At 42.2% G+C, this 144179-nt stretch overlaps 3 protein-coding genes across 4 annotated transcripts; 1 reads left to right on the top strand and 2 right to left on the bottom strand.

Moving 5' to 3' along the window:
* Positions 1-2792: 2792 nt before the first annotated feature.
* On the bottom strand, positions 2793-36868 carry mettl2a (methyltransferase 2A, methylcytidine). 2 transcript variants are annotated; one of them, XM_060901893.1, is made up of 9 exons: positions 36721-36868; positions 19302-19390; positions 17009-17277; positions 16815-16864; positions 15600-15660; positions 8983-9122; positions 8455-8561; positions 8291-8356; positions 2793-3088 (listed from the first exon to the last, which is right to left on the bottom strand). In XM_060901893.1, the coding sequence occupies exons 1-9, from the start codon at positions 36831-36833 to the stop codon at positions 2922-2924; spliced, it is 1062 nt and encodes a 353-aa protein (XP_060757876.1). In that variant the 5' UTR covers positions 36834-36868; the 3' UTR covers positions 2793-2921. The 2 variants fall into 2 exon arrangements, with proteins under 2 accessions (XP_060757876.1, XP_060757877.1); XM_060901894.1 differs by lacking the exon at positions 19302-19390.
* On the top strand, positions 28787-31256 carry LOC132868748 (zinc finger BED domain-containing protein 4-like). Its single transcript, XM_060901892.1, has 2 exons — positions 28787-30275; positions 30477-31256. Exons 1-2 carry the CDS (start codon positions 28957-28959, stop codon positions 30988-30990), a joined length of 1833 nt encoding a protein of 610 aa, XP_060757875.1. The 5' UTR covers positions 28787-28956; the 3' UTR covers positions 30991-31256.
* A 15381-nt stretch (positions 36869-52249) lies between the features above and the next one.
* On the bottom strand, positions 52250-114972 carry itgb3a (integrin beta 3a). The gene is made up of 15 exons (XM_060901895.1): positions 114698-114972; positions 114053-114138; positions 109392-109596; positions 94218-94470; positions 93851-94013; positions 91988-92149; positions 91212-91307; positions 90442-90531; positions 89669-89803; positions 87863-88292; positions 76929-77154; positions 76739-76839; positions 75378-75497; positions 61601-61767; positions 52250-54362 (listed from the first exon to the last, which is right to left on the bottom strand). Exons 1-15 carry the CDS (start codon positions 114762-114764, stop codon positions 54294-54296), a joined length of 2370 nt encoding a protein of 789 aa, XP_060757878.1. The 5' UTR covers positions 114765-114972; the 3' UTR covers positions 52250-54293.
* Between the last annotated feature and the right edge of the window lie 29207 nt (positions 114973-144179).

Raw genomic sequence — 144179 nt, forward strand, 5'->3', positions numbered from 1 at the left:
ATTGTTCCTTGGCTCATGGCCCACCTTTCCTCAAAATTTCCTCAAAATCCATTCACTAATTTTTGAGTTATGTTGGGAACAGACAGACAGAGACAGACAAACAAACGGAGGCAAAAACATAACCACCTCCAAAGTTGGAGGAGGTAATGAATCATTGCTACAAACATAAGCCACAAAACAGCCAGTCAATGCATAAACCTGACAAAAAATACTAGCAATACATACTCATAATAGTAATAACATAAATAACTACAAGGGATTAAAAGGAACAGCCAGTCAATGCACAATCCTGACAAAGTAATAGTAATACATACTAATAATAGTAATAGCATAACTACAAGGAATATAGGAGGATTACAAACAGCAATTGCCACTGTTGCTTACATTTCTTCAAATGTATAAACCTTGACATTTCCATTGGTGCCGTTTCTTATTTAAGAACACATTTAAACAATGTCATTTTTGGTAAAGAAAACATACCCTATTTGTCACCTAAAAAGAGAAAAAAAACCCTTTCATCCCTTTTTCCTGCTGATCAGACTAAACCTAGCGATTTATCTATTTACTGATTACGCCTGGATTGTGTCAGTGTACAGTTGTTCTGTTAATGCTCAATATTAAATAATATAACACAAATTTGCCTCAGGTTAACCTTCAGGTGTCAAACATACAGTATATACACTACCGTTCAAAAGTTTGGGGTCACCCAGACAATTTTGTGATTTCCATGAAAAGTCACACTTTTATTTACCACCATAAGTTGTAAAATGAATAGAAAATATAGTCAAGACATTTTTCTGGCCATTTTGAGCATTTAATCGACCCCACAAATGTGATGCTCCAGAAACTCAATCTGCTCAAAGGAAGGTCAGTTTTATAGCTTCTCTAAAGAGCTCAACTGTTTTCAGCTGTGCTAACATGATTGTACAAGGGTTTTCTAATCATCCATTAGCCTTCTGAGGCAATGAGCAAACACATTGTACCATTAGAACACTGGAGTGATAGTTGCTGGAAATGGGCCTCTATACACCTATGGAGATATTGCACCAAAAACCAGACATTTGCAGCTAGAATAGTCATTTACCACATTAGCAATGTATAGAGTGGATTTCTGATTAGTTTAAAGTGATCTTCATTGAAAAGAACAGTGCTTTTCTTTCAAAAATAAGGAAATTTCAAAGTGACCCCAAACTTTTGAATGGTAGTGTATGCATCTTACTATGCAATGAAATGTGCTTGTATCCAGCAATATCCAATATAATCTAATAATTAACAACATTGGGCAATAATCCAAAACAAAAAATCTGCATATTTTAGGAACTACTTATCTTCAAGAATTTTTATGCATAACAATTTCTAGAGTTTACACAGAATAGTATGGGGGGAAAAACAAATGACAACAAAAATAACCTATCATGTTTCTCATCTCATCTCATCATCTCTAGCCGCTTTATCCTGTTCTACAGGGTCGCAGGCGAGCTGGAGCCTATCCCAGCTGACTACGGGCGAAAGGCGGGGTACACCCTGGACAAGTCGCCAGGTCATCACAGGGCTGACACATAGACACAGACAACCATTCACACTCACATTCACACCTACGGTCAATTTAGAGTCACCAGTTAACCTAACCTGCATGTCTTTGGACTGTGGGGGAAACCCATGGGGACACGGGGAGAACATGCAAACTCCACACAGAAAGGCCCTCGCCGGCCACGGGGCTCGAACCCGGACCTTCTTGCTATGAGGCGACAGTGATAACCACTACACCACCGTATCGCCCAACTGGGGTTGTATAGGCTGCTGTAGTTTTTTTGTATTAGCCAATCAGTGACTTGCTGATGGAGACACATCTTCAGAACCAGTTTATCATCAAGTCTGGCTGAGGACATCTTGGATTTGTTAAAATACATAATTCCCATATTTGACCAAAAACTGCATATCTGAACTCTTCAATGTGTTACGAAAATATATAAAACACGCTGTAGATGTGTTCTGAAACTGATCTCATGAGAAGTCTGTATTCACGTCCTCCTTCATTAAAAAGTGACTGGATTTTGTTCAATTTCATACCATGAAGTTTAACTTTAATCTTCAGAACTTTTCATACCAACTTACTGTATGTGTAAGCATGAGATCATCGTTTATGCAGAGTGCACAGGCTCAACCTGTGGAACAACTTCTCACAAGTTTTTTTTTTTTTAAATCACCTAAACATAAAAATGCTTTCTGATCTCAATGTCCTACTGCACTGGCAAGAACCGGTGACAAAAAAAAAAAAAAAAAAAAAAGACAAAACTGATGCCTCTGTTATGACATCAGGGACATTAATCTGGCATGGTTTAGGTCTACACTCCCTGACCCAAACATGTTGCATAAGTGTTATATCTGTACTGGCAAGAATTGTCAATACCGACATGATTTCAATTGTGTATGAAAGGGTGGAATTATGCAGTGCCAAAATAACAATACAGAAAATAAAGTTTGATTCCATGCAGTCATGCAAATGTGTAGCTAATTTCACAACAACAGGAGTTTAACTGAGACCTAATAATTAGTTATGCCGACTCAGAGCCTCCAGGAGAGTAGATGGAACACTCATGTGGTTCAGAAATTCTCTCGTAGCGTTTGAGAGCAGGAAAAGCTTCAGCAACAACCCAGGCTCTCACACCAGCAACATTTGGGCTTTTAAATATGAACATTGCATTAACACACAATAGTTTGTCTTATTCCGTTTTCATCTCCACAGACACTTCAGTTTCTCAGATTAGACTAGAACAAAGACAAAATTGGTATTTAAGGAAAGTGTGCCATCTTTATTTTTCCAATATAAATGTTTAAAATCATTTAAAAGCATATTCAACATGATCATGTGGCCAGTGCAGAATGACAGGATGTCTAATCCAGTTCTGTGCTTTCTTGTCTCAGTCCAGTGCTGCAGGTTGCAGAGCCTTTGTGTTTTTGCGGTATTTACACTGCACCCACACTCTGTACATGGTCAGCTGTTTCCCTCTGTTCACCTGCAGCCTCCTGTCCACTAAATTCTGCACCTTCTCCAGACCAGCTCCAGAGAACAGATCATGCAGCTCTTCTGTAAAAACAGGGGAAGGGAAAAGAGACAGATGAAGGAATAAGACGATGGAATGCAGGTTTCAAACTCATTTCAAGTAACGCTATCAACTTGCATGTACCATTTGAAATAATGGCTCCTGTGCTTTCTAATGCCTCAGTCACAACCGGCCGTACGTGCTCCTACGGCCGGTCTACGTGCAAAAAACGCAAGAAACGCACGGAGGGGTGCGTGTGACGTGCTGATTTTCGAGCTGTAGACTGGCCGCAGAGGTTCTTTGTCATGTCAAACAAACTCTACGGGCGCTTACGTTTTTTTCAGGTTGCAAGACAAACTTACAGCCAACGTGCGTCTTTCTCCACGAACAAAAAAAACGCAGCGATTTGGGAAACGCCAAAAATCGCACGGCCAAAAAAATCGTACGTCCGGTTGTGACCTAGGCTTAACATACTCGAATAACACAGCGGCAATTAATTTTGAGAAAAGAAAAAAAGAAAAAAAAAAAAAAAAAGGCAGCCACTGACAAAGACATTACAACAAGATTGTGGATGCTGTAATGGATGCGCCACCTTATCAGGATTGAATCATTTTGCATTACTATAGAAAAGAACAAGGGTGAAAATGCCTCGTGCGTAAGAAAGGTGGATCTACTGAGTTCATCCATCACAGCTAAAATTAACAAAATGGCTGCATTTCTCTACAGGCCATATTCAGAGATTGGTTATGCACATACTGTACTGAGGCGTTAATACAGGAATTGCTCACGTTGCTGTTTAACAGCTCAGAAGTAACCACAAACTCAAGTGCTACTTATGAAGCTGTGCAGGAATTTCCCTAAAACAGAGGCACATCTCCGTTGATCTAGGACTTTTGATTTTTCTTAGATGATGATATTCGGCTAGTGAGGAGCAGTATTACTGTAGGTCCAGTGGCTCTGATGTAAGCGCAATATTTTACACAGAAAATTATGTATACATAAATATGACAATCATTTTAGAAGCAAATAATGATGGTTGAAACCATATTGTTTTATTAAACCAACTTTGCAGTCAGTCATTCATGTAATATTTGCCTTTATATCCCTCATCAAAAAATTCCCGTGCAGAGATTGGCCAAGGATGGCTCACGTGACATAAAATAGTTCCGCCACTGATTAAAGTGCATATTCTGGACCAAATTTTTTTTTTTTAATATGAAAGTATGTCCCTTTACACACTCATCCAGAAGGGTAATTTTGCACAAGGCCATCTGTCTACAGCAGAAAAAAAATAAAATAAAACGTGTCTGGAAAAATCCCAAGGGAGTCTGGAGCCAGATTCGTAACGTCACCTGCGGAAGCGCCAGCAGGCTGCGAGAGCTTTGCACGGTTTCAGTGCACAGCCTGTGTAGACTAAAGGCCAATTTATGCTGACAACGCAGTCCTCGCAGACGGTGTCGCAGATAGTGTCTGCGTAGCCCCCCCACCTTCGCAGACGCTCTGCGCACACCTCCCAAAAATTGTGACCACCGCAGAAGCCTCGCAGACAGCGCCGCAGACAAGAGGGCTCTGATTGGTCCACTCTACATCCGCTGTACACGCACTTCCGCTTCCCTACTTTCCCGGTTTGTTTTGTTTTCACGACCGCCATTTTTAAAAACACAAGTGAAGATGGAGCAGCATGAAGAGCGGTTGATTGAGGAAGTGAGGAAGTACGTACATCTATACGACTCCAGTTCTAGTCATTATAAAAAAAAAAAGTTCTAGTCATTATAAGTAATCGGAGGATAAACACTCCACTAACCACATCCACCAACTACTCCTAGCGACTTCGCGCCCCCTTGCGTTGTGTCGGTGAATAACATCGCGCACGCCTATTACTCCCCGCTCAACGATAAATTACAACTGTCTGCGAAAGCCTTGTCGCAAGAGCATGCAGAGGCCTTAAGCGCTCCCATTTCTCTTTCATTGTCCGGTCTTTTGGGAAACGATGAGTACTAATCCCATCATGATTGGTGTTGCTACACCCTCCTACGATACATCTGTTAACCATTTTAATAATTACGCGATAATGTTGAAGAAATTTGCAGAAAACCACCAGGTCGTTTTCTCATAAACAAACCAGCACTGACGTAGGATTCAGAGGGAGGCGTCCCGCACGTGACGTCACGAAAATCAATGTTTCCCAGGAAATCCAAATGCCAAGTTTTTTCAGAGACGGACCAATTCGCCTCAAATGGCTGGATTTCAACTGAATTTTTCTGGTATTGCACAAGGTAAAAAAATTGCAGAGAATGCAGAAATGTTACAGATATTTGACCGAAGTTTAATATGAAATAGGAGAATTACATTGATCTTGCTCCTGAATTTACCTGTGATATGCCCTTTAAGCAATGTATCTCGTGACATTAAAAATAATAATAATTACCGATATACCATGAACTGTCGTCACAACTTCAAGCTCTACAGCTGACTCGAGTCACAGCTGTGGCTCTGCGAGCATCTCTGTGTGCGTAGAGATCTACGTATCCTGGTCATGCTTAGTGAGGCAGGTGATAGCATGGTACATTGCACATGCGCAGGTTGAAGGTCACTCTGACGTAAATGACAAACATGGCTGCCTCTGGTGAGTTTATGCCAAGAGTCAATCTTAACACTTTTAGTTTCGAATTTTTTGATAAGGGATATAAATCAAGGCAGCACGGTGGTGTAATGGTTAGCACTGTTGCCTCACAGCAAGAAGGTCCTGGGTTCGAGCCCAGCGGCCGACGAGGGCCTTTCTGTGTGGAGTCTGCATGTTCTCCCCGTGTCCGTGTGGGTTTCCTCCGGGTGCTCCGGTTTCCCCCAAAGACATGCAGGTTAGGCTAATTGGTGGCTCAAAATTGACCGTAGGTGTGAATGTGAGTGTGAACGGTTGTCTGTGTTTATGTGTCAGCCCTGCGATGACCTGGCGACTTGTCCAGGGTGTACCCCGCCTCTTGCCCATAGTTAGCTGGGATAGACTCCGGCTTGCCTGTGACCCTGTAATACAGGATAAGCGGCTACAGATAATGGATATAAATCAAATATACCATGTACTGAGAGGCACCGGGAATTATAGATTCTCTGAGGTGACTGGCTTTGGGGCTGTGCCCCTCAGAAAATAGTACTACGCCAGTCACTTCAGAGAATCCAAAATTTCAACCGGAGCCTCTCAGTGCATGGTATATTTGCTTATTTACAGTGGGGTCCAAAAGTCTGAGAGCACTAGCAAAAATGATTTGAATCAAAAATTCTACTTTTCAGTGAGGTTGTTGTCAATAATATAATCTGTAATGAAAATTCTTCTGTTACATTAGAAAAGAATGCAAAATGGAAGCATTTTCACTATTTATATGAATTTCATTGTTTCTTATTATTTGCCATGCTCCCCTTTTTTGCTTTACTGACGGTGTGCACTCAAGCTGGCAGGAACTCCACAAGTCTGTTCAAAAGCTTCTGATCGATTTTAGATCAAATCCATTGGAGTGTCGTATGAACACATAGAACATCAATAGAAGAGACTGGGCATGAGGAAAATCCGGCCTTTTGTACAAAGCGGTTAACATGATCATTATCACACATTTGTTTACACTTAAGTAGGGACCTAGAAATAATGAGGAATCTTGAATATTACATATTTAAGATATGAAAGATTTACTTTCCTTGTTTTAAAATATTTATAAGCTGGACAACATAACCACACTCACAAACAGGGTACAGTACTACATACATGTCTGTAGTGTTATCTGGGCAGCTGGGACATGATACAGCTTAGCAGTGTGTGTGTGTGTGTGTGTGTGTGTGTGTGTGTGTGTGTGTGTGTGTGTGTTTATATACTAATGAGGACTAAATGCGCCGACAATGAAAGTAAAATCTGACAATTTTGACCTTGTGGGGACATTTGAATGGTCCCCACAAAGAAAGTAGTGTTGTTGTTTTTCTTTAATTAAAAAAAAAAAAAAAAAAAAAAAAAAAAGAGTTAAAGGTTTCCTTTTCATTACTGAGGTTAAGGTTAGGTTTAGGGATATGCAGGCATATCATTAATTAACTGCATTAATAATTATAGCATTGAAAGGTCCTCAGAAGGATAGTAAGACAAATGTGACACCTCACCGAATCCAGGGACGCATGTCGGCTGAAACGAATCCGAGATAATCGCAAAAGAAGCATTTTTTTTTTTTCGAAATTTGCGATTTTCGTTTTTTTTTCCATCATGTGCAAGTTGAGATCTTGAAGAATGCAATCAGTATTTCAGATAATAGAGTGTTTTGTTGGAAAAGCATACATTTTTTGTTGCAAATTGTCTCGTTTTTTGTCAGGACTGTAGCCTGCTGGGGGGTGTGGGTAAATTACCATATGGGCCATTCACATGATAAGTCTTTTTTTTTTTTTTTTCGCCAATCAGCTGTATGATACGAGCTGAGCTCGTGGCTACTTAAGCTGCATACAGGCATGTAATTTCACTATGGAATGAGCAAGCTAAACAGAGCGCAGAGGAGCTGAAACACCGCGAAGCAAACAGACGCACGGTAGTTACATCGGAGATGACCATTTCTAGCAACAAAAAAAAACGCAACCAAAAGGAAGTGTTCTAGGACTACATTCCATCGGAGGCATTGGTGTGTGCAAGGCGACGTTTCTCTTTCTGATGGGGTAAGTTTATTAATCTAAGGCTGTGTGGTTATTTTTGCATGTAACGGAGAGTGTTGTGGTTTGGTTACATGAAACTAGCGTTGTGTTAGTTGTGTCATCATCGTGCTATCTTTTTAACGGTGTGAGTAATTTTTCAACCACAAAACGTTAAAGTATACTTTAGGACTTATTTTTCAACTTCATAATTGTTTTGGGCATACTTTGCATGGAAGGAAAATTGACGTGGTGATCTTTGTTTACATGAAAGTAGCATCGTGCTAGCTAGTAGGGGGTAGGGCTTTCCTTAATGTCATGCAAATGAGCACCATTATGTGCCCGCCCTGCACCCAGAGTAGCTGAGATGGAAAACTTTGAGGGCGATTTTCTCCCTTTCCTGTTTTAAGAGGTATGCACTTTCAAAAGGCCACACATTCTTCAAATATTGTCAGAGCTCCACATGGAAGGCATCATTGGAAAGCTTAGAAACTGTACTTTCTGAATCTATCAATAACTCAAAATGCCCCCGGGCCGACATGTGTCCCTGGATAATGTTATCTGACACAAATGTGTGTGGGGTGGGGCACGTTCTTTACCTTGTGTGAAAAAGTAGACCCGTGTTCCGTCTCCTCTGACATAGAAATTTTCAGATAAACATCTTCCTAAAACATGAAAACACACAACTTAAGCCTTGAACAACATCCTTACAAATGAACAGAGCAGAATGACACATGCACTGGAGGAATTTTAATGTTCCGACCCTTTTTAAAGCGCAGTTGGGCCATGTCGTAGCGTCCATAGTCTCGCAGTAACAGAATTCCTCCAGGTTTGAGCAAACTGGCCAGCTTACTGATAGAGCTTTGCATCCTGACAGACAGAAAGAGAAGTGTTGTCAAATAATAATAATAATAATAATAATAATAATAATAAATGAATATTTTTATATTATTAGTAATCATTAATAGTAAGATTAGGATACTATTAGCATTACATCAAACTCAATTTTATTATTAATTGGAAAGTCCAGGGTTTCTTCTTCACATTTCAAACTCATGTACAAGAAGAACAGTTTAATTTATTTTATTTTAGAGAATGAGTTCTGACAGAAGAAACTTAAGCAGCTTCTTACACTGTTTGGATGAAAAATCTGAATTAATGTGTTTAATGTTGAGGTTAATAATTTTGATGAAAGGTGCCAATAATTCTGGAGTTGCCTACATGTACACCTAAGGCTAGGGACTGGCAACAGGCACTCAAGTTAATCTCCCTTATACATCGACTCGCTCACTTTTCAGGGTGGAGTGCAGAGAGGACGAAGATGAGAACGATGACATCGAGGCTCTGCTCTGGCATTGGATAAGCAGCTGTGACGTCACTCAAGTCATGGACGAAGGCGTGACATCGAGATGGGTTGTACTCCGGATTAGACTGCAAAGTTAATTAAATCAGTCTGTCAGCCAATCAACTGACTGATAAATAGATACAAAACCACAACCCGCCAATTGCAAATTCATTTTAGAAATATCAATAGATGGATGCTAATATTCTGAAATGTTACTAGGAGTCACATTCAGACAAGACACACATCAATTTAAATTAACATGCAACATGATATTTTAGTCGTTTCACAATCCTGACATGTCAGGATTGTGAAACGACTAAAATCTCATCTCATCTCATTATCTCTAGCCGCTTTATCCTGTTCTACATGGTTGCAGGCAAGCTGGAGCCTATCCCAGCTGACTACGGGCGAAAGGCGGGGTACACCCTGGACAAGTCGCCAGGTCATCACAGGGCTGACACATAGACACAGACAACCATTCACACCTACGGTCAATTTAGAGTCACCAGTTAACCTAACCTGCATGTCTTTGGACTGTGGGGGAAACCGGAGCATCCGGAGGAAACCCACGCAGACACGGGGAGAACATGCAAACTCCGCACAGAAAGGCCCTCGCCGGCCACGGGGCTTGAACCCGGACCTTCTTGCTGTGAGGCGACAGCGCTAACCACTACACCACCGTACCGCCCTCATGTCTGGCATGTTTGGCAATAAAAATGGATACATTTCCCTGTGGATAAAATTACCCCCACGAAACAAACCAGCTTTGTGTCTTAAATTACATACTCATGCACTTTTCTGGACCTTTACTCAACACTATCCTGTTTATCCATTACAGGGTTTGAATTTTAAAACCTCTCATGTTGCCTTCAAATCTGCTGAAAGCTCTGTTTCTCATGCCAGTCTTCTGGATTTTCTAGAATCGTAAATATTTTTGAATGTAAGGTTAGAGCTTTTGATTTAAAATGCAGTTCATGCCAACGATCACGAGAACAGTGGAAAGTTTAAGAGAGACGGAGTTGTCAGTCTGTTTAACGTTCAACATTTTATAGCTCGACTTGGAAATCAGACCAACTGGGACGTTTGGGCTTTGACGTGCTGTCCACTGGGTGCTGCTTTTAAAGGCTGTGTGTGTAAGAACGCAAGTTGAAAACATTCAAATATTAACCAAAATTATCAACAGAATGTGAAGAAATAACAGCTTTGACGTTATGTTGGAGAGATATCTCCTGAAGTTAGCATAATACCAGCTAGCCCCAAGACAGGATGGATTGTCCATCTCATATCATCACTTTGCACGTCAAGAAGCAATATTGAGTCACTGTAGCATCCAGTCTGTCCTCAGTTCAAAATGGGAGGATGAAGGAAGAAGTAGAGCACGTGACATCACCGTATGTGGAAGTAACTAAGCAGTGAGATCCACTGTTAGCTTTTAGCTGCGAATACATGAAAAAATGCCACAAAAACATGCCAAAAAAAAAAAACATCTAAAATAAGAGCGAGCTGTTTTATGATTGACTGTAGAAATAGATTCAGCAAGAAATCAAAGTTATCAGTTTACAGACTACAGCAAGAAAAAGAAAAGGGAAAAGTTGTTGCGGCAATTTGCAGAAACACCTGGAATCCAGGAACCGAAATGTGGGTTTGCATTTACCATTTTGTGCTGGATATGTTGGGATTTAAAGAAAAAGGACCCTATCGGGAGAAACCGAACCGCAATGCCAAGCAACGCTATTTGGACAAATTACCGTATTTTTCGGACTATAAGTCGCACTTTTTTTCATGGTTCGGCTGGCCATGCGACTTATACTCCGGTGCGACGTATATGTTTTTTTTTTTTTTTTTCACCGCGGAATAACTGGAGCTGATGCTGAGTCTGACGACAGCCACGCAGAAGAAGAGGAAACGGCGCTTCATCTGCCGCTGGAGGCAGAGTTGTTCAGAAGCGACACCGAGGATGAGGAATTCAATGGATTTGCTGATTTGGAGTGAAATCATCAGCTTGATAAACTTGATTGACCTGTGTTTTATTATTAATGATAGGCCTATAGTTATTTAAATAAGTTATGTAATGATTTTAGGCAGTGCTTAATTTGTGAAGTGGGAGGTCCCAGAACGCAGGAGGTGGGTGGGTCCGGCGACTCAAAAAAAAAAAAAGGCGGGGGATGGTTTACTATAACTTTACGCACATGCGCTTATTGTGTGCGTAAAATAATAATAATAATAATAATAATATCAGACATTATGATCTTAGAAAACGCTTTAGTGACAAACAGTTACAGACAGTAATATGTCGTGATATTATATTATAAAATATTAATTTTTATTAGTCTATATATTAAATTATATATTACATTTATCTTCTAAAATAACAGACTGTACTCATCACAACCGGTTTATTTCACCATTGGAGATCAGATCACACAAGACATGAGTTAAATGACTCATTTTAAGGATTTAAGTAGGGGATTTAAAAGCGGTTGTTGTTTTTTTTTTTTCACTAGACGGTTGTTTTTACTACCGTACCTGTCTTTGGAGATGATATACCTATAGCCTACTTGACCTCTGATTTGATTAAATAAAATTCGACAAAAATGAAGAATGACACTCCTCGATGATGACTACAGCTTTAATAACACAGATGAAAGAGCCATGGGGCGATAATAAGCCCTACCGGTAAAAATATTCTAAAAGCAAACTGATTAATGCATCAGTAATAGGCTACTAATATTAGTTATAATAATAATATAGGCTATTAGTAATAACGATAGTGATAGAATTAAAGATTGTAGTAGATATTTAAAATAATCAGACTAGGCTACTTACAGGGCAAAGGGCGCGTTATCACTGCTCAGCTGTTCGTTTATTAAATAAACAATGCAGTCGCGCAGTAACCACGCGCCGCTTATCAGATACAATCACAGATTCTATGGATAGAATAACCCTTCAAAAAAGTGCGACTTATAGTCCGGTGCGACGTATATATGTTTTTTTCGTCTTCATAATGCATTTTTTGGCTGATGCGACTTAAACTCCGGAGCGACGTATAGTCTGGAAAATACGGTAAATAAGGAAGTCTACTGGGAAAAAGTTATTGTTTTAATTGCTTTGATTTCAAAACCAGATTACTGAACAACGCTTTATCACACAGACACACGACTAGTGTCATCGGAAAGGAAAAACTCTGCTGTTTATTTTGAAATGTGGTACGCTGTGATAGCGATAAAGACTTCATTTTACTAGTCTGGCTAACGTGACTTCAAAGCTCTGCGAGCATTTGGTCTGGCAAAGATATTAAGCCCAACCATTTCCCAAAGTGCGTGGTTGACCCGCCTCCCTGAAATGCCTCAGTTTGCTACTGGTCGAAGCCAGAAAAGGCTGTGACGAAGCTTAAACCAATCACATCACTCTTTCCTCTGACATATGTGACGCGACGGGGCTAACTGGTAGATTAAACTCTTACCGAAGCCGGTCGGGAGCAAGGCGAAAACATCCTTCCTTTCAATAAATACCTCCAGGGCTGCTCTTTGCTCCGTTTTCAATGAGAACTTGCTCCATGTTCGTAATGTTTCTAGTGAATGAAGCGCTTCCGGCATAGATTCTGTAAACAATCTATGGCTTCCGGTCGCAGTTCTACTACGTCACTGCCTTGAACACGCCTCTACCCAGGGCCGTTGGAGATGCTCAAAGTTGATTGGCTCCCGATTTTTCGGGAGCTTGGAAGAGCTGGAGATAGCTTGCCTGGCCAGACTAAGCTTGCAACAGGCCCTCGTGTTGTGTCACGCTTAGGATGGGCGGGCCCAGGCTATCATTTTACGCTTTATTCAACCTAAAATCAGTAGTGTGAAAATGGGTGAAGAAATTAATAAAGATTTTACTTTGCAGAAGTTTGATCTGTATTCACAATTTAACTTAACTTCAGTATGTACAAATACTGTACAAATATGACGAGCATCATTACAAAGCTCTGGTTCTGTTTTGATACGTGTTTCATATCTATGCAGTGATGACTTTATGAGATGGACGCAAAGTTGCATGCAGATTGTAACTATGATTTATATTTGATGTAAATTCAAAATCATTTTTTCACCAACACTGTCACATCGACAAGCAACTAGTGTTGTAGGATGTTGTTGGGATATGCACTGCTTCGATGTATACTTCGCAAACAATTCACCTGAGAAAAATGGATGCGAATTTGGATACAATCTGCGTCAGTCCAGTTCGGTTACATACCATGCGTGTTGCGAGCCACAGCAGTCTCGTACACTACTGACGAGTTACTGTGGCTGTTTTTTTGCTAAAAACTGAGCTGAACAAGCTATAATTTAAACTATATGCTGATGGCACACGTGAAGCTGATGGCACACGTGAAGATGATAAGAGCTCAGGGTTATCTTGACTCAGAGTTTCAACAGTTTGGTCAAATTTTGTGTATTTTTTGCCCTGCTATTAGTTAGTAGTTGGCTTTTTTTTTTAAATAACTGATGACTATAAAGTTAGATTGTATGAACCCAGTAGTGGATCAACAAAAACAAGAAGACAGTCATCTACACTATATTGCCAAAAGTATTTGCTCACCTGCCTTGACTCACATATGAGCTTAAGTGACATCCCATTCCTAATCCATAGGGTTCAATATGACGTCGGTCCGCCCTTTGCAGCTAGAATAGCTTCAACTCTTCTGGGAAGGCTGTCCACAAGGTTTAGGAGTGTGTTTATGGGAATTTTTGACCATTCTTCCAGAAGCGCATTTGTGAGGTCACACACTGATGTTGGACGGGAAGGCCTGGCTCTCAGTCTCCGCTCTAATTCATCCCAAAGGTGTTCTATCGGGTTGAGGTCAGGACTCTGTGCAGGCCAGTCAAGTTCATCCACACCAGACTCTGTCATCCATGTCTTTATGGACCTTGCTTTGTGCACTGGTGCACAGTCATGTTGGAAGAGGAAGGGGCCAGCTCCAAACTGTAAAAACAGTCTGCATGCCGAGGTGCTTGATTTTATACACCTCTGGCCATGGAAGTGATTGGAACACCTGATTCCGATAATTTGGATGGGTGAGCAAATACTTTTGGCAATATAGTGTAGTATATCCCTCGCCCTACATACCAACTGTATACCAAGTTTCAAGATATTATGTGTCACATTTTTCAAGTTCTGCTGCAGGAAATCAACCCTACCTCTTTACACTGACCTCAGCAGCCTATGGCATAAGCCCACCGGACCTTTGGTCTAGGTGAGGTAAAAATTAAAATTTCTCACATTGTTTCCATGGAAACATGAGACTAAGAAATTTGAGAAATTTTAATTTATGTGATAAGGCACATCTACATCACCTTGTTAACATGTATACCAAGTTTCAAATCCGTATCATGAATAGTTTTGGATATAAGCTCTGGAAAAGAACATTGCAAAATCTATTTTTTAATGTAAAAATTTGAAAAATACTTTTTTTCAAAAATCCAAAATAGCAAAAGGCACCAGTTCACATGTTGCTTGATACGTATACAAAGTTTCATGAAGATATCTTCAGTGGTTTTAATGATATGGCCCGGGAATGAAAAGTGACCGGACGGACGGACAGCTGGACCGAACCCATTTCTATATCCCCCGCCTAACTTTGTTTGGGCGGGGGATAAAAATTGCTTTACACTATATTCAGTGAGTAACAATTCTATGAAAGTGGTGATTGTGTGTTTGGGGGGAGGGGGAAGGGGAAGGAGAAGGGATTGTGCATTTCCTTGTTTCTTACATTAGGGGTGGACACGCCAACTTTCTGGTGATACACTGGCCCCTATTTTTTTTTTTTGGAGTATGAATTTGCCAGATGGCCAATTCTTACATAACTGTAGCCAACGACAGTATTAAGGTACACTTATAGCTACCAGTTTTGTATCTAAGCAATTTTATAAATTAGTCAAATAATTATTAAACGCATGAATTAAATAATTAAATGTAGAAATCAATACTGAGTACTTCACTCTTTAGGCAGCAGCTGTAGAATGGTTGACATGATTCCAAACATTTGCCCAGAAAGAAAGCGATCCAGGTTTCAACATTGGTTGCGACTACTGTTTTTCATTTTTGCAGTGTAATTTTGAGTGGATTTAAAGATAACATGATGTCATACGATGTCTGAAACAACAACAAACAAATCATTTTGTTTCTGTGGAAAATGGAATTACTGTCAAGGCAAGTGCAGTTTGCATTTTAAACCAGAGGCTATAAAATTTCTCTTACTTATTAGCTACATTAGAAACAAACTTCACACTTGGCTGATTGGTCTGTTTACGTGTTCAATTGTTGCTTTCAATTTTGAAATAATGAAATAAAATTCAGGAAAAAATATATATAAAAAAACAACAATCCAAAATGTTCAAAGTATTCTTTAACTCTAAAATAATAATAACAACAACAACAATATACACACACACACACACACACACACACACACACACACGTAAAACAAAAGCCTCTGCATTTCCCCATTGTTTGCCTTTTCCTCCTGAAAATAAATGCAATGTACATTAATGATTTTGGATTTTAATTATTGTCTCTCTCACCTTGACGAGGTCAATAGCTGTGTTGGAGAAATCACAGCAGTAAACAAAAAGGCCTGGATCACTGGATTTCAGAAAAAAAAAAGAAAGAGAAACATGACAATGTGTTCTAAAGTATTTGTGAATATAATTATTACAAAATAAAATATTTTTTAAAGTAATACTCCAGTATTTTTCAACCTAAACCCTATCCATAACATCTGCAGTGTACGTGTGGTTACTACAGACAAGAAGCTACTGTAGTGAGCAGTGAACAGAAAACTACTGGGGGCAGCTGTTTTCCACCTCAACAACTGCCCTTAAGCTAGCTGCACACTACGCCGATTTTCAGCGTACCGAGCCAACTGAAGTCGCGAGTCAGGTGTAAAGACTAGTTTTCGATGGTACCGACTCATCTCACAGCCGATTCGAAAAACTAATCTGGAGCCAGACTGATCGGCGAGAGTCGTTAGCAATAGCCAATCATATCTTTCGCATATAACACGTGACATCATTAAACACAATTTCTAGCGCGAGAAATACGTGTTGGTAGCACCTAATGCAGGTATATACTGTAATTCCATAGACTGAAGCTTTATCCATAGACACAGTGGGCTGGAAAGCCACTCTGCTCAAGTTGTGTGGCTGAATTCCAAATCGCTTTAACTCCCCTATATAAGTGCACTATTTAAGGTTGGAAATAATAGCTCATGCAGCCTAGATAGTGCGCTACATATTCCATGTTGTGTCATTTGTAATTCAGCCTGTAGCATCTTCAAGTGTTGGATTTAACAGTAACTATATCCAATAGCCAATCACAAAGCTATTAAGTTGTCACGTGATATTTAGCAGAATGTTTGTTATGATGCTTAGTTCGCATAATCTCGTTTGGTGTCACTTCAATCGCGACTGCACTCATCAACAGTCGTGAGTTAGTCGGGGATATGTGCGTGCCCTGTCGGGAGTCGGCTCTGAAATGGGTCGGTTCGGTACCGCGTGGATCGGCGTAGTGTGCGGCTAGCTTTAGACTTGCATTTAAAGCGAATTTCAGGTCAGCAGTTTCTTTTTTCTCAGTACAGAAAGCATACAGTAGTTAAAATTGTGGGAAATCTCACACACACACACACACACACACACACACACACACACACACACACACACACACATGATGGATAGAGAATAGATTTTAAGCACCAGAAAGTTCCTTTAATGGTGTGTTGTGTTTTTCTAATGTCTTACTTGTTTGTCTTGAGAATTGGGAAAACTGTATTGCCAACTCCACAGCCTACCTAACACAAAACACACACACAAGTTTGTTTACAGAAAGACTAATAGGCCATCTCACACACCCAGATATGCATACGTGCCTGCATATACGCACGTTTATCAACCGAATGCACACATGCATATCACATGTATATCAGCTGACTGACCTCCAGAATGCGGTAAGAAGCTGAGGCTCCAGGAAACGCCGCTGCTTTTTCTGTGACTGTCGTGTGCGTCTCTTCACCACTCAGTTCCAGCTTTGCTGTCATGTGGACAAGCTCCTCACCTAATGTTGTTCCTTCTCCTGAGCTCTGGGAATGCTGAAGGCCGAGCTCGGGGAACTCCGTGAAGAGCCAGTGACGGTCCTTAAAGAAGCGGTTCTCATGGATGGCGTAGAAGTCGTTCCAGTACTCATTAGCTCTATTCTCAAATTCCTCTATAAAAAAAAAGAAAAAGCAAAACAAAAAAGCAAATAACATTCAGAAAAGGCATACAAACCAACACACCCACCCACACCCTAGTAGAAATATTATGCAGGAAAACAAAGAACAATGCAATTAAAAAATAAAACTGGTTCTACGTTATTATTGACATTTCACTGCCGAAAATGATTACATATGTAATATGACAAAATGGTCAAGGGGGGACCCCCCCCCCACACACACACGCAAATCCATATTATGTTTATCAGTTTATAGTTACATAAATGTTGTGCCATGTCTAAACAATAAGTTAATTTTTTTTACTGTCTTATTTTATAAAAGCTATAAATAGTTGTTCCCTCTCTTGCCTCTATCTTTTTCTTTCTTTTGACATTTTATCATGTTACAGAGAAACCGCAAGGCCCTCCTTTCCTGAAAACTTTCCCATGGCTGAAATCAGCTTTAAAGGAGCAGTCCACCGTACTTCCATAATGAAATATGCTCTTATCTGAATTGAGACGAGCTGCTCCATACCTGTCCGAGCTTTGCGTGACCTCCCAGTCAGTCAGACGCGCTGTCACTCCTGTTAGCAATGTAGCTAGGCTCAGTATGGTCAATGGTATTTTTTGGGGCTGTAGTTAGATGCGACCAAACTCTTCCGCGTTTTTCCTGTTTACATAGGTTTATATGACCAGTGACATGAAACAAGTTCAGTTACACAAATTGAAACGTAGCGATTTTCTATGCTATGGAAAGTCCGCACTATAATGACAGGCGTACTAACACCTTCTGCGCGCTTCGGCAGCGCATTGATACGGAGCTCCGTATCAATGCGCTGCCGAAGCGCGCAGAAGGTGTTAGTACGCCTGTCATTATAGTGCGGACTTTCCATAGCATAGAAAATCGCTACGTTTCAATTTGTGTAACTGAACTTGTTTCATATCACTGGTCATATAAACCTATGTAAACAGGAAAAACGCGGAAGAGTTTGGTCGCATCTAACTACAGCCCCAAAAAATACCATTGGCCATACTGAGCCTAGCTACATTGCTAACAGGAGTGACAGCGCGTCTGACTGACTGGGAGGTCGCGCAAAGCTCGGACAGGTACGACAAAAAAGACCATCCGGACTGTTACCAGGAACAAGTCCAAAAGCCAAGGTGTGTCATGGTATGGGGTTGTGTCAGTGCCCTTGGTAAAGGTAACTTACACTTCTGTGATGACAGCATTAATGCAGAAAAGTACATTGAGATTTTGGAGCAATATAATGTCTTCAAAACAATATCTTTTCCAGGGATATTTCAACAAGACAATGCAAACCCACATTCTGCACACATTACAAAGGCATGACTGTGGAAGAAGAGGGTGCCTGTCCCCTCGGTCCCCAACAATGAATGAGTGGCAAATTCTGAAATGAAAAGTATGACTACAACCCCATACTGTTGTATACCTGCTTCATCACTTGGTGTCTTCAGTCCCTAAACATCTTTTAACTGTTGTGAGAAGTATTATAAAGTGGTAAATGCTTTACTGTCCAAACTTTTTTAAAAATGTGTTGCAAGAATCAAAATTGAAATAAGTGTTTATTTTGAAAACAGACAAACAAAAATTCATGAGGCAAAACATCAAATAACATGCTGTTGTATTGTTTTGAATGCAATAAAGGTAAAAAAAAAAATTACAAATCATTGTTTTTGATTAGAATTTCAATTCCAAAATACCGTCCCAATTTTTTTCTGATTTGGGGTTGTACACAATTTTATTAAAAATAAAAAATAAAAAAAAATAATCAGATTTACTCTGCTGGACTCTGCTTAGGTCAGCTGATTGTTGGGATTTGTGGTGTTACCAGCAGTGAAGTTGCATACAAACTACGCAATGAGAAAATTCATACTATGGCTGAACATCTTCCATCTCTTTTTTTAAACTGTCACTTAACGGGCGTTACAAACACTGATACAGATTTATCTGCAATTAGCTCATATTGCCACACTGATTTATCGGTCGGGTTCTAATTAAAAGTGAGATGCACACACACCTTGTTTCTCTGCTGGAACAGGCTCGCTGTTCTCCTGCACTTTTCTCCGGGCTGCATCTTCCTGCTCTTTGGACCACTGCACATTATCCCTACACATCAGCACAACACAGCCCTCATTAAGCAGTTCTGTTACACCCCAGTCCACTGTTCTAAAGTGAGCTTCTGAAGCAGAAATTCAAATAAAATGACTACATAAACTACATAAATATAAACGACTATATTTGCCTAAAATGGAAATGTTTAAGAAATATAATAATGTAATTGAAAATACATCGAGTTCCCAGATTATTATTATGTTGCCATACCCTGTAGGCCACAGTGAAATGCTGCTATGAGTGTATCAGGCATAACAACACTGTCAGGATTTTAAATCACAAAATACACTCACAGCACTTTACTGGACAAAAATCATTTGTTAGTACAGCGAGGTGAACAGTCCCCTTTTTCTATGCACAGGGTTATAAGAAAATAATCAACAATGGGGTGGTGTGTTACCACACCAAAGATTATTTTCTAATACCAGAATGTCCCAAAGTGTTTTATTCCTCTTATACTACAGCAGTTGACCTATGCTCATATTTTTACCATTTATTTAATAACGTAGCATACCTTTTAACTGTTTATAACTATGTTTGGTGGCACGGTGGTGTAGTGGTTAGCACTGTTGCCTCACAGCAAAAAGGTCCTGGGTTTGAGCCCAGTGGCTGACAAGGGCCTTTCTGTGTGGAGTTTGCATGTTCTCCCCGTGTCTGCATGGGTTTCCTCCGGGTGCTCTGGTTTGCCCCACAGTCCAAAGACATGCAGGTTAGGGTAATTGGTGGCTCGAAATTGACCGTAGGTGCGAGTGTGAATTGTTGTTTGTCTCTATGTATCAGCCCTACGATGACCTGATGACTTGTCCAGGGTGTACCCCGCTGGGATAGGCTCCAGCTTGCCTACGACCCTGCACAGGATAAGCAGTTATGGATAATAGATGGTTTCCTATAACCCTGTGCATATCAGCTTGTCATTCATTCATTCATTCATTCATTTTCTATACCGTTTATCTACTGCAGGGCAAGCTGAAGACAATCCCTGCTAACTTCTGGTACATCCTGGACTATCAGGGCTATAGACAGTTTTCACATGACGTCACAGAGTCGGGGATTCCCTAGTGGCGGCCATCTTGGGGGTCCAGCTTACCGTACGGGTGACTGAGCACACATTGTAACGCGCGAGTACAAAGTCTTCAAAATAACCCAAGCAGGCTATTTAAAGCTAGCAATGGTGCACACTTGTTGTATTCACAGCTGTCGTAATAGGTCAGATGATGAAGTCAAGCTGAGCTTTTATGGAATTCCCACTGTACGGGAGCACGAAGGCGAGCAAACAAACTCAGCATACAAAGGAGAAATCCATGGCTTGCGAGAATCAACCGCAAGGATTATCAGCCTTCCAAACACAGCAAAGTCTGCTCTGATCATTTTATAAGTGGTAAGTTGTTTAAATAAAAACAATCAATTGTGTTCAAGTTTGTTTTTGGAAACCAAAACATCATGTGAACAATCTCTGGAGAATGCCTAACTGGAACCGCTGAGTGTACGTTTACATTGTAATGTACACTTAATATCGCTCGTTTGTCACGTTTCTATTTGAAACTTGTCACTTCACTCACGCAAGGGTCATTTTTGAAAAACATTTTAGGTCTATTCTGTATGATTTGATTTGTGTTGTGTTTGGGATGCAAACAGCGCGCCTTTTGGCGGATGCCGCCTGAATCGCGCAGATCCAATTTTTTTTTTTTAGGGGGGGCGTTGGAGTGTCTGATTATAATTTCAAAGTAAATTCTGTATTAAAATTACTAAATAAGCAAATCCGTTACAGTCCATGAAACAGGAAGTATAAGGATGAGAAAAAAAACAGTTTAAATCGGAAAGCTGCGCACATTTGCGCAGTCCTGCACACCACTCGGGCTGCGCAAATGTGCGCAGCTTTCCGATTTAAACTGTTTTTTTCTCATCCTTATACTTCCTGTTTCATGGACTGTAACGGATTTGCTTATTTAGTAATTTTAATACAGAATTTACTTTGAAATTATAATCAGACACTCCAATGCCCCCCTAAAAAAAAAAATCGGATCTGCGCGATTCGGGTGGCATCCGCCAAAAGGCGCGCTGTGAATATATAAAAGTTGTATATATCAGACAGCCTTTAAAGTTTGATGAAGTCAGTTTCAGGCTTTGGAGCAGGCTTTGGCAGTTTCAGGCTTTGGCAGCCCTGCATAGTCACTTGAAAATGCATCTTTGTCCACTTCATAGGGGTTAATTCCCCCAATCAAGGCCAGTATGGCTGCATACCGTTGTCGTGAGATGTTGTCTAATGTATCTATATACACTTGTTTGCTTGATTTTGCCGACACTGATCTTTATTTTAGAAAACTGACTATATAACTTCATAAATTCGTCCGAGATAACGTAGCCGGTAGTGGCGATGGTCCGTTTTGTTTGCCCCCCAAGATGGCGGCTGGGGGGCGTTCCCCGGAATGCCGTGACGTCAGTGAAAACTATCTATTACACGGCTAACACAGAGAGACAGACGGCCATTCATACTCACATTGCTGGGTTTCAGTTACGTGACTTTTTTTAGCGGTTTTACCGCAAGTGAAATACAGGTAGTCGTCGACTTACGACTGCGTTTGGTTACGACTGGCCGGTCGTAAACCGATCTGGTCATAAGTCGGCCTATGATAAATGAACGCAAGTATATTGTGACGTGTAATGATGTTGTAATCATCTTAAAGTCTTATTTTATCAACATTTTCTTATTTCATTACCTTAGCTCATTATTTGGTTTAAGTCAAACACTGCATACTCAGGGGTGAAAGTAACTTTTATTTCTTGCCGGTATATTATTTTGAGTCATAGTGCGTGTGCGTAGTGTGCGCCGAAAAATACACCTAATTATTTATTATTGTCTACTTATCAAGCATTCACTAGGACTTCTTATCACTCAGTAGTACTAGTATAGTACTTTTATCACACTATCACTTTCATCCACCTGTATCAGTTTTTGATTCGAAATAAATTGCAAAACACATCATTTCAACAACACAATCATTTTAATAAAATTTTTTTTAGCTGAACAGTTGAAAACTAACTTTTCATTTTGGACATTGGACACAGAACAGTGTAACAGAACAGAAAAGTGAAAATTACTTTGATTACCAGCTGCGCACGTTATAGCACAAGATCTGGTTAAGCCGTACGCGCGCTGTAGCTCGCTTGTTGTTTGTCCAGAGAAACAGTGCACACATAATAGAAGAGGCTGGATGCAGTGTTGCCAGATTGGGCGTTTTTAAGTGCATTTTGGCAGGTTTTGAACATATTTTGGGCTGGAAACCATCAGCAGTATCTGGCAAAACTGGCTGGATGCTGGGTGGGGCCAGGAGCTGGGGCGGAAACTGTCATACGCTCAGCTAGCTCAGCTGGGAAACTCTTGCCAGTCATAACCAGACGGTCGTAAAGTCGATCGGTCGTAAGTCGACGACTACCTGTAGCTGGTGGTCTAAACGGCTGTCTAGTGCAAACAACTAGCGATAACTTAGAGTATGCTCATAATCTAGAAGCCACTACTCACTTTAGATATATTCATTAGATTGCTATGTGCAATGGAATTGACCCCTACAGTCTGGGAAAGAAGGATTTGTCATACGATCTCGAAAACGACCCTTCAGTCGAGTTCCCCGACATCTCGAACTATCTGGTGTTGCAGACGTCCTTCTACACCGCAAAACAGATGAAAGTGTGGAAGAGTATGGAGGCTTACAACTTTTTTGTATGTGGCTGGGTAAAGGACCTCGCTATCAAGTTGCTGCTGAATGAATCCTGTATTGTTTTTGCCTGTGTAAGTATGGTTTTTTTAAGCTTTTCGTTCATGTCTTTATAATGAAGCGCTGCAAATTGAAGTGTAAACAAACAACAGTTCGCTTGATTCTCACTTGTGTTGGCTCTTATCTCTCAGGTAAATCATTCACAAAGATCATCAGAAACCCCTTTAAAGACCTGGATCTTAGTAAAACAAGACGGAGAAGTGATCACGGCGCATTCTAAGGGCCTCTGCATGCTCTTGCGACAAGGCTTTCGCAGATGGCTTTTCGCAGACAGTTGTAATTTACCGTTGAGCGGGGAGTAATAGGTGTGCGCGATGTTATTCACCGCCACAACGCAAGGGGGCGCGAAGTCGTGAAATCGCTAGGAGTAGTTGGTGGGTGTGGTTAGTGGAGTGTTTATCCTCCGGGTACTTATAATGACTAGAACTGGAGTCGTATAGATGTACGTACTTCCTCGATCAACCGCTCTTCGTGCTGCTCCATCTTCGCTCGTGTTTTTAAAAATGGCGGCCGTGAAAACAAAACAAACCGGGAAAGTAGGGAAGCGGAAGTGCGTGTACAGCGGATGTAGAGTGGACCAATCAGAGCCCTCTTGTCTGCGACGCTGTCTGCGAGGCTTCTGTGGTGGTCACAATTTTTGGGAGGTGCGCGCAGAGCGTCTGCGAAGGGGGGGGGCTACGCAGACGCCATCTGCGAGGACTGGGTTGTCAGCATAAATTGGCCTTAACTGTATGGCTGGGTAAGAATTTTGTCATGACCTTCATGCATATGGACTTTGTGAGGAGGAAACAAAGAAACAGCTGGGGACTTTAGTGCTTTGTGACTAAAAATAAGTACCATAAAATAATGACACATAGCAACTACTTGGAAAACACTAAGGACATAGCTGAGAGGGAGATACAAACCTTTCACCAAGTGATCACTGCAAACTCGAGCATGCTTTGACTTGTCTCCCTTCAATTTCAGTGAGAGAGTTAAAAGCCACCTTTCTTGACATCTTTTTGTGAAATCCTGTTTTCGTTCACCCTTTTTTATTCATTCATGGGGAACCCTGAAGAAACTTTTATCAGTTTCACGGTTTGATTGATTTGAACAACCTAAAATAATGCAAGCGTAAGACATTTTTCATGTGAGCAATGCACCTTCTCCGTACAAATGCTTTGTCAACTGAGCTTTGGTAGACCACCAGCTAAAGCTTTGAATAACTAATGAGATGGATGTGCCGTCACGTGAAACCCAGCAATTCACACCTCTGGGCAATTTAGGCCCTGTCCACACGGCAACAGATTCAGGTGACTCCGATACAATTGCTTATCATTTAGGCCTGGCGTCCACACGGCACCGGCGTTTTGGGTACCCAAAACGCAATCTTTTTGAGAACAGGTTCCAGAGTGGAAAGATCTGGCAACGTTGCCGTTGTGAAGTCGTCTGGATGAGTAGAACGGATTTGTTTACGATGACGTCACAACCACATGACTGTGAGTGCTTCACGCCGGGTAGAAGTGTAACGAATATCACCAGGAAAAAGCCTTACAGAGCACTAGTGAGAGTGAAACACGAGCTTAGATATTATTATTATTATTATTATTATGTTCAGTGTTAGTTCACAGTAGTAATGCAAGAAGCAGAATAGTGACAGTAATAGTGAAGCAAAAACATGCAATTGTACAAACACTGCAGCTCTACAGCAAAATATTCATTTATGAAATGGTCTGATTCTTAACACCAGTAGTGCCAATGATCTTCTCACTGCGATGCGAGTTGTCAACAAATCCTATAACTTGGTTCATGAAACGCGCTTACAAAATATTTTCACTGTGAATATTTATTGTGTAATGGTGCAAAGTGAGAGAGAGAGAGAGAGAGAGAGAGAGAGAGAGAGTCAATCCCGCCAGCAAAAATAGAGAAAAAAAAGAGCGATCTCACCTCTTCAGATGTGGGTTTAAGTCCTACAATACATTCCTCAAAAAGGGCGTAGAGGAGCAAATTAATCATTATTTAATTAGCATTCAATTTATTCCGGACCATTAAAGACGCCGCCTTCCGCGTAGAATCATAGGTCATCCTCGCCGCCATTTTGGAGAGGTCAAAGCGGAGAATAAAGATTAGCTGCGTTTAACTGTACCAACAGGTTTGCCATCCAAACGAGATCACATGGGATTACCTTTCACAGGTGAGACTGGAAAAATACTTTTCATTGTATTTGGTCATTATAATGTAATTTTACAAACAGATTTTCCTGACTTTGTGGCTAATATGCATCCTTACTTCTATTGTTCTGGTGTCTCCGAAGGGACCGTCTTACAGTGCCCCTAGAGGTGTGGCATGTGTATTGCATCGTTTTCAGCAAGCGTTGCGTTGCCATATGGACCTGATATTTTACTGATTGTTGCCCATTTGGACGCGATATATTTTTAAATAACATCTCGTTGCCGTTGTCGTGTGGATGTAGCCGGCTACATCCACACGACAACGGCAACGAGATGTTATTTCAAAATATATCGCGTCCAAATGGGCAACGATCAGTAAAATATCAGGTCCATATGGCAACGCAACGCTTGCTGAAAACGATGCAATACACATGCCACACCTCTAGGGGCGCTGTAAGACGGTCCCTTCGGAGACACCAGAACAATAGAAGAAGTAAGGACGCATGCGCATAAACTATTATGCGCGAGACTTCATATTAGCCACAAAGTCAGGAAAATCTGTTCGTAAAATTACATTATAATGACCAAATACAATGAAAAGTATTTTTCCAGTCTCACCTGTGAAAGGTAATCCCATGTGATCTCGTTTGGATGGCAAACCTGTTGGTACAGTTAAACGCAGCTAATCTTTATTCTCCGCTTTGACCTCTCCAAAATGGCGGCGAGGATGACCTATGATTCTACGCGGAAGGCGGCGTCTTTAATGGTCCGGAATAAATTGAATGCTACACGTTGATGGATTAATTTGCTCTTCTATGCCCTTTTTGAGGAATGTATTGTAGGACTTAAACCATCATCTGAAGAGGTGAGATCGCTCCTTTTTTCCCTATTTTTGCTGGCGGGATTGACTCTGCCCTAAGGGCAGAGTCTCTCTCTCTCTCTCTCTCTCTCTCTCTCTCACTTTGCACCATTACACAATAAATATTCACAGTGAAAATATTTTGTAAGCGTGTTTCATGAACCAAGTTATAGGATTTGTTGACAACTCGCATCGAGTTCGTTACACTTCTACCCGGCGTGAAGCACTCACAGTCATGTGGTTGTGACGTCATCCTAAACAAATCCGTTCTACTCATCCAGACGACTTCACAACGGCAACGTTGCCAGATCTTTCCACTCTGGAACCCGTTCTCAAAAAGATTGCGTTTTGGGCACCCAAAACGCCGGTGCCGTGTGGACGTCAGGCCTAAACTAGGGTTGGGCGGTATTACGGTAAGAAGGTATCCCGAAGTATCCAAAAGTACCAACGGTATCGGTCTCATTACCGTCATTTTAAAAAAATATATAATATCTAAATAAATATGGAGTACGAGGTCATAATATAAAATAATAAATTGAAGATCATCCCGAATAACTGTGTGATCGTATTTTCACTAATTCTATCAATTTCCTAAAGAAGTTCTCATCGCGTGCAGGGTTGTTTATGTCGTTACCATGGCAACCCTGCGTGACATTTGGGGTCTGACAGCTGCGTGAATGTGTCATGCACCGAAAATAAGAGATTTACAAGCCAGGAACGCCTCATGATGCAATACGCAAGAAAAGAAAGAAGATTTACTGCCATTTTACTTTGTATTTGAGTAAAGTGAATAAATAAATGGTCTGTGGAAAATACACTTAACCCTGGGAACTGTGTGCACAGGAGTTTATTTTGTGTTTTTGTGTTTTGTGTTTCAGCTTTACTTCTGACTATTATAAAGTACTCACACTGGAGACTCCTTCCAGAAATGCTAAATAAACGTCTCCTTCACAGAAAACTTCACTATATCACCAATTAAACACTTTTGTATCCAACATACAAGCCCCTGTGTATGTTGTTATTATATAAATTAGTTGATGATTAAACCTGCATATGAATTACAGCTGGAACTATTACCAGGGCTGCTGTAATGGAAAATTAATCAAACACTTATGACATGTATAGTGAGACAACTCAATATATTTCAGCTAAAATGTGGAAACAATGATGTAGCAACCACGTGTTTCAGTCGCTGCATCCTAAACAGTGCACTATAGCCCTACATGGTGTACTACAGCACTAAACAGCGCGCTACAGCACTAAAAACAGTGCACTACAGTTCTAAACAGTGTAGTACAGTCCTAAATGGTGTACTACAGCATTAAGCGGTGTACTACAGTCCTAAACAGTGTACTACAGCACTAAATGGTGTATTACAGTACTAAAACAGTGCATTACAGAAATAAGCAGTGCTCTACAGCACTAAACAGTGTAGTACAGCCCTAAACAATGTACTATAGTTCTAAACAGTATAGTATAGCCCTAAATGGTGTACCACAACATTAAACCGTGTACTACAGTCCTAAACAGTATAGTACAGCACTAAACAGTGTACTATGGTAGTAAACGGTGTATTACAGTACTAAAACAGTGCACTACAACCCTACATGGTGCATTACAGTACTAAAACAGTGTACTACAGCACTAAATAGTGAATTACAGTACTAAACAGTGCACTACTGCCCTAAATAGTGTAGTACAATCCTAAACAGTGTAGTACAGCCTTAAACAATGTAGTACAAACAGTGTAGTACTGTAAACTGTGTACTATAGCACTAAACTGTGCACTACAGCACTAAAAGGTGTCCTACAACACTAAAAACAGTGCATTACAGTACTAAAAATAGTGTACTACAGCCTTACAGTGTACTACAGCATTAAATGATGTATTACAGTACTAAAACAGTGTACTACAGCACTAAAAAACAGTGCATTACTCTACTCAATAGTGAATTACTAAACAGTGCACTACAGCCCTAAACAATGTAGTACAATCCTAAACAGTGTAGCACAGCCTTACACAATGTAGTATAAACAATGTAGTACTGTAAACTGTGTACTATAGCACTAAATGGTGCACGACAGCACTAAAGGGTGTCCTACAACACTAAAAACAGTGCATTGCAGTACTAGAAATAGTGTACTACAGCATTAAGCAGTGTACTACAGCCTTACACAGTGTACTACAGGATTAAACGATGTACTACAACACTAAAACAGTGCATTACTGTACTAAATAGTGAATTGCAGTACTGAACAGTGTACTACAGCATTAAACAGGGTACTACAGCCCTAAAGTGTAGTACAGCCTTTCACAATGTAGTACAAACAATTTAGTACTATAAACTGTGTACTATAGCACTAAACGGTGCACGACAGCACTAAAGGGTGTCCTACAACACTAAAAACAGTGCATTGCAGGGCTAAAAATAGTGTACTACAGCACTAAACAGCGTACTACAGCATTAAGCATTGTACTACAGCCTTACACAGTGTACTACAGCATTAAGTAATGTACTACAGTACTAAAACAGTGTACTACAGCACTAAAACAGTGCATTACTGTACTAAATGGTGAATTACAGTACTGAACAGTGTACTACTAGAGATGCACCGGTCAATCGGCCGCCGATCAAAAAGGCCGGTTTTCTATCCAATCGGCCCAATCGGTGACCGGCCGGTCACTGTCGTCATTTCCGGTTTTTGGCCGGTCACGCTGACACGCATGCGCAGCAGCTCAACGCGGACGGCTCAAAACTGAACCAAAGCAAAACAAAGATGTCGTTGATCTGGACATATTTTACCGTGTGCCAGGACGAACCGAAACAGGCTATGTGTAATGCTTGTAAGTCTAAAGTAAGCCGTGGAGGATCAACGCCTAAGACTTATGGAACAACCAACTTAAGACGCCACTTGGAAAAGAAACACCCATGCTTGTTTAGCAAGTATAAAGAAGACACGGCTGCTAGTGCTAAGACTAAGAGGGATGTACCTGAGTCACAGCAACAACACCCCACCGTCGCCCCTATGTTCGACACGAGTGTTGAGAAGTCTAATGCCACCACTCGAAAAATAATGGAGTACATGGCACTGGACGACCAGCCGTTCAGCGTAGTGCAGGATAAAGGCTTCGTCAACCTGATTAAACACCTGAGTCCACGGTACAAATTACCAAGTAGGCGATACTTTTCTGATACAGCGCTGCCAGAGTTGTTTGAGAAGGTTTCAAGCCATATACGCAAGCTACTCAACGCCACCAAATCTCCGATCAGTTTCACGACGGACATTTGGACTTCTAACGTGAGCTTAATGTCAATGTTGAGTCTGACCGCTCAATGGCTGGATGATGAATTTGAGCTACATCAAGTCCTGCTATACTGTGAAGAATGCCCTGGTTCCCACACTGCGGACAATTTACGAGCCAAATTTGAAAAAATGATGGCAGAGTGGAACATCGACAAGAAGAGGGTTCATGTCGTGTTGCGTGACAACGCTCGGAATATGACCAAGGCACTGGATGACTGCAACTTCGCCAGTCTCCCGTGCATGGCACATACACTCCAGCTAGCGGTGAATGAGGGACTGCAATCTCAACGCGCAATCACCGACGCCGTGGCAACAGGCAGGAGAATAGTCACGCACTTCAAACACTCACCGCTAGCCTACTCGAAACTCCACGTTATCCAGGAGGAGTTGGGTCAACCCAAGAAACGCTTGCAACAAGACGTTCCGACACGTTGGAACAGCACGTTTTACATGTTGCAGTCGCTGTTGGAACAAAAACGCGCCTTGAGCTTATACGCAACAGAACACGAGCTGCCGACAATATTCACCACACACCAGTGGGAGTTAATTGAGAATGTGTTGAGCATCCTTCAACCTTTTGAGGAACTCACAAAGACAATTAGCTCCTCGTCAGCCACCGCCTCGTCCGTCATCCCTGAAATCACTGCACTGAAGCGCCTTTTGGGGAGAGCAGCAGACACCGACCGTGGTGTGGGCACTGCCAAGGCCACGCTGTTGGAAGCGGTCCAGAGACGGTTTGCAGACATCGAGAAGAATCCACTGTACCTTGTGGCCACTGCTATGGATCCTAGGCAAGTAACAACTTACTACTAAGGATGTTTATTAGCCCAGTAGAAAATAATAGAAAGCCTTTATTTGTCAAAACATATTTTTTGTTGCCATTTTAATGCCTGCTTATGTACAGTAGCCTATGTACAGAGTGCACAATATTTATGTTTATGTCTGGCTGATGTGTCTGTGTAATATAAAAATCCTTTTGTCTGTTGATACAGATACAAAACTTGCTACTTCTCAGCAGAAACAAAAAATGAAGTGAAAAGGGTACTTCTGAACATGCTGGACAGAGTGGACACCAGTGCCATCAGACCCACACCTGATCAGCCTCCTGAGGAACCTGCCATCGCACCTCCAACCAAAAGGGCAAGCCTACTGCTTTCTGTGCATGATGAGATACTGATGGAGAATGCTAGCAATGAGGAGGAACACCTGCTAGGCCGCCCTGCATCTGTTCAGTTACAGCGTTACCTCTCAGAGCTGCCCATCAAGAGATCTGAGGATGAAACTGTAAATGATGTACTAAAATACTGGCGTGAAAACAAAACACACTACCCTGCACTTGCCCCGCTTGCCCAAGCATACCTCTCTGCTCCATGCACAAGCATTGATAGTGAGCGCTTGTTTAGCTTGGCTAGTAATGTCCTTGATGAGAAAAGAAACAGGCTTTCTGGGGAGAAGGCAGAAATGCTGCTGTTTGTGAAGAAGAACCTGCCATTGATGGTTGAGTGATTGCACTGGGGGTGGGACAGAGCACTTTGTTCACAACTTAAAGCTACCTGTTAATTTCAATGTTATTTTTTTATTTAGAGATGTCAAGAGAGGTCAAATGCAAATGTTAAAAATGTTATGAGAACCAGTTTCAATTGACAAGAGCATGTGGTGCACTTTATTTTTTTTATCCTAGGCCTATATTAAATCCTGCACTTATTATGTGAAAAGAAATAAAAGGCCTAAAATGTGATTTACTTAGAGAACCAGTTTTCAAGTGTGCATGGTGCACTTTATCTTTTGTTTGTCTTAATATTTTAGTTTTTTTTCCTATATTGACCTGTAAACTGGACTGAATGTTATGGTCAGTGTTCTAAATAAATCTGCTCAGGGGGCACTGTTGAAACTCACTATATCTTATTTTTGATGTTTTATTCTCAAGCCAAGTAAACATGGTGTCTATTGTATGATTATAATGATTTCTTAGATAGAAAATCGGTATCGGTAAAACCGGTTTTGGCAGGTCAGACCCCCTCAAAAACCGGAAATCGGTATCGGCCAAGAATTTTGCAATCGGTGCATCTCTATGTACTACAGCATTAAACAGGGTACTACAGCACTAAATAGTGTAGTACAATGTAGTTCTGTAAACTGTGTACTATAGCACTAAACGGTTCACGACAGCACTCAAGGGTGCCCTACAACATTAAAAACAGTGCATTGCAGTACTAAAAATAGTATACTACAGCATTAAGCAGTGTACTACAGCATTAAACGATGTACTACAGTACTAAAACAGTGTATTACTGTACTAAATAGTGAATTACAGTACTGAACAGTGTACTACAGCATTCAACAGGATACTACAGCCCTAAATAGTGTAGTACAATCCTAAACATTGTAGTACAGCCTTAAACAATGTAGTACAATGTAGTGCTGTAAACTGTGTACTACAGAACTAAAGGGTGTCCTACAACACTAAAAACAGTGCATTGCAGTACTAAAAATGGTGTACTAGAGCACTAAACAGCGTACTACAGCATTAAGCAGTGTACTACAGCATTAAATACTGTACTACAGTACTAAAACAGTGTACTACAGCACTAACACAGTGCATTACTGTACTAAATACAGTAGTTTGACAGGGCTTTCAGTGTTAATGGCCCCAAGCTGTGGAATGCCCTGCCACTAGAATTGCGCCAATGCTCAACACTGTCCACTTTCAAAAAACAGCTAAAAACACATCTTTTTAGCTTGGCCTTTTCTCTCTGATTTTAATAACGTTATTATCATTATTGATTTCTCATGATTTTTATTATTGTTGTTCTTATCTTATTGTTTTGCTTTTTATTTTATTTTTTTACTGTTCAGTGTTCTTGGGTACCTTGAAAGGCGCTTATAAATAAAATGTAGAATATAAATAAATAAATAAATAGTGAATTACAGTACTGAACAGTGTACTACAGCATTAAACAGGGTACTACAGCCCTAAACAGTGTGGTACAGCCTTACACAATGCAGTACAAACAATTTAGTACTATAAACTGTGTACTATAGCACTAAATGGTGCATGACAGCACTAAAGGGTGTTCTACAACACTACAAACAGTGCATTGCAGTACTAAAAATAGTGTACTACAGTACTAAAACAGTGCATTACTCTACTAAATAGTGAATTACAGTACTAAACAGTGTACTACAGCCCTAAATAGTGTAGTACAATCCTAAACAGTGTAGTACAATCCTAAACAGTGTAGTACAGCCTTAAACAATGTAGTGCTGTTAACTGTGTACTATAGCACTAAACGGTGCACGACAGCACTAAGGGGTGTCCTACAACACTAAAACAGTTTATTGCAGTACAACCCCGCTTCCAAAAAAGTTGGGACAAAGTACAAATTGTAAATAAAAACGGAATGCAATAATTTACAAATCTCAAAAACTGATATTGTAGTCACAATACAACATAGACAACATATCAAATGTCGAAAGTGAGACATTTTGAAATTTCATGCCAAATATTGGCTCATTTGAAATTTCATGACAGCAACACATCTCAAAAAAGTTGGGACAGGGGCAATAAGAGGCTGGAAAAGTTAAAGGTACAAAAAAGGAACAGCTGGAGGACTAAATTGCAACTCATTAGGTCAATTGGCAATAGGTCATCTTGGAGTGGCAGCGGCTCTCAGAAGTAAAGATGGGAAGAGGATCACCAATCCCCCTAATTCTGCGCCGACAAATAGTGGAGCAATATCAGAAAGGAGTTCGACAGTGTATAATTGCAAAGAGTTTGAACATATCATCTACAGTGCATAATATCATCAAAGGATTCAGAGAATCTGGAAGAATCTCTGTGCGTAAGGGTCAAGGCCAGAAAACCATACTGGGTGCCCGTGATCTTCGGGCCCTTAGACGGCACTGCATCACATACAGGCATGCTTCTGTATTGGAAATCACAAAATGGGCTCAGGAATATTTCCAGAGAACATTATCTGTGAACACAATTCACCGTGCCATCCGCCGTTGCCAGCTAAAACTCTATAGTTCAAAGAAGAAGCCATATCTAAACATGATCCAGAAGCACAGACGTCTTCTCTGGGCCAAGGCTCATTTAAAATGGACTGTGGCAAAGTGGAAAACTGTTCTGTGGTCAGACGAATCAAAATTTGAAGTTCTTTATGGAAATCAGGGACGCCGTGTCAGTCGGACTAAAGAGGAGAAGGACGACCCAACTTGTTATCAGCGCTCAGTTCAGAAGCCTGCATCTCTGATGGTATGGGGTTGCATTAGTGCATGTGGCATGGGCAGCTTACACATCTGGAAAGACACCATCAATGCTGAAAGGTATATCCAGGTTCTAGAGCAACATATGCTCCCATCCAGACGACGTCTCTTTCAGGAAAGACCTTGCATTTTCCAACATGACAATGCCAAACCACATACTGCATCAATTACAGCATCATGGCTGCGTAGAAGAAGGGTCCGGGTACTGAACTGGCCAGCCTGCAGTCCAGATCTTTCACCCATAGAAAACATTTGGTGCATCATAAAACGGAAGATACGACAAAAAAGACCTAAGACAGTTGAGCAACTAGAATCCTACATTAGACAAGAATGGGTTAACATTCCTATCCCTAAACTTGAGCAACTTGTCTCCTCAGTCCCCAGACGTTTACAGACTGTTGTAAAGAGAAAAGGGGATGTCTCACAGTGGTAAACATGGCCTTGTCCCAACTTTTTTGAGATGTGGTGTTGTCATGAAATTTAAAATCACCTCATTTTTCTCTTTAAATGATACATTTTCTCAGTTTAAACATTTGATATGTCATCTATGTTCTATTCTGAATAAAATATGGAATTTTGAAACTTCCACATCATTGCATTCCATTTTTATTTACAATTTGTACTTTGTCCCAACTTTTTTGGAATCGGGGTTGTACTAAAAATTGTGTATTACAGCCTTACACAGTGTACTACAGCATTAAGCAGTGTACTACAGCCTTAAGCAGTGTACTACAACATAAAGCAGTGTACTACAGCTTTACACAGTGTACTACAACATAAAGCAGTGTACTGCAGCCTTACACAGTGTACTACAGCATTAAGTAGTGTACTGCAGCATTAAGCAGTGTACTACAACATAAAGCAGTGTACTGCAGCCTTAAGCAGTGTACTACAGCATTAAGCTGTGTACTACAACATAAAGCAGTGTACTGCAGCCTTAAGCAGTGTACTACAGCCTTAAGCAGTGTACTACAACATAAAGCAGTGTACTACAGCATTAAGCAGTGTACTGCAGCATTAAGCAGTGTACTACAACATAAAGCAGTGTACTACAGCCTTAAGCAGTGTACTGCAGCCTTACACAGTGTACTGCAGCCTTACACAGTGTACTGCAGCCTTACACAGTGTACTGCAGCCTTACACAGTGTACTGCAGCCTTACACAGTGTACTACAGCATTAAGCAGTGTACTACAGCTTTACACAGTGTACTACAACATAAAGCAGTGTACTACAGCCTTACACAGTGTACTACAGGATTAAGCAGTGTACTGCAGCCTTACACAGTGTACTACAGCATTAAGCAGTGTACTGCAGCATTAAGCAGTGTACTACAACATAAAGCAGTGTACTGCAGCCTTACGCAGTGTACTGCAGCCTTACGCAGTGTACTGCAGCCTTACGCAGTGTACTGCAGCCTTACGCAGTGTACTGCAGCCTTACGCAGTGTACTGCAGCATTAAGCAGTGTACTACAGCCTTAAGCAGTGTACTACAGCCTTAGACAGTTTACTACAACATAAGTGTACTACAGCCTTACAGTGTACTACAGCATTAAGCAGTGTACTGCAGCATTAAGCAGTGTACTACAACATAAAGCAGTGTACTGCAGCCTTAAGCAGTGTACTACAGCATTAAGCAGTGTACTACAGCATTAAGCAGTGTACTACAGCCTTACGCAGTGTACTACAGCCTTACGCAGTGTACTGCAGCCTTAAGCAGTGTACTGCAGCCTTAAGCAGTGTACTGCAGCATTAAGCAGTGTACTACAACATAAAGCAGTGTACTACAGCATTAGACAGTGTACTACAGCCTTAGACAGTTTACTACAACATAAGTGTACTACAGCCTTACACAGTGTACTACAGCATTAAGCAGTGTACTACAGCATTAAGCAGTGTACTGCAGCATTAAGCAGTGTACTGCAGCATTAAGCAGTGTACTGCAGCATTAAGCAGTGTACTACAGCATTAAGCAGTGTACTGCAGCATTAAGCAGTGTACTGCAGCCTTACAGTGTACTGCAGCATTAAGCAGTGTACTACAGCCTTACACAGTGTACTACAGCCTTACACAGTGTACTGCAGTAGTAAACAGTGCATTGCAGTACTGAGACAGTGCAGTCCAGCAGTAAACAGTGTACTACAATCCTACAAACAGTGCATTGCAGTACTAAAAACAGTGTACTGCAGCATTAAGCAGTGTACTACAACATAAAAGCAGTGTACTACAGCCTTAAGCAGTGTACTACAGCCTTACACAGTGTACTACAGCATTAAGCAGTGTACTACAGCATTAAGCAGTGTACTACAGCATCAAGCAGTGTACTGCAGCATCAAGCAGTGTACTGCAGCATTACACAGTGTACTGCAGCATTACACAGTGTACTACAGCATTACGCAGTGTACTGCAGTAGTAAACAGTGCATTGCAGTACTGAGACAGTGCAGTCCAGCAGTAAACAGTGTACTACAATCCTACAAACAGTGCATTGCAGTACTAAAAACAGTGTACTACAGAAGTTAACAGTGTACTACAGCAGTAAACAGTGTACTACAGCAGTAAACAGTGTACTACAGCAGTAAACAGTGTACTACAGCAGTAAACAGTGTACTACAGAAGTTAACAGTGTACTACAGCAGTAAACAGTGTACTACAGCAGTAAACAGTGTGTACGCGCCTTAGAGTAACCATGGCAACTTTCTTACCTGTTAGTGCTGTCGTGCAGTTCGCGTTTTTAGATATCCGAACAACTAACTGATAGATAACTGATTGCATTCAGTTGAAACTAAAGCACATAAAGACTCTAATTTAGATGTTAAGCTAATAAAAACTCAAAATGTCGGAAATTATTCAGTTAAAAACACACACAAGTACCAGCCGTAACTATAAGCGCGTAAAAAGAGAGATAAATCAGTGTAAATGTGCTCACAACAGACAGTAACATTCCTCACACACGGTCTTTCACATACCAGGCGTTGTGCTGAAACACTTCCCGCGGGTCTGTGAGAAAGCGGGTACCGAACTGAGGCCGCTTGATCCCGTCCGCCGGCTCCGGTGTCGGTCCATTCACAGAGTCTGTCATGTTCTCATCTGCGAGCACGCCAGCAATGTTTCCCCTACCCGTATTCCGACTAATTCCACCTCCTGCGTTATGATTGGCTGGGAGTTTTAGTGAAGTCCCTCAGACCCCGCCCCCTCCATGCACACCCAGCCAAAGAATGAGTGCAATAAAGCTGTCCAGCATGTGTTCTTATACACACACACACACACACACAGAACAATTAAAACCAGATTTTCTTATGATCAAAACACAAATCTAACTGTTATTATTCCTTGTTATTTAATGTATTGATTATTTATTAAGTCTATGATTATATTTGCACATGAGCCAGAAATGTTCCATTTTATTTGCCTAATCAGCAGTGGCGGCAGCAGAGGGCCTCCCCAAAAAAATAAAAATGTTGGGGGGACTGTTACGATGGGAGTCCTTTGACAAGGAAGAAAAGGAGAGAGTAGTGTGAATAAACAGCCCGCTGCGCACCTTTGTTTTCCCTTATTAAATCCCACTGTGGTTAGCGCTGTCGCCTCACAGCAAGAAGGTCCGGGTTCGGGCCCCGTGGCCGGCGAGGGCCTTTCTGTACAGAGTTTGCATGTTCTCCACGTGTCCGTGTGGGTTTCCTCTGGGTGCTCCGGTTTCCCCCACAGTCAAAAGACATGCAGGTTAGGTTAACTGGCGACTCTAAATTGACCGTAGTTGTGAATGTGAGTGTGAATGGTTGTCTGTGTCTATGTGTCAGCCCTGTGATGACCTGGTGACTTGTCCAGGGTGTACCCCGCCTTTCACCCATAGTCAGCTGGGATAGGCTCCAGCTTGCCTGCGACCCTGTAGAACAGGATAAAGCGGCTAGAGATAATGAGATGAGATGAGAAATCCCACTGTGTCCCTTCATCCCGGCACCCCGGTGGCATCCCTTTGTACTGTAGGTTGGTAGCACCCATTCACACCAAAACTGATGCAAATTAGCATTTGGAAGCAGATCCATGAGAAAACTAAAGGGAATGTAGTTTTTCCAATTTACCGATACAATGTCATTCATACATGCTTCTATACACCAATATCACAGTTTTAATTTGAAAAATATGCAATAAACAGAAAAAATTTCATTTGCACCCGATCTGGGGTCACGACTGGTCATTACCAGTCAGTTGGATTTCCCAGGAGCTGACAGCGGTCCTTGAAGGATCGGGAATATTACTTTCACAGGCTTGTTCCTCGGTCAAAACAGGATTGCCGAGAGATGTGAGCGGTTTTTAGGTATTATTACATGTTTATTCAAAATTTCCAAGGCTATTTGACCTAATCATTGAAATATTTGACTAGCATTGTGTGAAGTTTCGTCATGATACGTGTTGACAGCACCCCTTGGTAAGAGGGTGTTATACTCTCAATGATACTAAGTAAACGTAATTACGTACGTTATAGTATCATTGGTTCTGTTTCATATAGAAAAAATACATGGACGAAATGTACTCTAATAGAGACATTAAACTTAGCTTTACTCCACCAAAATTTGCCTCTCAAAATGTGGGAAATAGCGTTTTAGAGGGTAAAAAATTCCAAAATTTCCTGGGGGGGGCCGTGCCCCCGGACCCCCCTAGATTTGGCACACTTTTGGCGCATGACATGTCACCCCCCCCATCTAAAACTTCCTGCTGCCGCCTCTAAATCAATAATATAAACAGCATTTCCCCAGCTTTATCAAAATGAGATTTAAATTTATATTCCTTATACATTTTCCCCTGTAAATTTTAGAAGCATTTCAGGAAATGAACAACTTCCTGTCAGTGCAAGTGGCCAGTTATTAAAGCTTTGAATTGTAATAAATAAATAATACCAGCAACTATACTATAACAACTATAGCAGTCGATATGGATTACCATCATAATATTACCAAATGAAACACAACAAAACAACAACAACAGACAGTCCTGTAGACCCCTTTTTCTTTCTGTCTGTCTGTTTGTCTTGACATGTGTAACTAAATGTTAGGGTTTTGCTGGGATTCGAACCTGGCTCGTTGGTATGATGATCCAGCAAACCCCCACTAGGCCACCAGGGGAATGACTCAAATGCAGAGGCGTGAGGCGGAAGTAGAAAAAGTAACAAAAGGTTTATTTATACTATGTACACTATATACAATCCAGGGCAAAACAAAAAAAAACAAAGAGTATAATTCAAAAAGAAAAAGGCAAAAATGCAAAAGCTCAGAAGATCCACAAAACACAGTACAAAGGAAACTGGAGATAAACATAACAGCACAAAGACTCCGTGACAAGAGGACTGAACTCAGGGGTATAAATACACAAACTAATTAAGGACACAGGTGAAGATAATTAGGACTAACAGGCAATTAACAAAAAAAAAAAACACAAAACACAGGAACAGTGGCGGCCTCTAGAGGCCAAAATAAATATGACACGAAAAGGAAATAACAGCGGCCTCTAGAGGCCAAAACAGTCCAAGTCCTAACAGGACCCCCCCCTCTAGGAGCGTCTCCTGACGTTCCCAGGGCGATCCGGATGGGTCGAATGGAAGTCCCGACACAGTTCTTTATCCAGGACATCCCGAGCAGGAACCCAGCAGCGCTCCTCAGGACCATAGCCCTCCCAGTTCACCAGATATTGCAACCCGCCGCGGACCCGGCGGGAGTCAAGCAGGCGATGCACAGTGAACACAGTCTGCCCCTGGAAGATGCGGGGGGTGGGGGGTTCCTAGGGGCAGGGGCATACGTAGACGTCAGTACAGGCCGCAACAGGGAAACATGGAAAGTGGGGTTGATCCTCAGAGTCCGGGGCAACTGAAGCCGGTAGGAGACAGGGTTCACCCTGCGCACCACCTTGAAGGGGCCAATGTAGCGAGGAGCAAGCTTGCGGTTCTCCACCCGCAGCGGAAGGTCCTTAGTGGACAGCCAAACCCGCTGCCCAGGGCAGAAAGTGTGTGCAGGTCTTCTGTGGCGGTTGGCCTGAGTCTGGTTGGTTCTGGAGGTCTGTATAAGGGTCTTCCTGACCTTGCTCCAGGTCTTGCGACACCGTCTCACATATTGGTTGACCGAGGGCACCCCCACGTCCTCCTCCTGGTCCGGGAACAGAGGTGGCTGGAACCCGAATTGGCACTGGAATAGCGACAGCTTGGTGGCCGATGACTGCAGGGTGTTGTGGGCATACTCTGCCCATGGCAGCCAGGTGCTCCACGATGTCAGGTTATCCATAGCCAGGCCTCGCAGGGTGGTTTCCAGGTCCTGGTTGAGCCTCTCCGTCTGACCATTGGACTGTGGGTGAAACCCAGAGGAGAGGCTGGCAGTGGCTCCGATGACCTTGCAGAACCCGTGCCACACTCGGGAGGAGAACTGGGGCCCTCGGTCTGAGACGATGTCCTGTGGAAGACCAAAGACTCGGAAGACATGATTAAATATAAGTTTCGCTGTTTCAAGAGCAGAGGGGAGTTTGCACAGAGGTATGAAGCGGCAGGCCTTGGAGAATCTGTCAACAATGACCAAAATGACCATGTTACCTTGTGACTCAGGGAGACCCGTGATGAAGTCGACTGCCACGTGGGACCAGGGATGCCGGGGAATGGTCAGAGGATGCAGGAGACCCTGGGGACGCTGTCGTGGGTTCTTGGTTCTGGTGCAAACCTCACAGGACAGGACAAATGACCTTACTTCCTGCTCCATGTTAGGCCACCAGAAGCGTCTTTTCAGGAAGTCCAGGGTCCTCCGAGCTCCCGGGTGGGCGGTGAGAGGGGAAGAGTGACCCCACTGGAGAACCTTGGCCCGGGCTTGATGTGGGACGTACAAGAGGCCCGGTGGCCCCGTCCCAGGACCAGGGTCCTGGCATTGGGCTCGTCGAACAGCCTCCTCAATACCCCAGCGGACAGGGGCCACAATCCGGGACACCGGGATAATAGGCCCGACTTCATTCTCCCTGTTAGTGGCAGAGAACAGCCTGGACAGTGCGTCAGGTTTGGTGTTCTTGGAGCCGGGACAGTACGAGAGGGTGAAGTCAAACCGACTGAAAAACAGGGCCCACCTAGCCTGTCGAGGGTTCAGTCTCTTGGCTTGCTGGAGGTACTCCAGGTTCTTGTGGTCAGTCCAAACCAGGAATGGATGTTACGCTCCCTCCAGCCAGTGCCTCCACTCCTCAAGGGCCAGTTTGACCGCTAGCAGTTCTCGATCCCCCACATCGTACCGGGACTCCGCAGGACTCAGGCGGTGGGAGAAGTAAGCGCAGGGGTGCAGCTTTCCTTCCGAACGTTGAGAGAGTACCGCGCCGACACCACTGTCCGAGGCGTCCACCTCCACGATGAATGGTTGGGAGGTGTCCGGGAGGACCAGAATGGGTGCCGTGCAGAAGCGGGCCTTGAGGTCTTTGAACGCCTTTTCTGCCTGAGGAGACCAGCCATAAGATCCACCTGTCCCTTTGGTGAGGTCTGACATGGGTGCTGCCACAGAACTGAAGTTCCTGATGAACTTGCGGTAGAAGTTAGCGAATCCTAAGAACCGCTGAACCTCCTTAACGGACTTGGGAGTAGGCCAGTCCCGGATGGCCAGGGTCTTGGCAGGGTCCATTTGGAGTTGGCCTGTCCGTACAATAAATCCCAGAAAGGAGACCTCGGGAACATGAAATTCGCATTTCTGGGCCTTGGCGAACAGATTGTTCTGTAGCAGCCTCTGGAGAACCTGGCGGACATGGTGGCGGTGCTCCTGCACGGTCTTGGAAAAGATAAGGATGTCATCGAGGTAGACAAAGACGTACAGGTTAATCATATCCCTTAAGACGTCGTTGATTAGGGCCTGAAAAACAGCTGGTGCGTTGGTGAGTCCGAAGGGCATCACCTGGTATTCGTAGTGCCCAGACGGGGTGTTAAAGGCAGTCTTCCACTCGTCTCCCTGTCGGATATGGATGAGGTGGTATGCGTTCCGTAGGTCCAACTTGGTGAAGACGGTGGCGCCTTGGAGCAGGTCGAAAGCAGTGGACATCAGCGGAAGGGGATATTGGTTGCGCACAGTGATCTTGTTCAGGCCCCTGTAGTCAATACATGGTCGAAGCCCCCCATCCTTCTTGCCGACAAAGAAGAAGCCCGCACCAGCAGGTGAGGTGGAGGGTCGAATGAACCCAGAGACCAGGGCGTCTTTGAGGTATTCCTCCATAGCCTTGCATTCTGGCTGAGAGAGGGAAAACAGTCTGCCACGAGGAGGGGTAGTCCCAGGGAGCAAGTCGATGGCACAGTCGTAGGCCCGGTGCGGAGGAAGAACGGCGGCCCTGCTCTTGCTGAATACCTCCTTGAGATCCCAGTACTCTGTGGGAACTTGAGATAACTCGGTGAGATCAGGGGGCTCGGCAGGAGACACAGGAGAGCTAGAGAGCAGACAAGAGGCATGGCATGCAGGGCCCCATTCCACAACCTGGCTTGTTACCCAGTCTATGCGAGGGTTGTGGCGAGTAAGCCAAGGAAGGCCTAGAATAACTGGGAACTCAGGTGAAGGAATCAGGTGCAGGGATATTTCTTCCTTGTGACCTTGAGACTGGAGGAAGACTGGAGAAGTAACTTGAGTGACTCTTCCATCACCTAACGCTTGGCCATCGAGGGCAGACACAGACAGAGGGACTTCAAGAGGTGCAGTAGGTATATTGAGGCTTTGGGCGAAGTGAATATCCATAAAGTTCCCAGCCGCCCCTGAGTCTATCAAAGCTTGACAAGAGTGGACAGACTCACCCCAGGAGATGGAGATTCCTTGGCCAGGGAGTCCGGGAGAGAGGATAGGCCCCGTCACAACCCTCCCTCGGCTGGACGGGGCGGTCCTTTTCCCAAGAGTTCGGGACATGATGCTCGGAAGTGACCAGGCTTGCCACAGTAGATGCAGCACTTGTCCCTCCTTCTGCGCTCCCTCTCAGATGCGGAGAGGCGAGTACGACCCACTTGCATGGGCTCTGGACAGTCACTGAAGGAGGTAGACGGTCTCCAGGTAGAGGTAGGGAGGCTGGGGGGGCTCAAGGCTTGGTGGCGTTCTCTCATCCTGTTGTCCAGACGAATAGCATGTGAGATGAGGGTTTCGAGGTCACTTGGGCATCCAATAGAGGCCAGACCGTCCTTGATGGGGTCAGACAGACCATGATGGAAGGCTGACACCAGGGCAGTCTCGTTCCATCCACTTACTGCTGCGAGTGTTCGGAACGAGATGGCGTAATCTGCGACGCTTCCTCCTTGCCGGATGGACATGAGCTTTCGGGCTGCGTCGGTACTGATGTCTGCCTGATCGAAGACCCGAAGCATCTCTTCAGAAAACAGCTGGAAATCAAAGCACTCAGGTCCCTGTCTTTGCCAGATAGCAGTAGCCCAGGCTCGCGCCTTACCAGCTAATAAGGTGATCACAAAGGCAATCTTGCGGCGATCCGTAGTGTAGGTGGTAGGCTGAAGCTCAAAGGTGAGTTGACACTGGGTAAGGAACTCTCGGCACTCACTGTGCTTGCCGTCATACCTCTGTGGTGCAGGAAGGCTGGGTTCACGAGGTGAAGAAGGCAGCATGGCAGGAGGCACTGGAGCAGGAGTGGGAGCTGGATCAGGAGCAGGAACTGGATCAGGAGATGCAGGCAGAGATGTCAGTTTTCCCAATTTGCTGAAGCAGTTCCTCGTGGCGAGCAAGGGCCTCACGTTGGCTGGTGAGCGTACGTCCATGAGAGTCCATGGTCGCTCCGAAGCGTGTCAAAGCTGCCATAATTCCCTGAAGGTTGGCCGGGTAGACAGTTGAAGCAGCCTACGCTGAGTCGGTCATGACGGAGTCTTTCTGTTAGGGTTTTGCTGGGATTCGAACCTGGGTCGTTGGTGTGATGATCCAGCAAACCCCCACTAGGCCACCAGGGGAATGACTCAAATGCAGAGGCGTGAGGCGGAAGTAGAAAAAGTAACAAAAGGTTTATTTATACTATGTACACTATATACAATCCAGGGCAAAACAAAAAAAAACAAAGAGTATAATTCAAAAAGAAAAAGGCAAAAATGCAAAAGCTCAGAAGATCCACAAAACACAGTACAAAGGAAACTGGAGATAAACATAACAGCACAAAGACTCCGTGACAAGAGGACTGAACTCAGGGGTATAAATACACAAACTAATTAAATACACAAACTAATTAAGAAGATAATTAGGACTAACAGGCAATTAACAAAAAAAAAAACACAAAACACAGGAACAGTGGCGGCCTCTAGAGGCCAAAATAAATATGACACGAAAAGGAAATAACAGCGGCCTCTAGAGGCCAAAACAGTCCAAGTCCTAACACTAAATATGTGTTCATTCACACTATTTTTACCTGTTTAGAGTTTTAACAGCTTTTAAATTTCTCCTATCTTTTCATTAAAAAAAATAGACAATTTTAATATGAAAATTTTACATTATTCAAAAAACATGCAAATATGGCAACATCCTGCTGAATTATAATGCATGAAAGAAATACTTAGCTACAGCAATATAATCTCGACTAATCATCTAATCTCTCATCATCTCTAGCTGCTTTATCCTGTTCTACAGGGTCGCAGGCGAGCTGGAGCCTATCCCAGCTGACTACGGGTGAAAGGTGGGGTACACCCTGGACAAGTCGCCAGGTCATCACAGGGCTGACACATAGACACAGACAACCATTCACACTCACATTCACACCTACGGTCAATTTAGAGTCACCAGTTAACCTAACCTGCATGTCTTTGGACTGTGGGGGAAACCGGAGCACCCGGAGGAAACCCACGTGGACACGGGGAGAACATGCAAACTCCGCACAGAAAGGCCCTCGTCAGCCATGGGGCTCGAACCCGGACCTTCTTGCTGTGAGGCGACAGCCCTAACCACTACACCACCGTGCCACCCTCGACTAATCATATTAATCTTATTCTAACGGTAAAACAATAGAAAAGTAAAACCAAGAATCACATTCACACTTAAGATATGAGAAATATCTCTTCACAAAGTATAAATACTTTTGTATAGACCCTTTTCACGTGACGTCACGACAAACGCAGCCGCCATTTTGGACATGTACTACCAGTAGTTTACCACAGCCAGCACTGAGGAACGGCAGCAAAGAAAGTGTTTATTTTCAGCAAGACTTCCATCATGCCACTATATTGTTGTGCACCGGGATGTAGTAACCATCAACAAACAAGGCAAGGGTTATCATTTTATCGGATCCCGGTAGATGCTGACCGACGGAGAAGATGGATAGCAGCACACCAACGCTTGTGTAGTGACCACTTTGTTGGCGGTAAGACGAATAAAATTAGCCAGAAAAGGCATTACATTGCTGTTAACATTCTGTGGCGGCGAGTGTGTAACCAAATAGGCTAAAATAACCCATTGTAACCTCTTTGTTCTTCTGTAGTAGCTATTAGCTAACGACATTAGCTAGCGTTGTGTTCCTTTGCTGTTGGTAGACTGTAGGACAGATCAGAGGCAGTGTCCTACAAACAGCGCTTAATTTGAGGGGGAGCAAGCCGGAGCGCGCTCCGGAACCTCGGGCGTTGGCTCCGGCAGCTATTTACACTGGATCCGGTGATCCGACACCTCTTTTGACTATGTAACAAAAAAAAAAAAATAATAATTAAATAAAAAAATGCAAGTTTATTTAGTGTTAATGTCTGATTTTGATATCTGTCTTGTTGGTGATTTCTCTCATGAAACGACATCCACAAAATATCTGCAGATGAACTTAATTTGCAGTGTTATTACAAAACATGCCCAGAAGCGCAGCGCCGCGTCCCCCTCCCCCCCTCTTTTTTTCCGCACCGGAGCCGCTCATCCTCTGCGCTCCGGGACCTCCCACTTTACAAATTAAGCGCTGCCTACAAATAAGTGTTCAAAACAAGAGGAACATGTATTTGTCTCTTAAATCCAGGCCGTTCCCTGTAATCTGTAACAACGGTTGGAGAAAGTAATGGCAACTAGTGAGTGCACAAACCATAGAAGGTAAACTGTACACAGCGCCAGGGCAGTGTGATGGTATGTCTACTTTTAGATTGTGTTAGCTTATCAATGAACACACTCGTCACTCGATGAGTTTCACGTCTTTACGACGGATACTTAAATGTGTGTTAGGTATTATTGTTGCAGTCTAAGCAGTCATTGTAGCAGCTAGATAAGCGAGAACCGAAAGGGTCTGTGCCATAAACCGTTATTTCTGTACGGCGTTGCTAATGTGTCGTTACTGTTGTTATTTCTCCCTCTGCTCGCCCTGTAAATGCCCTACGTCGCTGGATAGCGAAGGTGTTTTCTGCATCTCGCTCCTTTTTCTTGTATGTTCTCCGTTTGTCGCCTTCCTCGCATTCAAACCAATTCGAGCCGAAGTCCGCTACATGTCCAAAATGGTGGTCGCGTTTACGAAGGTCACGTGACTGAAAAGGGTCTATAGCAAACAAACAAACAGAAACCATATGAGACCATTTTTCATTCTGGAGTTCACACAAAGAGCCATCCTTGATTTCATCCTTGAATTTAAATAACATTTGTGAATACATTTTGTAGCAGATATTGCCTGATTTTACTTTGCTATTGTTTTAATAGACTACTTTTATACTTTTTTAGTGGAGTAATGTAGTAATTTATAATTATTTACATGTGAATGAATGAATGAATTTTGTGGCAATGTGGGAAGAGTTTTCTGGAAAATCAATGTTCATATCTAATCACAATCATTAAATCACACAGCAGGATGTTTGGGATCATGGCACCAGGGGCTCTGTCACAAAATCCTAACACTGGATTAAAAAGGAGGTTATAACGTTTATGCAAAATTTACACTCTTATTTTAGAAATTATCCTGTAAAATGATATTAATTCACAAATAAAGTTGATTGTCAGCAACCTTTTTAAATTCACACCATCCAGCCAAGTTTAGAGAGAGGGCGTCTCTATTCGCTTGGTGTGTGAATTACAAGCCAATCACAGAGCAGGAGGCGGGACTAGTCGAAAAACAGGTAGGAAAAACAATGCCGAGAGCGCCGCCATGATGAACCGGATGAACCACATGAACCGGATGCAGTCCCCCCACCCCCACCCCGCGTTTCTCAAAATTTATATGAACAACACTGCCATCTATCGGCCGCTACGAAATTAATAATAGCTCAAAAAACATAATTTTCGTTTATGGCAGGATTAAATAAATCAGTCATTACAGCACCAAAACATAAATCGAGAGAGTGTTAAAACGCACATTTTTGGGAATTTTATTTAAAAGAAAAAAGGTCTTGAAATAAAAACACTGAAATCTCAAAATGAACTGCAAGGAAAAAGCGATCTTAGTGGATAAATTATCTAAATTACACAGATTGCTAAATATAGTAAGTTTAAATTAATGTTAAGTAGTTTTCTGGTTTCCTGTCTTTCCCATTCAACTGAACTTCATACCATTATATTCTGTGCATGACAGAAAAATGTGGGGGGAAAAAACCCAACAATGTGAAAGTGACAATTTTCCAACTAGTGGGCAAAATAAATACTGATTGAATTTAAAAAAAAAAAAAAGTTTTTTTTTTTTATTAAAACGATTTACCATAGGCACTGAATCGTGTTATTGTTGTCAGAAAAAAGCACAGTGGAAGCTGTGATATTCTGCTGCCTTCCATGGCATGAAAAATAAGTCAATAAAAAGAACATGAGGAATTGATTGGATTTGGCTCTCTGCCTGACATTTTCATGAATGACTGAATCCAAACTCCAGACTCCATCAGCATCTGAGCTGCTGCTTCCATGGCAACTAAAGTTCCAAAGTAATGCACTGAAACTCTCCAACGTGATGCAGTATCTATGGCAACCAAAGTTCCAGTGGGTGATGTGACATGTTCACATGAGTGCCGCCGTCCTCAGAGGTTTACACCCCGCTTACACAATCGTGACATTAAATTACATTAGATATTCTAATTGGTTGTTGTGACAGCTCATCAACTTTTTCAAGTCATTATTTCTAAATCGAAAAGCCAGGCTAATTAATTTTATATGGTTTAATGTCATGACAATATGAGGCCTGCTGCCTAATGGAGGCTCTCGCGGTGGGTCGTGCGATCTGGCATTATATAGGCTGTGTAAATGCCACATGTGTCTACTTCAACTGTGTTCCGTTTCCATAAACTTTGCTAGGGGAAGCCATGGCTTCATGGTTAGAGAAACAGCTTTGGGACCAAAAGGTTGCTGGTTCAACTCCTTGGACCACCAAGAACAGCTGAAGTGCCTTTGAGCAAGGCACCTAACCCCAGGCTGCTCTGGGTATGTTGTACATTGCTCTGGATAAGTCAAAGTCCTTCCTGCACCATACATAGCGCATTTGGTGGCACCGATCTCCGTTTCGTAGCCCTTGGCCTCTTGCCTATATTACATAGCTAGGGTTACAGTGGGGGGCTGGTCCTCTGGTAACTGCAAGAGTTTAACTTGCATTAGGCACCATTTTTATGATGGTCTTTGGTATGACCCGACTGTGAGTAGAACTCGCGATCTCTTGATTGAGAGGCGGACACGCTAATCACTAGGCCACTCACTCTGCTAAATGCCTGTAATGTAATAGATTGTATGATTTTAATTTTGTATTTAAACCCAAGGAGGGCGGCATGGTGGTGTAGTGGTTAGCGCTGTCGCCTCACAGCAAGAAGGTCCGGGTTCGAGCCCCGGGGCCGGCGAGGGCCTTTCTGTGCGGAGTTTGCATGTTCTCCCCGTGTCTGCGTGGGTTTCCTCCGGGTGCTCCGGTTTCCCACACAGTCCAAAGACATGCAGGTTAGGTTAACTGGTGACTCTAAATTGACCGTAGGTGTGAATGTGAGTGTGAATGGTTGTCTGTGTCTATGTGTCAGCCCTGTGATGACCTGGCAACTTGTCCAGGGTGTACCCCGCCTTTCGCCCGTAGTCAGCTGGGATAGGCTCCAGCTTGCCTGCGACCCTGTAGAACAGGATAAAGCAGCTAGAGATAATGAGATGAGATGAGATGAGATTTAAACCCAAGGAAAGTGACAGCATTCTTTTGTTTATGTGCCTCAAAAGTCAGTATTATCCCTCTTAGTTCCAGTCCACCACTCTGGGATGGGTTTCCCAAAAGCCTCTTAACGCTAAGAGCATCTTAACTAGGAAAGAGAGCATTAATTGTGCTGCTCGTGCTACCATTTAATGATGATCTTTGTGATACAGTGTTTTTCGGAAACTCAGGCCTAATTGGTTGAGTGGTGTACAAAGAATCCTCATCTCATCTCATTATCTCTAGCTGCTTTATCCTGTTCTGCAGGCAAGCTGGAGCCTATCCCAGCTGACTACGGGCGAAAGGCGGGGTACACCCTGGACAAGTCGCCAGGTCATCACAGGGCTGACACATAGACAACCATTCACACTCACATTCACACCTACGGTCAATTTAGAGTCACCAGTTAACCTAACCTGCATGTCTTTGGACTGTGGGGGAAACCGGAGCACCCGGAGGAAACCCACGTGGACACGGGGAGAACATACAAACTCCGCACAGAAAGGCCCTCGTTGGCCACAGGGCTCAAACCTGGACCTTCTTGCTGTGAGGCCACAGCACTAGCCACTACACCACCGTGCCGCCCCACAAAGAATCCTATATTTCCTATAACAGCACTGGGATGCTTCACTGTATGTATCACTCCACATGTCTGTGTTCACCACATAAACATCCACTTCCTAGTCAAAGATTCCTTTTCAGGAATGTAAGTTTTGACTTAAACGATGAAAGCTCATCAGATGAAAAGGAAGAAGGGATGCCAATTTGACTGGAAGCACCATAAATGTGAACGTGAGCTATCATCAATGTGAGCTAGCTAGCCGACGTGCTTTAAAATGAGTGTGGCTTCTTCAGGATTTATTTCCTCTCACAGAGCAAAAATGAACAACATTTAAATAATCACATCAAAGAAGAAGCGATTTCGTGAAATGTGGACGACGCCAGATGGACGCCGGACAACACATGATGGCACAAGCTCATTGCCTGTCGGCGGGATGAACTAATAATAATAATAATAATAATAATATTGGCTGGCTTTTTTCATGGTATATTAGATATATTCCATTCAGCTAGCATGATATTGAACTCGTCTTCAACTCGTTCAGTATCATGCTAGCTGAATGGAATATATCTGATATACCACAAAAAGCCAGCCAATATTATTATTATTATTATTATTAGTTCATCCCACCGACAGGCAATGAGCTTGTGCCATCATGTGTTGTCCGGCGTCCATCTGGCGTCGTCCACATTTCACGAAATCGCTTCTTCTTTCTCAATTTTTCACTGATTTTTATTCTTTTTGGCAGGAAGGTAGGTCTGCCTGGGGTACATATAGCTTCTACCCAAATTTGCATAATTGCAATTAATAATGAAGATATGGAGTAATTAAGCCCTAACGAGCAGTTTCCACACAAATCGTTTCTTCTCTCTCAATTCTTCGCCGATTATTATTCTTTTTGGCATGAAAGTAGGGGTATCTAGGCTGCATATAGCTTCTACCCAGATTTGTTTAATTATAATTATTAATGAAGCTATGGACTAATTAAGCCTTAATGAGCAGTTCAAAAAAATCCCTTCTTCTTGGTCAATTCCTCGCCATTTTGGATTCTTTCTGACAAATAGGTAGGTATTCCTAGGGTGGATAGAGCTTCTATATACAGTATAGCTTGAATGTAGTGTATACAGCTTGCAATATTTATTGCGCAAGGTGGCCCACTTTAGATCGTTCCTTCTGGACTAGACGTGGCCGGAGTGAGCTACGCCGTCATTGACAGTCTCATTATACATACACATTCCTTTCGGGTGTTCAACACAGCAGTGCCGATATTCAGTCTAACCACATGATTGCAAATGCAATGTTGCTTTGATGTGATTTTAACTTACTGTATTTATTTTACTTTTGTAATACTGAGCAATCCTGAGTCACAGATACTTGTACTGGATTACATACTTAATACTACTTTACGAAATACTATGTCACCACACCATTAGTGTCTTTCCTGCAGTATTTAGGCATATTACCGAGTGGGTATTGTGCACTTTGGGACGCAGCTTTGAGTTCGAGTTGAATGTGTGCACTCACAGTCGTGAGATTTATACGCTCAGTGGAGGAAGAGTGCAGCACAACCCACGTTAGGAAATACTTTCCCACTCGTAGCTTGCAATAGCATTTTCCTATCCCAGAGGGCGAAACGGCAAAATCTTATGACCTTCAAGCAATATTTTGATGTTAAACTTCCCACACATAATACATAGATAACAGGTTTATATAAAAAAAACCCCAAGCTAATTTTTATTTTAATTTTTTTTAACCAAAAACACAATAGGTAACAACTTGATAATTCAAAGCTTTCAGTTTCCTCAGCAAACTGTTGAGATAATCAAGAATGTCTGATTAAAAAAACGATAGACGCACTCAATGATGTAGAAGCCCTTCGATGATACATTTGCTTCCAGACAATCAGGAACTGTACAGCATTTAGCTGTTCTCCCCAACTGTTCTGCTTCAATAGCGCTATACATTCACCAGCCACTTTAATAGGAACGTGTTCTTGAGTCTAAGATTCCTGTTCTTGGCTGCAGGAGTGGAACCCAATGTGCTCTTCTGCTGTCGCATGCTGAGATGCTTTTCTGCTCACCACGGTTGTAAAGAGTTGCTGTGAGTTACTATATCCTTCCTGGCAGCTCAAACCATCTCATCTCATCTCATCTCATCTCATTATCTCTAGCCGCTTTATCCTGTTCTACAGGGTTGCAGGCAAGCTGGAGCCTATCCCAGCTGACTACGGGTGAAAGGCGGGGTACACCCTGGACAAGTCGCCAGGTCATCACAGGGCTGACACATAGACACAGACAACCACGGGGCTCGAACCCGGACCTTCTTGCTGTGAGGCGATAGCGCTAACCACTACACCACCATGTCACCCCAGCTCAAACCACTCTAACAATTTTCCTCTGACCTCTCTTATCAACAAGGCATTTTCACCCACATAACTGTCGCTCACTCAGTGTTTTTTGTTTTTTGCACTGTTCTGTGTAAACTCCAGAGACTGTTATGTGTGTAAACCCCAGGAGATCAGCAGTTTCTGAAATACTCAAACCAGTCCATCTGGCTCAAACTAACACCCATGCCACAGTGAAAGTCACACTTTGAGATCACACTTTTTCCCATTCTGTTTGAAGTGAACATTAACTGAAGCTGTTGATCTGTATCTGAATGATTTTATGCATTGTGCTGCTGTCAAGGGACTGGCTGATTAGAGAACTGCATAAAACAGCAGGTGGATGGGTGTTCCTAATAAAGTGACAGTGAGTGAGTGTATATGTAAATGTGTTTGTGGTAATAACACACAGCCACAGGAAATTCAAAGCAGGCCATCTTTGCTATGTAATCATGTACAGTATGCACAGTATGGAAAGGAATATAATATGATTTAACTTCAACAATGCTGACATTTTAAAACAAATTCTTTTATTGAAAACACAGAAAATGAAAATAATTTCCCACAAAATGGACTCTCCACGTTTACTGTAGTGTCTCGCCCTAATTCCCCTGTTTTCATTTGAAATACTGTACAAATGCTATTTATTTATTCATTTACAATCCCAAATCCAAAAAAGTTGGGACACTGTATAAACTGTAAATAAAAACAGAATGCAATAATTTGCAAATCATAGAAACCCTATATTTTTTTTTATTGAAAATAAACATAAGGCTTCCAAAGACAACATATCAAATGTTGAAACTGAAAAATTTTATTGTTTTTTTTTTTAAATTATATGCTTATTTTGAAGTTGATGTCAGCAAAACATTTCAAAAAAGTTGGGACGGGGCATGTTTACTGCAGTGTTGCATCATCTCTACTTTTAACAACACTCTGTAAACGTTTGGGAACTGAAAAGACCAACTGCTGTAGTTTTGTAAGAGAAATCTTGTCCCATTATTGTTTGATATACAATTGCAGTTGCTCAACAGTTCGGGGTCTCCTTTGTTGTATTTTGCACTTCACAATGCGCCAAAAGTTTTAAATGGGAGACAGGTCTGGACTGCAGGCAGGCCAGTTTAGCACCCAGACTCTTTTACTACGGAGCCATGCAGTTTTAATATGTGCAGATAGTGGTTTGGCATTGTGCTGCTGAAAGAAGGAAGCCCTTCTCTGAAAAAGATTTTGTCTGGATGATAGCATATTGCTCTGAAACATGTATATATCATTCAGCATAAATTATACTTTCCCAGATGTACAAGCTACCCATGTCATGTGCACTAATGCACCCTCATACCATCACAGATGGTGGCTTTTGAACTGTGCACTGATAACAAGCCAGATGGTCCCTCTCCTCTTTAGCCTGGAGGATGTGGTGTCCATGATTTCTAAAAAGTATTTCTACTTTTGATTCATCAGACCTCGGGGCAATTTTTCACTTCACCTCAGTCCATCGTAAAAGAGCTCGGGCCCAGAAAAGGTGGCGGTGTTTCTGAATATTGTTTATATCTGGTTTTAACTTGCATTTGTGGATGCAGTAATGAACTGTTTTCACAGACGGTAGTTTTCTGAAGTGTTCCTGAGCCCATACAGTGATTTCCACTACAGACACGTGTCTGCTTTTAATGCAGTGTCGCCTGAGGGCTTGAAGATCACAAGCATCCAGTGTCAGTTTTCAGCCTTGTCTCTTGCATACAGAGATTTCTCCAGATTCTCTGAATCTTTTAATTATATTATGTACCATAGATGATCTGATCCACAAGTTCTTTTTAATTTTACATTGAGGAACGTTATTCTTAAATTGTTGCACTGTTTGCCCACACAGTTTTTCACAGAGCGTTGAGCCCCTCCCCATCATTAGTTTTGAGAGACTCCGCCTCTCTGGGATGCTCTTTTTATACCCAATCATGTTACTGACCTGTTGCCAATTAACCAAATTAGGTTTTTTTTAGCATTACACAACTTTTTCAGTCTTTTGTTGTCCCTTTCCCAACTTTTCTGAAATGTGTTGCTGACCTCAAATTCAAAATGAGCATATATTTTTCAAAAAACAATAAAATTGCTCAGTTTCAACATTTGATATGTTGTGTTTGTACAAATTTCAATGAAATATAGAGTTTCCATGATTGCAAATCTTCACATTCTGTTTTTATTTTTTACCCAGTGTCACAACTTTTTTGGAATTGGGGCTTATTCTATCTATCTATCTATCTATCTATCTATCTATCTATCTATCTATCTATCACAACAATTATTATTATTATTATTATTATTATTATTATTTCAGGTGCTTTATTTTGGTGAATTAAACAAATTCAGATCAGTGTCAAAGAAGCACATCCCACACACAGTTCTGCCTGAAAGCACAGTCACAGGATTGACAAGTCCACTTCCCCATCCATGCTGGAATGCTGACCTCACAGATTGGTGGAAAGTGTGAAGTCATTCATGGTGAGGTTACGTGACCATCACTGAGACAAGTGACTGCTGTTGATGAAGGTGTTGGGTCTTTAGGAGTCGCCCTGGTAGGTCACGTTTTTAAAAGTGGTTGTTGCTCCTTTATATAATGGGTTATTAGCCTAAAGGAGAAGAGACATTTCTTAATGAAAATGTTTTTAATACACAGTAACACAAAGCTTAAAATAAGTTTATAATGACCAGAATTTGTCCATGAGATGTCACTAGATATGCGTGCAAAGGGCACAGTTTGTGCATTCAAATGCATCCAGCCAATGTGCGCAACTGTGCAATGTGTTACAACTTGACCAAGACTATTTCTATCTACACTGCAGAGTTGTTGATTTCTCAAATTAGAAGATTTTGATTAATCCTCTATAACAGCAGCTCTGTTGGTTGTTCCAGCTGTAACATAAAAGTTTTGTTTATATTAATGCACTTGTATAAATGCATTATAGTGTCTATAGTAAGTAGTACAGTATATAGTCTATAGTATAGTAGTATAGAGGACTTTCATGTGACGTCATCGCAACTGCGGATTTGTTTCCATGGCCATATTGCCGGGCAAACTTTGTATTTGCCAATGACCGGCACAAGTGTACATGAGTGATTGTAAGCCAAATTCAGTAAACATCTACAGATGAACTTGTAGAAGTTACATCTAAAAGAACAGTGCCAGAGACCTGTAGTGCTTTCGGATGTAATAACAGACGTGGAGATAAACCTGGTTTAACTTTTCACTGCTTACTGGTGAACCCAGAAATACAAGTAAAATGGTGAGCTGCAGTTAAATGGGGAGACTGGATGCCAACAAAACATTTCTGTGTGTGTGGACAACATTTTATATCAGGTTAGTGTGAAAGCGCCATGCAACATTAAAATGTATATCTGGATGTGAGCTTTTCTGGAATTTCCCATCATATTTGGGCATGAAACCTGCCTTGAAATATTGGTAGGCATCTGTACTTTTATATGCCTTTAGCATCTCCAGTGTATTTAGAAGTCCAAATACTACATAGTTCAGGATGTTGTAGTGTCACAAATCTGGTAGCTGGTTTGCTGTACACTTTTCAAGTGGAATAAATACATTTGTGGGTAAATTAAGAAGAGGAAGCCTTTATTTGTGTCACATTCCTCCTCTGCATTTAACCCATGTGCATGTGCACAGAGAGAGAAAGAGAGAAAGTGAGAGAGAGAGCAGTGGGCAGAATAAATAAATATGTTTATGGGAAAATTATATGAATCTGTGATGCCTACATGATTCAGCTTTTGGATATAACACGATTGTACTGACTGCAGTTGTCTCAATTTTCATCATTACCTGTCGTGGCTATTCTTTGTTTGCCTGGCAGTATAGCGGATGCTGCATGATAAGTAAAAATCAGTGACATCGTTGAAAGTCCTCTATAGTAAATATAGTTCATTCACAGGGACTTGTATGATGGAAGCTCATACATGACAAGCTAAGTTTTTTTTTTTTTAACTTTGAGAGAAAAAACTAGAGGCTGCACAGGGGGTAACCATTTAATAGCGGCAATAAAATACTGTAAGTCACAATAAAACTAACATCTCATGGATGTTCCACAATATTAAATGTAACTATATATGGTTAAAAAGCACAATGCTCATTAAGAAATGAAAAACTGTAATTTATGGGCTTTTTGTTGATCCATATCACACTGTATTTTCCTATAACTTGATGTATCCTATTGAATTTTAACACAATTCTCATAAATTGCACAGGCTTTGAGTGATTATGAATGAATATAGTTGTGAATGAAAATATATCCTGTAATCATAATCTTACAAATGATTAGCTAACTGAATATTGTCTTTATTAAAGATCATATATGAAATCATGAACAGTAAAATGTAAAATAAACTTCGGGACTGTAGATAAAGATCATTTTGTTAAGATAGGGGAAAGCAGGGAGACTTGGGACAAGTTTTCAGCTTTTGTAGATTGTGTGAAATTCTTTGCAGGAAGCGTTGCATTCATATTGCATGAGAGAGGATTTGCGATACCTTCTTACCACAACATTAGTTTCTCAGCTTGTCACATATACTGGTCTTCAGGCTTCACTTTTTCTGTCATTATTTTTTGCAGGGAGACATGAGACATTATGTTGGGAGACTTGGGACAAGAATAAAATACCTAGGCCTACATGTTTATTTTTTATTTATTTTCAAAACTTGTGACATATTAACTGTGTGAACACACAATGCTAGTACAGCGCTAGAAAAATGTCAGTTTACCCAAAACCTGACGAGACAAAACAGTTCCAGTCTCAAAAAAGAATGAAATAAGTTTAATCCTCATGCAGGTACACCCACATTTCTAACAAAAAAAATTAAACAATTTTATATTTGTACTACACAAGAAGAAACATGGAACATGATGAACTGTCTCAACTCTCCCCATCTGGAAATTAAAAAAAAAAAATCCTTAAATGTTTTTCCCCAGAATTTAAGTTTAATAAATAAAACTATATATGGTAACTCTAAACAACAGACTTTATTTCCTAACAAATCTTGAATTCACCAGCATACATTACACCATAGAATGGAGGTGGACTATCCATCCATCCATCCATCCATTATCCTGTATTATCCATTATTATGTAGGACATTATCCTGTCCTACAGGGTCACAGGAGCCTATCCCAGCTGGCTATGGGCGAGAGACGGGGTACACCCTGGACAAGTCGCCAGGTCATCGCAGGGCTGACACATACAGTGGTGCTTGAAGGTTTGTGAACCCTTTAGAATTTTCTAAATTTCTGCATAAATATGACCTAAAACATCATCAGATTTTCACACAAGTCCTAAAAGTAGATAAAGAGAACCCAGTTAAGCAAATGAGACAAAAATATTATACTTGGTCATTTATTTATTGAGGAAAATGATCCAATATTACATATCTGTGAGTGGCAAAAGTATGTGAACCTTTGCTTTCAGTATCTGGTGTGACCCCCTTGTGCAGGAATAACTACCAAATAAACGTTTCCGGTAACTGTTGATCAGTCCTGCACACCGGCTTGGAGGAATTTTAGCCCATTCCTCCGTACAGAACAGCTTCAGCTCTGGGATGTTGGTGGGTTTCCTCATATGAACTGCTCGCTTCAGGTCCTTCGGCAACATTTCGATTGGATTAAGGTCAGGATGTTGACTTGGCCATTCCAAAACATTAATGTTATTGTTCTTTAACCATTCTTTGGTAGAATGACTTGTGTGCTGAGGGTCGTTGTCTTGCTGCATGACCCACCTTCTCTTGAGATTCAGTTCATGGACAGATGTCCTGATATTTTCCTTTAGAATTCGCTGGTATAATTCAGAATTCATTCTTCCATCAATGATGGCAAGCCATCCTGGCCCAGATGCAGCAAAACAGGCCCAAACCACGATACTACCACCAGCATGTTTCACAGACGGGATAAGGTTCTTATGCTGGAATGCAGTGTTTTCCTTTCTCCAAACATAATGGTTCTCATTTAAACCAAAAAGTTCTATTTTGGTCTAATCCGTCCACAAAACATTTTTCCAATAGCCTTCTGGCTTGTCCATGTGATTTTTAGCAAACTGCAGACGAGCAGCAATGTTCTTTTTGGAGAGCAGTGGCTTTCTCCTTGTAACCCTGGCATGCACACCACTGTTGTTCAGTGTTCTCCTGATGGTGGACTCATTAACATTAGCCAATGTGAGAGAGGCCTTCAATTGCTTAGAAGTTACCCTGGGGTCCTTTGTGACCTCGCTGACTATTACACGCCTCGCTCTTGGAGTGATCTTTGTTGGTCCACCACTCCGGGGGAGGGTAACAATGGTCTTGAATTTCCTCCATTTGTACACAATCTGTCTGACTGTGGATTGGTGGAGTCCAAACTCTTTAGAGATGGTTTTGTAACCTTTTCCAGCCTGATGAGCATCACCAACGCTTTTTCTGAGGTCCTCAGAAATCTCCTTTGTTTGTGCCATGATGCACTTCCACAAACATGTGTTGTGAAGATCAGACTTTGATAGATCCCTGTTCTTTAAATAAAACAGGGTGCCCACTCACACCTGATTGTCATCCCATTGATTGAAAACACCTGACTCTAATTTCACCTTCAAATTAACTGCTAATCCTAGAGGTTCACATACTTTTGCCACTCACAGATATGTAATACTGGATCATTTTCCTCAATAAATAAATGACCAAGTATAATATTTTTGTCTCATTTGTTTAACTGGGTTCTCTTTATCTACTTTTACGACTTGTGTGAAAATCTGATGTTGTTTTAGGTCTTATTTATGCAGAAATATAGAAAATTCTAAAGGGTTCACAAACTTTCAAGCACCACTGTAGACACAGACAACCATTCACACTCATGGTCAATTTAGAGCCACCAATTAACCTAACCTGCATGTCTTTGGACTATGGGGGAAACCCACCTGGACACAGGGAGAACATGCAAACTCTACACAGAAAGGCCCTCGCTGGCCGCTGGGCTCGAACCCAGGCCCTTCTTGCTGTGAGGCGACAGTGCTAACCACTACGCCACCCTGGAGGTGGACTACAAAGTAGAAAATACAAATTTTGGTTGATAAAAATATTGAACTACACATCCCTTACTGCAAAAAGGTCCGGGTTTGAGCCCCGGGGCCGGCGAGGGCCTTTCTGTGTGGAGTTTGCATGTTCTCCCCGTGTCCGCGTGGGTTTCCTCTGGGTGCTCTGGTTTCCCCCACAGTCCAAAGACATGCAGGTTAGGTTAACTGGTGACTCTAAATTGACCGTAGGTGTGAATGTGAGTGTGAATGGTTGTCTGTGTCTATGCCCATGTTTACATTAGACCGTATCAGCGGATCATCAGATTAACGTTTTTAAAATGATTAGTGTGCACACAGCAACACCAATACACGATTTGCGTGCACATAGCAACGCCAATACACGGATACGCTCGGCTCCGCAGGCATCCTGCGCTCCAAATCACTCCGCCCTGAACAGCGAGTGCCCTCTGGAGGGTGCGCACTCCGGCCCTGCGCAGCTCACACAGCGCGCGAGTGAAGTGCACAAGCCACGATTCGGGACTGAGCCACTGTGTGTGTGATCCCAGCGCATATCACTTACTACTTGCAAGTGGAAGGATGGCAAGCCTAAAGACAATCATAACTACACAATGGGCAGTATTTGCATCAGTATTTGCAGTATTTTCATACTTTTATACTCTTTAATGAAAGGTGATACAAGGCGGAAGTCCGCGCCGTTTTTCAGCAGTCGCGTCACATGACCAATGCCAGCGAATCAGGAAGGTGGATGTCACAGTGACGTTGTCCAATGAGACGCCAGCTAGAGCTCAGCACAGCGTATCCGCGTATTCTGAATGTTTACACAGCACCGGAGCTGACACGATCTGGATTGAATACGTGGACGCTGGCGGAGTCCCATTTCCCGGCGTTTCCAGGCGGTTTAATGTAAACGGACAGTGCATCCGCGAAGAAAACGAGACAGATACGGTCTAATGTAAATGTAGCCTAAGTGTCAGCCCTGTGATGACCTGGCGACTTGTCCAGGGTGTACCCCGCCTTTCGCCCGTAGTCAGCTGGGATAGGCTCCAGCTTGCCTGCGACCCTGTAGAACAGGATAAAGCGGCTACAGATAATGAGATGAGATCCCTTACTGCAGTGTCCAGCTTCATGGCTCCAAAGGAATTAGGTTACTCTAAGGGGCAACATCTAACTTCTGATGTAATCTAAAACCTGATTGGTTGAAATTAATTTATGGGAATACAAACTGTCCCAAGTCTCCCCCATCCCAAGTCTCCCCTTTCTCCCCTATACAGGCAAAAATAATGATTGATAGACAAGGTCTGAGGGGAAAAAAAGTCCCCACAAAGGTTCTTTGAATAGTGAAAAGTTCTTCGCTTCTTAAAATGGGGTTCTACTTGGAACCATCTCTGATCAAAACACACCCTCTTTATACACATTTAATAATTTTATACAGAGGCTTAAACTGTTTAATATTGTAGCTGCACTGTCTTACTGAAGAAGGCAGTAATTTGTGTATGTAAGATGTTTAGTGTCTTTCTTTTGTTCGACTAAGTGTTCACTGTATATCAAGAAATGTGTTATGTGATATACCAAGACGCTGTTTTATCACAGCAGGGTTACCACCCAACAGATGTTTGGTAAACTAGCTGGTTTTATGGTGTTTTTCATATGTAATCACATACACAATCATGTTGATTATGATCATTCATGTAAAAAAAAAAAACAATGTTGATTTTATTAATGGTAATAATAAATTGATTTATGAATGATCATAACTACAGTAAACAGGTACTTAATACAGTAAAGAAATTGAGATTAATTTTACTGAATGGTTGTTACTACCAAATATGATTTTCTGCTAAGTCTTTCTGAATCATGGATTGTTCATTCTGAATCGTGTATTATTCATTCTGCATCATGTATTACTTTTTATCATGTGTTGCATTGGTTTTCCAAGTCATTCTGAATCATGTGTTCATGTACTGGAATGTTTGGAAGTACTGATGGATACAAGGCATGAAAATATGAGATGTGCTACCCAATAGAATATGTTGGTGAGGTATAATGAGATATGTTAACCAATAAGAAAACTGGCATTATTTTAAAAAAATAATAAAAAAGCATAAACTGTGATATTTTGGGATTGTATAAAATGACTCTATGATCGATGAGTGAGATCGCTCTGCTGACCGACTTGGTTTTTATTATTTGATTTAATAAAAGGCTACTTTTCTGCATCTCCTTTGCCTTTGATTCTGTTTTGTGAATGAGTTTCCATGACAGCTTCTCTGGTTAGGTGAATTCTCTGTTAACCACCAAACCTGTTTATGCCTAAAGTGTGTCTCCAAATAAAAGGTTTTGTCAAATCTAAGTTCTTGATCTTACTGTTTTTTCACAAACATCACATTATTAAAAAGGCCATGTTCTCTTTTTTTAAACTAATAAAGCACAAGTCTTTTATTCCTAATCTGGCTGAACAGTAGTGAGATTCAGTAAAAAAAAAAAATTGCTTTCATCATTTTAACTATTATCGTACAGCCCTAGAAGGGATGCACAAGCTACACAGAAATTAAACAGAATATCCTGCCAAAATAAATGACCTAATAGCCAGTGTCATATTCCTGTGCTTAAGGAGACAGCAAAAGCAGCTTCAGGTCTTACAGCAGGAGACGAGACGTGACATGAAGCCACACTTAGTCACTAATATAATGGTAGTTGTTGAGCAACTACCAATTACCCCTTCATCCAGATATACCAGACAGCCAAAGAATGTGGGTTTGTAGGTGTGTATGTCTTTTGCTTGTGTGTGTATGTGTGTGTTTGTCATTCCATCTCACCGCTTCCCACTTGGCCTTGGCTCTTTCTTCCTCAAACTTGGCAAATTCTCGGCGGTCATGAATAGTGACCAGCAGCTTCCACACCAGCAGAGCAGCCAAGCCCAGCAAGAAGACGGCGCTGATGGCAGAAGCCACCACTACCAGTTTGTCAGGACCTTTAGGACACTCTGTACACACAAAACCACACAGATAGTTCAAGTGAGAAAGACATTTTATAAGGTTATTCATAATGTTATGGTACTTGAGACCAATTTTTAGCTCAGGGCTTGTTCTTGTCAGAAACTCAGGTGAAATTTTACTTGGCCTTGTCTTGGTTTTGGCCTGTGAGAATATTTTTTTTGACACTACCCAAGACCATAACATCTGTAGAATTTACAAATAACATTCCGACATTTACAGAATGTAAATGTCATTCTCATGTGGGATTATATATAATGCCTATAAATTTCAAGTGACTACATTTCAAAACACAATGTAGAAACCACACCAAAATACAATGTCGAAATGATATAAAATAAGATTACATTGCAGCACCTACAGTACTAACTTAACATGTTCTTGGTAGTATATCCTGTGTACTTAATTGTACAACATGATAATACCAAAGTAAGTGGGTTATTGTGAGTGTAAGTGGGAATCATGTCTCCATTTAAACACCAAAAAACAGTTTGCATGATGTTCACAAAACAACCTGCAAAGGTGACAATATGTTCCTTAGAGGAAAAGAGCTTGATGTTGTGAATGAGTTCCGGTATCTTGGAGTGACACTGGACTCCACACTAACTTTTAAAGGTCATGTGAAATGGGTGTCAAATAAAGTAAAATTTAACAAACAGAATTTCAGGCAAATCAGGCCATTTCTCAACATGAAAGTGGCTAGGATGTTCTTACACTCAATGGTCCTTTCACATATCCTTGACTTACAAGTGATGTCAAAGCAAAATAGAAACCCGGATGTCGGCCATGTTGGTGGATATACAAATGTAGGGTCAAGCGACATTCCGTACAAAACATAGTCACGTGCGCAACTCTCTTTGTTTTTCCACTGCTTTAAGCGTTCTTTTAGCTATGCCATATCTTTGTGCTGTATATGGTTGTGGTCACAACAGTACTCCTGACCATGGCACATTCCGATTTTTTAGAATTCTGTCCGTGATTCGGAAAGAGGGCGAGGAAACTCTGAGACTTAGTACGGAGAGGAGATGAGCATGGCTGAACATCGGCAGGGCTGATCTAACAGAGGCTAAAACCAAAACAGCTCGTGTTTGCAGTAATCATTTTATCTCAGGTGAGATTCAAAAACTTTCTCAATAATATCATGGAAGAATTTTATTTCGTGTTGCTAGAATTTTGCTATAAAATGAGTGCTCTCTTGTCATGGTTCACTTGGTCGTTGTTATAATTTTAACATGTGTATTACTATTTCGCTTCTAGGAGCGCCAGCAAAATTATACGATAGAACAAATCCAGACTGGGCACCCACTCAGAAAATGGGCTATGTTTCGTCCAAGGTCGGACTTGATTCTTCGGCAGCCAAACCAGATAGAACGCGATATCTGGGTACTCGATGGTCAGTAGAAGCATCTTATCTTCAGAAAAGTCTGACTTTTTTTAATAATATGGGTCAAAACCACACATATCTATCTTCTCTTTGTATTGAATCTTCGCTTGACCGTTCAAATCGTGGTAATACTGAGAAAATTCAGCATTGTTTACAGACGCGCTTTCAGTGGCTGCCATCCTAGTTGTTTTGTATATCCACCATCATGGCAGACGCTCATGACATAGCACATTTTGATCACATGGTTGCAAGTCATCTATTGAGTACTCATCTCATCTCATCTCATTATCTCTAGCCGCTCCATCCTTCTACAGGGTCGCAGGCAAGCTGGAGCCTATCCCAGCTGACTACGGGCGAAAGGCGGGGTACACCCTGGACAAGTCGCCAGGTCATCACAGGGCTGACACATAGACACAGACAACCATTCACACTCACATTCACACCTACGGTCAATTTAGAGTCACCAGTTAACCTAACCTGCATGTCTTTGGACTGTGGGGGAAACCGGAGCACCCGGAGGAAACCCACGCGGACACGGGGAGAACATGCAAACTCCACACAGAAAGGCCCTCGCCGGCCCCGGGGCTCGAACCCAGGACCTTCTTGCTGTGAGGCGACAGCGCTAACCACTACACCACCGTGCCGCCCATCTATTGAGTACTGTTTCACAAATTGGTCATTAACTGACAACACTTAAGCCAATAGAATTACTCTTTGAAAAAGCCATAAAAGTCTTTGATAAAAAGGCATTGTCATTTCATCACTGTAAGATCTTGGAAAGACACTACCTTTTGAGCTTTGAGAATCTTAAAAATTTCAAGTATGCATGCTTTATATATAAAGCTTTACATGGGCTTGCCCCACCCCCGTTAAATGATTTTTTAAAAAGAATTGATCGTGGCGGTAGCACAAGGGCCTCTACTAAAGGGGACTGCATAGTACCATTTAGGTGCACCACATTTGGACAAACTGTACTGTCAGTAAAGGGCAACAAATTTTGGAACTGTCTACCACTTACAATAAGGGTATATTGTAGTGCACTCATGAATGTATGCATAATTCACCTTCATAACTGTGTTTGTTACAGCATTGCCATGCAGGTTTTGCTCAGCTGCTTGTTACAGCATTGTCATGCAGGTTTTGCTCAGCTCTTTGTTAAGCACTTGTTTATAGATTCACCGTGTTGACTGTTGTGCTTCCGATAATAGTTGCGGTCCCTTTAAGGAACCGGGTGATGTTTTGACATGCTGCTTTTCTGTTCATGCGCAGCGCCATGTTTGAGATATACTTGTAGTGTTAATAAAAACGACTCACGGCTGTGAGTCTGAAATGTGAGAAGTTGTCAGTTTTCTCATTACAAACGCAACTTCAACACTGGTGACTCCGACGTATCCAGAACGACATGGCCGCCAACGCTGTGTCTCTAAAGCTCCCCAAATTCTGGGAATCTTCGGCGTCAGCGTGGTTCGCACAGACTGAGGCACAGTTCGCCTTGCGTGAGATCACCGCCGATGACACTAAATATTACTACATGGTGTCTGCCCTCGGGAGTTCTACTGCATCGAGAGTGGTGAGCCTTCTTAAATGTCCTCCTGCAGAAAGGAAATATGATACACTGAAGGAACATTTACTTAAAACGCTCGAGCTGTCTGATGCTGAGAGGGCCAGCAGGCTTTTCTCCCTTCATGGGCTGGGTGACAGCAAGCCCTCCGAACTCATGGACAGAATGCTCGATCTGCTCGGTGAACACAAACCGGATTTTCTTTTCCTGCACCTTTTCCTGCGCCAACTGCCTACTCAAGTGAGGGCTGCTTTAGCCAACACTGCCATCACTGATTGCCGAGAACTGGCGGCAGAGGCTGACAAATTTTTCCTGGCTAGTCAGCAGCACTGCGCAGCCGCCCTTCCTGCAGGTGCAGTGCCAGAAACGTCAAATGACCACATGCTCGCCGCAGCAGCAAGCCCTCGTCGGCAGCAGTCTTCAGGTTTATGTTTCTACCATGCCAAGTTTGGCTCCAAGGCTAAATAATGCCGTTCTCCGTGCAGCTTCAGTGGAGTGGGAAACGCCAAAGCCGGCGCTCACTAGTGGCCGTGAGCATCGGCCATGCTGGCAGGCTGCTCTTCATCCGCGACTCCATCTCCGGCTGATGATTCCTCTGTGACACAGGGGCACAGCGGAGTCTACTACCTGCCTCACAGTTGGACGTGGTGGCTGACACTCACGGCCCCCCCATGGAAGCTGCCAATGGCAGCCCCATTCGCACATATGGCACTAGACACGTTGAACTGTGTTTTGGAGGCCAACGATTTGGCTGGGACTTTGTTACTGCCAAGGTTGCTGTTCCCCTCCTAGGGTCAGATTTTTTGTGTGCATACGGACTGTTGGTGGACGTGAAAAACCACCGCTTGATCAACGCCGTCACTTTTTGTTCTTATGCATGCACGCTCAGTGACTCTGACTTCATACATCTCTCTAGCATGCTGTCTGTCACGGACAGTTTCCAGCAGCTGCTCGCCGAGTTTCCAGCACTCACGCAGCCCACCTTCTCCGCCACTACTGCCAAACACGGTGTGGAGCACCACGTCACCACCACTGGTCCGCCTGTGTATGCCCGCGCGCGATGCCTCGAGCCGACCAAGCTTGCTGTGGCAAAGGCGGAGTTCGAGGCCATGGAGCACCTAGGGATTGTTCGTCGCTCCAATAGTCCTTGGGCCTCTCCCCTGCACCTTGTCCCCAAACCTGGGGGTGGCTGGCGGCCTTGTGGAGACTACTGACGACTCAACGACGTGACAATGCCTGACCGCTACCCAGTTCCACACATACAGGATGTGTCAGCTCACCTGGCTGGCAAGGCCATTTTTCCGAAGGTGGACCTAATCAGAGGATACCATCAGGTGCCCGTACGCCCCCTTGACATCCTGAAAACAGCAGTGATCACGCCGTTTGGTTTGTTTGAGTACTTGCGCACACCGTTCAGGCTCAAGAATGCAGCTCAAACTTTCCAACGGCTCATGGACTCAGTGTTACGGGATCTCCCCTTCGTTTTTGTATACCTTGATGACATTCTCGTGGCAAGTTCATCGCTTTCTGAACACCTGTCGCACCTTCGCACTCTGTTCGAGCGACTCAGCAAGCATGGACTCATCATCAATACAGCGAAGTGCCAGTTCGGGCTCTCCACCATAGACTTTCTGGGACACAGAGTCACAAGGGACGGGCTCGTCCCTCTTCCATCAAAGGTGGAGGCCGTCGCCGCTTTCCCACGCCTAGTCACAGTCAAAGCCCTACAGGAGTTTCTTGCATGGTGAACTTTTACCATTGTTTTCTCCCCAGGGCCGCCCAAATCATGCGACCCTTGTATGAGGCCCTGAAAGGTGGCAAGCCTAAGCATGCTGTGAACTGGACCCCGGACAGAGACAAGGCCTTTGTTGACACTAAAGCGGCCCTGGCTAAGGCTGCCATGCTAGCCCATCCTGCCGCCTCTGCCCCAATCGCACTTACCACAGATGCCTCGGACTATGCGGTGGGTGCGGTTTATGAACAGTGGGTTGGTCACGCCTGGCAGCCTCTTGCTTTTTTCAGCAGGCAATTGCGCCCCAGTGAACGGAAGTATAGCACCTTCGACCGGGAGTTGCTTGGTGTGTACCTCGCCATCCGACACTTTCGTTCAATGCTGGAGGGGCGCCGGTTCACCGTTTTTGTGGACCACAAGCCACTGACTTTTGCCATGTCCAAAGTCACTGAGCCATGGTCTGGCCGGCAACAGCGGCAGCTGACTTACATTTCCGAGTTCACGACAGACATTGCACACGTCGCTGGAAAAAGCAACCATGTTGCAGACTGCCTTTCCCTTGCTGTTGCAGGGGCAGTCCACCTCGGCCTGGACTACAGCAGCATGGCAGCGGAGCAGGCCACAGACCCAGACGTGCGGGCTCTCCGGTCATCCGCTACGGGACTGCGACTGCGGGAGGTATAATTTAATGATGCTGGCACCACCCTGCTTTGCGACATCTCCATGGGCGCTCCTAGGCCTGTCGTCCCTGCAAAGTGGAGGCGGCCTGTTTTTGATGCCATACATGGTCTTTCACACCCAGGGACCAAGGCCTCACAACGGCTGGTGGCAGCCAAGTTTGTGTGGCATGGACTTCAAAAGGATGTGAGGGATTGGGCGAACACCTGCGTGGAGTGCCAACGTGCCAAAGTCCACCAACACACCAAAGCTCCACTACAACAGTTTGAGGTACCGGAACGACGTTTCGACCATGTGAACATCGACTTGGTTGGCCCACTGGCTCCCTCACAGGGTTACACTCATTTGCTGACTATGGTCGACAGGACCACACGGTGGGCAGAAGCTGTTCCACTGTCGTCCATAACATCGGCTGACGTAGCACGGGCATTTATTGGCACTTGGGTATCCCGTTTCAGCACCCCCTCAGACATTTCCTCAGACCGCGGCGTACAGTTTACGTCTGAACTTTGGAAGGCGGTCACTGAAAGCTTGGGAGTTAAACTCCACCGCACCACAGCATACCACCCCCAGAGTAATGGCCTCTGTGAGCATTTTCACAGATCAATGAAAGCCTCCCTGCATGCCAGTCTGAAGGACAGCTCCTGGGTTGACAAACTCCCATGGGTCATGCTGGGCATCAGGACAGCACCAAAGGAAGACCTCCAGTCCTCCTCGGCAGAGCTGGTCTATGGTCAGCCACTGCGCGTCCCAGGGGATTTCGTCCCCTGCACCACGACCCCTTGGTCAGCCACACTCCAGCGTTCTTCCCTTTTGGACAATGCCAGGCTGTTTGCGTACAAGCCTACCTCCTGTCACGGTTTGCCGAACTCTCATGTCCCCAGTGGTTTCAGTCAGCTGGCTGTGTTTTCATTCGCGTTGATGGTCACAGAGGACCACTCTGCCCACCTTACGAAGGCCCTTTCCGTGTTGTGGAGGCAGGGAACAAGCACTTTGTGGTAGACATTGGGGGCAAACCGGAGAGTGTGTCCATGGATCATCTTAAACCAGCTCACCTGGATCTAGCCAAGCCAGTCGAGCTGGCCCAACCCCCAAAACGAGGACGACCTGTGGCTAGGCCCCCAGTTCCCGATCCTCCTGATCCTCTGCCATGCCGCGTGGGGACACTGCGGACGGCCACTCAGGAGCTGATTCCGTGTTCCCCCATTCGGCGGAGTCACTGTGGACAGTTGATTCGCCCCCCACATCGTTAATTTTTTTTTTTTAAGTATTTCTATTAGGGTGAATTCTGGGGGGATGTGTGTAGTGCACTCATGAATGTATGCATAATTCACCTTCATAACTGTGTTTGTTACAGCATTGCCATGCAGGTTTTGCTCAGCTGTTTGTTACAGCATTGTCATGCAGGTTTTGCTCAGCTCTTTGTTAAGCACTTATTTATAGATTCACCGTCTTGATTGTTGTGCTTCCAATAATAGTTGCGGTCCCTTTAAGGAACCAGGTGATGTTTTGACACGCTGCTTTTCTGTTCATGCGCAGCACCATGTTTGAGATTGTGGCAGCGGGGGCGTGGTCAAGCGCCGGTCTGTGACAGGAGGGCGGAGGCAGGGAAGGTAAGTGGCAGAATCATTACACCTGACTGCAATTAACCTGTTTGTGTGTGTCTTCCCAGTGACCGCGCCCTATTTAGGGAGGGAGAGCAGAGAGCAGAGGAGCTCTCCCGAACCAGACACCTGATGTGTGTGCGCGTGTGTCTGGCTGTGTGTGTATGTTCCACTGAAAAGTGTAGCAATAAAGCTATTTGTTGAACCTGATCTCTGTCCTGCCGTCCTCTGTGCTCCACCCCTTCATAAGAACTGCTACAGTGGTGCCGAAACCCGGGACCTGGAGCACAGCAGCCTAACCGTCCCATGGAGTCCTCCCCGTTTGCTGAACTGGTCCACACCCTCGCCACGGCCCAGCAAAGCCAGCACCAGGCGCTACTCACCCTCCGAAAGGAGCAAGAAGAGCGGTTCGAGGCCCTGGTGTTGGCCCAACAAGAAGATTGAGAGGCGTTCCGGCACCCGCAGGACGACCCTGAGGCATTCATCACGCTCTTCGAGCAAGTCGCCGAAGCCTCGGGGTGGCCGATGGAGCAGCACGCGGTGCGCCTCCTCCCCCTGCTATCGGGAGAGGCACAGCTGGCCGCACTACAGCTCCCCGCCAACCGCCGGCTGGCCTATGCGGACCTCCGCCGGGCCGTCCTCCAGCGCGTGGGGCGCACCCCAGAACAGCAGCGCCAGCGCTTCCGTGCATTGTGCTTGGAGGAAGTCGGCCGGCCGTTCGCGTTTGGCCAGCAACTCCGGAACGCCTGCTGGTGGTGGCTGAAGGCCGACAACCGTGACGCCGAGGGAGTCATCGACCAGGTGGTGCTGGAACAGTTCATCGCTCGCTTGCCAGCAGGAACTGCGGAGTGGGTCCAGTGCCACCACCCGGCGTCGCTGGATCGGGCAGTCGAGCTGGCGGAGGACCATTTGGTGGCTGTCCCGGAGGCAGGACAGCAGATGGCATCTTCTCTTCTCCCCTCTTCTCTCTCTCTCTTTCCCCCTCCTCCTGTGTCCCGTCCTCGCCCCATTCCTCCACCGCGAAGGCGGGGGCCAGCACCACCCCAGCCGGCCCACCACACCCGCGGTGCCCTCCCGTTTCTCCCTTCTGTGTCTGTCTCTCCCCCACCTCAGGTGAGTGAGCCCCGGATCACCGGTGCAGAGGGAAAGCCCAGGCCGGTTTGCTGGCACTGCGGGGAGCCGGGCCACTTTCAACAGCAGTGCACGTCGATGGAGGTGGGCGCGGTGGTTCGGATCCCCGACGCGCCAGAGGCCGCCCTCGATCGGGCCGGAGCGTATCGCATACCGGTGAGTATCCAAGGGGATACATATCAGGCGTTGGTGGATTCGGGCTGTAATCAGACCTCAATTCACCAAAGCCTGGTTCAAAACGAGGCATTGGGGGGAGCACAGGGGGTGAAGGTGTTGTGTGTGCATGGGGATGTTCACAGCTACCCATTGATGTCAGTCCACATTTTTTTCCGAGGGGAAAAATTTATAGTGAAGGCGGCGGTTAATCCTCGCCTTACCCACTCTTTGATTTTGGGGACTGATTGGCCGGGATTTCGGGGTTTGATGACGTACTTAGTAGAGAGTGGGTCCTGCCATTTAGCAGGGGGAGGTCCCGGTGTCGCTTTGGCGGGAGCAGCTGTCACAGAGCTGTCTACGTCATCTCTGCATCAGAGTGAGGAGCCCCAGGCTCCTCCTCTCTCTCTCGGGGAATTCCTTGCGGATTTCCCGTTAGAACAATCGCGAGACGAGACTCTGCGACATGCGTTTGACCAAGTGAGAGTAATCAATGGTCAAACGCTCCCGCCGAACGCCACTCCGTCCTTCCCCTATTTCTCTATTATGAAGGATAGATTATACCGAGTGACGCAGGACACTCAGACGAAAGAGCAAATCACGCAGCTTTTAATTCCAAAGAGCCGCCGGGAATTGGTATTCCAGGCGGCTCACTTTAATCCCATGGCTGGACACCTAGGGCAGGACAAGACACTAGCCCGAATAATGGCCCGATTCTATTGGCCGGGGATTCGCGGCGATGTTCGTAGGTGGTGTACAGCATGCCGCGAATGCCAGTTAGTAAATCCAGCGGCCATTCCAAAAGCGCCTTTGCGCCCTCTTCCATTGATCGAGACCCCATTTGAGAGAATTGGGATGGATCTCGTCGGGCCATTAGATCGGTCAGCACGAGGGTACCGCTTTATATTAGTTCTGGTGGACTATGTAACGCAATACCCGGAAGCAGTGCCTCTGCGCAATATCTCAGTACAAGGTATTGCAGAGGCACTCTTCCGCGTCATCTCCCGAGTCGGAATCCCGAAAGAGATTCTGACTGATCAAGGCACTACGTTTATGTCACGAACACTGCGCGAACTGTATGGGTTACTGGGGATTAAGCCGATCCGCACCAGTGTGTATCACCCATAAACGGACGGTTTAGTAGAACGGTTCAACCGCACCCTCAAAAATATCATTAAAAAATTCGTAAGTGAGGACGCACGTAATTGGGATAAGTGGCTCGAGCCCTTGTTGTTCTCAGTGCGAGAGGTTCCCCAGGCCTCCACGGGGTTCTCCCCGTTCAAATTATTATATGGGCGTAAGCTGCACGGCATCCTAGACGTGCTGCGGGAAAATTGGGAGGAGGGACCTTCACAAAGCAAGAACGAAATTCAATACGTTATGGACCTGTGCGCAAAACCACACGCTCACCCACCTAACCCAGGAGAATTTGCGGCAGGCCCAGGAACGGCAAGCCCGCCTGTACAACAAGGGTACGCGCCTTAGAGAGTTCACACAGGGAGATAAAGTACTCGTACTGTTGCCCACTTCGAGCTCCAAATTGATCGCCAAGTGGCAAGGTCCCTTTGAGGTCACACGGCGAGTCGGGGACGTCGACTACGAGGTGAGGCGAACGGACAGGGGTGGGGCGCTACAAATTTACCACCTCAATCTCCTTAAACTCTGGAAAGAAGAGGTCCCCGTGGCGTTGGTGTCAGTGGTTCTGGAGAAGGCGGAGCTGGGGCCGGAGGTTCAAAAAGGGGCATTGACATCACGTACCCCTCCGGTCCCCTGTGGAGACCACCTCTCCCCGACCCAGCTCATGGAGGTCACCCAGTTGCAGACCAAAGTTTTCGGATGTGTTCTCGCCCCTGCCCGGTCGCACTAACCTCATAGAGGACCACATAGAGACGGCCCCGGGGGTAGTAGTGCGTAGCCGCCCTTACAGACTACCCAAACACAAAAAAAAGGTGGTTCGGGAAGAACTTTAGACCATGCTCGAAATGGGCATCGTCGAGGAGTCCCACAGTGACTGGAGCAGCCCAGTGGTCTTGGTACCCAAGGCCAACGGGTCGGTCCGGTTCTGTGTGGACTACAGAAATGTCAACGCGGTGTCTAAATTCGACGCGTACCCAATGCCTCGTATCGATGAGTTGCTCGATCGACTCGGCACTGCTCGCTTTTATTCAACGCTGGATTTGACGAAGGGATATTGGCAGATCCCCTTGACTCCACTATCCCGAGAAAAAACGGCCTTTTCCACACCGTTTGGTTTACACCAATTCGTCACCCTTCCGTTTGGGCTGTTTGGGGCACACGCTACGTTTCAGCGGCTGATGGACAGAGTCTTCCGCCCTCACGCCACCTATGCGGCCGCTTATCTAGATGATATCATCATCTATAGTAATGACTGGCAGCGGCACCTCGAACATCTGAGGGCCGTCCTTAGGTCGCTGAGGCGAGTGGGGCTCACAGCCAACCCAAAGAAGTGTGTGATTGGGCGGGTGGAAGTACGGTATCTGGGCTTCCACTTGGGCAACGGGCAGGTGCGTCCCCAAATTAATAAGACGGCAGCGATTGTGGCCTGCCCGAGGCCCAAGACCAAAAAGGGGGTGAGACAGTTCCTGGGGCTGGCTGGCTATTATCGTAGGTTTATACCTAATTATTCGGACGTCACCAGCCCGCTGACTGATCTCACTAAAAAGGGGGCACCAGATCCGGTCCAGTGGACGGAGCAATGCCAGCGGGCTTTTTCGGAGGTAAAGGCTGCACTGTATAGGGGGCCACTTTTACACTCCCCTGACTTTTCTCTCCCCTTTGTGTTGCAGACCGATGCGTCGGACAGAGGGCTGGGGGCGGTTTTGTCCCAGGAGGTGGAGGGGGAGGACCGCCCCGTCCTGTACATCAGCAGGAAGCTGTCAGTGCGTGAGGGGCACTACAGCACGATAGAGAAGGAGTGTCTGGCGATCAAGTGGGCGGTCCTTGCCCTCCGTTACTACCTGCTGGGGCGCCCTTTCACCCTCTGTTCGGACCACGCGCCCCTCCAGTGGCTCCACCGCATGAAAGATGCCAACGCGCGGATCACCCGTTGGTATCTGGCACTCCAACCCTTCAATTTTAAGGTGGTCCACAGGCCGGGGGCGCAGATGGTCGTGGCGGACTTCCTCTCCCATCAAGGGGGGGGCAGTCGGCTGCAGGCCGGACGGCCGCCCGGCCTGAGTCGGGCGGTGGGGGTATGTGGCAGCGGGGGCGTGGTCAAGCGCCGGTCTGTGACAGGAGGGCGGAGTCAGGGAAGGTAAGTGGCAGAATCACTACACCTGACTGCAATTAACCTGTTTGTGTGTGTCTTCCCAGTGACCGCGCCCTATTTAGGGAGGGAGAGCAGAGGAGCTCTCCCGAACCAGACACCTGATGTGTGTGCGCGTGTGTCTAAATTCGACGCGTACCCACACACGTCGATGTGTGTGCGACATGTGTGTGTATATGTTCCACTGAAAAGTGTAGCAATAAAGCTATTTGTTGAACCTGATCTCTGTCCTGCCGTCCTCTGTGCTCCACCCCTTCATAAGAACTGCTCCAGAGATATACTTGTAGTGTTAATAAAAACGACTCACGGCCCTGAGTCTGAAATGTGAGAAGTTGTCAGTTTTCTCATTACAAACGCAACTTCAACAATATCTTACATATCACCAATTCAAGACTCATGTCAAACTATGGCTCATGGAAAATCAGAACTGCAACCACTTCTAACTGTGTTTTATATTTAAATTTTTTAAAATATATTCTGTCTGGGCGGCACGGTGGTGTAGTGGTTAGCGCTGTCGCCTCACAGCAAGAAGGTCCTGGGTTCGAGCCCTGGGGCCGGCGAGGGCCTTTCTGTGCGGAGTTTGCATGTTCTCCCTGTGTCCGCGTGGGTTTCCTCCGGGTGCTCCGGTTTCCCCCACAGTCCAAAGACATGCAGGTTAGGTTATCTGGTGACTCTAAATTGACCGTAGGTGTGAATGTGAGTGTGAATGGTTGTCTGTGTCTATGTGTCAGCCCTGTGATGACCTGGCGACTTGTCCAGGGTGTACCCCGCCTTTCGCCCGTAGTCAGCTGGGATAGGCTCCAGCTTGCCTGCGACCCTGTAGAAGGATAAAGCGGCTAGAGATAATGAGATGAGATGAGATATTCTGTCTGAGGGCGGCACGGTGGTGTAGTGGATAGCGCTGTCGCCTCACAACAAGAAGGTCCAGGTTCGAGCCCCATGGCCGGCGAGGGCCTTTCTGTGCGGAGTTTGCATGTTCTCCCCGTGTCCGCGTGGGTTTCCTCCGGGTGCTCCGGTTTCCCCCACAGTCCAAAGACATGCAGGTTAGGTTAACTGGTAACTCTAAATTGACCGTAGGTGTGAATGTGAGTGTGAATGGTTGTCTGTGTCAGCCCTGTGATGACCTGACGACTTGTCCAGGGTGTACCCCGCCTTTCGCCCATAGTCAGCTGGGATAGGCTCCAGCTTGCCTGCGACCCTGTAGAACAGGATAAAGCGGCTAGAGATAATGAGATGAGATGAGATATTCTGTCTGAGACCGGATTTGTGCAGAGTGTGCCTTGCTGTTGTCTTTGTCTCTGTCCATGTTGTTGTATATTGTGTAATTGTGTATTGTGTTGTTTGCTTCTCCTGGTTCTGTCACTGTCCTGGATTTGTGAACAGTGAATAGTGATGCTGTATCTGTCCCGAATTAGTGTAGGGTTGTATGTGTAATTGTATCTCATTCTGTTTTAGGTCACCTGTCTAGGGACAATGGATGAAAATGAGCAATTATGCTAACTCCGGCATATTTACATGATGCATTTTGTACTATTGTTCATGAATGTGCATTGTCCCTATAATAAATAAATAAATAAATTTTAGTTAATACAATAGAAATTTCATGTCAGGTTCGCAAGATACTACAACCAGCAAATTAACACATCTGAGCAGCTGATATCGGTCTTGACTTGGACTTAAGTTGGTCTCGTCATGATCTTTCCCCTTCTCTCATACTTGGTCTTGACATTGACTCCATTGGCCATTATCTTGGTCTCGACTCAGTCTTGCCTAATGTGGTCTTTGAAGCCAACACTAGTTATTAATCTTGGAAACAATAGATCAATATCAATTAATGGATTAATTATCAGCCAAAGGTTAGTCTGCAATTAACAGTTTTAGTTTGACTTCTTTGTAAGTTCATGTCTGGCTCTTCGGAAGCTCTACTGTTCTTTAGGGAGTGTCTGTTGTGTCATGCAGGGACTGCCAGTACGTACTTGTCTCAAACATGTACCCATGAACTGCACTGAGAATGACTCAATGTTAAAGACGACCTGTGCCAACTCAAAATCTCTGTATCTGCGTGTCTCACCAGGTTTTTTAACAAGGTAGAGAATGGATTTTCCGCTGATATCCTCATAGTACTGGAAGTGCTGAATGCAGTCATCCTTGTCTTTGTAGCTGCAGTTCACTGCGCTCTTCTCATGGAAGACTGGAGAGAGAGAGAGATGGGCTGATTATGCACTGTACATTGTGTTTATTGGCTTAAGTTTTTGGCTATGTGTAGTATTTAAATGATTTATTCAGAAACAAATCATAGGAGGTGAATAAGCCAGAAACAGAAAATAACCTTGGGTTAATATAATATAATATAATATAATATAATATAATATAATATAATATAATATAATATAATATAATATAATATAATATAATATAATATAATATACTTTGAGCAGCACATCTATAATTATATATGCTCCCAATTAAGTTACATTTTAAAATCCCAGGGAATATGTAAACTCAGGAACTAAATTCAAACATATCCTATGTATTCTTCCATATTTCATTGTACTTCCCAGTTCTTTGTGGAGTTCTTTTGAACCTTTTGGCCCACTCCTTCTTCTCCAAATATACAGTACTGTGCAAAAGTCTTAGGCACGTGTAAAGAAGTGCTGTAGACCAAAAATGGCTTAAAAATAATTAAATGAAATGTTTCAACATTAAAATATACTATAAACAGCAGTAAGCCACAATACGTAAATGAAATAAAGTCAATATTTGGTGTGAGACGACTCTTTGCTTTAAAAAAAAGTAGTCTCAGGCACAATGAGTGCAGTTTTATAAGGAAATGAGCTGTAGGTTTTACTGAGCGTCTTACAGAACCAGCCACAGTTCTTCTGGACACTCTGACTGTCATACTTGCGTCTTCATTTTGCACCGAAACCCAATAGCCTTCATGATGTTTTCTTTTTTAATCTGAAAAGTGCTGTCTTATGTAATATGCTGCTCAGATACAAAAAAAAAAAAAAAAAATTCTGTAACATTTAATTTTGTGCTGGAAAATGAACGTTTGGTCCCTAAAATGTTTTTGTACCGACTCGATAATGTAGAAGTCGTAAAATAGAAATCTATCACAAAGTTTGCATGGAAAAAATAATAGAATGCCTAAGACTTTTGCACAGTACTGTATGTAACCCAAATTTGAGATATGTGTGTACTCAGAGTATGACTAGTATTATGCAAAAGTAAATCGACATGACTGAATGTTTCAAACTGATACCGGCTTCCTGTCCGTCTGTCCATCGAAACTACTTCCTTAACTGTTGTCAGCACAAGTCATTATTTCTCACCAGTGCTTGTCTAAAGTGACCCAGATACAGAATAAGATATGATATAATAAGACATGGTAAGTAAATGGAGTACGATGTGTGTGTATGTATATGTGTATACCTAGCTCATCCACTAATTGGATTTCATCTCTGCAGATAGTGTTGCAGCTTTTTTTCTCAAACAGCGGTCCTCTCTTATAGTGCTTACACTCCACACAGTCCCTTCACAAACATATGAATAATTATCACAGTTATTACTAATATCAGACAACCACACACACACTTGTATGCCGAGAAACACGAGTACTCACTTTTTTAAGGTGCAGGAATCAGGGCAGGTGGGACATTTCTCACAGGTTTCACCGTACGCTCCAGGCACCGTGCATTCACACACACCGCATGAACACGCACCACGGCCGCTACACAGCAGCTGTTCAGTGCTGGCCATGCAGGTGTCCGTCCTTGTCGAGCAATTACAGCTCTCACCTGACCAGCCAGTGTGGCACTGACAGTACCCACATGCACAATCACCATGACCTGCACACATACATATCAACACAGTGCGTAAGATTTGAGGCTTTCTAATCGTCATCATCATCACCATCATCATAGGCTTGTTTTCAGCCATGTTTCATATGACTGGCCGTGAACAAGAATCTCATCTCATCTCATCTCATTATCTCTAGCCGGTTTATCCTTCTACAGGGTCGCAGGCAAGCTGGAGCCTATCCCAGCTGACTACGGGTGAAAGGCGGGGTACACCCTGGACAAGTCGCCAGGTCATCACAGGGCTGACACAGACACAGACAACCATTCACACTCACATTCACACCTACGGTCAATTTAGAGTCACCAGTTAACCTAACCTGCATGTCTTTGGACTGTGGGGGAAACTGGAGCACCCAGAGGAAACCCACGCGGACACGGGGAGAACATGCAAACTCCACACAGAAAGGCCCTCACCGGCCACGGGGCTCGAACCCGGACCTTCTTGCTGTGAGGCGACAGCGCTAACCACTACACCACCGTGCCGCCTGAACAAGAATTGCTTTTGAAAAGAAAATCTTCTGGTTAGAATTCACGTTACTTAAAGGGGCCAGCTCATCCTTCCCAGAAGCGTCTGTGCCAAGTCAGAAGTCGCCATTTTCGTATCCATGGATATTCCACTGTTTGAAAAACAATCCACAACAATCTCATGACATCCTAAGCCATAGATCATAAATTGTAACGTGAAATAGAAGATATTTTATCAAAGTAGTGATATTTTAAATTATTTCGACCGATCCATTCCGTTTTTGTATGGTTATTCCTTTGTAATGGACGAGAACCAGCCTTGGCTGTGTTGCAGGCAGCCAGGAAGGTAAGAAGATATCCGGCATATTCTATTCAAAACTTCCATGTATGACATATACAGTACCAGTCAAAAGTTTGCACACACATACTCTTTCATAGTAATGAGTAAATGTGTCCAAACTTTTGACAGGTACTATAGATGAAGAAAAAGTTCGAGATGGATTTCTAAGGGATCACTAAGAGTAAATTTGCAGAGGTTTTGCTGCACAGAAAGCTAGCAGAGTAGCCGTCACATGATTTCAAAATAAAAACAACAAACTGGAATCTGGGAAGGGTGAGTCGGGCCCTTTAAGCAGCTCTCAAATACACTGTAATATACATGCTCAGCTATTATTATTATTCAACTAAAATCATTTTATTTATAAAAACCTCATTATAAGTAATGAGTTAAATAATTATCTACAGCACATCATCATAATGAATTTCAATAATTAGTTATTATAACTAACAAAACCCAAAGGAATATTTTGTCACTCAAAACGCTATAGAAATTGAATTTTAAAAAATTATATATAGTCTATATATTATTTTAAGCCATTTTTTATACATATATAGTATAAATAGTGTATGAAGATGGCTCAAAAATAATAAAAATTATAAAAGTGACCAAAAATGGCTTAAAAATAATGAAATGAAATGTTTCAACATTAAATAAAATACTATAAACAGCAGTAAGCTATAATAAATGAAACAAAGTCAATATTTGGTGTGAGACGACCCTTTGTTAAGAAAAAAATAGTAGTCTGAGGTACAGTGAGTGCAGTTTTATGCGGAAATGAGCTGTAGGTTTTACTGAGCATCTTCCAGAACCAGCCACAGTTCTTCTGGACACTTTGACTGTCACACTTACATCTTCATTTTGCACCAAAAACCCAGCAGCCTTCATTATGTTTTCTTTTTTAATCTGAAAAGTGGTCTCTTATGTAATATGCTGCTCAGATACAAACAATTTTTTTTCTGTAGCATTTAATTTTGTGCTGGAAAATGAACGTTTGGACTCTAAAATGTTTTTGTACTGACTCGATAATGTAGAAGTCATAAAATAGAAATCTATCACAAAGTTTGTATGGAAAAAAAATAGAGTGCCTAAGACTTTTGCACAGCAGTCAAGTTAAGTTTATTTGTATAGCGCTTTTAACAATAAACATTGTCGCAAAGCAGCTTTACAGAATTTGAACGACTTAAAATATGAGCTAATTTTATCCCTAATCTATTCCTAAATGAGCAAGCCTGTGGCAACGGTGGCAAGGAAAAACTCCCTCAGACGACATGAGGAAGAAACCTCGAGAGGAACCAGACTCAAAAGGGAACCCATCCCCATCCAGGCTACAACAGACAACATGACTATAACATTAACAGTCTTAACATAAAGTCAGCTTCGTTGATGCTATAAACCCCCCACCGACGGAAACCCGAGCGCAAAACCGTTCATGACAACCGTAGTCCCAAAGTCAGCAAGTCAACTGCAGTCCTAGAGTCAAGTCAAGTCAGCAAGTCAACTGCAGTCCCCAGCCACAAAAGCACCACTGCAAGAGTCCAGAGCGTCCTCCAGGCGCGACCCCCAACTGTCCACATGGGGCCGCCCTCCACAGGAGCAATGCGATGAGACTCCAACCAGACACAGGGCATCAGGATGGATCAGGCAGGTCCGAGGAGCAGCCTGTATATACCAGTACTGTATGTAACCCCAATTTGAGATATGTGTGTACTCAGAGTATGACTAGTATTATACAAAAGTAAACTGACATGACTGAATGTTTCAAACTGATACCGGTTTCCTGTCCATCTGTCCATCGAAACTACTTCCTTAACTGTTGTCAGCACAAGTCATTACTTCTCACCAGTGCGTGTCTAAAGTGACCCAGATACAGAATAAGATATGATATAATAAGACATGGTAAGTAAATGGAGTATGATGTGAGTGTATGTGTATGTGTATACCTAGCTCATCCACTAATTGGATTTCATCTCTGCAGATAGTATTGCAGAGATGACATATGCTGCTCAGATATAAATTTTTTTTCCTTTAACATTTAATTTTGTGCTGGAAAACAAACTTTTGGAACTCCAATGTTTTTGTACTGACTCGATAATGTAGAAGTCATAAAATAGAAATCTATAACAAAGTTTGTATGAAAAAACATAGAGTGTCTAATACTTTTGCACAGTGTGTATTATATATACACACATATACAAAACTCATCTCATCTCATTATCTCTAGCCGCTTTATCCTGTTCTACAGGGTCGTAGGCAAGCTGGAGCCTATCCCAGCTGACTACAGGCGAAAGGCGGGGTACACCCTGGACAAGTCGCCAGGTCATCACAGGGCTGACACATAGACACAGACAACCATTCACACTCACATTCACACCTACGGTCAATTTAGAGTCACCAGTTAACCTAACCTGCATGTCTTTGGACTGTGGAGGAAACCAAAGCACCCGGAGGAAACCCACGCAGACACGGGGAGAACATGCAAACTCTGCACAGAAAGGCCCCCGCCGGCCACGGGGCTCGAACCCGGACCTTCTTGCTGTGAGGTGACAGCGCTAACCACTACACCACCGTGCCACCTATACAAAACTGGAAACACAAAACAAACTGAAATTTAAAAAAAAAGCCCTTAAACTCATAGGAATTGTCAGTGTTGTCTGCTCCTATATCTACATAGTTTTGCTATATATTTATTGTTTTTCAGAAGTTACTGAATAATATGCTTTATGACAAATAACTGGTTATGGGAATAAACCAGAAGATATAAATGCTAAATAAAATATCTCCAAAAATAAAACCTAATAGAAACAAACAAAAATAAAATTAACCTGAACTGAATCACAAATGAAAATTGAAAGTAATATTTAAAAAAAAAAAATCTAACCTATAAAGTAAAATAAACTGATGTGTCACACCTTTTGCCACTTCCTCTGGCTGAACCTGCCCTTTCCTTGTTACTACAAGTGCCATTATGTGTCACTCACCTAGTAATGTTTACTTTTGCTTTTAGTCATTTAAAAGATGCCTTGTCCAGAAATGGTTAAGAGCAAAGTGAAAAACAAACAAACAAACAAACAAACAAACACCACTGAATTAGGTTCCACTCCTCCTTTTCAACCCTATAGACCAAAAACACAGGATATTGCAGAACTTCATCATATCTTAGTCTAACCTTGCCTAATCATCAAATCTCTTTTCCTGTGTTAAAACCAACCATTTGTCAGATCTCTACGTGGCGTTTAGCTTCGTAATCTTTTTATTTTGCATCTGTGCTTGTCACATCCTGTTTGGGCCTGATCCCCTGTCATTAATGAATGCAACGTAACCATAAAGTTGCCAAATATTGCATCTTGAAGACTTTTTATAAGTATACTTATTTGTAAACCTAACTTCCTCTTATCACTAACCATTTGAGCTTCTTGTAACTCTTGCTGAAAAAATGGTACCTACTGCCATCTGGCAAGGCACGCTGCAATATAGATGCGAGTAGGGAGTCAAACTCTCGTGGTTACCAGAGGACTAGCCCCCCCACTGTAACCCTAGCTATGTAATAGGCGAGAGGCCGAGGGCTACAGAAATGTAGATCGGCACCGCCCTATGCGCCACATGGCGTGGAAAGGACTTTGATTTGATCTCTTGCTGAAGCATTCAGTTTGCCTCCTTGTCATGGCCCTGTTCTCATCAAGTAGCTTGGAGGGCATCTGTTTAAACTGAAATCTAGGGTATTTCCTTTAAAGATTTTCAAACGGGAAACCAAGGCTAACTGAAATTTGAAATGACGAACTTCCTGCAGGAAGCAAATTTTTAACAGCCCCTGTCATAACAGAAATAAAGGGCACAGTGTGTAACAGAAGTCTGGTCTATTACACAGTGGATTAATGTACATGGAACCCATAAACATATTATACATGTGAACTGGGTGGGGTCTGGGTGATGATTATCAGGCCAAAAATTAGAGCTTGACAAAATCTCATCTCATCTCATTATCTCTAGCTGCTTTATCCTTCTACAGGGTCGCAGGCAAGCTGAAGCCTATCCCAGCTGACTACGGGCAAAAGGCGGGGTACACCCTGGACAAGTCGCCAGGTCATCACAGGGCTGACACATAGACACAGACAACCATTCACACTCACATTCACACCTACGGTCAATTTAGAGTCACCAGTTAACCTAACCTGCATGTCTTTGGACTGTGGGGGAAACCGGAGCACCCGGAGGAAACCCACGCGGACACGGGGAGAACATGCAAACTCCACACAGAAAGGCCCTCGTCGGCCACAGGACCTTCTTATTGTGAGGCGACAGCGCTAACCACTACACCACCGTGCCGCCCCAGTATAAAGATACACAGATAAATTATTGAACACGGCAAGATTACTAAAATGTCTTCTTACCTTAGTGAGTTAATGTAAAAGTATGCCACTTCTCTGAAAAATAAATGCTTTGCTGAGCATGTCTCCACAAGTCTCATCTCATCTCATTATCTCTAGCCGCTTTATCCTTCTACAGGGTCGCAGGCAAGCTGGAGCCTATCCCAGCTGACTACGGGCGAAAGGCGGGGTACACCCTGGACAAGTCGCCAGGTCATCACAGGGCTGACACATAGACACAGGCAACCATTCACACTCACATCTACGGTCAATTTAGAGCCACCAGTTAACCTAACCTGCATGTCTTTGGACTGTGGGGGAAACCGGAGCACCCGGAGGAAACCCACGCGGACACGGGGAGAACATGCAAACTCCGCACAGAAAGGCCCTCGCCAGCCCCGGGGCTCGAACCCAGGACCTTCTTGCTGTGAGGTGACAGCGCTAACCACTACACCACCGTGCCGCCCCAGCATAAAGATACACAGATAAATTATTGAACACGGCAAGATTACTAAAATGTCTTCTTACCTTAGTGAGTTAATGTAAAAGTATGCCACTTCTCTGAAAAATAAATGCTTTGCTGAGCATGTCTCCACAAGTATTGTGTGCAATTTTGCACTGATTATCTCATCTCATCTCATTATCTCTAGCCGCTTTATCCTTCTACAGGGTCGCAGGCAAGCTGGAGCCTATCCCAGCTGACTACGGGCGAAAGGCGGGGTACACCCTGGACAAGTCGCCAGGTTATCACAGGGCTGACACATAGACACAGACAACCATTCACACTCACATTCACACCTACGGTCAATTTAGAGTCACCAGTCAACCTAACCTGCATGTCTTTGGACTGTGGGGGAAACCGGAGCACCCGGAGGAAACCCACGCGGACACGGGGAGAACATGCAAACTCCACACAGAAAGGCCCTCGCCGGCCCCGGGGCTCGAACCCAGGACCTTCTTGCTGTGAGGCGACAGCGCTAACCACTACACCACCGTGCCGCCCGCACTGATTATGGTTCAGCAATATATCACAAATATTATGGCACAGAAAATGAGACATGTGGCAGCATGGTGGGCAGCAGCAGATAGCACAGCTCCAGGATCAGAAGCTGCTAGAAACTGCCATGACATTCAAATCCAAGGTGACATTCATGGCACTGTATGTAAACTTCTGACCACAACTGTAGTCTGACAGTGACTTTTTTTTAGATTAAAAAAAGTGCAAATGTTCTTCTCCTGTCTGCATGGGTTTTCTCTGGGTTCTTTGATTTCCTCTCACTTTCCAAAAAACATGCTGGTAGGTAGATTAGCTATGCTAAATTGCCCCTAGGTATGAATAGGTTTGCTAGCTGATTGCTTTCTGGAAAACAATTTTCCACCAGTGCCTAATTGTTTCTCGTTCATGATTCAGCTACAAATCCAGGGTGTATACTGTGCATGACTGACTACATTGCTTCATCTTTATTGCACAAGTTCATTAGGTCTAATGACTCACCATCAAATCACTTTTTGCAAGATCACAATCAGAGACAGCACAAACAACAGACACAAATAGACAAACTAAAAAAAATCTTTAAGGAAAAGTAAAACAGTCACTATTATTCAGAATACCCCCACCAGCACAAATGTAGTTGATGATGTAGATAATGTAGATATCGCATCATCATATCACCCACCCCAGTGATTACTGAGTAGAAATGCAACCACCAAAAGTCCCTACTCAAAGCTTACTAAAAGTATTTGAATTTAAACAAATCCATGATGAAGGCCCTTGGATGAGATGTGACACATCTTCAGGATTATGACCCAAAGACCAGGCCCTGATCCACTACAAAGTCTTCACACATAAACATAATCTCAAATGAACCCAAACAAACATACACGCAGACGTACGCATATTTAATCTAAGCTCTACACAAACAACCACACTGCTTACTCAACAATACAGTGAATCCACTCTGCCTAGTACAGCATTACACAAGATCTGCTCCACAGCTGAGGCTATGCACAGACATGCTAAAAGGATGGATTTCATAATAAATCACAAACGGTAGGTACAGTGATGCTGACTGCAGAGCTCTACTCATTACCTTATACAGTGGGGCAAAAAAGTATTTAGTCAGTCACCAGTTGTGCAAGTTCTCCCACTTAAAAAGATGAGAGGCCTGTAATTTTCATCATAGGTACACCTCAGCTATGAGAGACAAAATGAGAAAAAAAAATCCAGAAAATCACATTGTCTGTCTGATTTTTAAAGAATTTATTTGCAAATTATGGTGGAAAATAAGTATTTGGTCAATAACAAAAGTTCATCTCAATACTTTGTTATATACCCTTTGTTGGCAATGACAGAGGTCAAACATTTTCTGTAAGTCTTCACAAGGTTTTCACACACTGTTGCTGGTATTTTGGCCCATTCCTCCATGCAGATCTCCTCTAGAGCAGTGATGTTTTGGGGCTGTCACTGGGCAACATGGACTTTCAACTCCCTCCAAAGATTTTCTATGGGGTTGAGATCTGGAGACTGGCTAGGCCACTCCAGGACCTTGAAATGCTTCTTACGAAGCCACTCCTTCGTTGCCCAGGCGGTGTGTTTGGGATCATTGTCATGCTGAAAGACCCAGCCACATTTCATCTTCAATGCCTTTGCTGATGGAAGGAGGTTTTCACTCAAAATCTCACGATACATGGCCCCATTCATTCTTTCCTTTACACGGATCAGTCGTCCTGGTCCCTTTGCAGAAAAACAGCCCCAAAGCATGATGTTTCCACCCCCATGCTTCACAGTAGGTATGGTGTTCTTTGGATGCAACTCAGCATTCTTTCTCCTCCAAACATGACAAGTTGAGTTTTTACCAAAAAGTTCTATTTTGGTTTCATCTGACCATATGACATTCTCCCAATCCTCTTCTGGATCATCCAAATGCTCTCTAGCAAACTTCAGACGGGCCTGGACATGTACTGGCTTAAGCAGGGGGACACGTCTGGCACTGCAGGATTTGAGTCCCTGGCGGCGTAGTGTGTTACTGACCTAGCCTTTGTTACTTTGGTCCCAGCTCTTTGCAGGTCATTCACTAGGTCCCCCCATGTGGTTCTGGGATTTTTGCTCACCGTTCTTGTGATCATTTTGACCCCACGGGGTGAGATCTTGCGTGGAGCCCTAGATCAAGGGAGATTATCAGTGGTCTTGTATGTCTTCCATTTTCTAATAATTGCTCCCACAGTTGATTTCTTCACACCAAGCTGCTTACCTATTGCAGATTCAGTCTTCCCAGCCTGGTGCAGGTCTACAGTTTTGTTTCTGGTGTCCTTTGACAGCTCTTTGGTCTTGGCCATAGTGGAGTTTGGAGTGTGACTGTTTGAGGTTGTGGACAGGTGTCTTTTATACTGATAACGAGTTCAAACAGGTGCCATTAATACAGGTAACCAGTGGAGGACAGAGGAGCCTCTTAAAGAAGAAGTTACAGGTCTGTGAGAGCCAGAAATCTTGCTTGTTTGTAGGTGACCAAATACTTATTTTACCGAGGAATTTACCAATTAATTCATTAAAAATCCTACAATGTGATTTCCTGGATTCTTTCCCCCCATTCTGTCTCTCATAGTTGAAGTGTACCTATGATGAAAATTACAGGCCTCTCTCATCTTTTTAAGTGGGAGAACTTGCACAATTGGTGGCTGACTAAATACTTTTTTGCCCCACTGTATTATTACCATGTATAGTGAGGTACGATTACTTTACAGAAGTGTAGTTATAATTCAGTGGCGAACCGTTACTATTAGAGCTGGGACTTCAGCTCAGCCAAAACTTAGCCAGACACCAAAAAAGCAACAGGGCAAAGGATTAGCGGCAGGCTGCCAGGTCACTCCGTTGTGTGTAGTTACTGATGTTGATTTTAAAAGTAAGTAAGTAAATTACATCGGGAAATGAATACTTAAGTCTGAGTGAAAAACACTGGGGCGAATGTGTCTAACTGACTATAACCAGTCAGTTACTCTAATAATAACTAAACGTCTCTGTGTGGCTAATAGATGATGCAGAGGAGGTGAAGAGTTGATCTGTCAGCATTTATTCTGGAAAACAACGAATGACAGGGCTATCAACACACGGAGGCAGGGGAAAGAATTCTGGCATCCCGACAACAGAATACACCAGTTAGCACCCAGTCAAATGGCTACTCGGATAAACACTCAACTTTTCACATGGAATTTCATCTCATCTCATCTCATTATCTCTAGCCGCTTTATCCTGTTCTACAGGGTCGCAGGCAAGCTGGAGCCTATCCCAGCTGACTACAGGCGAAAGGCGGGGTACACCCTGGACAAGTCGCCAGGTCATCACAGGGCTGACACATAGACACAGACAACCATTCACACTCACATTCACACCTACGGTCAATTTAGAGTCACCAGTTAGCCTAACCTGCGTGTCTTTGGACTGTGGGGGAAACCGGAGCACCCGGAGGAAACCCACGCGGCCATGGGGAGAACATGCAAACTCCGCACAGAAAGGCCCTCGCCGGCCACGGGGCTCAAACCTGGACCTTCTTGCTGTGAGGCGAGAGCGCTAACCACTACACCACTGTGCCGCCCCAATAAACATCATATATTGGGAAAAATAAAAATACTCTATTAATGAATATTGTCCATGCAGGATTCACAAAGCCAGCTTACCCCTTTCCAGACATCCCAATCAGGATAATATCCATAGGTGTGTTACACTAATTAACGCCCCATCAGAAACAATAGTGGAACCATTAACAGAACCCAACAAATTAACATATTTTACAATAGAGGGATTTGGGGAAGTTCACAAAAAAACCTGAAAACTTTATTCATATGAAATTATGACATTGCTACATGTGCGTGGCAGAAGGATCTGGAGACAGAAATCTTAGTTTCTCGGTTGTTAGCTTGTGCTACTTGCTCTCAATAGCAGTGGCTTGACTGCTTTATTAGCATTTGCTAACACTACTGATGAATGCTACACTGGCTGGAAGGTTACTTCACTGCTGCGCTGACTGCGCCGACTCGCAGTTAAGCTCATGTTGGCCTTTGAGAAGGTTTAGGGCAATACATTTTTGGTCCCTCCCACTATAAATCAAAATCTGATTGGTTAATTCATCTGTCATTTCCTATATAAACACACGCTGCCATGGCCTTCTGTCCCTGCAATGAAGTCCTAACCAATGAGTGAGCCAGCTCTAAACACTTCTCTGCCTAGAGACAACAAACAAACAAAAAAACCTCATTGGATAACTCTATTTTAATGTTTTCAGGACAGTAACCCTTTAATTTCTGAAGCAAATTTGATAGAAAATAAGGCCAAGTTAGAATTAGAAGAGAATAATTATCATGAAATTATGAAAGAAATTAAAGAATGAAAGAAATTAAATATAGCATTTGAAATGCTGACATGTTTGGGCCTTCTCTCAAGGCCTGGAAGGCCCTGATGGTTCCCATCTGTTATAATTGCCTTCAATAACCATCATGGCATTGATGTGTGAATGTGAATGAACTTGTTCCTCACCAGAGCAAAGTTGACCTTTGAAGTGGATGCAGCTGAAGTCGTCACACTCGCAGTATTTGCCCCACACCTTCCCAAATTCATTTGAGTAACAGCTACACTGGCCGCACACACAGTCACCTCGCCCACTGCAGATAGCTGTGCCACCGGAGGGTTTACAGCTGCCCGTGTCTGTGGGCTTGTATTCGGCCTCGGTGCACTCGCACTGCTGACCCAGGCGTCCTGGATCACACAGACACACACCACACTCCAGCGTGCCATTGCCGTTGTGACAAGCAGGGCTAGCAGGCTGAGCAGAATCTTGGCATGAACAGTTGCATGCAAATTCAACAGTAACATGCAGTGTGTCTTTAAATCCTAGAGGCTTGATGATGAATGTATGATTCTTCTCTTTAGGACAGCCACGGAGCTTTGCCTCAACATGGAATGACACCTAAATGAGATACACAGAAATACATTTTTATTTTGATACAATTTTGTTCCCATATGTCCCAGCCTGAGAATAAAGATGTGACTATAGTAACTGTAGAGGATAAGTTCTGACCTTATATCATCATATTATTGTCAGTTTCTTTCAGGTTTGGTTTATTAAAGGTATAGTCAGTGATTTTGGCTGAAGGTAACTGTGAGGGAAATTTAGTGGATGAACATTCCTATTCTCTGTGTTTCTGTGTGTTGAGCTCAAGTGGCCTAATATACTGAGAAAGATGTTTTTTCCAATGTTGTAATCGCTTTTCTGTGGCCTTGATGGTAATGAGCAGGGTGCTTGAGTTCGTCCTAACTACGCATCTTCTCATGATGTACAGTAACCACCTTTCCTGACCTCGGTGGTGATACGCAGGGAGCTTGAGCTCTCCCTAACTTGCATCTGCCTGCATGTACCAAAGCATGCCAGGTGCACTCATTAGCAAAACTTCATAGAAAATCTTGAGCCAATCATGTGAAGACACAAGCAGTGAGCGAATGCCTTTAGAAGTATAATAGATACAGCCAAAAAAACACAACTCAGAGTGCGCGTACTCTCGGCATCACTGAAGTGGTGTCTTCTACTCTTCTTCCATTCTTCTCTTTCCTTTCCTATTTTATATATCTTTATATGATCTACTATAATAAATAACTGAAAAGACGACTGCTAAGCGTTCTGAAGTGTTTATTAGAAATTTCCATTACAGTCTGGAACAAAAAACAACAATCTGTCCATTCAGGAACTCAACCAAAACCACATCTAAAATATAAGGAGCTTTCTTAATTAACAGGCAGCACAATTCACAAGTCTGGATTTTAGTGGGGGCGGCACGGTGATGTAGTGGTTAGCGCTGTCGCCTCACAGCAAGAAAATTCTGGGTTTGAGCCCAGTGGCCGGCGAGGGCCTTTCTGTGTGGAGTTTGCATGTTCTCCCCGTGTCTGAGTGGGTTTCCTCCCAGTGCTCCGGTTTCCCCCACAGTCCAAAGACATGCAGGTTAGGTTAACTGGTGGCTCTAAATTGACCGTAGGTGTGAATGTGAGTGTGAATGGTTGTCTGTGTCTATGTGTCAGCCCTGTGATGACCTGGCGACTTGTCCAGGGTGTACCCTCCCTCTCACCCGTAGTCAGCTGGGATAGGCTCCAGCTTGCCTGCGACCCTGTAGAACAGGATAAAGCGGCTAGAGATAATGAGATAAGATGAGAAGCAGAGTTAATCTAAACCTGAAGTATTAATGCCAGTCATGGTGGTTGTACAGGATTTGTTTCCCTTCTTGCTGCAAAGTTGGTACAAATCTCATGTAACCTCAGGTGAGATGATCAACTAGATTTTCATGAGTTACTCACTGTGTCTCCGATTTGAAGTCCTGAGCAGGATCTAACGCCAGGTATTAACTCTCCGTTGAGACATGTGGCATTAAACAACAAGCTCAGCTCATCTGGAACATCCAACACCTCCAACTCTGCTTTCGATCTGATATTCTACAGGGGTAAAAGGGCATAGAGTCACCATCATGTTGTTCAGTATGCTCTAAATTTACTGTATCATTACTAGTTTTCAGGCCTACACCAAAATACTGTTGAGTTATGAATTCAGATTGGTCAGAAGGTATTTAATAACAGTACAGCTCAGGCAGTTGTTCCAGCTATAATTCAATTCATATGTTATATTAATGTGCTTGTTACAAAATGTATCATTTCTAGAGCAAAACTAATTTACAGGGACCTTTATGTAATCTAAGGCTATTAATCAACTGATTAAGATGTGTATATTTAGCAAAGAAAAGCATATAGTTGATATTATGATCTTAGCTAGAAGAAGGAATAAGACACCTGGATCATGTAAATTAAATTAAAATTAAATTAAAATAAAAAATTATGCTGTTTTTTTTTTTAGAAAAATAATCAACTTTGGCATGGTGAAAGTAACTCCACATTATGTTGGGTAGCATCACACTACTCTATTGTTGATTATTTTCCTATAATACCACTGTCCAGAGTGTTTTATTCTTTATATTTTGGAATGATAACTTTCATACTGCTGCCCGATTGGAGCGAAGACATGGATGTCATGTTACAATGTTAATATAAAGCTGGGAATTGTGTAGTGTCTAGCTCACTGCATATGCATCCTGGATGAGTTGGATAACATTCTTCGAGTCATGCGACAGTTGTCCAACAGTGGTACCAGGAATCAGCTTACTGTAATTCTGACAGATGAAATAAAAAAATCAATGAATGGGTACAGAGGTGCAACAATTAACAGTTATTCCACGAAATCAAGTCGTATATGAGCTGATAGCTGACAAGGCACGGAGCACCAAGTTGGCTATGAGCCATGTATGACAAGATTGAGCAGAATAACTGTTTTATTATATCCACATTCACTGGATTTTGAGAAACAGAGCAGTTTTATTTCTGTTTTGCAAATTTGATAAATAAAAACCTTGTACAAAATGTCCGACAAAATCATTTCCGCTTAGAATGTAAACAAACTGACAAAATGATGGTAGCAATTTGTAAAAAATGCTATAATAATAATTCATGAAAAATAAAAAAAATATGTTCTTACCATCAAATACTTTTATTCCATATTTTGTTGCTTTTTTGTATTTTTGGGGTTTTTGTTTTCGAGTAGAGTTTTTATTTCATCCTCGGTTGGGTCAGCAACATGCGCTGCCATTTTGTTTTTCTCTACTCACAGTATATGAGCTGATAGCCTAGTAGCAGAGTAGCCAATCAGAGCATGTGATTGCTCATATCCAGTGAATGTAGACAGAATAATGTGTAATATGACAGTAGGCAGCAATGGCCACTTTAATGCAAGAATTAAGAGTAAGAAGAGAAAATATGTGTGCGTGAAAGCATATTTCTTTCTTTATGTACTCACAAGGTACAGAGGTAACACCCTATCAGTGACCGCAAAGATGAGGTTGATATTATTCTCAGTCAATTTCTCAGTGAGCATTCCAATGGAAGGATAATCCTACAAAAAAAATATACACAGGATACCAGTGAATAGTTTGGACACAGATACTCATGACTATGAATGAATAAGTTTGTCCAAACTTTTGACTGATACTGTACATCATATACAGCCAACAAATCCACAGCGATATGTCCAGTTTTCAAAATGCCCTCTCAAAATATCATTGTTTTTTTTTAATCCAGGCCTGCATCCCAAACCAGTTTCATCCATCCATCCATTATCTGTAGCCACTTATCTTGTACAGGGTAGCAGGCAAGCTGGAGCCTACCCCAGCAGACTATGGGCGAGAGGCGGAGTACACCCTGGACAAGTCGCCAAATCATCACAGGGCTGACACATAGAGACAAACAACCATTCACACTCACATTCACACCTATGGTCAATTTTGAGCCACCAATTAGCCGAACCTGCATGTATTTGGACTGTGGAGGAAACTATAGCACCCGGAGGAAACCCACACAGACACGGGGAGAACATGGAAACTCCACACAGAAAGGCCCTCGTCGGCCACTGGGCTTGAACCCAGAACCTTCTTGCTGTGAGGCGACAGCACTAACCACTACACCACCGTGCCGCCCAACCATCTTCAATACATTCTATTTCAAATTAATCCAAATTTGTCATCCTACATCAGACAGAAAATTACAATAAACACAAACAAAGCTAGATAGACTGACCAGTATAGCTGTCTTGGCATATCTGTTATTACTATTAAGGTGACATTTTCCATCATTGGGCTGGACAAGGCCTGCAATTTTGCCATCCAATGCAGCGTGGCTCAAAGCATCTGTAGTATACACCAGCAGGTGGGATGCTTCAGGCCGCCACCCAATTTCATCCTGATACACAGATAGAAAGATGACATAGATAGATCATATAATTAGAATATATAATTTTACATAGATATTCATTGCTGGAATTTAACAACTTCCGACAGACTTCCATTATAAGTGAATTTTGAGTACATTTTTAAAAATTCTTTTACATGGAAATGTGTCAAAATTCTTGTATGTGGTAATCACACATGTCTGAGATGCCATGGATGGAAATAAGGTTGCAAATACTGCATATTAGTTATTTACATTACATATTGTTATATGTACTGTATGACATTTTATAAGTGATAAATGGGAAAAGGTCTTTCTAAAGTAATTAACATTAAAACAAATTAAGTAAGGAATAAAACACAAAGGGGCATGTTTTTATGATGTTATATTTTATGCTATTATGCTTTGTTTTTATGTTATGTGTTATGCAGTTACAATATATGTGATCTGATATAAAATACTCCCCAAAGTGTTCTTTTCCTCTTCTACTACAGCAATTTGTCAGTGATTGAAATGTTTTATTTAATAATGAATTACATTTTTTGTCTGTTTTTAGTTACATTTAATGTTGTAGTATGTCTATTTGACAATTTGTAGACAATTATTTAAATAACTGGTGTTGAGTGGTATCAGGTATTTTCCATTCAGCTAGCATGATATTGAGCGAGTCAAAGATGAATTCAGTATCATGCTAGCTGAATGGAATATATCTGATATACCACGAAAAAAAGCCAACCAATATTATTATTATTATTATTATTATTATTATTATTATTATTATAAGACATACACATTCATTTCGGGTGTTCAATGCATCTTTCTCTTTCAAAATTCTCTCAGAATCTTCCATATTTAATGGAGCAAACCTGGCAGCCATGTTTGTTTACAAATTGTCACAGTCACTCACTAGCACGGAAGTTTTACGTTTCCGATGTGTGACGTCATGCTGTTTTGACAGCCATGAAATATTGTAAACCATATTCAACACTCATTCTCCATTGGATAGAGTGATGTAATACATGTAGGATAAGCGATATGCTAACAATATTGCATGCTATTAAACCAAATCAATGAAACCTACTAGAAGGGAATAGAACACGTTTTTTATTTCATGGAAAAAGTGTCCTGTAATTCCAATAATTGTCTATCTCATCTCATTATCTCTAGCCGCTTTATCCTGTTCTACAGGGTCGCAAGCAAGCTGGAGCCTATCCCAGCTGACTATGGGCGAAAGGCGGGGTTCACCCTGGACAAGTCGCCAGGTCATCACAGGGCTGACACATAGACACAGGCAACCATTCACACTCACATTCACACCTACGGTCAATTTAGAGTCACCAGTTAACCTAACCTGCATGTCTTTGGACTGTGGGGGAAACCAGAGCACCCGGAGGAAACCCACGCGGACACGGGGAGAACATGCAAACTCCGCACGGAAAGGCCCTCGCCAGTTACGGGGCTCGAACGCGGACCTTCTTGCTGTGAGGTGACAGCACTAACCACTACACCACCATGCCGCCCATAATTGTCTATATTACATGCTATTATTTAAATTATACTAGTTATAAACACACATTCCTTAACCAGCCTCTCAAATGATAATATATTGGAACAAGTATAAACTTGTGATTTGAATTCCAACCAAAAAATCTCAGAGCTTCAGTTGAAGCAAATTAATCATCATTAAAGTCTTTAATCAAAAGTGTGTGTTACCTTGCAGACCACAGCCTGCATGATGGCATCAAATCCTCCTTCTGGCAAGTCTCTATTCCGTGATACTTGCTGTTTTTTTACTTCCTCTGTGAACCGATTCACCTGCTCTGTCAGTGACAGGACATTCTTATAACCGAACTGCGGTGAGCAGATACTGGAAATGCTGAAACACCCACAATGCAAAAGAGGTCATGTACAGAAAAAAGCGACAGACACAATAATTATATACTAAAGCTGTAGCTTTCCATAAGCAGCATTTATATTACTATAGTACAAATCTTTGATTTTAGAGATTTCCTTGATTTAGGAATGTTGAAATGAATCCATTTGCATCTAACATATATGAAAATTTTTGATACAATCTCACCCAATGCAGGGGTTGCTTATGGCCTCATCTGGAAACATATACATGTATGGGGAGAGTGTTTTGTCCACAAATGCCCCGAACCCCATGCGCAGTTTACTGGTGGTACTACCCATAGCTTTAGCCAGGCCATCGCCAAGGGAGCGGAGGTTGGCTAAGTCATCGTTCATAGAAAAGGATAAATCCATTAGGTAGTAGAGGTCGACAGGATAATCAGCTGCCTGCCGAATGGTCACTGTAAAACGCTTCGGGTCATCTGATGACAACAGAGAGAAGGCGATAGAGAGGGAATATACAGTAACTGTTAACCTGGCTAGATCAGGGTTTTTCATTTCTTATATTCTCATCTCATTTTCTGCTAATTAGGGCCCTTTTATTGTAAAAAAAATATTTCATAATATAAACATTAAACACATAAGGAAAATATGTACCATTAAATTTACTTACAGAAGCGATGAGAGCTTTTTTTTTAAAATTCCTAACCTTTCTTCCCATCAAACCTAAATTATTACCTCCGCCAAGGAGGTTATGTTTTCGGTAACATTGGTTTGTTTGTTTGTTGGTTTGTCTGTTAGCAACATTACGGAAAAAGTAATGAACAGATTGCTCTGAAATTTTTTCCAGAGGTGTGACTGGGCACAAGTAACACAAGGCTGCCAACTTTTTTTTGGGTGGGGGGGTGGGGGGTCGACGGCAAAATTTTTCCGCACACCACGCAGTAAGTGGGAATTTTGTATTCAGTTTGATATGCACTTGTCCCCCTGCATTCTGGTGTTTTGTTTGAGGATCGTCCAGCTGGAGATGGACAATGGGGGGGTGGGGGGTGAGATTTTGGATTTAGTAGATGTTCCTGCATTCTGGTGGATTTTTGGAGTGGCCTGCTGTACCATACCTACATTCTTACAAGGCAAGGCAAGGCAAGGCAAGGCAAGTTTATTTATATAGCACATTTCATACACAGTGTCAGTTCAATGTTTCTTTTTCTCTCCTCCTGTGTAAAGTCCACAAGCGGAGGCCATCTGATCTGCTTTAATATCAACAGATCTTCATTTAAGGTACGTGAATCTTTTCATCATGGCACACCTTCAGCCTGTTCAGTGTGCTGAGTGCAGGATGTTTAGTCATTCTTCCTCCGTCACTAGCGATAGCTCTATTAGCTTTACTTGTGATAAGTGCAGATTAGTTAGCTCTCTGACGGAGAAGATTTCAGTGCTAGAAGCGCGTGTCCAGGCTTTAGAGCAGGTTAGTGAGCGTGAGAACAGTGTAGTTTCTGTTAGGGAAAGTCTGGACGCCCTAGGTGCAGTTAGCAATCCCCCAACTCCGGCATTAGAGCCCTTACAGCGGGGCGAATGGGTGACGGCTCGGCGGCATAAGCGTAGAGCCAAAGCTACCGCAGAGGCTCGCCCACGGGAGCACCACTCCTCTCCGCGTCACGTGTCGAACAGGTTTGCTCTCCTTAGTGATGCACCCACTGAGAAACCTGAAAGAGCTCTGGTTATAGGGGACTCTATCATACGGCACGTGAAATTAGCTCAGCCTTTAGGGGCACCAGCAGCTTTAGTCAGGTGTATACCGGGAGCCAGGGCGCCGGACATAGCAGGTAATCTTAGGGTCCTAGGCAAGCATAGGTTCTCAAAGATAGTTATCCATGCAGGAGCTAATGATATACGCCTTCGTCAGTCTGAGGTTACTAAGAGTAACTTTGTAGAGGTGTTTAAATTAGCGAAGGCGATGTCCGATGCTGTAGTATGCTCTGGCCCCATCCCAATGCGGCGTGGCGATGTAGCTTACAGCAGGTTATGATCGCTGAACTGCTGGCTGTCCAGGTGGTGCTCTGAAAACAGTGTGGGCTTTATAGATAATTGGGCTAATTTTGAGGGCACTGCTGGCCTGTTAGGGCGGGACGGTATCCATCCCACTCGGGAAGGTGCTGCTCTCATTTCCTGCAGCATAGGTCATAGTCTCAGGACAGGCCTAGTTAATTCCTGACAATCCAGAGCCAAGGCCAGGGAGCAGACGAACAGGCTAAACCGACTGTCTGCTAGCTGCACAGAGTCGTCACTCAGGGCCCACTACATCGAGACTGTGTCTGTTCCCCGAGCTCAACAAAAAGGTAGAAATTTTCAGAGAGTTTGTTCCAGTAACCTAATCAATATAAAATTAGATCAGACTGACTGTACAGCTGCTGCCAGCACCTTTGATCTAAAGGTGGGGCTATTAAATATTAGATCTCTTACATCTAAAGCGCTAATGGTTAATGAACTCATTACTGATCAGGAGTTTAATGTACTGTGTTTAACAGAAACATGGATTAAGCCAAATGAATATATAGCATTAAATGAAGCGAGTCCTCCTGGATACAGTTATATACACCAGCCTCGTCTAACTGGCAGAGGAGGAGGCGTCGCGGTTATTTATAACGATTATCTAGGTGTAACACACAAACCTGGTTATAAATTTAATACATTTGAAGTTCTTCATACTCATATAATGTATGTAGCCTCGAAAAATAAGTCTACCCAGTTAATTCCATTGCTTATTATTTACAGGCCCCCGGGGCCATATTCTGAGTTTCTTTCTGAATTTGCAGATTTTATCTCAGATTTGGTTATTTCCTTAGACAAAGCTTTAGTTGTCGGAGATTTTAATATTCACTTTGATAACCCAGAAGACCCTTTAAAAACAGCGTTTGTGTCCATCTTAGATTCAGTCGGGATTAAGCAGAATGTCATAGGACCGACCCATAATGGTGGTCACACCCTTGATCTAATACTAACATTGAGATTAAACGTAGACAATATAGTCATACTTCCACAGTCTGAAGTTATCTCAGATCACTGTCTCATCTCATTCAAAATATGTCTGAGTAATAATATATGCACCTCACCACGCTACTGTATTAAACGTACTTTCACGTCAACTACTGCACAGAGCTTTATAAATGATCTCCCAGAGCTGTCAACTTTGATTGGGTCACTGTCAGCCCCTGCAGAACTCGATCAGGCAACTGAATGCTTAGAGTCAACATTCCACCATACTTTAGATAATGTAGCTCCTCTAAAAAGGAAAATGGTCAGAGACAAAAAATTAGCACCCTGGTATAATGATGACACTCGCACTTTAAAACAGACCACTCGAAAATTGGAACGTAAATGGTGTCAAACAAAATTGGTAGTGTTCAAATTGGCGTGGAAGGAGAGCTTCCTGAAGTATAGAAAAGCTCTTAGTGCTGCGAGATCAACATATCTCTCCTCCCTAATAGAAGATAACAAAAATAATCCTAGATTCCTATTTAATACTGTAGCAAAATTAACCAGGAATAAGTCCACTATAGACAGATGCACACCTGCAGTATGTAGTAGCAACGACTTCATGAATTTTTTTAATGACAAAATTGAGAATATCCGACAAAAAATTCAAACTACTAATTTAAGGTTAGACAATGAAAGTGACCTTGTAGTTAACAATATAACTGTATCAGATCATCAGTTAGAATGTTTTACTCCCCTAAAAGAAACTGAATTACTTTCATTAATCTCTACATCAAAAGCCTCAACTTGCGTACTAGATCCCTTACCTACACGTCTATTCAAACAGATAATGCCTGGAGTAATCGAACCGCTTCTAAAAATAATAAATTCTTCTCTTATGATTGGCTATGTACCCAAATCCTTTAAACTAGCAGTTATCAAACCCCTGATTAAAAAACCTGACCTTGATCCCTGTCAGCTGTCCAATTATCGGCCAATATCAAACCTCCCCTTTATCTCCAAGATCCATGAAAAAGCTGTGGCACAGCAGTTATGCTCATATTTACATAGGAATAACATCCATGAAATGTATCAGTCAGGATTTAGACCTCATCATAGCACAGAGACAGCACTGGTTAAAGTAGTAAACGACCTACTGTTGGCGTCTGATCAGGGCTGTGTCTCGCTACTTGTGTTGCTTGACCTTAGTGCAGCATTTGATACCATTGATCATTCCATTCTTCTGGATAGACTAGAAAATGTTGTGGGAGTTAAGGGAATGGCCCTCTCCTGGCTCAGGTCTTATCTAACGGATCGTTATCAGTATGTTGATATAAATGGTGATATTTCTAGACGTACCGAGGTAAAGTTTGGTGTTCCACAAGGTTCTGTCTTGGGTCCACTGCTTTTTTCTCTATATATGTTACCTCTGGGCGATATTATTCGTAAACATTGTATTAGTTTCCACTGTTATGCTGATGACACACAGTTGTATGTCTCTGCAAAACCTGATGAGAGACACCAGCTTAATAAAATTGAGGAATGTGTTAAGGACATTAGACACTGGATGCTTATAAATTTCCTTCTGCTTAACTCTGACAAGACTGAAGTACTTGTGCTAGGACCACATACAGCTAGAAGTAAGTTTTCTGATTACACAGTAACTCTGGATGGCCTTTCTGTTTCTTCACGTGCAGCAGTAAAAGACCTCGGAGTGATTATTGACCCCAGTCTTTCATTCGAAACTCACATTGATAACATCACCCGGATAGCTTTCTTTCATCTCAGAAATATTGCAAAGATAAGAAATTTAATGTCATTGCATGATGCAGAAAAACTAGTCCATGCTTTCGTTACCTCCAGGTTGGATTATTGTAATGCCTTACTGTCTGGATGTTCCAATAAGTGCATAAACAAGCTCCAGTTAGTTCAAAATGCCGCAGCAAGAGTCCTTACTAGAACTAGAAAATATGACCACATCACGCCTGTCTTATCCACACTGCATTGGCTCCCAATCAAATTTCGTATTGATTATAAAATACTACTATTGACCTTTAAAGCACTGAATGGTCTCGCACCACAGTACCTGAGTGAACTTCTGCTCCTCTATGACCCGCCACGCCTACTTAGATCAAAAGGTGCAGGCTATCTGCTGGTACCTCGTATAGTGAAGGCTACATCAGGGGGCAGAGCCTTTTCTTACAAAGCCCCACTGTTATGGAACAGCCTTCCAAGTAATGTTCGGGAATCAGACACAGTCTCAGCATTTAAGTCTAGGCTAAAAACATATCTGTTTAGTCAAGCCTTTTGTTAATGGTGTTTGAGGTAAAGGAGTAGATCTGGAGGGTCCTCAGACATAGAGTGTTTTGGTAAACTGGGATGTATGGATGCTGTCAGTCCCCACTCGCTTGCTCACTCGAGTTTGTTGACGGTGTAGTGGCTGGCTGCTTTATGTCCCGGGGCTCCCTCATGCCTGTGTTACCTTCTGGCTCTCTCCTTTTAGTTATGCTGTCATAGTTAGTTGCCGGAGTCCCTGCTTGTACTCGGTGCAATATGTATACTGTTTCTACTTATTCAGGTGACATTGGGCATACCTAACCACCTGTGTTTTCTTTCTCTCCCCCCCCCCACTCCAAATCTGTCCCTCTGAGTTACATGGAGTCAACAGGAAATCTTTTGGTGGAGACGGTGGGGACCTCGACTGGCTATCGTAGCCTGCAGGGAATCGGCCGTCAGACATTCTGTCGCATGTCCCAGACCCGGTGAAATGTAACTGAATTGTCTTGGCCAGGCCTAAGGGTCCCATCTGCATCTCATCATTGCTGAGGAGTGTGCTCCCATCACCCAATCAAGCATCCAGCCAGAGCAGGTCATGATATATTTTTTTTACCATATTAACATGCCATTGTGTGTCATGCCTGATGTAAAGACTCTCGTCTCTGCGAGCCTACCACACAGATTTAATACTTGTCATTTTTAGGGCATACCTAACAACATGTTTTCTTTCTCCCCCCCCCCCCCCCCAATCTGTCCCTCTGAGTTACATGTTGATCCTGGGATTGAGATGCTGGCCTCTTCTGCCCCTCGGACCTGCTTGATCCATCCTGGTGCCCTGTGTCTGGTCGGAGTTTTATCGCCCCACTCCTGTGAAGGACGGCCCCATGAGGACAGTTGAGGGTTATACCTGTTAAAACTGTTAATATTATAGTCAGGCTGTCTGTTGTTGCCCAAATGAGGATGGGTTCCCTTTTGAGTCTGGTTCCTCTCGAGGTTTCTTCCTCATGTCGTCTGAGGGAGTTTTTCCTTGCCACCGTCGCCACAGGCTTGCTCATTGGGGATAGATTAGGGATAAAATTAGCTCATGTTTTAAGTCGTTCAAATTCTGTAAAGCTGCTTTGCGACAATGTTTATTGTTAAAAGCGCTGTACAAATAAACTTGATTTGATTTGACTTTACAGAAGTAAAAGCAAAACAGTAAACAATAGAAAATAAAATTACATAAAATAAATGGGGAAGAAAATTAATAAGAATTAAACAATAGTAGAAATAAAATAATAAAATGAGATAAAAGTTAAATAAAAAAAACAGCAGAATAAAATAGAATAAAAGTTAAGTAAAATTTAAAACATGGAGAGACTGTAAAAGTAAAGAGTTTAAAACATGTAGAGATGGCAATATTAATAATTTAGCAGAAAGCATCTGAAAACAGCTTGGTCTTTAGTCTAGATTTGAAGCTGCCAACAGCAGGAGCATTTTTGATGTCCTCTGGCAGTTGGTTCCATAGCTGTACTGCATAGTAGCTAAAAGCTGCTTCACCACACTTTGTTTTAACAACTGGTTTTAACAGTAAATTTTTCTGCTGCGATCTGGTAGATCTGATTGGGTTAGGCCGCTGCAACATATCAGAGAGGTAATTGGGCCCTGTACCATTTAGAGATTTGTACACCAGCAGCAATGCTTTAAAGTCAATTCTGTAGCTTACTGGAAGCCAGTGAAGGGACCTTAGAATTGGAGTAATGTGCTCTGTTCTTTTTGTTCGTGTGAAAACCCTAGCTGCTGCATTTTGAACCAGCTGAAGTCGTTTGACGGTTTTTTTTTGGCAGGCCTGTGAAAAGGCCATTGCAGTAGTCAACCCTACTAGAGATGAAGGCATGTATAAGTTTTTCCAGATCATTTTTTGACATAAGTCCTCTTAGTTTGGAAATGTTTTTTAGGTGATAAAATGCCGTTTTAGTGATTGCTTTCATGTGCCTGTCAAAGTTTAGCTCGCTGTCAATGAAAACACCAAGATTTTTAACCATTTCTTTTGTTTTAATCCCCTTTGTGTCAAGAATAGTGGTAATCCTGAGTCTTTCATCTTTTTTTCCAAATAGAATTACTTCTGTTTTATCTGTGTTCAGCTGAAGAAAATTTTGTGACATCCAGTTGTTGATTTGATCGATACACTGGTAGAGACATTCAAGGGGGGCATAATCATTAGGTGATAGAGCAAGATAAATTTGGGTATCATCTGCATAGCAGTGATATAAAATTGAATTGTTCTTGATAATTTGCCCAAGTGGGAGCATATAAAGGTTGAATAGTAATGGTCCAAGAATCGACCCCTGGGGGACACCACAGGTCAAGGACATTGACGCTGAGGTACAATTTCCCATGGTAACAAAGAAGCTTCTATCTTTTAAGTATGATTTTAACCAATTGATAACTTTACCAGTCAACCCAACCCAATGTTCAAGTCGATATAGCAGTATGTTGTGATCAACAGTATCAAAAGCTGCACTGAGGTCCAGTAATACCAGGACCGATGTTTTGCCTGCATCAGTATTAAGACGTATGTCATTTATAACTTTAATCAGCACTGTTTCAGTGCTATGATTGGCACGAAATCCTGATTGAAAGTTATCAAAACAGCTGTTTGATATCAAGAAGGCAGTTAATTGATTGAAGACAATTTTTTCAAGGATTTTCCCGATGAATGGTAGATTTGATATTGGCCTGTAGTTATTTAATACTGAAGCATCCAGATTAATCTTTTTAAGTAGGGGCTTTACAACGGCTTTTTTCAAGGACACAGGAACAATGCCAGTCTCTAGGGATGTATTTATGATTTGAAGCACATCTGTAATTATAAGATGTAGAACAGACTTAAAGAAGTTGGTGGGCAGAATGTCCAATTCAGATGTTGAGGAACTGAGATTTTGTACAGTTTTTTCAAGAGTCTCATAATCAATTAAACAAAATTCTGACATTGTGTTGAAGTTATCTGTTTGTGTCACTGGTGATTGCAGTTTTTCAATTATTTGCAACTGAGATATATTATGAGCAATATTATGTCATATTTTATCAATTTTACCTTTAAAGAAGGATGCAAACTCATTGCATTTATTAACTGAGAGAAGTTCAGGTGCTAATTGTGGTGGGGGATTTGTTAGCTTCTCTACTGTTGAAAATAGCACACGGGCATTGTTCATATTCCTGTTGATGATGTTGGAGAAGAAAGACTGTCTTGCTTTACGAATTTCATAATTATATTTACAAAGCATCTCTTTATGGATTTGACAATGGATGTGAAGTTTAGTTTTGTGCCATTTTCTTTCAGTCTTTCTACATTCTCTCTTTAACAGTTTAACAGCTGGGTATTGCTTCCATGGTGCTTTCTGCTTATCATTGACTCTTTTGATTTTGAATGAAGCAATATCATCCATAATTTGGGTCATATTTAAATGAAAAATTTCCAGTAAATCATCTACAGAGTCTGACATTTTGGTTGAGATCCGAGAGAGAGCTTGCTCAAAGAGAACACATGTGTTGTCATTTATGACTCTCCTACTCATAGTCATTGAGCTGTTCTGAATGTGAGGAGACATAGAAACATCAGAGAAAACACAAAAATGATCAGATAAGGCCAGGTCAACAACAGTAGTAGAAACAGTAAGACCCTTTGTGATGACGAGGTCAAGGGTATGACCACGAGAGTGGGTCGGCCCCTGTACATGTTGTACAAGGTTGAAGTTGTCAATAAGTGCAAGTAGTTCATTGGCATAGGTGTTTTCAGGATTATCTACATGCAAGTTAAAATCCCCAGATATAATAAGACAGTCAAACTCTAAGCAAATGACTGACAACAGTTCACCAAACTCTTCCAGAAAAACTTTGGCTGAATGTCTCGGAGGCCTGTAAATAGTTAATAATAAAATGTTAGGAGAGCATGTAACAAGTGCACATAAGTGTTCAAAGGATGCAAAATCACCAAGTGAGGATTGTTTACATTGAAAAGAGAATTTGAATATATTTGCGATCCCTCCACCTTTCCCCTGTCGGGTAACATTCATAAAATTAAAATTTGGGGGAGTTGCTTCAATAAGGGTGGTAGCACTATTTGCTTGATCCAGCCAAGTTTCAGTTAGAAGCAAAAAATCAAGATTATGTTTGCAGATAAGATCATTAATTAAAAATTACTTGTTTGAAAGTGATCTAACGTTCAGAAGAGCTAGCTTTACAGAAAGTCTAGAAGTAATATCCGCTTGGGCAATCTGATGTTGTTTTGAAACAGGAAGGAGACTAGACTGGTTTACCCCCTGAGTTAAATATGCTCTATGTTTTCTATTTCTTATCAACACAGGAATAGAGAATGGCATAGGCATACTGGGTCCCAGCTTGTTTTCAAAACTACACCCAATGCAGGGACCCCCAGCACATCATACTAGACTTTCTTTATGTTCCATTTTGTTTGAGATTGAGAGGATTGGAGATGTCATGTATCTTTTAGATGGTGAAAAAGATTGGTAGCCAGCTGAAAGTCCTGGGCGAACACAGTTCAGTCTGTTGGTTGATTTTTGATGAACTGGGTACACAGCTTGTTGCGACAGATTTGGGCTGGAAAAAGAGAGTGCAGCCATTGGCAGCAGTCTTTGCATACTATTTGGGAAATCCATGCAAGGGGGAGACGGAGATGGTACGATAAAATCAGAAGAGCAAGACTTTGGTGAGGCCTTTGTAAGTGTCTCCATGACTGTCTCTGTGGTGACTGTCTCACTGATTGTCTCTGTGATAGTTGCATGGGGTCGAGAAGTGGACGAAGCAACCTTGACATGGTTATCTTTAGTCAGGTCCTTAATCTGGATGGAATCGCATGATAAAATCTCATGCTCACATTCTCCGTGTGATTGTTGTTGTCCTTGGCAGTCTGCCCCAGATGGTTCTTGGCAGTCTGCTCCAGATGGCTGTGTGTCCTTGGTGAAGACTTGCATAGATGATTGTTTTGGCATTGCAGAGGAATTGTTTATATTTGTAACTAGGTCAGTCTGCGACATCTTATCAACTGTTCTCTTCAATGTTGACTGAGAGAAAATTGCAAGTCTATAATGATCTGCTAAAACTTTGGTCCCAATCCAGCTGAGTTCAGTGCTGTTTGGCTTGAAGAATTCTCTGTGATTCCAGAAAAGGTTAAAATTGTCTATAAAGTTCATACCAGATGAAAAACAAGTTTTTCCAAGCCAGGTGTTAAGACTGAAAAGTCGACTAAATGCAAAACTTCCCTTTGCAGGAAGTGGGCCACTGATAAAAGATTGTATTCCGGTCTTATAGAGATGAGAAAAGAGTTTTTTGAAGTCCTCTTGGACAAACAGCTGTTCTCTGAAAACATTTGCTCCCACATGCACAACAATACGTTTGATAGTTTTATGCTCGGACATGAGTTTCAAAATGCTGTCTTTGGTGTCAGAGATGGATGCATTTGGAAGGCAGCAAATAATCATTCCATGTCCTTTTAAATGTCTTACAGTGGAATCACCAAGAACAAGGGTTGTGGGATCAGGTGGTGTTATGAGCTGCTTTTTGCCTCTTCCCACAGCTCTTCGGTTGTGATGCAATTTCTTTTTACGATGTGTTTGTCCGCCTGAAAATTCCGCTTCCACATCCCTGAGGCATTCAAATTTGTTCTGAAGCCTTATGGGCTGTGGATTTTCCATAGGATTGTAAATCCTATTGTAATTTGTAGACCTAGCTCTATTTCTGATAGCATGGCTGTGGAGCATGGGTCGCATAGTATCAGAACAAGCTGGTGTTGAGGTAATAACTCTTCTGTTTTTATTTTCATCTGTACTCACATTTTGCCCTGTTAGATTGATGAATTCATCCACTCGATCTGCAATGTCATCGGCTTGTCGGGGTACATTCTCTGCATTCTCAGCCACTGTTTCTGTACTCCTTTCCTGAGATATTGCTCTTAATTCGTCAGTCTTTGGCAGAGCATCAATCTTTGATTCCAGGATAAAAATCCTCTGTTCTAGTTCTGTGCATTTTCTGCAGGATCTCCTGGATTTTTTGCCCCCTGGCATTTTGTTTTAAAAGCTAACTTATCTTATAAAGATGAAAAATAAAATGAAAAAATAGTGGAAATTAAATTAAAATTAAAAGCTTATAAAGATGAAAAATAAAATGAAAAAGTAGTGGAAATTACATGAGAAAGTAAAGTAAAATAAAGATCAAGCAGGAGCAAAGCAGGAGCAAAGCAAAGAAGCGTCTTACTCTCTTGAGTAGGAGGAGCAAGACTTGCCAGGCCTTCAGCTTGTGGCCAACAAAAGCACCAAGTTTTGGCTTAAAAGCCCCCACACTAGAAAACTACAGATGACTGCCAATGTTCCTGTAGCCCTATAGACCTGCTCTTCTGTCTGCCCTGTTTGTTGCTCTTCTGTCTGTTGTTCTGTCTGTCCTGTCTGCCTTTTCTGGCTTGGCTGGACTGTCAAAATAAAATATTCCACTTTTGTCCTGCCAGTGGTCTTACCCTTCAGGACATCTTACCTTTGAAAGAATTCAAATAGTCATGTTGGTTTAATAAATCTACGCAGTCACAACAACATGCCTTTTCCTGGAGGACAAGTTTCTTGTGTTTATTCTGAATCTTACCTGCTCTGAGTGGTAGGCAGGCCTACAGCAAAACGGTCAAGTTCTTTGATATTACAGGTGACCATGCTTTATTTACTTTAACTGAGCAATTACATACATCATAAATAATTAAAAATAAATACCCTGTAAATAAACAATAGGTATGGTGGCTAATGGCTCTTCTTGCATTTGTAATATTATCTCTTACTTGCTTTATTTTACAACATTTCCAGTATGGCTTCAAATAAAGTCATAAAGTATGATAACATACAGTAAACAAACTAAAAATGCGCCTTAATAAACGTCTGCTAAGGAGGTGCTCTCCCATGCTGCTTGTTGGGGAAGATAGAGGCTGTGGCACGGCAGTAGGCCTATAATGATTTATCATGCCTAGTACACAGCTCTTGATATGGCATTAAATATTCTCACAACACTTATAGGCTAAAACGATTCAGAAAATTTATATAAGTTCATAATTATGCCAGTAACGCCACACATTGGCGTGCATATGTACAAACCTGTCTGAGACACTCGTCTTCAACTCGGATACCTTCTTCTCCCTCCTCTTCCTCTAAATTGACGGTAGGCAATTATCCAACTTCCGGCGAGTGCAGCATCATTAGATGCGCCACCTACCATAGGGGAGTGTGTACAGAAGGGAACACCTCTCTGCCTGTTTAGCCATGTGTAAGGCATAATTGATCGATCGCAAGTGGTTGGCGCGACGCAATAGGTAGCCTAGATCAGATAGATAAACTAGATTTTTTTCTAGCATGAGAAATCGGAGGTATGGCGTGTGAGCGTGTGAAGACAGTCAAATGCGTGTGTCTCACGCTCATTGTGTGAGAGTTGGCAGCCCAGAGTAACAATCCATTAAATTTTGGCGGTGATCTGGATCACCTTCTGGATCCCGGATTTTTTTAAAGGATTCTTGGCGGAGGTCTGCACTCTCCGAGTGCTTTTCTAGTTTATAATGTTTTTAAAGATGAAACATACTATACAACCCCATTTCCAAAAAAGTTTGGAAGTTGTGTAAACCCTATATTTAATTAAAAACAAACAACATATCAAATGTTGATACTGAGAAATGTTTTTGCTTTCTGAAAGATATATGCTCATTTCAAATTTAATGCCAGTCATAAATTAAAAAAAAAAAAAAGTTGGGACAGGGGCAACAAAAGACTGGAAAAGTTGTGTAATGCCAAAAAAAACCCCAAAACTTATTAGGTTAATTGGCAACAGGTCAGGAATATAATTTTGTATAAAAGGAGCATCCCAGAAAGGCTGAGTCTCTCTGAAGTAAAGATGGGGAGGAGTTCACTGCTCTGTGAAAGACTGCAAATAGTGCAACAATTTAATAATAACTTTTCTCAATGTACAACTGCAAAGAATTTGGGGATCACATCATCTACGGGACATAATATCATTAAAAGATTCAGAGAGTCTGGAGAAATCTCTGTATGTAACAGACAAGGGCAGAAACCAATACTGGATGCCCGTTCATTAAAAACAGACATGATTCTGTAATGGAAATCGCTGCATGGGCTGAGGATCATTTCCAAAAACCACTGTTTGTGAACACAGTTCATTGCTGCATCCACAAATTCAAATTAAAACCAGATATAAACAATATCCAGAAACACTGCCACCTTCTCTGGGCCCGAGCTCTTTTATGATGGACTGAGGCAAAGTGGAAAACTGTCCTGTGGTCTGACCAATTTGAAATTTAAAATTCTTTTAGGAAAATCATGGACACCGGGTCCTCCAGGCTAAAGAGGAGAGGGACCATCCGGCTTGTTATCAGTGCACAGTTCAAAAGCCAGCATCTGTGATGGTATGAGGGTGCATTAGAGCACATGTCATGTGTAGCTTGCACATCTGGGAAGGCTTCATTAATGCTGAATTGTATATACTTATGTATTTTGGAGCAATCCACATGACATTTTTTAAGGGAAGGCCTTGCTTATTTTAGCAAGACAATGCCAAACCACATTCTGCACATATTACACATGCATGGCTGTGTAATAAAAGAGTCCAGGTGCTAAACTGGCCTGCCTGCAGTCCAGACCTGTCTCCTATTGAAAACATTTGGTGCATTATGAAATGACAAATACAACAAGAAGACAGAGTCATCTAGATCCCCCGCCCTATATACCAACTAAATACCAAGTTGCAAGATATTATTTGTCACATTTTTCAAGTTCTGCTGCACTAAACCAACCCTACCTCTTTACACTGACCTCAGCAGCTCATGGCATAAGCCCACCGGACCTTTGGTCCAGGTGAGGTAAAAATTAAAATTTCTCACATTTCTTAGTATCAAAAGGCACATATACATTACTTAATCAACACATATACCAACTTTCAAGACCATACCACTCATAGTTTTCAAGGTCTGCTCCAGAAACAAAACCTACCCCTAAGACTAACCTGAGAGACTAAGTCTGAAATTGTTTCCATGGAAACATGAAAAATTAAAATTTCTTAAATTTCTTAGTATGAAAAGGCACATCTACATCACCTTGTTAACATGTATACCAAGTTTCAAGTCTGTATCATGAATAGTTTTGGATATATGCTCTGGAAACAAACATTGCTCTTAGAAACTAAGTCAAAATCTATTTTTTAATGTAAAAATTTGAAAAATACTTTTTTTCAAAAATCCAAAACAGCAAAAGGCTTCAGTTCACATGTTGCTTAATATGCATACAAAGTTTCATGAAGATATCTTCAGTAGTTTTAAAAATATGGCCCAGAAACGAAAACGTGACCGGACAGACGGACGGACGGAATTAATTTCTATTTCCCCCACCAAACTTCATTTGGATGGGGGATAACAAAGGAGACCCCAAACTGTCCAGCAGTTTAAGTCTTATATCAGGCAAAAATAGTCCAACATTTCATGTTCAAATCTACAGCCATTGGTCTCCTCAGTTCCAAAACATTTACCGAGTGTTGTTAGAAGTAGATGTGATGCAACACATGTCCCAAACTTTTTTTAAATCTGTTGCTGGCATCAAATTCAAAGTGAGCATATATTTAAAAAAAAAAACAATACAATTTCTCAGTTTCAGCATTTGATATGTTGTCTTTGTACTATTTCCAATTAATTATAGGGTTTCCATGATTTACAAATCATCACATTCTGTTTTTATTTACAGTTTACACAGTATCCTAACATTTTTTGAAACATATTGTATTACATAAATAGTACTTATTGGTTTTATTAAAAAAAATTGTGATTAAATTAAAGCCAATATTAATTATGCTTTATACAGTTACTAAGGTTTAGATTAGGAATGGAATATCTTCCTGTAAAAAGCACATGAGTGACCGGTTAATTAGGTTTATAACAATAATGTAGATCATCACATCATTAAAAATTAATATTAAAATCTTGAACCCTCTAGCTATGTCACCCTAGCGGTCCATTAAGTACCAGAGATATAATATTCAAAGACAGCAATTATGCTGACTCAGCAAGGGTTAATATGTGCCTACTAATATCCAAGTAACTGCCTGTATTCAAATTGAGTCATACCTGGTCTCAAGATCAGTCGGATACGCTGTGGTTGAATCTGAGTGATGTCATCAGCTGAGCCCTGAGCACGGTCACTGAGGGGTCGGTTCTCTTCCACGACAATGCTACTGACTGGATACTCAATAAACTCTGCTTTACATCCAGACTGGAGCAAGATGGATTTTAGGTTACAACGGGAAACACTGGAGCTGCTGAGACCCATGTCCTGATATAAAGCCATGCACCCACACACACATGAATGTATAAACACTCATTAATGACATTCTTAAATGATCAGCACACAGTGGTGATAATACATGTCAAAATAAGTACTGAAATATGCTGGGACGTACTAAAAAGTGATGACAGGCCAAAAACAGTGCACCAAAAGCATTTATGATGTACACTCATGAAATGATAGTTGCTTTTCAAAATTCAGTGATGGATGGGTAATCCTTCAAGTGGTGCTTGAAAGTTTGTGAACCCTTTAGAATTTTCTACATTTCTGCATAAATATGACCTAAAACATCATCAGATTTTCACACAAGTCCTAAAAGTAGATAAAGAGAACCCAGTTAAACAAATGAAACAAAAATATTATACTAGATCATTTATTTATTGAGGAAAATTATCCAATATTACATATCTGTGAGTGGCAAAAGTATGTGAACCTCTAGGATTACCAGTTAATTTGAAGGTGAAATTAGAGTCAGGTGTTTTCAATGAATGGGATGACAATCAGGTGTGAGTGGGCACCCTGTTTTATTTAAAGAACAGGGATCTATCAAAGTCTGATCTTCACAACACATGTTTGTGGAAGTGTATCATGGTACGAACGAAGGAGATTTCTGAGGACCTCAGAAAAAGCGTTGTTGATGCTCATCAGGCTGGAAAAGGTTACAAAACCATCTTTAAAAAGTTTGGATTCCACCAATCCACAGTCAGATAAATGTGTACAAATGGAGGAAATTCAAGACCATTGTTACCACCAGGAGTGGTCGATCAACAAAGATCACTCTGAGAGCAAGGCGTGTAATAGTCAGCGAGGTCACAAAGGACCCCAGGGTAACTTCTAAGCAATTGAAGGCCTCTCTCACATTGGCTAATGTTAATGTTCATGAATCCACCATCAGGAGAACACTGAACAACAATGGTGTGCATGGCAGGGTTGCAAGGAGAAAGCCACTGCTCTCCAAAAAGAACATTGCTGCTCATCTGCAGTTTGCTAAAGATCACATGGACAAGCCAGAAGGCTATTGGAAAAATGTTTTGTGGATGGATGAGACCAAAATAGAACTTTTTGGTTTAAATGAGAAGCGTTATGTTTGGAGAAAGGAAAACACTGCATTCCAGCATAAGAACCTTATCCCATCTGTGAAACATGGTGGTGGTAGTATCATGGTTTGGGCCTGTTTTGCTGCATCTGGGCCAGGATGGCTTGGCATCATTGATGGAACAATGCATTCTGAATTATACCAGCAAATTCGAAAGGAAAATGTCAGGACATCTGTCCATGAACTGAATCTCAAGAGAAGGTGGGTCATGCAGCAAGACAATGACCCTAAGCACACAAGGCGTTCTACCAAAGAATGGTTAAAGAAGAATAAAGTTAATGTTTTGGAATGGCCAAGTCAAAGTCCTGACCTTAATCCAGTCGAAATCTTGTGGAAGGACCTGAGCAGTTAATGTGAGGAAACCCTCCAACATCCCAGAGTTGAAGCTGTTCTGCATGGAGGAATGGGCTAAAATTCCTCCAAGCCGGTGTGCAGGACTGATCAACAGTTACCACAAACGTTTAGTTGCAGTTATTGCTGCACAAGGGGGTCACACCAGATACTGAAAGCAAAGGTTCACATACTTTTGCCACTCACAGATATGTAATATTGGATCATTTTCCTCAATAAATAAATGATCAAGTATAATTTTTTGTCTCATTTGTTTAACTGGGTTCTCTTTATCTACTTTTAGGACTTGTGTGAAAATCTGATGATGTTTTAGGTCATATTTATGCAGAAATATAGAAAATTCTAAAGGGTTCACAAACTTTCAAGCACCACTGTAAATGTCTTCACTGATAGACAAGTGATGCCAACAGCATTGGGCATGTCAAAAATGATCCTGCATTGCCAGTATAATACCACTGATGGACATTTGATTGCTTACAAGAACATTACAGATATGAATTGTCCACACTCTTAAAACAAATGTGTTAAAACCGACACGTAGTGCTATTTTTTTCCTAAATGTAGGTGTTTGTCTAGTGGAAACACATTTATTATTCCTAACATAATTAGCGCATTATAATGTTTAGCACAGTAAATGCGTTAACATTACACATTCTATAATGTTGTATTCTTTTGGCTGGAAATACATTAGAACAAACTGGGGAAAAACAGAGGAGCTAAATGCAGTTCATTACAATGTATTCACCAATTCAGCAATCACTTGATAGCTGAGCAAACTTACAGTTTAGAAATCAAATTAAACATTAATTCCTGAAGGTTTGTACATTATAAATTTACATACAGTATTTTGCTTAATGTTAGCCAACCTTTCCTAGCATTATTTCATATCCTATGGCTCTCAAACATATCTAGCATTAGCTCTTTATGTGTTGTTGGAATCTTTTGGTGCTTTCGTGCAACAGTGTAGACAGGGCACAGTGTTTCTTTTTCGATGTTTCAGGCTAGCAATGACTATTAGGTTTCTGTTGGCTTTTGTGGCTTCTAGCTAACTCAGATCAACAACAGTTCATGAGATGTGGGATTTTTAATATGGTCTCCATGCAAAACCAGAGTGTCAGTGATGCAGTAGCTCACACAGCCATACCATAAGAAACCACACTCGTTTATAATTAGCTAAGTTGTTCTTCATGAGAATAATTAGAACAATTAGAGCTTCAAAATTAAACAATCAGAATAAATAAAACCATTGAGGAGTAGCGATTTTCCTGAAAGTTTGTTAATCGGCCTAATTAGCAACTTGTTAATGAGAAATCACAAAACCAGGGAGTAACTTTTGTGCAGACTGATTAGATCTTCCAAACAAAACAATCAGAATCAAAATCCACTACAAACTCAGGGAGGAGTAGCAATTTTTGTGAATTGTGGACCGACGGACGTCACGTGATGGTAATAGCTCATCGCCCTATGGCCGATGAGCTGATAAACATTAATGATAATCTGTACAGGAACTGAATTGAACTGAACAAGTACTGTTCCTGTTTAAGAATCTCAAAGAACAAAAGAGCACTGAACACTGTGGAAAAACGTGCAGTAATTTAGATGCAACACTAATGATGTCACAGATAATCTGCAATCTGACTGGACAATGATTTATCACATGTTCTCTTGGTCACTGGTGTAGCTGTGAAAAATTTTCTTCTATCAGACATTTTTAACACATATTTCTCACCTGCAAGCACTCAAACTTCCGTTTCACTGTCCCATGATTATTAATCAGAGCGGCATGGTGGTGTAGTGGTTAGCGCTGTCGCCTCACAGCAAGAAGGTTCTGGGTTTGAGCCCAGTGGCCAACAGGGGCCTTTCTGTGTGGAGTTTGCATGCTCTCCCTGTGTCTGCGTGGGTTTCCTCTGGGTGCTCCGGTTTCCCCCACAGTTCAAAGACATGCAGTTAGTTTAACATGTGGTGGCCATGGGCTGAAGTGCCCTTGAGCAAGGCACCTAACTCCCCGGGTGCTGTAGCATGGCTGCCCACTGCTCTGGGTATGTGTGTGTCCTCATTACTCGCATGCGTGTGTTCACTACTTCACATGGGTTAAATGCAGAGGATGAGTTTCACTGTGTTTAAGTGTGTATGTGGCAAATAAAAGCCTCTTCCTCTTCTTCTTCTTCTTAATCACACACACACACCTGTTCCTGATCACAGTCACACTATTTAAAAATTCTGTTCACAGTTCCTTTGTGAAGTAATGCTCAGTGTGATCCTTGCTTGATGTTACCAAGCCTTCAGAAGTTCATAGTGAGATTCAGGTTTTGACTTTGCCTTTTGTCTCTGCCTTTGATATCCTGTTTGTGTCTCGCCTGACCATTGCCTGATTTTGACTATGATTTTGATTCACGTTTTGGATTCATCTGCCTGTGTGTCTAATAAACTCTGTTCTGCTTTTATATCCATCTGTCTGTCACCTTCAGATCCGACAATATTTAACCCACCATGACAAAAAAGAGACACAATACCAATAACACAAAAGCATTTTCTCATCTCATCACATCATCTCTAGCCACTTTATCCTGTTCTACAGGGTCGCAGGCAAGCTGGAGCCTATCCCAGCTGACTACCGGCGAAAGGCGGGGTACACCCTGGACAAGTCGCCAGGTCATCACAGGGCTGACACATAGACACAGACAATCATTCACACTCACATTCACACCTACGGTCAATTTAGAGTCACCAGTTAACCTAACCTGCATGTCTTTGGACTGTGGGGGAAACCGGAGCGCCCGGAGGAAACCCACGCGGACAACATGCAAACTCCACACAGAAAGGCCCTCGCTGGCCGCTGGGCTCGAACCCAGGACCTTCTTGCTGTGAGGTGACAGTGCTAACCACTACACCACCGTGCCGCCCCACAAAAGCATTTTTTGAATTAAAATGACATTTTTGTGTTAGATTTTTTTCCTTTCACTAGTGTGTGCTGTAAGTTTGTAAGATTTTACTAACTTTCTGAGAACACCAAGCGCAGGATGGATGAATGGACAAACATTCTTTGCAGGTTCCAACACCTCTGGAAGTACATATGTTTGAGCCTGGGGATACATAAAGCACACATATAGAGAAAGTAAAAATTTCTGTCTTCTTTCTTGTTCTCCTTTTAGTCTCAAATTTATTGCTGTTGTTTCTTCAACCAGAGGGGATTATATTACTACACTCTTACATGCTAAATCTTGCCACAGACAAACACAGACATGTATTCATCAATCCTGAGATCATTGCCCGCAGGGATATTTGTGTGGTGTCTGTATGTTCTCGAAAACATGATTTATCCATTTCTTTCCATGTTACACAAGATCAATGTGCCGATTTAAGGAATAACACTGGCTTTGTAGACATAATAATATTAACATCACGTTATCTCAGTAAAATCTAGTTTTCTATTCATGAGCAAATATTTTATTAACATATCCATGTCAACACAAACAGATGGACTAATTTTATGTGAATGTATCTGGTAGTCAAAAAATTATAATGCTTCTTACATGTGAAAAAGCACCATGACACCTTGACGGTAGATAGTAACTTTATTTGCACTAGTCAATCTTTAAAAAAAAAAAAAAAGTCAAAGCAAAGACAACAAAGGAAACTCACCTGAAACTATACAAAGTGTTGTTAGAACAGCTACTACTGTCCAAATATGAGGCAAAAGCATCCCCATTTGAGAAATCAGAGATGTTGAAGTTGATGTCGCCTTGTTCACTTCCTCTCTTTCTGTGTGTGTGTGTGTGTGTGGGTAAAGGGTAATGAGCAGAAGGTACACTTTTTCCTCGTTCCTTAGGGCTCAAGCTCATGCATGACAGAATGGGTGGGTAAAACCACTGACTACCTCACCATGTACAAAAGTTTTTTTGTTTCATTTAAAGGGGTAGTTTGTAATTATCATGATTTACAAATGCACTGAAAACACTGATAAGTCCTTGCATCCACCCCCCCAGTTGGCTCCACCCTTGTGTTGAAACTACACATGCTTCATGAGTTTCCTTTTAGGGGAAAAGTGGCAAAGCTGAGCAGCTCTATTCCAGAAGAAACAACAAAGAAGTCTCCTGAGATGAAACAACAAGCCAGGTCTTTTGCGTGCTAATCTGGTGATTTAAAATTAATCTTGGCCATCTTTGAAAGTTCATGATTATTATGGGTCTAATAAACATTATAAATTTTACCAATTACATCTTAAATTAAATATTTATATAGACATTTATATATTTTTTTGTATTTGTGTGTATTCATTTGGGAGGAGGTCAGATCATTCATGGATTACTTAGTCCTTCTCATAAACATTCCATTATCCCTTAGAGACATCAGTGTTGGTTATTTATATTCAAGATAAATGATATCCCACTGACCACTCTGAAAATGAGTTTGTGATGTTTCGTTTGAATGTCATCTGAACTTATGTGTTTGTTCACTCTTTATGTAGCCTATTTTGTAAGTAGGCGGCACGGTGGTGTAGTGGTTAGCGCTGTCACCTCACAGCAAGAAGGTCCGGGTTCAAGCCCTGTGGCCGGCGAGGGCCTTTCTGTGTGGAGTTTGCATGTTCTCCCCGTGTCCGCGTGGGTTTCCTCCGGGTGCTCCGGTTTCCCCCACAGTCCAAAGACATGCAGGTTAGGCTAACTGGTGACTCTAAATTGACCGTAGGTGTGAATGGGAGTGTGAATGGTTGTCTGTGTCTATGTGTCAGCCCTGTGATGACCTGGCGGCTTGTCCAGGGTGTACCCCGCCTTTCGCCCGTAGTCAGCTGCGATAGGCTCCAGCTTGCCTGCGACCCTGTAGAACAGGATAAAGCGGCTAGAGATAATGAGATGAGATTTTGTAAGTACAATGGCACTGTTTTAGGGTTTCCTGTGACAAAACTATTCTGGTGTTGTGCTCAGTCAGTTTTATGGTCTATTTTACCTGTGTGCATCACCAGAGGATGGTGATGGTGACTCAGTCTGTAATGAAAGTGAATTTTTCAGTTCTCTCTGTATAATTTGGAACCTATAAAAGAGGAGTATTCAGACAGGAAGTGGAGCTATATAAAAAAAAAAATCCCATAATAGTATGATGAAAGCCTGCATATTTCATCATCACTAAAACATTTGATCATATGTGATCATTTGATCAAATCGTTGTATCTTGTAATATCTTCCTGTGACTTTTTTTCTGTGAAGCTGTTAAGGTGGAAACTGGAGTCCTGGCCTGGGACTGGTCTATTTTACCTTACTTTCAGGATTGTGATGAACTCGTGAATCTTGCTGCCAAAGCACAGCCACAACTCAACCTTGATTACACTACTAGTATAATTTAGACCAGATGGCAGCACAACTGCCATCTGCCTGCTTGCATTTGTGCTATTTCTGTCCAAATTCTGTCTGCTTACAATTTTACCATATTTTGGACCAAAACACAATATGACAATTGAAATTGTCATAATTTACACCCATCTGTTCATAAATATGATCATATTTGACCTGCAACGGTCTATTCCCAAGGCAATTATATGTTATACTAACGGATCAATTTATTTTTAATGTCTTTTTCAAGTGAGTCAAATACTAGTGAATTGAAAGTTGGTTACTTTCAGTGTCTTTCCTGTCAACTCTACCCTTCTGTGGAAACGATAAATGGACGACAAATTACAGGAAAACAAAACAAACAAGTTAATTAGTAAGGTACAAGGCCAATACAAGCCTCCAGATACTTCACTGTATCTTGGTGTAAAACACAGAGGTCAATGAAACGTTACTGGAACCCCTTCAGTTTATGCTCCTATAAGTGCTTTGAGTTTTGGGTTAAGATCTGATGGCTGTAAAGGTAATTATCATTTTCATTCTCACCAAATTATTCAGTGAAAACACTGATAAGGGCAGCACGGTGGTGTAGTGGTTAGCACTGTCGCCTCACAGCAAGAAGGTCCGGGTTCGAGCCCCATGGCCGGCGAGGGCCTTTCTGTGTGGAGTTTGCATGTTCTCCCCGTGTCCGCGTGGGTTTCCTCCGGGTGCTCCGGTTTCCCCCACAGTCCAAAGACATGCAGGTTAGGTTAACTGATGACTCTAAATTGACCGTAGGTGTGAATGTGAGTGTGAATGGTTGTCTGTGTCTATGTGTCAGCCCTGTGATGACTTGGCGACTTGTCCAGGGTGTACCCCTCCTTTCGCCCGTAGTCAGCTGGGATAGGCTCCAGCTTGCCTGCGACCCTGTAGAACAGGATAAAACGGCTAGAGATAATGAGATGAGATGAACACTGATAAGTCCTCCCAGTTCCCCCGAGTTGGCTCCACCCTTGTGTTGAAACTACACATGCTTCATGAGCTTCCTTTTAGGGAAAAGTGGCAAAGCTGAGCAGCTCTATTCCAGCTGGAAGTGGCTCTCGACCTGACAAATACAAACAAGTCTCCTGAAATTAGGCAACAAGCCTGTCACGCTCCCAGGCTCACCTAACACTCTGGACTCCACTTCCCACAATCCCACTCACATACCTGACATACCACATGCACTCCATCAGCCAACCTGGAGCCACTTCCTAGGAATGGCTCCCCTGAGTTCTAATTGTCATCACCTGTATCTTTTTGTTTATGTCTGTATTTATACCCCCTGTTTGCTTTGTTCGTTGTAGAGTATTGCCTCCACATTTCTGTGAGCCTACTGAGTGGTTATATTTCTGATTGCGGTTCTGCGTATGACCCTTTTTGCCTTCTGGTTTCTTCCTGTTTTGCCTAGCCCTTGTGTTTATCTGCTCGTTTCTCTCGCTTCCCAGTTTCTCGATCTTCGCCTGTTTCTCGACTCCGATTTGCCTAGCCCTTGTGTTTATCTTGCCTGTGTTTTCCTGATTTCCAGTTCTTGGACTATTGCCTGTTTCCTGACCTCGATTTGTCTAGCCCTCACTACTTTGTTGGATTTCCCGGTATTGACCTGGCCTGATTATTGTACATTGTCTTCTCTCACTCACTACGTTTACATGCACATAGAGAGAATCAAATTTCTGCCGTTGCTCTACTGAAATCGAAGTTCAAAATGCCATGTATACACCTTAATTCGGCTGAAATTGAACCAAACTTGATTTCTCGGAATTGAGCTACACGACCTAGTTTATGCGATTTCTGCCGAGCTACTTTGTGCATGTATACCTTATCGAGCTAGTTGTCGAGCTACTTCCGGAAGTGACGAGTGACGAGACCACAAGTGGGAAACACAACAGCCTCGGTCGGCATGACAACAGTAGTAGCGAGCAGCAGAAGAGGTCAGGAGGAACAAACGAAGAAGAGAAAATGGCAATGTAGAGCTCTCTGAAGTGTGGGTGGAGCACAGAGGACGGCAGGACAAAGCTTCTGGTACTAATAGGCTTTTTATTGTCAGACTTTTCAGTTTAACAGCCTACTTTTATTCTTGAGAGAAACACACACACGCACGCGCGCACGCTGTGTTCTAGTCCCGGGATGAGCTGTCCCCTCTGCTCTCCCTCTGCCTCCTTAAATAGGGCGCGGTTACTGGGAAGACACACAAACACAGGTTAATTACCGTCAGGTGAAGTGATTCTGCCACTCACCTTCCCTGGCTCCACCCTCCTGTCACAGACCGGCGCTTGACCACGCCCCCACTGCCACAGGCAAGCAGAAACGTGCACTTCTGGAGCAATGAGGAGACAGAGTTCATGCTCATTCAGCTTAAGGAGTTGAATATATTAAAATTCATGGACGGGAGAAAAACGCGCAATGGAGAACACGGAACTGATAACTTTGTTTACACTCTTGAATAGCTCTTCTTCATGACGACAACCGGAAGTGTACCAACACGATGGGGCGTGTTGCGCCACCTGTGGCTCGGGTGCACAATGCACCTCACACAATAGCCCGATTTCATTGTGTGCATGTAGGATTGGATTTCTCTGGCACCCTGCTGGGACCTTCAGCTCGATTACCGACAGCAGCTCGATTTGGATGTGCATGTAAACGTATTAAAACCTTGAGTTTATTCTTAATCTGCGAGCGTCTGGTTTGTCACAGCCGCGTTACAAAGCCAGATCTTTTACATGCTAATCTGGTGATATAAAATTAATCTAGGGTGTCTTTGGAAGTTCATGATTATTATGGATCTAATAAATATTAAAATTTTTACCAACTACATCTGAAATTAAAATATTTTTGTTTAGACATTTAATAGATATTTATTGTATTTGTGTGTATTCATTTGGAAGGAGATCGGAAATTGTTCCAGGATTGCTTAGTCCTTCTCACACACGTTCCATGATCCGTTAGAGACATCAGTGATGCTTATTTCAAGATAAATTATATCCCACTTGTTGTACATCGCTCTGGATAAGAGTGTCTGCTAAATGCCATGTAATATAATGTAAAGTGAGCCATGTGGAAGAGGGTGGTCCCATCCTGGAAAATACCACTCCCTTCAGGGTAGAAATGTTTCATCTTAGGATAAATTCAGAGTAACTTTAGATTTCCAGTGAACCTTTCCCTCTAAGGAGACAAGGGAACTGTGCTAATCTCTGGCTCTCGTTTTAGCATGCAATCTCTATTACACATACATCCACTCATTTAAGCCATTATATGATCATTGTAATTGAACAATTAAATGTAACCATTACAAGCACTCATGTATGTTCCAAATTTCATGGGTTTTCGGCCATGGGAACCACATCAAAAAATGGTCACGTCTTGAAGTAAAAATCCTTATGGACCCTATTGGATCCATCAGGCCCTAAAAGTTTTTTTTAACAGATTTTTTTAGGGTCCTTGCACCTACAGTGCTTGGGCCTTAATAAAATTGAATTGAATCAAACATCAAATTCTGTGTAAAACTCAGGGATTCAGCAATGGAAACCCTGGAAATGCTTCAGCAAGCCTACGGGAATGAAGCATTGAACTGGGAGAGATGTTTGAGTGGAATTCAAATGCCACTCAAAACACTTTGCCCGGCTCATTGTTTCATTGCTGTAGATCTGTTGTTGATGTATTTCAAAGGTCACCTCCTGTTGCAGGTGTTTGATCATCCTGTGCTTCGTTGGTTCACAACAGGAACAGTCCCAAAACTTTTTGTTTGCGCCCTGTATGTTTCCTGTGTCTTTTTCACAATGCTATCACAATGCTTGACTGAACACTAATTATCCAAGGCAATTATATATGCAGATGTGTTAGCAAAGAAATAGAAATTTAAGAGATGATAAATTGAGACTGTTTCTTCTACTTTATAGAAACCATTTTGGTCAAGAGCAGTAAACTGTAGAATCTGAAATTGTTGCATATACAATGTGTTGTTCACACTGACCCATACATCAAAGAACTGAAATCTGCTTGGGACTCAGAATTGGGCATGACCCCCTGTGACAGAGTGCCTGTCACTACAGTTGAGTATGTGCTCTGACGGCCATACCAACGAGCCTGGCTCTTTGGCGTTGTGGTCAGGGTGTAGGTTTGGTATCCTATAGACCTGGGTTCAAGACAGGATAAGGTGACTGTTCTCTTGCTTCACTACAGATGGTGTCAGAAGTGGGATGGCTTGCCAGGAGGCCATTCGAGGTGTGCCCTGTGTGTGAGCCATACAAGGGACCCCCAGGATAGGTGGCCCCTGTGTGAGGGACCCCAGAGATGGGGCACCCTGATATGGGAGAAGTACGGCTGGGGGATGCGTGAGGGAGGCCTGTGTGTGTGAAGCGCATGGGTGCGTCTCCCGAAGGGGAGGGGCAGTGTGACAGAGTGCCCATCGCTACAGTTGAGTATGCACTCTGACTGCCATACCAACGAGCCTGGCTCTTTGGTGCTGTGGTCAGGGTGCAGGTTTGGCATCCTGTAGATCTGGGTTCAAGGCAGGATAAGGTAACTAACTGCTCAATTATGCATCCCTTCTGCCCATATGACTATATTCTTTGGCAAGGGAATCAGACATTTACATAATGTACATGACTATGGTTCTACAGCCAAGTGGTGGACAATCAGGGTGGTTTCCCTCAGAGCGAAGTATGAAGTATTCTCATTTGCTTGTTACCTTGGTGGGTACTATCAGCACTCTCCACCAGGGTGCACTCATTATTCAAATTTATAGAAAAGAAGCAGACACTGAAAGCACATCCAGTATGAGAGGCAGCTATACTGAACTTCTCCAAATTCTGCACTTCATTGCACTGTTATATTGCTGCATTCTTCATGTCTCCAACTCCTCTCTGTTTCAGCATTACAAAGTGGCTCACTCTTCCAATTCCAAGGAACCAATCCTTCTGCTTTTTTCTGTTCCTGCTGTGACAATACAACAAAGGAGCTTACCTTTGTCTTCTTAGGGGCCTTCATAGTCATGTCTGCCATTTACTTCACTCCCTGCTGTGAACATGCAGTGTCAGAGGAAGGATAAATAATCAGCTATATTTACATATCACATGGCCGGTGAACTTACCATGTTGCAATTGGTATTATACTGCATTTAGGTTAGGATCTGTAAGGGCTTTTTGAAGATTCTCCAGTCTCAAAAAATTTGGGCATTGATCATTGCAAAAACTTCACTGTCCTATCCTCATGCATCTTCATTTTGTAAACTTCTACATATGTAATATTATTTATTCTGAACACAAACTGCCTGGGCGGCACAGTGGTTTAGTGGTTAGTGCTGTCGCCTCACAGCAAGAAGGTCCGGGTTCGAGCCCCGTGGCCGGCGAGGGCCTTTCTGTGCGGAGTTTGCATGTTCTCCCTGTGTCCGCGTGGGTTTCCTCCGGGTGCTCCGGTTTACTCCACAGTCCAAAGACATGCAGATTAGGTTAACTGGTGACTCTAAATTGACCATGAGTGTGAATGGTTGTCTGTGTCTGTGATGACCTGGCGACTTGTCCAGGGTGTACCCCGCCTCTCGCCCGTAGTCAGCTGGGATAGGCTCCAGCTTGCCTGCGACCTGTAGAACAGGATAAAGCAGCTAGAGATAATGAAATTAAATGAATGAACAAACTGCCTGTAACACATGAGACTCAGGAGACATTTGAGACATGATGTGCTGGGGGTTTATTAACAGTAGTCCACATCCAAAATCACTGTTGACAATCAGACAAAGTTGAAACACAATTTACAAAAGACAGGCACATAGGGCAAATCCAAGAGTGTACTCAAATTACTAGGCAAGGGTGAAGACACACGATAGGCAATGGCTAGGAATAATGCTCAGAACTTGCACATGCAGAAATTAAGGCAAATGTTCATAATACGTTTGAATATCCTTTGCCATCATATTCTGAGAAAAAAGAAAGAAGTTGTGAGGAGGGGTTCAATCCTTAGGGAAGTACATGTAAGTACCTCAATCTTGTATACCTTGAGGAGTCATTGCTTGTCATAACAAAATGATAATGATCTGATAATTTGCTTCTCTGATCAATTCCTTCTTTAATTGGTTACTGATTTTTGGTGGACAACTTCATGGCATTGTTGTGCCATATCCTTTCCATTTTATTTAATTGATTAATGGTGCTCTGTGGGATGTAAAAAGTTTGAGATATTTTGTTATAATCAAACCCTGAATTTCAAGAATGTTGTCCCAGACTTGTTTTGAGAGCTCCTTGGTTTTCATGATGCTATTTGTTTGCTCTCTAAAAGACTCTTTCCAGGAACAGGTGAATTTATATTGAGATCAAATGACACTTTAATTTCATGCAGGCAGAGTCCAATCAACTAATTACGTATGTGACTTCTGATAGCAAACAACTGTATAAGAGATAATTTCGCACTTTGGCAGCAGCAGGAGCAGGGGGACATATTCAAGTACAACTTTTACCTTTTTATTTATAAATAAGCTTGCAAACTATATTGACCCCCCCCCCCCCCCTCAATATTTAATAGTTATTCCACGAAATTGAGTAGTACGTACATGAGCTGATAGCCAACAAGGAGCTTCCTGCCGAGTTGGCTATAAGCCATGTATGATGAGATTGAGTGGAATAACTGTTTTATTATATCTACTTTCACTGGATTTTGAGAAACAGAGCATTTTTATTTTATTATTTTTTGCAAATTTGATAAATGAAAACTTTATACAAAACGTCCAACAAAATAATTTCTGCTTAGAATGTAAACAAACCAGTGAAATGACAGTAGCAATTTGTGAAAAATGCTATCATAACAATTCTTGAAAAAAAGATATGTTCTTACCATCAAACACTTTTATTCCATTTTGTCGCTATTTTTTGTATTTTTTGGGGTTTTGTTTTCGAGTAGAGTTTTTATTTCGTCCTCGGTTGGTTCAGCAACACACTCCACCATTTTGTTTTTCTCTACTCACACTATATGAGCTGATAGCCTCGTAGTAGAGTAGTGTGAAATTGCTCATATCTAGTGAATGTGCACAGAATAATATGGGTTATTAGATTGTTGACATATCTCATTTAAGCCAATTTCATTTCAACACAAAATAGAATATTAAAAAGTGCAAGGAGATAAATACTTATGCAAAGCACTGTAATTTTGTTAATTATTATAATTAGATAAGTAGTAAGAGTTTTCAACAAAAATTGATAAAGCATAGATGAAAGTGTTTAACATTACAATCATTCAATTATCCTAACTGTAACTTGCATGGGTTCAAGGACTCAACTGTCTAAACTCAGAAGGGGGTTTATTAGGAGAAATCCAATAATCATGAACACAGTCTGTATGAGAGAAATAACAGTTAGGCATAAATAAATCAGAATAATCCATAACCATACACAAAACAAGTGCACAAATAAAAACCAGGAAAACCAAACAGGAACATGAAGTAGGCATAACTAGGTAACATGGATTGGTAATGAACTTTAATTGAACTTCTGAACAATGATTTAGTTGAACAATGAACAGGAATTTGACCGAGAACATAAAAAAAAAGCTATGGCAACCCTAGTATGAACTGTGGTGAGAGAAACTTTCAAGCTGAAGATCCGGATTCAATTGAGAAGTATAGGAGAGCCAGAAGGGCTGCAGGAAAAGCAGTTGCAGAAGCAGAAGCTCAGGCATAGGAGGTGCTTGTAGCAGTTACAGAAAAAGACTTTCATGTAGCCTCAAAGATAAACTAACCTCTGGAAAACTATTTTACACCATATAGGGATCATGCATATACTCTGCTGTTCAACTGCAGAGGACTGTTGCCCTCTACTGAGGATACTGTTGAGTGATGGAAGGAGCACTTTGAGGAACACCTTAACTCAGTGGACAAGCAGTGCCAGAAGGCAGTGTCAGAAATCTCTGATGGTCCGGGTTCGAGCCCCATGGCCGGTGAGGGCCTTTCTGTGCGGAGTTTGCATGTTGTCCATGTGGGTTTCCTCCGGGTGCTCCGGTTTCCCCCACAGTCCAAAGACATGCAGGTTAGGTTAACTGGTGACTCTAAATTGACCGTAGGTGTGAATGTGAGTGTGAATGGTTGTCTGTGTCTATGTGTCAGCCCTGTGATGACCTGGCGACTTGTCCAGGGTGTACCCCGCCTTTCGCCCGTAGTCAGCTGGGATAGGCTCCAGCTTGCCTGCGACCCTGTAGAACAGGATAAAGCGGCTAGAGATAATGAGATGAGATGAGATATATAAGATGAACACAGGGTGTGTTCCAATTAGAGAGGAATCACAGTCCTCTCTGGGAAAGTCTATGGCAAGGTACTGAAGAGAAGACTCTGATGTTTGTAGTTTTCATGGACAGGATCAAAGATGGAGAGGTATTCAGTATGTGGTGCTTCAGGTTACAATTCCAAATCAGGAAAATTTGGAATGATATTGAAAATGCAAATAATAAAAAAAGAAAGCAGTGATTTCTAAATTTCCTTTGACCTGTATTTCATTTCAGACAGTATGAACCCAAGATATTCCATGTTTTGTGTGGTTAACTTCATTTCATTTGTTAATATTATAATACTCCTATGACTACTACTGCTACTATTACTACTACTAATTAGTTCAACTTATATAACTCCTTTCTCACACCTAAGGTTGCGTTACAATTATATATTATATAATATACATCCATTCCTGCAACACATTCCAAAAAAGTTGGGACTGGGGTAATTTAGGGATAGTAATGAGGTAAAACAATTAAACAATGATGTAATTTGAAAAAGGTGATATCAACAGGTGATTGTAATCATGATTTGGTACAAAATCAGTATCCAGGAAAGGCCTAGTCTTTGAGAAGCAAAGATGGATCTTTTACCAAACCAAAGCTCTCCAGTTTGTCAACAAATGCATGAGAAAATTATTGAAATGTTTAAAAACAATATTCCTTAAAGAAATACATGAAGGGATTTGGATATTTCACCCTCTATGGTGCATAATATCATAAAACAAGTCAAGGAATCTGGAGGAATTTCGGTGAGTAAAGGGCAAGGGCACAAGCCTAAGCTGAACACTCATGATCTCCGATCCCTCAGCCGGCACTGCATCAAGAACTGTCATTCATCTATAGCTGATATAAATACATGGGCTCAGGATTACTTTGGCAAACCTTTGTCAAGCACTACAATACAGACTTACAAACACAAACGCCAGTTAAAACTTTAATGTGCAAAAAGGAAGCCTTATGTTAACTGTGTCCAGAAGTACCTTTGACTTCTCTGGGCTTGAAGACATCTGGGATAGACCATCACACAGTGAAAACATGTATTGTAGTCAGACGAATTGGTATTCCAAGTAATTTTTGTAAGAAATGGATGCTGTGTGCTCTAGACCAAAGCCAAAAAAGGCAAGGCAAGGCAAGTTTATTTATATAGCACATTTCATACACAGTGTCAGTTCAATGTGCTTTACAGAAGTAAAAGCAAAACAGTAAACAATAGAAAATAAAATTACATAAAATAAATGGGGAAGAAAATTAATAAGAATTAAACAATAGTAGAAATAAAATAATAAAATGAGATAAAAGTTAAATTAAAAAAACACAGCAGAATAAAACAGAATAAAAGTTAAGTAAAATTTAAAACATGGAGAGACTGTAAAAGTAAAGAGCTTAAAACATGTAGAGATGGCAATATTAATAATTTAGCAGAAAGCATCTGAGAACAGCTTGGTCTTTAGTCTAGATTTGAAGCTGCCAACAGCAGGAGCATTTTTGATGTCCTCTGGGAGTTGGTTCCATAGCTGTACTGCATAGTAGCTAAAAGCTGCTTCACCACACTTTGTTTTAACAACTGGTTTTAACAGTAAATTTTTCTGCTGCGATCTGGTAGATCTGATTGGGTTAGGCCGCTGCAACATATCAGAGAGGTAATTGGGCCCTGTACCATTTAGAGATTTGTACACCAGCAGCAATGCTTTAAAGTCAATTCTGTAGCTTACTGGAAGCCAGTGAAGGGACCTTAGAATTGGAGTAATGTGCTCTGTTCTTTTTGTTCGTATGAGAACCCTAGCTGCTGCATTTTGAACCAGCTGAAGTCGTTTGACGTTTTTTTTCGGCAGGCCTGTGAAAAGGCCATTGCAGTAGTCAACCCTACTAGAGAGAGATGAAGGCATGTATAAGTTTTTCCAGATCATTTTTTGACATAAGTCCTCTTAGTTTGGAAATGTTTTTTAGGTGATAAAATGCCGTTTTAGTGATTGCTTTCATGTGCCTGTCAAAGTTTAGCTCGCTGTCAATGAAAACACCAAGATTTTTAACCATTTCTTTTGTTTTAATCCCCTTTGTGTCAAGAATAGTGGTAATCCTGAGTCTTTCATCTTTTTTTCCAAATAGAATTACTTCTGTTTTATCTGTGTTCAGCTGAAGAAAATTTTGTGACATCCAGTTGTTGATTTGATCGATACACTGGTAGAGACATTCAAGGGGGGCATAATCATTAGGTGATAGAGCAAGATAAATTTGGGTATCATCTGCATAGCAGTGATATAAAATTGAATTGTTCTTGATAATTTGCCCAAGTGGGAGCATATAAAGGTTGAATAGTAATGGTCCAAGAATCGACCCCTGGGGGACACCACAGGTCAAGGACATTGACGCTGAGGTACAATTTCCCATGGTAACAAAGAAGCTTCTATCTTTTAAGTATGATTTTAACCAATTGATAACTTTACCAGTCAACCCAACCCAATGTTCAAGTCGATATAGCAGTATGTTGTGATCAACAGTATCAAAAGCTGCACTGAGGTCCAGTAACACCAGGACGGATGTTTTGCCTGCATCAGTATTAAGACGTATGTCATTTATAACTTTAATCAGCGCTGTTTCAGTGCTATGATTGGCACGAAATCCTGATTGAAAGTTATCAAAACAGCTGTTTGATATCAAGAAGGCAGTTAATTGATTGAAGACAATTTTTTCAAGGATTTTCCCGATGAATGGTAGATTTGATATTGGCCTGTAGTTATTTAATACTGAAGCATCCAGATTATTCTTTTTAAGTAGGGGCTTTACAACGGCTTTTTTCAGGGACACAGGAACAATGCCAGTCTCTAGGGATGTATTTATGATTTGAAGCACATCTGTAATTATAAGATGTAGAACAGACTTAAAAAAGTTGGTGGGCAGAATGTCCAATTCAGATGCTGAGGAACTGAGATTTTGTACAGTTTTTTCAAGAGTCTCATAATCAATTAAACAAAATTCTGACACTGTGTTGAAGTTATCTGTCTGTGTCACTGGTGATTGCAGTTTTTCAATTATTTGCAACTGAGATATATTATGAGCAATATTATGTCGTATTTTATCAATTTTACCTTTAAAGAAGGATGCAAACTCATTGCATTTATTAACTGAGAGAAGTTCAGGTGCTAATTGTGGTGGGGGATTTGTTAGCTTCTCTACTGTTGAAAATAGCACACGGGCATTGTTCATATTCCTGTTGATGATGTTGGAGAAGAAAGACTGTCTTGCTTTACGAATTTCATAATTATATTTACAAAGCATCTCTTTATGGATTTGATAATGGATGTGAAGTTTAGATTTGCGCCATTTTATTTCAGTCTTTCTACATTCTCTCTTTAACAGTTTAACAGCTGGGTATTGCTTCCATGGTGCTTTCTGCTTATCACTGACTCTTTTGATTTTGAATGGAGCAATATCATCCATAATTTGGGTCATATTTAAATTAAAAATTTCCAGCAAATCATCTACAGAGTCTGACATTTTGGTTGAGATCCGAGAGAGAGCTTGCTCAAAGAGAACACGTGTTGTCATTTATGACTCTCCTACCCATAGTCATTGAGCTGTTCTGAATGTGAGGAGACATAGAAACATCAGAGAAAACACAAAAATGATCAGATAAGGCCAGGTCAACAACAGTAGTAGAAACAGTAAGACCCTTTGTGATGACGAGGTCAAGGGTATGACCACGAGAGTGGGTCGGCCCCTGTACATGTTGTACAAGGTTGAAGTTGTCAATAAGTGCAAGTAGTTCATTGGCATAGGTGTTTTCAGGATTATCTACATGCAAGTTAAAATCCCCAGATATAATAAGACAGTCAAAAAAGACCATCCAGACTGTCACCAGGAACAAGTCCAAAAGCCAAGGTCTGTCATGGTATGGGGTTGTGTCAGTGCCCTTGGCAAAGGTAACTTACACTTCTGTGATGGCAGCATTAATGCAGAAAAGTACTTTTAGATTTTGGAGCAACGCATGATGTCTTCACGATGACATCTTTTCCAGGGATATTTCAACAAGGCAATGCAAAACCACATCCTGCACACATTCAAAGGCATGGCTGTGGAAGGAGAGGGTACCTGTCCCCTCTGTCCCCAATAGAGGATGTGTGGTGAATTTTGAAACAGAAAATATGACATTTACGACCCTGTACTGTTGCACACTTTGAGACCTGTATGCAGGAAGAATGGGACAAAAATAACACCTGAAATGCTTCATCACTTGGTGTCTTCAGTCCCTAAACATCTTTTAAGCATTGTGAGAAGGAATGGCACCATTATAAAGTGCTAAATGCTTTACCGTCCCAACTTTTTTTTTGAAATGTGTTGCAAGATTCTTAACTGGTGTTTATTTTGAAAAAAAAATTAAATTCAAGAGGTAAAACATCAAATAACGTGCTGTTGTATTGTTTTGTGTACAATACAGGTCAACGATTATTTACAAATCATTGTTTTCAGATTTAATTTCAATTTCAACATATCGTCCCAACTTTTTCGGATTTGGGGTTGTACATCCCTGTTGTTTGCAGATCATGCTATCTCTTGGCACCACTTGAAATGGAATTCTGACATACACTTAAGCAGGAGAAATGAAAAATGAGGACCCCCTAGAAATAGTAGGTGTAGTGCCAGACAAAGCACACTTTATCAGCTGACGCCAACTGTTTATGCAGAATGAATGGAGTGTCTTTCATGTTGAATCTCACATTGTGTTATATTCTGAAACAAAAGACTAATAAAAAAAATGTACTGCATACAGTAATAATTTCATGCATTGCTTGCCATAAATGAACCAGGCCTGCGCACGTGCGCGCGCACACACACACACACACACACACACACACACACACACACACACACACACACACAATTCTCTCGCCTGTTGCTTAGTTACTGCCATCAGTATGTGCTGGAATTATGATGGAGATATTGGGGAGCGAGGTGAAGGGGCATTAAAGGATCTACGGTATGTGTTCAGTTTCAGACCGAACGAATGCACTGCTTCCAGAACTTACTGCTGCCATTTTTAATACCAGTATCTTGACAGAGAACAATTGACTGGGTCACATCACCTTTAATCATTTGGTCTTTGTTTGAGCATTTTCTAAATTAACAAAAAAACAACAAAAAAAACACCCCGAACAAACAAAAAAAGGACCTTAAAATCTAGTAAAAATGCAAGAACTCCATTTGTAGCAGCACAAGCTTGGTGACTGTTTAAAAATTCGCATGGTTTCTTACTAAGGTGGATGTATTAGTGCAGATTAGCTCCATAACAGGTGTGTAACTGATGACAACATATTTGTGTTTGTGTGTGCTTGCTTTTCTTCACACAGCTTTTGGTATTGATTACCTTTATAGCTCCATATGACATTTCACATCCTTACAAAACCTTTTTGATACGTGTGTGTACGTGTGTGCGTGCGTGCATGTGTACACATATGGATGGGTAGAATTTCTGATACTGTACTTGTATTTGACAAAGGAAAATTAAATCTTATTTCCATAATGGCTGTAGTAAAAATCAGTACACAATTTGTATCTAAATAGTGCATGATGACATCACATGCAATTTTGGTGGATTTTAGAGTACAGACTCAAACCACAGCTTCTAGCATGTTGACGGAATAGTTTCTATTTCAGCATATTACCAAAACTATGACTGATAAGTGCATTAGCTATTAAACTGGATGTTAATTATCAGGCAAAGCTTCTATGGGCTTGTAGCTGTGTTAAGAAAATTTTAATAGCAGGTTAACATTAGTGTACTGTAGAATCCAAACTATAATAATAAAATATATGATGCACTGAGTGGCTCCGGTTGAAATTATGTCCCTCAGAAAATAGTACTTTGCCAGTCACTGAAGAGAATCCATAATTCCCGGTGCCTCTCAGTGCATGGTATATTAGATTTATATCCCTCTTCAAAAAATTCCAAACTAAAAGTGTTAAGACTGAATCTCAGCATAAACTCACTGGAGGCAGCCATGTTTGTTGTTGACGTCAGAGTGACCTTTGACCTGCGCATGTGCAATGTACCATGCTATCACCTGCCTCGCTAGGCATGATCATGATATGTAGATCTACACAAAGAGAAATGCAGAGCCACAGCTGTGACCCAAGTCGGCCGTATAGCTTGAAATTGTGACATCAGTGACTCACACCACAGCCATTTAAAAATTTTTTTGAACTCTCAAGATACATTGCTTCATCAATGGTGGAACTATTTTATGTCACGTGAGCCATCCTTGACAATCCCTGCACAGGAATTTATTGATGAGAGATACAAAATAAATTAACTCATATGTTTATTTTTTCAGTTAGCAAAATGTAGCTAAGTAATTTCTCCCAGCGAACTCTTTGTAAACATGAAAGAAATAATCTGCTGTATTTTTAATGATAGTGGCAATTAGCTCATCTCATCTCCTCTAGCCGCTTTATCCTGTTCTACAGGGTCGCAGGCAAGCTGGAGCCTATCCCAGCTGACTACGGGCGAAAGGCGGGGTACACCCTGGACAAGTCACCAGGTCATCACAGGGCTGACACATAGACACAGACAACCATTCACATTCACACCTACGGTCAATTTAGAGTCACCAGTTAACCTAACCTGCATGTCTTTGGACTGTGGGGGAAACCGGAGCACCCGGAGGAAACCCACGCGGACACGGGGAGAACATGCAAACTCCGCACAGAAAGGCCCTTGCCAGCCACGAGGCTCAAACCCGGACCTTCTTGCTGTGAGGCGACAGCGCTAACCACTACACCACCGTGCCACCCGGCAATTAGCTGAGGTAGAAAAAATGGCTAAAAAGTGCCACTGCTACAATTAACAGGGCAATGTTTGTTGTAGATGGCAAACTAGTAATTACGTAATAGCAAGAATTGTTAATGGGTAGGCTAATATATATTAAAAGTTATTATTCAGGCCAAGGGTGCAGATAGCACGGGGGACGGGGGGGACATGTCCCCCCCAGATTTATAGTGACCCCCATCTGTCCCCCCCACCCACCGTCCCTATGTAAGGTGCCACACATAGGTAGAAAAAGTGAGGATTAATGTTCCGTTAGTTAGACTAACTTACACTGCAGCACAAAGTTGAAATGGCAGCAGCAGCAGCCTTGTCAGTGATCAATCCACATTTTTCCCTTCTTGAATCGGTGTAGGCTGGAGCAGATCCTTGCAGAGTTGGGAAAGCAAGGTGTTCATTTTCCACGTAATTCTCGGTTAATAACACTGCACAGCTCATCCATTTGATAGCAGCGGTGTTTCTGCTGCGGTGCGTTCAGTTGTACTCGTAAGTTGGAAGTTTGAAGTCGGAAAAGCATTGAAATCCAGCATCTCCCAGCATAAACATTGTGGTTTTCGTTTCATTTCATTAACTGGCCATTTTTTTCGAGTTCCATGATGTCCCAGTTTTTAAACTGGGAAGCGCTCAGTTCTGAGGTTATGTTGCTCGGAGCTCCAAGTTCCAACTTCCAATGTAAATGTAACGCACCATCTCGACCCCGGGGTCCTAAGGGGAGCTGGGGACTTTGCCTGTCGCGGTAACCATAGTGATCATAAACAACTGTTTAATGACCGAGCTGGTGATCTTTCTGCCACATTAAGCCAGAGAAGAGGGAAAAAAAAAAAATCACAGCGTTTGTTTCAAGAACCAAAAGATGTAAATATCCTATGCCTGTTGCCTTTCCCAGATGTGACAAATACTTGTTTTGTAATGTTGAGTAGCTAGTCTGATAATAATAATAAGGAATTTGGACTTACCTGAAGTAGGCTAAATGTAAAATAACAGCATTCTAGGCTGTAGGTGAATATCTTTTAATGTTGTTATTTTTATGTATAATGTTATTTTAGTAAGCAGCAACTGTTAACTGAAATTATGAGATTCAAGATGTTAACATGTCCTCCTGGCCTGCAGGCAATCCCTGGTGGGGTCAACAATGAAAAAACAAAAAACAATTACAGCGTTTTTTCAAAAACCGAGCAATGTTGACCAGGTAGGCCTTTGTCTACCAATGTTCATTCAGTTAGAAAACTCACAATCCGAATGTATATTGAAGCTTCAATACACACACACACACACTATATATATATATATATATATATATATATATATATATATATATATATATATATATATATATATGCATTTACACAAAATGGAATAATTTGCTGACAGCTCAGTCCCCCCCAGTTCAAAAATCCTATCTGCGCCCCTGATTCAGGCACCTCTACAGAAGTAAACTAAATTATATGAGCTGGTGGGGTAATGATTTCATATAGAAATAAAAATGTCCTTTTAATTATAAGACTAATCTGGCAAGCTAATTCACAAAATATAATTTTCTGGTGGTGTTGGTGGGGGTTGTTAAAGTCTGAATTATATGGAGCATAATGATACTGTAGAAGTCAGAGATGGTATAAAGTGATTCATGATTTCTGAAGGTTTCTGATGGACACCTAACATTAGCAATCATCGACCAGAATGCTAACTGAAGAGACACTACCGAAGTCATATCACTCTTACAAAATTTAATTTGGCATTTTCACAATAGCAAATTGTGTATTTTATTATTTTGCATGGGTGGGATGGTGGTGTAGTGGTTAGCACTGTTGCCTCAGAGCAAGAAGGTTCTGGATTCGAGCCCAGCAGCTGACGGGGGCCTTTGTGTGTGGAGTTTGCATGTTCTCCCCATGTCTGCATGGGTTTCCTCTGGGTGCTCTGGTTTCCCTCACAGTTCAAAGACATACAGGTTAGGTTAACATAGGGTGGCCTTGGGCTGAAGTGCCCTTGAGCAAGGCACCTAACCCCCATCTGCTCCCTGAGTGCTGTAGCATAGCTGCCCACTGCTCTGGGTATGTGTGTGTGCTCATTGCTCACTTGTGTGTGTGTGTGTGTGTGTGTGTGTGTGTGTGTGTGTGTGTGTGTGTGTTCACTGCTTCAGATGGGTTAAATGAAAAGGACGAATTTCACTGTGCTTGAGTGTGCATGTGACAAAAGCTACTTCTTCTTCATTAAATCAGGGACATTTATATTCAGGGTATTTTATAATATCGATCAAAATACATTGAGCAACTATTTATGTCTGTTCTCCAAGTCACACACACACAGTGCTGGAATGGCTTTGGAATGGCTTGGGGGGATTTAAGGTCACAGCAGGCTAACAGCTCATAATATGCATATGGGATGAAGGCTACAGAAGAAGCTGATCTTTGACCAAAAAGAGAATTTCAGTTTGATTAACCCACTGGGGACTGCATTGAACACACACGCACAAGCATGCATGCATGTGTGTATGCTTAAGATCCTTATCTTAACCCATAGTCAAACTCATCTCTCCTCAAACAATTGTGTTTTTTATATTGTGCTGTCTGTCCTCACTAGCATGCCTGAGGGAGAGAGAGTGTGTGTGTGTGCTTGGTTTGTGTGTGCATGTCAATAGAGATCTTGCAGTCATGTGACCGGAAAGTACACAACCGCCATCTTGTCGGTCAAAAACACCGCTGAATACTGCTGCACTCGTGTACAGAATGGATCAATTTCAACCGACGGACTACACGGCTCATTTTTCTAATGAACAGATAACTAGATATATGTCTAAAATAAACGATCTACAGATTAGTGACCCTTATGGCTTACCGGACGGAGTTTTCACGACCGGATTTTGAACTGCCAGCGGAATACCCAGACATGTATAATTACCTCATTAACGTTCCCTCGCTGTTCAGTGGTGAAGCACTGCGTGCTTATAAATCTCTGGACAGTTATCTTTACAGAAATTCAGGATTTGTCAGCGACTCAGATGTGGCATCTTGTAAACAAGAATCCTCATTGGATGGGTAAGTCACTTAAGTATTGAGTATAGCACTGACCAGCCGATTATAGAATAGAATAAGGTAATTCCAGCTGTCATTCCAAATCGTCTGTCTTGTTTACATGGATCTAGCGTTGGAGAGGTAGAGGCTTAGCAGTGGAGATTTGAGTGGCTGTTTTCTGAGCTTAGTCAACAGGCCGGCTCTGCAGCCTCGCTTTTGCTTCCGCTCCCGGCGCCGCCTCCTTCGCTTTGCTTCCGATAACAATCCACAGAGACCCCGCTGGTCTCGCTATCTCGTCTGGAATGTTGTGCATGCGATGGAAATCGCTACAAACCATCATTTTCTGCTGGAAACCAATGTCCAGTAAGTCCATACGGTTGTAGTGGATATTGAAGTCCGGTACAGACGAACAACACGCAAAAATACACACAAAAAACATAAAAACCGTGCACAGGTAGGGAGAGCTTGTAGCCGCAGCCGTTGTAGTAGAATTGTATATAGTAGGGTTTTCCAGAAGAAAAGGTAGAAGTAAAAGCAGAAGTAGAACCAGAAGTAGAAGTAGAAGGCGGAAATATGGCGTTTGACCTACAAGATGGCGTCTGTCACAATCTGGATCGGCTGTGACGTCACATGCAAGTGCTCCATAGGGTGTCATGAGACTGCATACGGTAGGTTCGACTCAGTATCCCCCCCACACAGAGAGAGTGAGTTTCTGCTCACTCTCTCGGTCCCTCTCATCTTTCCCGTTCTCATTCTTGCTCTGATGCCAACCTTCCAACAGTCTTCTGCCAATCAGTGAGGTGATCCATGCTGCCTAAATTGGATGGAGAACGAATACTCATTTTACTCTATTGAAGCTTGTGAGATGACTTCTTAGAGTTACTCACAGAAATGGAACTCACAGAAATGAAAGGACATTTCTCTGTGCCATCTCTTATTGAAGTTACATCCTCTGTCAGTCACTCTCTCTCTCTCACACACACACACACACACACACACACACACACACACACACACACACACACACACACACACACACACACACACACAGAGTTCCCTCTGTTCTTTTGGCTTAGGCTTTATTTCTAAATCATCTTGCTAGAGCGCATGGTGTGATTTCAATACAGTGTCATACAGAGAGACTCTGTGTGTGTGTGTGTGTGTGTGTGTGTGTGTGAGAGAGAGAGAGAGGAAGTATTATGACATGTAACATGCAAAATGGCTTATAAAGGTAACACTTTATTGATCCCAAGGGGAAATTAGAGTAAAAAGAAATTAGAGTAAAAAGAAAAAATAAGGTACTTATTTTCAGCAATAGTACTTTCTTTGCGTGCTATTTATACACGAAAGGAGCACAAACCATGCATTTCACTTTGTCTACTTCATGCCAGGACTGATGCTATAATATGGGAGATTAAGATTTAAAAATGATAAAAGCCATTGATTTTAAATTAGTATTACTTCCGTAACCACACTACACTATTTCCAGTCAGTTTATTACTCAGCAGGTTGAGGGTAAAATAGTAAGAAATATCATATTACTTCAGTTTTAGGATCTCTCCACTGGCTTCCTGGTGTTTTCAGGCTTGATTTTATTACTGGCTTCTACTAAAGCACTCAATAACACTATATGGCCTTTTTATAGTAACGGTTTTAGATTCTTCTTCCTATAAATGATGGGCTTGGTCCTAGGAGAAAAGGTTCAAGTTCTACAAACAAAGTTAAATGCTAAAAGCCAAAATGCATTTACAGGATAGTTTTACGTTCAGCTACATTGTCTCACATGTTTTTTTTTCCACAGTAGTGAAAAACACTGAAAAAGTTAATGCTTACTAAAACAGAAAAGCGTCAACATTAACTTTTTCAGCAGTTTGTGCTACAGTAGCTTTTCTCTGGGATTGGACCATGTGGGCTAGCCTTCATGCCCCATGCGAATCAATGAGCCTTTGACACCCATCACCCTGTCGCTGGTTCGCTGGTTGTCCTTCCTTAGACTACTTTTGGTAGGTACTAACCACTGCATACGGGGAACACACCACAAGATCTGCCATTTTGGAGATGCTCAGACCCAGTCATCTAACCATCACAATTTGGGCCTTGTCAAAGTCACTCAGATCCTCATGCTTGCCCATTTTTCCTGCTTCCAACACATCAACTTTGAGAACTGACTGTTCTCTTGCTGCCTAATTTATCCCACCCCTTGACAGGTGGCATTGCAACAAGATCGTTAATAATTCACTTCACCTGTCAGTGGCTTTAATGTTATGGCTGATTGGTTTGTGTGTGCATATATATATATATATTTATATATTTTGTGTGTGTGTGGGTTGCACCACGGGATTTTTATACCAGATGCACTATTTACACAATGCGTAGAAACACCGTTGAAAAGCGTGTGATATTTTGCACCAGTAACTATAAACAAATAATCTGATCCAGTAACTATCAACAAATAATCACCTCAATAGCACCCCTACAGGATACATTTGCCACTTTTAACATCATCCACGATTGAGACAAGTATAGATCTTCCTTCTGCCATAAAAATCAGCGAATGACATTTTGATTTGTTGTGAAAATGCGTCGATCATACGAGCGCAGTTTTCGCGCAACATTCACTTGGCGGCACTAACAGTTCACCACATGTTTTCTCGACCATCCGAGCAGCATTTTGTGGTCTGTTGGTCAACAAATCTGCGAAATTTGCCAATAATCCACAGTTGAGATTGTCTCCTGACAAAAAAAACAAAAACAAAACAATTACAGCTGTTGTGTTTTGCTGCAAAAATAAAAAGCAAGTGTGACAGTCAAAGTCTCCAGAAGAACTTGTGGCTGGCTCTGCAAGATGCTCAGTAAAACTTGCCAGTTAATTTCCTTATAAAACTGCACAAATTGTACCCCAGACTACTAATTTTTTTTTTTTTAAAGCAAAGGGTCGTATCACACCAAATATTGACTTTGTTTCATTTATTACTGCTTACATGCTCTTTATAGTAATTTAGTATTTTTTAATACTAAATTGCTCTACAGCATGGGCATTGGAAAGTATGTTGGGCAGATTACAAGAGAGCAGCTTGTAATAAAAGTTACAGTTACAGGTCTACTAATTTGTGAATGTGCCATTGCATGTAACTACGTGACAGAGTGTGTGTGAGCGGGGGCATTGCCCATCCAGTTGCTAAGGGACATCTTCACTTACATTGTGTTGCTAGGCTGCCAATTCCCCCAGCTAAGTGGAAACATCACTGTGATACTGAACTCTCTCTCTCTCTCTCTTTCTCCCCAGCCCTTTCGCATACCCGCCCTCCTATTTTTCCAACGAAAATAACTTAACTAACCATCTGTCGCCATGCAAACAGGTTGCCTGTTGCTAAGGAACAACTTGGAGGCCCATTGCTGCATGGCTATATGCAGGCTATCGGCACACTATATTTTTGGCCTTTTAGATAAATGAATATACAGTGTGCATGTCAACAAAGGTGTCTAACAAAGATCTGATTATGGAGGCAACTTTACTTTTTTTGAGTTTTAATACAAAAATCAAAGGGAAGTTGGAAGAAGAAACACAACCAAGAAACGGAGCTCCGCTTCCTCTTTTGTGCCAGTCCCCATGGTCATTTCTAAGCTCCCAAATGGATAAAGGACTTATCATGTTTACATCTGTGTTAATCCTTATTAGCCCTTTCAACCATCTTCAGTAAAGAAAAAAAAGAATACACAGGGCACAAGAGAGTGTATCCATAATGATGACGTACTCTTCCCACTTGTTATAAACATACAAGCTAGCATGCATAATAAAGCTGCTTGGTTTGTACAGGGATTAAGGATTAATATCAAACAAAAGTGTGACTCAGTAGTCAAGCTGAACAATTAACTGAAGCTATTGAATCGTCTGCATCAATTATTTACATGCACAGACAATAATAATCAGCTTTTATTACTATGTGCGTGTAAGCGTATAACTGGGCTGGTGTGTAGGAAGTGATAAGTATACTGTAATGTCAGCAAAACATACAAGACATAACACTGTAATGGCACTAGTTCCATAAGTGAATTGTTGTGTTTAAACAAAGTTATTTCTCTATTAGTTTTTCATAATTGTTTACAAGTAGTTCCAAGAAGAAGAATTTAATTATTTCATGCAAAACATAATACAGTCTAGTCAGAATCACAGTTAACACCATGATCATGTCTAAACCAAAACCCTTTAATGCTGCCTGATGTTTTGCCTGCAATGGCACACCTGAGTTTACACACGAATGCCTTCCAATTAGCCACTGAGTTGAGTCAGTGAATCAATTAAGCAGGATACACTGCACAGTGGATTTAAGAGCTAACTAACCTCACTGTCCACTTTGTTAGGAACATCTGTAAGGCATAAAATCATGCAGATACAGGTCAATTTTTAACATCAACTATCAGAACGGGGGAAAATATGATCTTAGTAGCTTGGTTGTAGGTGCCAGATGGACTGGTTTGAGTATTTCAAAATCTGCTGAGATTTTTATGTATAGCAGTCTCTAGCATTTACCCAGAATGGTGCAAACAACAACAAAACAGCTACTGAGAGTCAGTTTTTTGGGCAGAAAAGTTTTTTTGACGTCAGAAGAGAATGGTCAGATTGGTTTACGCTAACAGGAAGGTTGCAGTAACTCAAAAGAGCACTCTTTACAACCATGGTGAGGAAAAAGCATCTCACAATGCACAACTTGTTGAACTTTGAGGCGGATGGGCTGCAACAACAGAAGATCCCATTGGGTTCCACTCCTGTCAGCCAAGGACAGCAATCTGAGGCTTCAGTGGGCACAGGTTCAGCACGACTGGACAATTGAAGATTAGAAAACAACAACATCAACAACAAAACATTGCCTGTTCTTTTTCCAAAATACGTGGAAGTCAGTTTCAGATATATTCAAACCTTTCCATTTGGCATCAAAAATCATGCACATTTTCCCCTATAATATTTTTTTCACATTCTGATGTTTGATGTGAACATTAACTGAAGCTCTGGAATCTATGCATAGGATAATTGTATTAATGTGCATGTGTACAGGTTTGTTCCTCATAAGATTCTATCCTCATCAGATTTTATTTGCCATTTTGTCCTCACTCATATAGACCATAATAATACAATATATAATCTCATTCATCTCATTACAAGTCACCAGGTCATCACAGGGCTGACACATAGACACAGACAACCATTCACACTCACACCTACGGTTAATTTAGAGCCACCAGTTAACCTAACCTGCATGTCTTTGGACTGTGGGGGAAACCAGAGCACCCGGAGGAAACCCACGCGGACACGGGGAGAACATGCAAACTCCACACAGAAAGGCCCTCGCCGGCCCCGGGGCTCGAACCCAGGACCTTCTTGCTGTGAGGTGACACTACACTACACCACCATGCTGTCCCATATATATATATATATATATATATATATATATATATATATATATATATATATATACACCCCGATTCCAAAAAAGTTGGGACAAAGTACAAATTGTAAATAAAAACAGAATGCAATGATGTGGAAGTTTCAAAATTCCACATTTTATTCAGAATTGAACATAGATGACATCTCAAATGTTTAAACTGAGAAAATGTATCATTTAAAGAGAAAAATTAGGTGATTTTAAATTTCATGACAACAACACATCTCAAAAAAGTTGGGACAAGACCATGTTTACCACTGTGAGACATCCCCTTTTCTCTTTACAACAGTCTGTAAACGTCTGGGGACTGAGGAGACAAGTTGCTCAAGTTTAGGGATAGGAATGTTAACCCATTCTTGTCTAATGTAGGATTCTAGTTGCTCAACTGTCTTAGGTCTTTTTTGTCGTATCTTCTGTTTTATGATGCGCCAAATGTTTTCTATGGGTGAAAGATCTGGACAGCAGGCTGGCCAGTTCAGTACCCAGACCCTTCTTCTACGCAGCCATGATGCTGTAATTGATGCAGTATGTGGTTTGGCATTGTCATGTTGGAAAATGCAAGGTCTTCCCTGAAAGAGATGTTGTCTGGATGGGAGCATATGTTGCTCTAGAACCTGGATATACCTTTCAGCATTGATGGTGTCTTTCCAGATGTGTAAGCTGCCCATGCCACACGCACTAATGCAACCCCATACCATCAGAGATGCAGGCTTCTGAACTGAGCGCTGATAACAGCTTGGATCGTCCTTCTCCTCTTTAGTCCGAATGACACGGTGTCCCTGATTTCCATAAAGAACTTCAAATTTTGATTCGTCTGACCACAGAACAGTTTTCCACTTTGCCACAGTCCATTTTAAATGAGCCTTGGCTCAGAGAAGACATCTGCGCTTCTGGATCATGTTTAGATACGGCTTCTTCTTTGAACTATAGAGTTTTAGCTGGCAACGGCGGATGGCACGGTGAATTGTGTTCACAGATAATGTTCTCTGGAAATATTCCTGAGCCCATTTTGTGATTTCCAATACAGAAGCATGCCTGTATGTGATGCAGTGCCGTCTAAGGGCCCGAAGATCACGGGCACCCAGTGTGGTTTTCCGGACTTGACCCTTACGCACAGAGATTCTTCCAGATTCTCTGAATCTTTTGATGATATTATGCACTGTAGATGATGATATGTTCAAACTCTTTGCAATTTTACACTGTCGAACTCCTTTCTGATATTGCTCCACTATTTGTCGGTGCAGAATTAGGGGGATTGGTGATCCTCTTCCCATCTTTACTTCTGAGAGCCGCTGCCACTCCAAGGTGGGGTTTACATTAGACCGTATCAGCGGATCATCAGATTAACGTTTTTAAAAATGATTAGCGTGCACACAGCAACGCCAATACACGATTCGCGTGCACACAGCAACACCAATACACGGATACGCTAATCACATGACTAATTCGGCACGTAAGGCTGCTGGGCCATAGAAGGTTCACGCTGCACGCTGCATGCTGCACACTACACGCTACACGCGTGTAAAGAAAAGTGGACAAACGTAGCATGACTTGCTCTGGGCCATAGAACGGCGTTCACGTTGCACGCTGCACGCTGCACACTTCACGCGTGAAGCGTGAAATGAACATGCACACTTTTTTCTAGGCGTGAAGATGGAAATTCCAGTCAATGCATGCGGTCACCGCCGCGCCAGCCAATCAGAACGGGTCTAGGGAGATAACTCTATGCTTTCAGGGGAAAACTTCAGAAAAAATATAATTGAATGGTATAATTGAAAAATAGTTCTTCATCGGGATTGTCAAGCAGATTATAGAATGTTCGGTGAAATTCACCACGGGTTTCTCTCAGAAGGAAGTGTTCTCGGCTCCAAATTCTGTTCCTTTTTCTCTTCCTCTGTCTCAGTAAAAGCAGAATGAGGCAATCGTCGTCATCCGAAGAGTCCATATTGTTGGTTATTGTTGTATTACTCGGTCAAAGTAGAACAGACGCAACACGTGAACATCCAAGCATGAAGTTTAATGGCCCAGGGTCCGGTTCTTCACGTGAACGTGTAGCGTGCAGCATGCAGCGTGCAGCGTGAACCTTCTATGGCCCAGCAGCCTAAGTTGAAATGTGTCAGTGCGGCTCATCGCTTCCTCCTCAGTGGCTGCGCTCCAAATCACTCCGCCCTGAACAGCGAGTGCCCTCTGGAGGGTGCGCACTCCGGCCCTGCGCAGCTCACAGAGCGCGCGAGTGTAGTGCACGAGCAGTGATTCGGGACTGAGCCGCTGTGCGCAAGTCACTTACCATTTGCAAGTGGAAGGATGGCAAGCCTAAAGACAATCATAACTACACAGTGGGCAGTATTTGCATCAGTATTTGCAGTATTTTCATACTTTTATACTCTTTAATGAAAGGTGATACAAGGCGGAAGTCCGCGCCGTTTTTCAGCAGTCGCGTCACATGACCAACGCCAGCGAATCAGGAAGGTGGATGTCACAGTGACGTTGTCCAATGACGACGCCAGCTAGAGCTCAGCACAGCGTATCCGCGTATTCTGAATGTTTACACAGCACCGGACCAGACACGATCTGGATTGAATACGTGGACCCTGGCGGATTCCCGTTTCCCGGCGTTTCCAGGCGTTTTAATGTAAACGGACAGTGCATCCGCGAAGAAAACGAGACAGATATGGTCTAATGTAAACTTGGCCCAAGATGCTCTTTTTATACCCAGTCATGTTAATGACCTATTGCCAATTGACCTAATGAGTTGCAATTTGGTCCTCCAGCTGTTCCTTTTTTGTACCTTTAACTTTTCCAGCTTCTTATTGCCCCTGTCCCAACTTTTTTGAGATGTGTTGCTGTCATGAAATTTCAAATGAGCCAATATTTGGCATGAAATTTCAAAATGTCTCACTTTCGACATTTGATATGTTGTCTATGTTCTATTGTGAATACAATATCAGTTTTTGAGATTTGTAAATTATTGCATTCCGTTTTTATTTACAATTTGTACTTTGTCCCAACTTTTTTGGAATCGGGGTTGTGTATATATATATATATATATATATATATATATATATATATATATATATATATATATATCCTTTTTTCCCTTTTTTTTTTTTTTTTACATCTTTGATTATCATGAAATGGTGAGCGTTTGGACATTTACACACTGAATTGCACTGTAGGTGGACTGGCATCCCAATTAGAACATATCCCTGCCCCTGCTTCATGCCCAGTGTTCCCAGGATAGACTTTGGACTCACTCTGACCCTGACCAGGATGAAACATGTTAGGAATCAGGAGTTAAGGGAGAACTTCTTTCATGAATGCCAAAATTTTAGATACAATATTGTAATTCCAACTATACTTTTTTAAAATATTCAGTTCACCAGTCAAAGTTTTGATTTATCTCTTCTGTCCTAATTCCATGATTTAACTAAATAAAGACAAATGCGGGGCGGCACGGTGGTGTAGTGGTTAGCGCTGTCGCCTCACAGCAAGAAGGTCCGGGTTCGAGCCCCGTGGCCGGCGAGGGCCTTTCTGTGCAGAGTTTGCATGTTCTCCCCGTGTCCGCGTGGGTTTCCTCCGGGTGCTCCGGTTTCCCCCACAGTCCAAAGACATGCAGGTTAGGTTAACTGGTGACTCTAAATTGACCGTAGGTGTGAATGTTTGTCTGTGTCTATGTGTCAGCCCTGTGATGACCTGGCGACTTGTCCAGGGTGTACCCCGCCTTTCACCCGTAGTCAGCTGGGATAGGCTCCAGCTTGCCTGCGACCCTGTAGAACAGGATAAAGTGGCTAGAGATAATGAGATGAGAAGACAAATGTGGCCATTATGGGTATTCCTTATTGGCCAATTTGGTTTCAAAATGATATCTTACAATATATTGTGTGGTTATTTGTTTTTAAAGATAAATGATACATTAAACCTTGAAATAACAAAATGAAATAAAAAAGATTATCTATAAATAAATCATTATTATCATTAAGAGACATTATGCATTATTTACATTTCCATCATATTGTAATACCAGGGCTCAGAAAAACACATTAAACCAGTGGTGAGGGTTCTCCACCCCACTGCTCTCCCCTGCTTATGAAGCTAATTAGCTATTGATCACGTAACTTGTTTTCCAACCAGTTCTCACTGTTACTTCCAGCACACTTGAAGTATTAGGTTTATTTATTTATTTATTTTTACAAAGCAGGAGATCACCTATGCTTCAATTAACTCTGAGGTCATTTAGCAAGTTCTAAAAGTATTTTACTATTTTTT

This window comes from Neoarius graeffei, chromosome 20 (genome assembly GCF_027579695.1).
Source record: "Neoarius graeffei isolate fNeoGra1 chromosome 20, fNeoGra1.pri, whole genome shotgun sequence".
Classification (NCBI taxonomy): Eukaryota; Metazoa; Chordata; class Actinopteri; order Siluriformes; family Ariidae; genus Neoarius; species Neoarius graeffei.

Bases quoted from the DNA above. Each gene is read 5' to 3' on its own strand.
- mettl2a (XM_060901893.1), bottom strand. From the start codon at position 36,833: ATGACAGACTCTGTGAATGGACCGACACCGGAGCCGGCGGACGGGATC. The intron at 19,391-36,720 runs GTATGTGAAAGA...GCTGATGTGTAG, and splicing joins GTGTTTCAGCACAACGCCTG to GGATAATGTGCAGTGGTCCA. The intron at 16,865-17,008 runs GTCAGTCAGCTG...GTTTTGTGTTAG, and splicing joins CTTCTTACCGCATTCTGGAG to GTAGGCTGTGGAGTTGGCAA.
- LOC132868748 (XM_060901892.1), top strand. From the start codon at position 28,957: ATGTCGTTGATCTGGACATATTTTACCGTGTGCCAGGACGAACCGAAA. The intron at 30,276-30,476 runs GCAAGTAACAAC...CTGTTGATACAG, and splicing joins GCCACTGCTATGGATCCTAG to ATACAAAACTTGCTACTTCT.
- itgb3a (XM_060901895.1), bottom strand. From the start codon at position 114,764: ATGGGGATGCTTTTGCCTCATATTTGGACAGTAGTAGCTGTTCTAACA. The intron at 109,597-114,052 runs GTTAGTAAAATC...GCTTTATATCAG, and splicing joins GCGCTTGGTGTTCTCAGAAA to GACATGGGTCTCAGCAGCTC. The intron at 61,768-75,377 runs GTGAGACACGCA...TTGTGTGTACAG, and splicing joins CTACCTTGTTAAAAAACCTG to AGTGTCCTAAAGGTCCTGAC.